General features: G+C 40.3%; 3 protein-coding genes and 1 long non-coding RNA gene across 7 annotated transcripts in view; 1 reads left to right on the top strand and 3 right to left on the bottom strand.

Annotated features, from left to right (window-relative positions):
• Positions 1 to 45,333: 45,333 nt before the first annotated feature.
• LOC131974542 (uncharacterized) lies at positions 45,334 to 88,103 on the bottom strand. Its single transcript, XR_009394667.1, has 6 exons — positions 87,960 to 88,103; positions 67,400 to 67,525; positions 66,187 to 66,373; positions 65,176 to 65,306; positions 51,837 to 51,973; positions 45,334 to 47,098 (listed from the first exon to the last, which is right to left on the bottom strand). It is a non-coding gene; the product is annotated as an uncharacterized LOC131974542 (long non-coding RNA).
• On the top strand, positions 77,805 to 87,857 carry tbx1 (T-box transcription factor 1). 2 transcript variants are annotated; one of them, XM_059336893.1, is made up of 8 exons: positions 77,805 to 78,251; positions 79,404 to 79,794; positions 82,019 to 82,120; positions 82,541 to 82,712; positions 83,843 to 83,998; positions 85,162 to 85,229; positions 85,818 to 85,918; positions 86,792 to 87,857. In XM_059336893.1, exons 1-8 carry the CDS (start codon positions 78,068 to 78,070, stop codon positions 87,172 to 87,174), a joined length of 1,557 nt encoding a protein of 518 aa, XP_059192876.1. In that variant the 5' UTR covers positions 77,805 to 78,067; the 3' UTR covers positions 87,175 to 87,857. The 2 variants fall into 2 exon arrangements, with proteins under 2 accessions (XP_059192876.1, XP_059192877.1); XM_059336894.1 differs by lacking the exon at positions 77,805 to 78,251 and having other exon boundaries at positions 79,043 to 79,794; positions 86,795 to 87,857.
• A 2,178-nt stretch (positions 88,104 to 90,281) lies between the features above and the next one.
• On the bottom strand, positions 90,282 to 123,807 carry gnb1l (guanine nucleotide binding protein (G protein), beta polypeptide 1-like). 2 transcript variants are annotated; one of them, XM_059336895.1, is made up of 7 exons: positions 123,738 to 123,807; positions 116,647 to 116,812; positions 116,212 to 116,337; positions 115,883 to 116,045; positions 107,502 to 107,594; positions 100,203 to 100,418; positions 90,282 to 93,774 (listed from the first exon to the last, which is right to left on the bottom strand). In XM_059336895.1, the coding sequence occupies exons 2-7, from the start codon at positions 116,754 to 116,756 to the stop codon at positions 93,496 to 93,498; spliced, it is 987 nt and encodes a 328-aa protein (XP_059192878.1). In that variant the 5' UTR covers positions 116,757 to 116,812; positions 123,738 to 123,807; the 3' UTR covers positions 90,282 to 93,495. The 2 variants fall into 2 exon arrangements, with proteins under 2 accessions (XP_059192878.1, XP_059192879.1); XM_059336896.1 differs by having other exon boundaries at positions 123,754 to 123,782.
• Positions 123,808 to 135,133: 11,326 nt separating this feature from the next.
• Positions 135,134 to 144,179, bottom strand: part of txnrd2.2 (thioredoxin reductase 2, tandem duplicate 2) — a 26,002-nt gene continuing 16,956 nt past the window's right edge. For both annotated transcript variants that reach the window (XM_059337023.1, XM_059337021.1), the window contains exons 12-17: positions 142,016 to 142,152; positions 140,054 to 140,149; positions 139,607 to 139,699; positions 137,905 to 137,976; positions 137,501 to 137,598; positions 135,134 to 136,878 (exon numbers count right to left, since the gene is read on the bottom strand). In XM_059337023.1, the coding sequence (XP_059193006.1) occupies positions 136,755 to 136,878; positions 137,501 to 137,598; positions 137,905 to 137,976; positions 139,607 to 139,699; positions 140,054 to 140,149; positions 142,016 to 142,152 (620 nt within the window). In that variant the 3' untranslated portion in view covers positions 135,134 to 136,754. The remainder of the gene's footprint in view (positions 136,879 to 137,500; positions 137,599 to 137,904; positions 137,977 to 139,606; positions 139,700 to 140,053; positions 140,150 to 142,015; positions 142,153 to 144,179) is intronic.

Below are 144,179 nucleotides of genomic sequence, written 5' to 3'. Positions count from 1 at the left end.
ATGCTAATGTTAGATAAAATGATAACATTAGGCTTTATGCAGCTAGCTAGCAAGCTCAACACATTTTCTGCGGAGAGGGGGTGCTGCTAAACTAATGTCAATAAGTTTTACAATAGTTCTTGCATTTAAGCTAACAATGCAAACAAATGTGTTTCGCAAACAAGAACATGGAACAAATTTTAAAAGCTTAATGTATAATTTTCAGCTAACGGTATGGTTATTTTGCTAATGGTGTTAGCATTAGTTTTACTGAAATATTAAGGTTGTATTGTATACATTGATGTTATTGGCTAGGTTGTGTGGCTTATTCAAACTAATAAACGCATGTTAATGTATCCAGTTTTGGTCTACACTTCCAAAGTTCCTAACTCTAGGCTCGGGACCGCAAAGAGTCTGATGGAGGACGTGGGCAGGAGCCTGGAGCCCTGCAGCTAGACTCTTCTCACATGCTCGCATGTAGACACACATCTGTCACATGTAAAAACACACATGACACAGAACAAGTCAAACCTTTTCACCCCAATCTTGTTGAGTTAGTAAAGGTCATTTCTGCACTGATCAATGAACCAATTAATATGTTTAGGGAGGATTAAGAGGCTTTTATGTGAAAAACAACATCTCCCACAGTGCCTCAGAAGCGCCTGTTGTAATGGAATGCCAACTGCCATTACCAGGAGATTACTTGTAATCTCTTATTACTTAAAACAGGGTGGAGAGGCTTTCATGCGAGGCATCTTCAAAAATCAAATTGTGCTGTCAGCCGGGCTTAAGACTTAGTTTATACACAGACTCATATTTGTACAGAAACATGCCTGCATTTGCACCGTGGACTACTTAGTAGGACAGATCCTGAAACAACCACACAGACATGGTTTTCAGCTCAGACTTTAGTGTCAACAGAACTCAAAATGAACTCTTGTTGTCTTTTGGGATAATAGCAGTCTCTCGCTGAGGGATCAGTCCATAAAGACCTTATGATCATCAAAGTGTTAAACAGTATTTATACAAACACAACAAACTGTATGGAGAAGTTTACAGCACAAATCCATGCACATTTATCAGCAGGAGCAAACCACCAAATGTGCCACAAAAACAGAGGCAGGGAACATGTAAAGACAGAGCAGTGGTGAACATGAAATTATTGGTGTGTGAACTGCATGCGCTCTCTCTCTCTCTCTCTCTCTCTCTCTCTCTCTCTCTCTCTCTCTCTCTCTCTCTCTCTCTCTCTCTCTCCTCTCCTGGATAATTGCTGTTTTGTCTTGACTGCATGTGCTGTTATTTATTTGCACAGGAACTGAGACAGTTTCCCTCGGGGTGAGAGATGTTTTTCTGCTAGGAGTGTTCCTGGTGTTGTACAAAAAAATTTAATGAGAGAAACATCATTTTTTCCCCGACCAGAAGACAAAAACACATACATTTCAATAAAATTATAACCATTTCCACTAAAATCTTCAAATCTGTACAATCAGATTACCAGTCTATCAAATAAAATCATTTAACAGCAGGGACAGGACAGGTAGTTCCATGTGAAGTGTTCTACAAAGTCGAACAGAAAACTTTTCTAGGCATTGTCAATATTTATCTATGCAGCTACACACTTACTACTTTTTGGCTTGACGTCTGGTATTTTGAATGCAAACACAAAGCGGCCTGCAGACATCAACCGCAGAAACTGCATGCGCTTGAAGGGCTTCATGTGGTTGGAGAGGTCACATCTAACTTTCACTCTGCTCGGTCCCCAGTGAACTAGAGGACTGAAAGGGGAGAGAGAGGGGAAATGAGGAGGCTGAGAGGGGAGATGGGTGAGGGCAGGGGAAAAGGAAGATTTGTTGGAAATATGTCTGTCATAAATTAGAGTAATCCAACAAGCGTTTTGAATAAATGTTATGTCAGCCACAATGAAAACCTGTGTAGCAAGAAAAGGAAAGTTGAGATAATTTCTGCAGAATTATATAGCTGCCACTATGATTGTTGTGTAATCTGATATCTTTTATGACAGCAGAAAAAGTTTCCAAACCTGTTTCAAGATCTACAAGGTGCAATGCTAAGAAATGAGCCAGGTTACCCAGCATGTATCAGTGCACTCCCTTGTTTTACCTTTGTCTCTGCAGGCCAGATGTCAATGTTAGCTCCTGCAAAGTGAGTGTACCATTGGATTGTGTCTATAAGGCTGTCCCACGGCTGCACAGGGAAACGGGTGTCTCTGACAAGCGGCGCAGGAATTTGTGACAGGCATCTCCCCAGACGAATGACAGGGAGATTGAGGATGAACAGGGCCGCAGATGAAAGGGCCATTGCGACTCGACCCACATTTCCATGTCCTCCCGTCAGTGCTCTATTAATTCAACTCCTGACAAGCCCTGTGAAGGAAACCTACCACTGTGACACTGTGTGTGAGTGTGTTTGAGAGACTATGTACATAAATGCTGTGTATTTCTACAGGAAGCATATGTATAATATATTTTTGGAAATATTTTGCAAGTGTCTGTAGATGCATGTGAGCAAATGGGACTACTTTTTATTTTCTGCAGACTCATGACTACATGTGTGTGTGTGTGTGTGTGTGTGTGTGTGTGTGTGTGTGTGTGTGTGTGTGTGTGTGTGTGTGTGCATGTGAGGACATATCAAAGAAATGCCCCGGGCTATCTCAGTCACTACTGGGCCCCTGAAAGTGCTTTGTGGCACTTAGATGGATTGATAGGTACAATGCTACATGGGCAATGATAAATGGGTGTACTGTATATCATCAAATCTTATCATATCATATCATATCATATATCATATTAACTTTTTTTAAGTGACTACAGTGTGTGTTAGCTACTTTACCTGCCATGTTTTCCATGCTTCTCTTGTAAAACAGGCACTGTATCTCTGGAGATTTCCTGGTGAAATTAAATTTAAGAAAAAAAGTTTTTTTTTTCACTCACATTTAGAATGAATGTAATTATTTTTCTATATGAATGTTATTTATTTTGATAACACAGCTGGGCTACCAGTTAGAAAATAAATGTTGCGTTAGCTAGCGTTTGAATGTCTCTTTTATTAGAACTAAATGACAATTGTAAATAATAATTATTACAGGTATGTTTGACAAAACTTTAATCTATAAACATTTTCTCTGCGTACATCACATCAGATAGATGTTCATGGTGGTTGTTTAAGTCTGTTGTTGTTTTGATTAAGAGACACCCAGTGGCAGAAACTACTTACTGTGGATTCAAATGGGAGTAATTTGAAGTGTATCTGAGTGAAGTACCTCTCTTTTTGTGTGTAAAGGCACTATTTTTATCAGAATGTTTGTAACCATAAAGTGATAGACCAGCACCATAGACTCTTGTTTTGTCATATAAAGCAATACAGCGAATTCCAAATCTGTCCATGTGACTCATGTTGAGCAATGAGCCTTTACTTGCTGTAGTAATGTAATTACTAAGGGGGTTTTTTTGTTGTAAAAAGTAGTGTAAAATGGCAGTGAACTGTAATTTATGGGATTTAGCTTGTTTGTACTCTTAGTTTGACGAGGGTTGATATTTTTCATCTCTTTGTTCTTGGTGGACAGACTGCTATGAGATATGTTAGCTCACTGCAAAGGCTTGACGTGGTTAGCCTCTAATGAAGAAGAATTCAAAAAGCACTTTTGCAAGTTCAAAAGTTACCTTTTTGTAGTGTACATGTTGTGTCTTCTTTGTCAACTTGCTAATGCTATAGCCACGGACAAGCCTGTATTCAGGAATTACATGAGTTTTGAGAGAATGCTGTTAGTGCTAAACATTAACTTTTTGTTTGACACAAAGTGTTTTTTTATTTGTATTTTGTTTGTTTTGTTTATTTTTCCCAATAAATACAGAATGTAACGAGGTTATGAAGGATAATGAGTTTTTTTTAAAGACATCTTTGTGTGAGCTGTGCTAACTAATGTAATGAGTCACAGTTAGTTAATAGTCACAAGTAGGCTTTTTTTCCCAGGAATGCACAATAAAATGACGTTGTTACAGCCAGCCAGTTTTCCCAGCAATGGATTAGTTTGCTTGTACTCATGTCTCACATTAATGTGCAAATTATTGATTGATTTTAAATGGCACATGTAACACCTTCAGCCTGAAGTACAGTGCAATTAAGTACACACTGAGCAATATACACTGAGAAACCTGATCCATGTTTAAATATATATTCAACATTTCAAAGGTTTGCACCTCTTCTGATTACCAAACAATACATAAATCACACAAGGTTAAAATTGGGTAATATTCATTTATAGTGAACCACTGAGCTGGGCTTGTTTAGGTTTCCTGCATGATTCATCATAATAACAGCCGCTTGGGTTAATGGTTTCAATTGAATAATCAGTTATATCATTTTGCCACGCCTCTGTTGACACTTAAGTCTCAGTGGAGCTATTTTTCAATTAGGTAATTAATTTAATTGTAAAGACAAATGAGTACCTCCTGTGAAGAGCTGCCCCAGATTTGTAAAGCTGATTTAAAACGACTACGCTTTATTTCGCAATTAATCTGATGTTGATGAATATATCTCTCTGACCATTTTTTACCCAGAGAGGGAGAGTGAGAGAAAAAGACTGACTGTTTCACTGTAAATAGGGACTGCGGGTCATATTTTTCACTATAGTAGTTAAGTCAATGTCTTGAGTATGAGAGAGACCACCTGGACCAGAGGATTGTAATCAGAGAATAGATTTATACTCTGCACACAATTAGTGTTTCAAATCTCATAACTCTCACAAGCACTGTGCCAAGATATCAAAGCGGTAATAAGTCATACATGGAAGGTAAGGTGAGAACTTCCACATGGTCTTAGGGCAGTGTGTGAAATAAAAAGTGAGAAAGAGAAAGATGCTTTATGTGTGTGAGTCGAAATATGGAAAAGCAAAAAGTGAGGAAAAACTTTAGACTTCTTTAGGGAACTGAATTGGATTTTAGACAATATAATTTTTTTTATATGGAACACTTTTTAAGATGATGCTGCATAAAGCCTCTGGCACTTCGGTTTAGAATTAATATCAGAACATGGAAACATTAAATATACTGGCACATACATGAATAACTATTGTTACTGGCATACATAAGTGTACGATCCATTCAACTTCCAGCAACAAAGATGTTTTTGGCTGTATTGACATTGACATATAAGACACTGCCTATGTTAACAACTGCTTCAATATATTCAGTTACTGTTACTAAATTCATTCCAAAAGGTCTTCTAATGCTCTACTCATGCATGCTGTATGTAAGAAGAAGAAAAAACGGTACTAGAACAAGCATTGGTTTATGCCCTCAAGTCAACCAAGATCTCAGGTGTTAAAAGAAGTCGGCTGAACCTCATGAGGTTGTTTTATGATTGCAATTTATTTCCATCACACCTAAGACTGTAGTATAAAAAAACACATGTCCTTTATTCTCTTAGCCATGTAGTGAGTATGATAGTTTATCAAGAAGACAAGTGAAAACACAGAGAAGTGTGTGTTTCTTCACAATGCCTGAAGCTTTTAGTCTGACCTTCTCCCCTCTCCATCTCCTTCTCACCTTCTCCCTCTCTCTTCTGCCCTGGGGCACCGATGGGTGGACCTTTAGGAGAAGCGAGCGAAGGGGCCCCTGGCATCACCCATACCTAGGCTTGAAAAAGAAACAAAAAACCCAAAGAATGATGGCTAGCCTTGACGTTGTTGAGACAGTGCTCGGGCCAGGAGAAATGAGGTAAATATCAATGGCGGTGGTCTCACATAGCCCATTACTCAATGTCTGCAGCTCGCTGTCTGAGCATCAGCACAGAGCAGCCCCGGGGTTCGCACCACCACCACTGTCCTCCTGGAGAATTGTACCCAGGCGAAAATAAAGCAACCCGAGACGGGCATAAATCATTAGGAACATTTGTTACCTCTGGTAATTGTGCTTCATTCATCTTGAGGGCTTTTTCCATTTGTCAACTCCCAGAGGCTGCTGGGTGTCAGCTCTACAGGTCTGTGCTGTAGGTTAGCTTGACTGTGCCTAACCAGGACTACAGAGAGGAGGTCTGGGGGAAATACTGATACACAATACAGTAGAGCAATAATACACAAGGCTGCTATTCAGATCTTTTTGAATCAGACTAGACCATCTGTGAAGCAATTTCTGGTCTATTGGTGCATCTGTTCGGACATATGACCATATTTTTATATTGCAAACACAATTGAAAATGATTTATACAAAACAATAAGCATAAATTAGTCAAACACTGATGAGGAGAGCTGCCGTAATGTAGCAAGGAAAGACTGCCATATAGACATAAACTATATTTCTCTACACTTAAATAATAAATAGTGGTCGCGCCTAGTAAATAGTATATGGACTGCGCTCATTCACCCATTCATACTGGTGGCCGAGGCTACCCTAAACGGTGCCACATGCTACCATTAGGAATTCATTCACACACTGATGAACTAATCGGGTTAAGTATTTTGCCCAAGGATACTTCGACATGTAGGCAGCCACAGTCAGGGATCGAACCACCGACCTTCCGATCGATGGGCGCCTGCCTACTAAGCCACAGGCTACTGAGCCACTTGTGTATAGATTTGTAAGTTAGATGTGTTTTTCCACTTATTATCAACCCTGCTTAGTTCCCCATTAATGTCTACTCTTTCTTGTGCAGCTGGAACACATCTCATCTTATTCGTCCTTTACTTTTGAGGAAAAACAAATAGGGAATCAAACACAGTCACTAATTTGTATTTATGTGACCATGTAAAAAAAAACCTGCATTTCCGAATTTTTTCAAACATGCTAGCAACCCTGCCCATGTTTAGTATCATTGCTTTACTATGTTCACTATATTAATTTAGCATGGTCAAATTTGCTAATAGAATAACATGAAGCAGCAGTTTCTCAGTTAAAAACCAATCAATCAAATAGGTGCCACAGGAGGACTGATGATTAATCAGTTATGGCCACAGACAGGACATATACTGCTGTCCAGCTGTACGCCAGAACCAAGGAGGAGTAATAACAACAATGGCAACCGCTGTAGACAAGATAGACGCTGCTTTCTTGTTTCTAGCATGTCTTCTCTATCGCCCCACGTGGTAGTTTGCTTTTAAACCTCAGCAAAACCTTTATGTTGGCATGGCTAGGAATCAGTGTTAACCTAAATTGACACTACATTCAGACAGATATGTTGGTCTGTATTAATGGAAAATCAAATCCCCCTCCTCCACACAAATCAGTCAGATTTGAGGCAATGTCAGACTAAAGATGGAAATTGAGTGTGGACAGTTCCTCTGATATCAGGTAGATTATTTGCTGTACCAAATTTTAGAACAATTCATCAATCAGTTGCCGAGATATTTCAGTCTGAATCAAAGTGATGGACCAACCAACACTGCCATCTCCAGATTCCTGCTGATAGTAAGTAAGTAAGTAAGTAACATACAGCTTAAAGCTGACTCATAAACGTTGACATTATAAAAGTAACTGAAGCAGCAGAACAAAATGAAAATCAGATATGGTTGTTACAGCCCTTGAGCTGCTACAAACTTAACAACTGATCGTTTCCTTCTTTTTTTCTCCTTCAAAGACTCAAGCTTCTTCCATATTTCAGAACTGAAAACAGGTTCTAGTTTAAGAGTCTGTGGCTGTTAAGCTTCATCTCACGCTGGCTAGAAAATGAGTCCAATCAATTTGTGGTTGACACATAAACACAACCTAGAACACAACTTAAAACAGCCAGAGAACACGCTGAATGAGCACAGACTGGGGGTGTGTTTTAATGTGTATTGTGATCTGCTCTTTAGGAAGGCATCTATTAACACCAATTGTAACCTCAGTGCCTTGGAACCTGTCTCCAGCTGTTAGCACCCTGCTACCTCCATTCAACTTAGTGACACACACGTCTTTAACACACGGTTGTCTGGAACACACACACACACACACACACATTGATCTACATAGGCATATTTAGAACAAGCAGCACTCTACTCAACAAAAGGCAATTTTACATCTGATGACATTTCTCTACCCTTTTTTTCTTGATGCTCCCTTGTAGCTGTTTTTAAAAAGGAAGTAGCCATATAAAAATGTAAACAGGGGTGCAGAGAAACAGAGAGGGATGGAAGTAGAATAAAAAAAAAGAAAGAAAAGACACATATCCCCCACCATGAATGATACAGTCCCTCTTGGACATTCTTTGTGGCCATATCATAGACAGTATATTAATAAGGGATGGCACGTCTCAACTTCTCCTAACTGTACAAGCTAAGCAGAAAAAAATCACAGATATGCGCTGCCATCGTTGCGCTGCTGGCATCATATGCCTTATCAAGAAAAAAAACAACTAACAAACTCACACCGGTAACAATAAGACAAACCAATTTAAAATTTTTATTTTGGCCCATGTCCCTTCCTCTGACATGGGGGGTTTATGACACTGTTAGTATGTGGAAATTTACAATAGAAACAGATGCAGGTGGTCTGCAAATGTGCATCATATGTTGGCTACAACGCCTCGAGAACCAAATTGCTGGCGTCCAATGGAAAGTGACCAGTGGCAAACACTGAAGTTCTCTAGTTAGTGGTGATAACTAGCCTGGCTAACACCAGACCAAATCTCATTTGAGATTTGGTCTGGACACCTACAATGCTTTTCTCCGTAGAGGAGGTGTGGTTTACGATCCTCCAGAGCCGTTTATTGGGTGCTTAGAATGTCTATCAAAGCGTCTCTAGGTAGCTCTTAGCCAATCAGATCAGTTATACCAGATGACGTAGTAGAGCGACAGAAATGGATGTTTGTTGTGTGTGTGTCTGTGAGAGAGTGTTGCTTGCTCACCGGCGGTGACCGGCGGTCTCGCCGGATCGGCGCAACGAGCCGCCGAGACCGCCGGTGCGGCGCTAATAGCCCCGCTACCGGTGATCTCGCTCCGAGCTGGGGGACAGCGGAGCCGGCGAGAGACCTTTCGCCGTTCAACTTTCGCTCTAAACTATTTAAAACACCATCTACAGCTAAAGACAGTTTCGCGTCTGCAGCAGCCATGTTGGATCCGGAAAACTACAAGCTTCCAAGTGCCGAGTAGTACGCGTCATCGTCTCACCGTCCCTCCCCGCTCTGTGATTGGATCCCTAAAACAGGGCTAAGAAACTGCCGTGGTTTCCAGACCGTCTGGAGGTTCGAAATTAAATTCGAGCGCGCAAGGCAGTCTGGGTATACCCAGGCTAGGTGATAACTGCAACTAAACAGCAACACTTTCATTAATTCCAAGAGAAAACAAGAGGTTCGCCTCAGTTTGCCTTGCAAACATGTGGTCAAGCAGGGTCCTGCTTCATGTACAGGTATCATTTTTTTTTATTCCAAACTGCTAATGTTGTTGAGTGGGTTTGTTGATATGAAAGAAAAACGTGTCAAATCAACACAGCAAATCCTGAGAGATGTTTAATCCCTACTCATAGTCAAAGCCTGGTTCCTACATTTACCATAATGCAGCTTTGGAGAATATTTTTGTTAAACCTCTCTGCTAAAAAAAAATAACATGTTTTTCAGACTCCAGGTCCCTTGTTTGTGTTTGAGGTTTTATGTTAAAATGGGTAACTCTAGACCCAACCCTACCCCCTATGACATCAGGGTTAGTTTCTGTAACTTGACAAAGCTCCTTCAGAGCCATTGAAGATATTAGACGACTGTTTTCACAGGTTGGGTAGTTTCAACAAAACTAAACTTTGTGTGTAAATTTGGTGGGGATCTATATCTTTCTCTAAATGTTGAATGACATTTTTTACATGTTAATTTATTAAACAAATAGAAACAATTCACAGCCTGATTAAGAGAGAACCTGGTCTCACAGCAATCCGTGAAATAGCCACGGATTCGTTTAACTCAAAATCCGTGGAATAGCCACGGAATAACTCAAATTTCCGTGAAACTGACACGAATTTCGCTACAATGCAAGTTAATGACTATTGATGATGTTGTTAATGACCATGGCTATTCCATGGATATTTTTTCCTATTGGTTTGTTTCAAGTCACGTGACTTTTAAGGTCCCAGCGGTCAGAACAAAAAACATGGCAGACAGTTCTCTCATTTTTATTGAAAAAAAAATCAATATTTTGACTTAGTTTCTGCATAAAAAAGGATTTTGATCACATTTCTAGCAAGAAATATATGTTTTATTTTCTAAATATTCACTCAGTGAATGTACATAATCACTTTGTATGTTGGAATAGCCACGGGATATTCAGTTTCACGGAAATTTGAGTGATTCCGTGGCTATTCCACGGATTTTGAGTTAAGCAAATCCGTGGTTATTTCACTGATTCCTGTGAGACCATGTTGTTAAGAGAAGAGAAGCAGCTACAAAGAGAAGGAGAGACACATTGAGAGTGTTTTTTGCTCTTTTGAGGATCAGGCCCACGAGTGGCTGGGTGGCTGCTGCTGACAGGTGAGGATGTCTTTTATCAACAGGTGTTAGGAAGCCAGGGAAGATATGAGGCCAGATAACACAGGCAGGCAGCACAAACGACCTAGGAAGAGAGTGAGAAAGATGGAGCAAACCGCAGACTAGGTGTGTGCACAACCACAGCCACATTCTCAGCCTGCAAACACCCTTTCACCACTTCCACTGTCACCTCCCCCCTACACACACTTATCTCCCCCAAATCTGAAGGAGGCGGATGCTCTGAGGATCTACACATCGCCAGCTCGAGCATAATTAGCAGAAGACGTGCAGCCAGCCGTTGCCCGAGCTCACTAACACACGTTTGGTCCCAAAACAAACAAAAAAGCAATCTAGAACAAACAGAGGTAATGCCCTCAAGTCAACCCTACCTCTTATCAGGAGCTCCTCACACACTTCCAAGCACACTCCCAAGCTCTCTATGCATGGAATCTCTTCATTAGGTTACATCAGCTAGATACAAAGCGGCACACACACAAAGGGGATAGATGCAGCATGTGGAAATGAAAGCTAATATTATTTTTAAAAGATTACATCATGCTATTACCTGTCTGTTTTTGATTTTGCATTTGAAAAAAAGGCGGAACTCACTCAGTCATGAAGTAAAGAATGGGCATTTATAATGTATGAGACATAAACCAACAACATCTGTAGAAGTTTCATGTAAAACATGAAAGACAAACAATATGCAACACACCATGGAGAACATACTGTATTACAAAGAACAGGATGGATAGGTCAGGAGAGAGAACAAAGCTTCCTGTCTGCCCTGCCAGATGGGCACCTTCGCTGTTGTGAGACACCCAAGCTGGCTTCGGTCCAGACAACAGGCGCGACCACAATATCTGTCCCCAGGGAAACAAGGCTATCTCTTGGTGTACAGGTAGTGGAGGGAGGGGGTAAGCCGGGGGTCAGCATCCTGCTTCTAAACCTGGAAGAGGAAACTAATCCGGGGTCAAAGAGGGCCATGGTGTTGAGTGAAACTTCACATGGGGACGTGGTTTTCAAAGTATTCCCCTCTTTCTAACTCCACCATCTTCATTAAAACCCTGCACCTGGGCCTGAGACTGATCCATGGGGAACCCCCTCATGGCCACTGCCAGTCAGGCCCCTAAATCTGTCCCCAGCCCCTTATTCACTTCCCACTTATCCCTCCTTCCTCTCTTCTTCTAGCGTTTCTGCCATTTTGGGTCAAGCTCAGAGCCACAATATTGAGCCAATGCAGACAGGAAAGGGATGAGATAGGATTATAGAGATAACAGGAGGCCAAAGTTGGGTTTTGTCACAGCCCAGTAAATGATCACTCCTGTGTCTGCTTCTAGCTCTTACAATTAATAATGGGTTGTAATCAGAGACTTTTTCAACGCTTCTCCTGGGTTTCAGGATCCCCGTTGTCAGTTATCATCCAGTGTTGAGAGGGCGACACAGGCCCAGATCCAGCTAGCCCCTGATGACAAGTCTCTGTTGCTGTTCATCTTACACACAAAGACATGACTAATGGCTCACATTTGGGACAGTACGGCAAATTCTGAAAACCCTTTCAGACCTGGATTAAAATATGTTTGCTGGCATTAACTACCTGTTAATTGATTTGTCATTCAGACATAGATTACCATAATGTATACAGTGTTTAATGTGGCAGTATTAAAACATAACAAATACCATAACAGAACACTGTTCTCTCTTATTTTGCTGTTGAAATCATAAAGGTGTCCTGTGGAGATTTTGTTTATATTCAGTGTTTGTAACCAAAACATTATTGTGCGTATACTTCATTTCTAACAAATGTGTTAGCAATGCTTTTCCTTCCACAGAATACATTTGCAAAGCTTTAAAAAAAAAAAAAAAAAAAACCTGCATTGTTTACATCAAAACTTAGTAGCTAGCTAGTCATCTTCTTTACCAACTTTGCTGATGCACCAACTGTTGACCACTGAAGTAGCATGACACTATTGGCAGGAATGTGTATCAAATTACCATTGTGATTGTGCATGTGCATGAAAACAAAATAAAACAGTGACCAGGTCATGAAAACATTGTTCATTCTGCTTTTGGTCACAAACTTCACCGGGTGCCTTTAATTAATGACCATTGTGAGAGCAAGGGACAGTAACCTCTGCTTTACCAGTGACACCTAACCCTAATCCTAACTCCAATTATATACTGGATATCATATTATATGTACTGGTTAAGTAGTTATTTATCATTTAAAATGTTAAAAATAGGAAGACTGTAGCCTCACTCTAACTTGTTGTCCATAAAGACATGTGCCATGTTGGAAGTACAGAAGTTAGAGAAATGTTACCAAGTCTGATGAACTAAGATTGCTATAGTCGACTATGTTGCTGAATATCTGACCACTCCCTGTAATTAGCACGTATGCTTTGGGCTTGGGCATGCATACACACACGTGTACAATATGTGTCGGTGATGTATCTATGTGCATGTGTATATATTTGCATGTTCTCCCCTTGTCAGTGTGGGTTCTCTACAGGTCCTCCAGCTTCCTCCCACAGTCCCAAAACATGCACTTAGGTTTAACTGGTGACTCTAAATCATGGGTCTCAAACTTGCGGCCCTCGTGACGATATTTTGTGGCCCTCACCTTGATATGAAAGTTTAATGTGAGTTTTATATGAATGGCACTTTACCGTTTTGTGGAGTGGAAGGTCCCTTTATTGCGCAAGCTGGAGCTTTGTTTCACTTGTTTCTATGACGACGTTTACAAAAAGAAAGGCAGCTGCTACTGGACCATTTATTATCTGCCGTGTTGTTGTTACCGGAAGAAGTGGAAATGTTATGTAATGTAATTTTGTATCTTTTTTTTTAGTAATTTTGTGTCCTTTTTTTGGTAATTTTGTGTCTTTTTCTAATCATTTTGTGTCCTTTTTAGTAATTTTGTGTCTTTTTTCTAATCATTTTGTGTCTTTTTTTGTAATTTTGTGTCTTTTTTAAGTAATTTAGTTTTTTTCTGTCCTTTTGCATCTTTTTATTAGTAATTTTGTGTCTTTTTTCGTCATTTTGTGTCTTTTTTTTAGTAATTTTGTTTTTTTTCTTTCATTTTGTGTCTTTTTTAAGTATTTAGTTTTTTCTGTTATTTTGTGTCTTTTTTGTAATTTTGTGTCTTTTTAAAGTAATTTAGTTTTTTTTCTGTCATTTTGTGTCTTTTTTTAGTAATTTTGTGTCTTTTTTTGGCAATTTTGATACTGCCTCCAGCGGCCCCCAGGTAATTTGAGTTTGAGACCCCTGCTCTAAATGGAATGTGAATGAGAGCATGAATGGTTGTCTGTCTCTATGTGTCAGCTCTGTGATAGTCTGGAGACCTGTCCAGGATGTAACCCGCCTCTTGTCCAACATTAGCTGGGATTGGCTCACGTCCCCCGATGGTAAAGGATAATGGATGGATACAGGAGTCAGGTGCAGTAAAGTTCCTGTATAGGTTGGCATACCTTGTCTCGTTGGGTTTCTAGTCATATTCACCCCTAGCTCCTCCCCAGCTCCACCCTCTCATCTGAATATGATCAGTTCTGTCTACAAAAAGCAAAGATGGGGATGAAGGATGCCTGAAAGGAGTTTTAGAGTTTGTGGCATGTAGTTGGCTACTCCTGGACCTCTGTATTAGAAATAACATTCTGTGTATATTCATTATTAGTTGCTGTTAACTGTGTTAACTTTATGACACTGCCATTGTACACTGTCATTGTTTGTCTTAATAAAATAATACCCCACATCTTAAGTTGAAATGTCTGTGGCGTGGATGTTTAATGTAAATCAATTTAAATAACTCAAAGTTATTTGCGCTATTAGGTGAATGTTATATAATTGCTATTCCTATGTTTGTCTGCAGGCTCATGCCATATGTCCTGCCATGAGTGTGTTTATACCAAGAGCCATTCCCACTGAGTAACTCTCTAAAGCCAGCCAGGCCTGCAGTGGCGTCACACAGCTGCTCCAGCCACATCCCGGTCTCAACCTGTGTTATTGTTACTGGTAGCATTACCGCGCTTAAGTACGACATCATAATTTGTAACAATAAGGATAAATTAGCTCGATGCCATCTGTGTACAACATGCACTTAAAGCACTGTGAGCGACACAAACACACACACACACAGAGACACACAGAGGAACACCATGCCTGCACCCAGAGCACATGTGAGTGCGACGTCTCACTACAGTTTGTCTCCCAAACACAAGCCAGCTCATATTTCAGGCCTTGTGGTCTCCAAAATATATATCTAAGTACACATCAGGCTGCGTGTCACTACTGTTTACAGGAAAGTGATTTATGGGGCTTTTTGGGGAGAAGAGGGAAGGGTGATACGGTGTGAATGGGTTTCAGAGAGAAGCTGAGAGGAGGTCAAGCTACTGTGGTCATTAAAATAATCACAAGAAAATACATTAATAAGGAACATTATTATTATTTATTTATAATATTTCATTTCCATTATGGCATATAATCACATCAAAGAACCATTAGTGAATTAGTCTAGACAGTCCATTTTTTGTCTTGTGGTTTGTTGGATGTGAAAACTCGACATAATGCTTGTGCAAATGCCAGGCATAACTGCACAGGAGTAAGATAAACATAGTTTGCATGTTGTCAAATAGGCAACCGTAGCAGACTCTGGAAGATCTATGTCCCTCTATGCTGTCTTCATATGACAGGCTCTTTGTGTTGGACTTCACAGAGAGCAACTAGTCCAACTGGTATGGTCCCATTATATTTAGACTAATTGTGTGTGTCCATGTGCATAGCAGGTTTGTATCCTTGCACGTACAGTACGTGGTGAGCCATCGCACACATGCTCACAGGTCCCTATCTGTGTATTCTCAAAACACTGACGTCTTGGGCAAATATACTATTATGGAGGCATGGTGGTGTATTGTCTGTAGAGATGGAGAGTGAGATAAAAGCTCTTGCACAGGGGGAAAAAAACTCACAGTGTAACAGATATACTGGAAGGGTAGCTTTTCACATGGCAGATATGACACTCAACCTTTTCAAATACATACTTTATACACAAAAGTTAGGTGAGATAGAAAGGGTGATAATAATTGCTCTGAACTATCGAAATATTTATTGTTTTAGCTAAGCAAGACTGCTGAAAATGTGTTTTTGGTTAAATATAAAACTGCTGTAACTGTATCTATATCTCCGGTACACTCATTGGTTGTATTTTTCAATTGGTAAATATAAACAACAGTAATATTGCAGCTATTATGCTAGTTTTCAAAACAGGAGAAATTCTTAGATATATTTGTGCAAACAGGCCTCTGGACAGGTGTTTACCATGGCAGTGATTGGCTATTTGAGTAGTGGTGTAATCCAAAAAATGATCTGATCTGTGACTCAAAATTGTGATACAATCCGAACCATGAGTCTTGACATCACCCCTATCTTTAAGGGTAGATGTTAGATTCAAGGACTGAGATTGGTTGGGTTGTGCTGTCACTTTGTGTGCTTCTGACTGGAGGACATCATACGAGTATATTTCAGCAAGCCCACACAGCGCTGCACCATTAGCGACCTCTTTACAAGATTCGACATTAGGCAAGACTCACTGTGTTGTTAAGTTTGTATTCTACTCTGAAAGATGACGCTAGTTTGCAGAACTTGCTAGTTCTGATTTCCACAAGACTTGAATTTTTTATTATTATTTTATTTCAGACTTCAAATACTGAACACATATACACAAGCATGGCTCCAACCGCCCTCCCTATCCCAACCATACACAAACTAAAGAAAAAGAACCTAACCCAAAAGGAGTAGAAACAAAACAAGAACAACTATAGTAAAATAAATAATATCTAAAAGAGTACAATATAAGATAGAGGCAAAATAAACAATCCTGGCTTACTCTGATGACTAATGGCGTATCAGTTCCAGTCACATTTTTAGATTTAATCTGATAAAGGCGTTGGCAAGGTGTTGATGTACGTCACAAGTCTTGACCTTTTATTCATGTTATTTCGACACCTGCTTAGTAATTGACAGCCCTCACATACAGTGTTGTGTTGCTCACATGTTACACAGCAGAGGAGGTTCTCCTGCTGTGTTAGTTGTCTCTCTTTCACAATTCCACGTGTGATGATAGTAAGTAACCAGACTGTCGAGACTCAACCAGTGTAACATCAACATTTGTAGCACTTAAAGTTGCTGAGTTCTGATACAGCAACCTCAGAACCCATCTGTTGACGATGATTCAGCCTCTGTTGGGCAACTGCCAATATTTCTGAGGTGTAGCCAGTGGAAATCCAGGCTGAGATTTCATCTTCTTCTATAGTCCAATTAGTAACTTAAGACACAAGAATGGAGCTGAGAAGCAGCGTCTAAGACCAGATTGTTTCTCTGCAAATGAACACAGATACATTTTATTACAAAGCTAATAATAAGCTCAAATGTCATTGGGAAAACTGATTGGTTCTAAGATTGCATTTTGGCCAATGTGTTCTGCCTCTAGTCTAAATTGTAAATAGTGCAGTGCCTGTAGGAAGTATGTATTCGTATAGTGGGAGATTAAGTAGATTTTTCAATTATGGCCAATGAGGTTGTGTGTGAAAGTGGGATGTACAATGAGGTGTAATACTCTAACATAGTGTGAATATACAAAGTGTATATTGGGTAACACACACACACACACACACACACACACACACACACACAAAGACGCTTCTTGCTTTTATAGATAGATGACTAACAAAAGCCTGCTCAAAATTGAATACTACCACTGCACTTCCAATACCAAAATCTTACATTACATCAGGAGAGCTCATATCATAGTATGTAGTTGTAAAGTATTTACAGTAGTGAGTATAGCTAACGTTTTATTAATACAGTTCTAAAATTGTCAAAAATGCACGTCTTCTGGAACACGAGATGTAGTTACTGCTATCACGGCAGCAGCATTTTCATTAAGCTTAAATTTCATCTTGTTGGTCATTAAAATGTTGAACAAATATGTACACACAAAACAAACACTGAGGACAAAGAAGATTTATTTTTGGACTTGGTCTCTGTCTGCTGCTGATCCTGCAGCCATAGTGAAATAGTGCTCTGCATATCTTTGTGTTGAATCTTGCACCATGTGTCAGTATGTTATTAGGAAACATGTTGATATGTCATCAGCACCATGAGGACAAATTTCACTCTATTTATTATAGTTGGCGATTAAAGCAATTTTGATTGTGATAATGGGTGTGATGGGGGTCAAACTGTGAGCAGAACAATAAAAGCCACATGTGCCTGGCTGCAGTTACAAACCACATGAAACAAAAGGAGGTGGGGGGCACCAATTCAATCCAGATATGTCTAGATTCAAACATTCAGCGGAAGGTGGCCTGGGCTCAAACACCAAACGACCACCCCAAAGTCACCCTGTGGTCTCACCAAAGACAAATGGACCGCTGAGGCTCGGTGGCATCACAGAAAAATAGATCTAGTTACGACGATATACGGAACAGCTCGATCTTACTCTGCCTGCTGTTTGAGCTTTGATTGTTAAGTTGCACACTGCCTACTTCCAAGTATGCAAGGAATTTCAACAAAAAGATTAATCCATAGTGCCTTGTGTGCTTTGGCAGAGCAAGAATGGGCTTTTTTCTTGGAGAGTGAGACGCTGAAGGAGGTATAAGGGTGGGAGTGTGGTGTTTATTGGTTTCTGCCAAGCCAGTCAGAGAAGCAAACACAAGCAGAGTGAAACCTGATCGACTGGCACCGTGCCTGGACCAGCGGCAGCGCACTGCAGCGTCAGGGGAAAAACACTGACAAACATACACAAGCACAGGACCCAGGTCTCCAAATAATCACAAGATGAGCAGGCCAGATAAAAAAAAACTACCCCAGACACATCAGTGAATTTAAGGTAAAACCCCCAAAATGTCTGAGCATGTTTTATGGAAGAAACAGAGAACAAGAGCGCTGTGGATGTTTGTGAAACTCTGATCGTTGATGACTTTTAAGCGTCTCCTCTGATCGGGGAAGTTTTTCGATTGAAGTTTACCAACTCCATCCCCTTGATCCCATCCCACTTTGCTCTTCCAACACCACCCCCTCACACACACACACACACACACACACACACAGGCCCAGCAGGAAAATCCCTCTGTGGCCAGGCATTTCTTTTTAACTTGATATGCTTGTGAATCACCCCCAGTACTGCAGTGCTGCTCCACTAATGAACACAGGGCCCACAGACGGAGCTGTCCATGCCCTGCTACGCTCCGCGATCGCACTGGAAAACAGGATCCAGCTGCCCAGCACCCTGTCATTACCGAAAAACACCCTCTGCTTGCCCCTAGACCCTTCTCATCCCCTGACCACATCTCATACTCACCCATCAGGCCTCCTGCTGCTAACCTTGGTCTGGACTTAACCTCAGTAACCTGCCTTCATCTCCAGCCCTGCACCAGCTGTGGTAATAACCTGCATCCCACGTTATTAATTTCATGTCTTGATCACTTGTCGCAGTCCCACTGCCTTCAGCATCTACATATATATGGGTCACTTTTGTGTCCTTGTCCTTGCAATGAAAAGCTAGATCTGAGGGCTAAACTATCAACATTGCAATAAAAAAAAATCCTATTGCAAGTGAAATAAATTTAAGATTTTAAAAAATGCATTATTGCAAAAAAGTTTTGCTTGCAAGTTGGAAATGTCTGTTTGCTATTGAGTTATATTCCATGGGCATAAGATGTAATTTGATGTCAAAACCAAACTTTTGTATTCTAAAATATCACTTTGGATACTATATGCAAAAAAATAATAATAAAACAAAATAAACAAAACTTTTGGTTTTGCAAACACATTTTTTGGATATAAAACAAAACTTTTGTACTTGCCATAGAGTGTGTAAATGGTATTTGCAAAAAAAAAAAAATTCTAAAACTTTTCAATTTGCAAGAAAATTAAATAAACAAAATTTTTTCGATTTGAAGCAAAACTTATATTTGCAGAAGCAACATTTTTGGATTCAAAAACAAACTTTTTGAATGTGAAATAATACATTTTTAATCAAAAAACTTTTTAACTTGCAATTAAACATTTTTGCTTGCAGTGTGTTCTCCATACACATAGTCCTGAAATTCTTGCTCTGCAGTTGTTTGAGTAGTCTTTGCCATCTAGGAATTCAGGGTAATTGTGCTGTTGCTGCAGATGAGATCATTGCCTGAGGTGCATTTTGTTTACATATAACAAGAGTGTATGACTTCTGCTAAAAGACTATATTTGCTTTCACGCGATATTATACTGATTGTTGTCTTTATTTGTGTTTATGCAGTACATACTATAGTGAAAGCGATAAATCTCCAGCGACAGTCCTGGATCTGTATCTGTGCCAGACACCAGTATAAATATGAACGTGATGTTGACAGTGTGTGGTAGTGAGGGAGGAGAAGGATTCAGGGATTGGCATGAAATTCACATCTGATAAACCTACATCAAAGTGTGAGTCTTGGCAGTGGGATGGCATGGGAAACGGCACACGTATACACACACAGAAGGACATTTGTCTGTGCGTGCACATACTCAGACAAAGGCGCACACACATGACCAGCTGATACCAGCATCAGGGTAGAGTGAAGCCATATCTAATATGCTGAGTGAAAAGTAAACACATCGCTGTGGCATCAGGGCTTCCCGCTTACTGACAAACCATCTGACTCAAAACAAGCCCAGGGCCACAAGGCTTCCAGGAGACCAGGGTGGGGCTGGGAGGATGGGGCTGGCTGGCCATAAAAACACACATGTGTACACAGTCATACACATAAGCAAAGCAGGAACAAGAGTCAACTAGACATAATTGCTCTGTTGTTGTTCTGTCAATAGCAATTATGCCAGAAGTACGCCAAAATGATTTACAGAGCGAAACTGGAGATTTGTAAATCCAAAATTCCTCCACTGGGAAAGGCTCATGCATTCATCCTGTGCTGGGGCACTGTTAACAATTGATAACATTTGTAATCTATTAGAGACCTACAATCCCTACAGATGTACAGTGTGTTGTCAACCTTCTTGGTGTGTGAACTTACCAAGTAAAGCAATAATTGCTGACAAAACACAAGTTGTATATCTAAAGCCATGTTGTTTCATTTCATTTTGAAAATTCACATGAGAAAGAGCTTGATGGAAAACCAAAATTTGGAAGAAAATAAAAGTTTTAAAAATGCGCATAAAAGTTAAAAGGTGTTTTTTGGCTTTTTTCCCCAAAAAAAGTTAATGCGCTAATCAGGAGATGGAAATGCCTTTTGCAAATAAGATCTGACGTAGCAAATATTTTAACTGACATTACTGAACAGCTGTTTCCCTGCCAAAATGCAGCTTGCTAACATGTTCATGCTACGTCTCCTGTGTGGATACAGTTATATCTTGTGGTGCATTCACATGGAGAACGTATTCTCATGAACACATTTGAATGATTTCTTATGAAAAGTAAAGTGAATTTGGATGATATCCTATCCAACATGTTTATGTTGTGAAAGTGTGAAAGTATTTCTTATGGTTAGGAAAAATGGACAGGGTTAGGGTCATAACATCTAGGGTCTGATTTATTAGCATAGGTTATTATGTAGCACAGTAAGGCCCAAAGTGAAATGCAATTCTGAATTTATCCCATTTAAGAGACATACGGTGACTGAATACATAACATCAGTTGTCTGGCAAGTTAAACACATAGATAGCAACAGTCCATCCGTCACATCACACGCCCAGCCTATAGGGACCTACTTGATTTTTAAACCTCACTAGGAAATCAAAATGTGTACTTGACTGACATAAGTTTCAGAACGAATTTCAAGCTATGCTCTTTTCCAAAACTTAACCAAGTAGTTTTGGTGCAGTTGCTGTTGTGTTGTTGGTGACTAAAATTTTAAGTTTTTTCTAAAAATGGAGCATAACATCTTGTAAGATATCATACAAACTGTTGTATGAGGATCTGTTGAGCACAAATATGTATCTCTTGCAACCACTGATGTGGATTACAATTCTGTGCCATGAGTGCTTAAAATGTTTATTCATTGCACTTTATTAATAAGTCTATTTCATTGGTTTTTTTTTAATGAATAACAGGGATCGGTCCTGTACTGGGAGCACTGATCTCCATTTGTGCAGCGATATCATCTCATTCTATTTGTTGATGTGTCAAGAGCAAACACCTCGCTGCTCTGTGTTATTCTCACAAAGAGCCTGTGTGTGTGCGGCTGCAGACTACCCTGCTGGCTGTGTTGTAGACACAATAAAGGAAGCATCAAACGTGGCAGAGGGGGATCTGACTTCTTCTCCACCCACACGGTGCAACTCTCAGTCTTGTGGTCTGAAAAGTTTCACAAATCATGTTAACAAATATCCCGAGCTGAGTTTCCTGTGGTTTTTCACTCCTAAGTACAAGGAGTCGTGTGCTTTTGTTGTGGCCATGGAAATTCAAGATGATCTCTGACGAGCATGTGAAAAATATTTGTAGCCATAAAGAAAGGCCAATTGGTATTAATGGTGTGGCATGCAGTGGAGGCCACGGGAAGTTTGTGTGTGTGTGTGTGTGTGTGTGTGTGTGTGTGTGTGTGTGTGTGTGTGTGAGTGTGAGTGTATGAGGGAGCATGTTTGGTCTGGGTCAGTCAGACACACTTGTTTCCCAGTAGGATGGATCTGATGGGGGCCACAGGGCAAGGAGCAGACAGATTCATCAGAGTCGTCATCTCAGGGTGTCCGGTATCCCAGAGTGCAGTGCAGCTGCCAGGCCTGCAGTGGCAGCCATGATGGGCTCCAGGTGGACCGACAGGCAGCTTCAGATACATAGTACAGATGTATGCTTCAAAATGCTGTACAGCAGAAACTGAATTTGAATTTTAACCAAAGGAAGGACATTTGACCTTTGCATCTTAGAGACAGTGGCCCTCATTTATCAAACGAGCGTACGACAGAAAGTGAGCATAAAGTGGGCGTAAGATCATTTCTACGCAAGGCTCGGCATTTATCAATTTGGACGTGAGCGGACGGTACAATCAGATCTCACGTCTGCTCTCAGGTCGTGTACGCAAATCTGAGTCAGCGTGTAGTCCACACGTCTGAGTCGGAGAATTGATCTTAGACTATAGTATCAATGCCTGGAGCTGATAAAACTCTTTGGTGTTTTGATTTTTAATGGTTTCAAAGTAAAACATGTTTAGACTACATCATTTATCATTAAAGCATAAACCAAAATAAATATACGCTGCGATCGTGAAATTCTTTAAACAGAATACCAGCGGAGGATACTAAATGTCTCTTAAATGTTAAATCTTCTGCTGTTTACTGTTATCCTGCTCCGACACCGGAGCGTCAGCGTCTCCTTCACAAGCGGTTCTGCCCAAATATAAACATTTCCAATCAGCGCTGCTACACGCTCCTCTGACTGGGACATAACTCTTAGTAAATGTAAAGAGGTAAATAATATATCTCCATCATAATATTAACAACATTATTTGGATATTATATAGATTATTAGGCTTTATATATCACGATGTATAAATTAATTACTCAAACCTCGCCGGGAGTTTAATGGTCCGCTACTCTGCTGACAGCGGCACTGATTTCTTTCCTTTTTATTTTTTTATGCTGCCAAACAAAACAAGTTTGTTGTTTCGCAGCTGTTGGACGTCAGCGTTTCACTTTCTGCCTCTGAGAAATTCCTCTTCTTTTAGAATTAAAACCTACTTTAAAACCAAAACGCTGTGAAAACGTTTAAGTCTGTGGTCTGAATGTAAAATATTCAGTGAACTTGTTTGAGTATATTAGTATAATAACTTTTATTTCATAAACCTCCGTTGCTGCGTAAAAATCCTCCTTTTGGCCGCATTGTGTCCTTCGGTGTCGTAAACTCTGGAGGCAAGCCTTCTGAATCAGGTACATATTAGGGCGTGACATTTAAATGATTTTTGTTTCGAGCCGCCACATTTATCAACAGCCGATCATTTTTACACTGTGATTGGAAAGATACGATCATTTGATAAATCACACGTGAACCCTGTCGTAAGACGATATATACGATTAGGTCTGCGCTCGTTTCTACGCTCCTTTGATAAATGAGGGCCAGTATGTGTTGTACAATAAGAGTTGGTTTAACATCCTGAGATTATTAGAGCTGCAGCGTCTAGTTGATTAATACTTTTGTTCATCAACAAAAAGTAATTGCCAAATATATTGATAATCAATTAATCATTTTAATGTAAAAATGGCAGAAAATGCTGTCAGGTAATATTGTATAAAGGATGACAAAGTCCATCTATTCCAGCATAACTCATTTTTACATGCGGTATATCATGAATTTGCTTGTAACAACTAACGTCGTTAATGCTACTGTTGAGCCAGACATAACTGGTATTTTATGGACGCCTTTTAGGGGAGCTCCGCCCAATTGTGTGAATTAGCCTACACCTGGTCAGTAACCGAATTCACTCTGGATTTCCACGCCTGACTCATCTCATCTGTAAGTCTATTAAGCCTACCTATCTTTCAGAGTTTTAAAGTGTGCTACAAGGTTCGATTTTCCAATAATATTAGAATAGTTTCCAGCGAATATCAATGTTCAATGTGTATGTGCTGGATGGTGTGCGTACCTTATGAGTGTTTTATGGCGTTGCAGACGTTGTAGTGGTCTGCATGTAATGTGCAAATTCTGTTATTCATGATTAGCATGCTAAAGGAGATTTAGCTTTATTCACTTCTTATGTTGCATTACTCTGTAATTCAGGGATGACATTCATGTTTTCTAGCGTAATGCCCATATCAACTAATTTGGTTCATGTTAATGTACTTTTAGTGCAGCATATTATGTAATGTGCTATCTCACGATTAGCACGCTAAGAAATACATACTTCCTACAGGCACTAGTCCATTCAAATTTAAAAGTTCTTTTACAGTTCTTTTGTTTTGAGCAATGTTTGGGTCATCTTGACTTAAAATTGTCTATTACCTATTTATTCGTTTATTTCTGCAGTGTATTTTACAATTGCATCAGACAATATGCATTATACCAGATTGATGAGTATAGTACAATCTACATTACTAAGGCATCCTGTCATTGGTTTATTCTAAAATAAATATAATAATAAGTACTGTACGTGCTTAGTCATAAAGAGTCTTGGTACTGAAAATAACCAAGGGAAGCTGATGTTTTGAACAGAGTGGACCCAGCTGGGTTATAAATCCACCAGAGGAGCCCTGACTTGACCCTGTGAACCTGTGACAGAAAAAACATTGGTCATTTCGAACCAGTTGTATCCACTTTACTCCCTGCTGATTCTCTTACAATATGTACAATAGATACAAAATATTTGCCTTGAAAAAGAATTCAATGCTCAAAATATTTGGAGTAAAGTGTGTCGAACAGCGAACTGACTCATTTTATATGGTTTCTTCTGTGAAACTAGAAAAAATGTTTTTGAAGACCTCTGCATTAATTTTTCACCCTCTCAATGTTTCTCTATGAGCTGCACTAAAAATGTATCCATAAATACACAAGCTGCATGTTAGTTTGTCTGCAGTGTGAGAATTTTTCTTAGATCCTTATCACAGATGTGAAAAATAACCTTTAGCTGGGCGGGCTCATAATAGATTTTTGTCTCTCTTCTCCTCTGCTTGTTAAATCCGGAAATTTCTGACAAGTTTGATTTAGGGGTGTTTGGACTGAAACAGCAGAAGCTCCTCTTAGCAATCAATCAAATCAAACTGAAAGCAGTTATTTTTCTAACCTGACGTGCATTGCAAAGGTATGAAGCCAAACCTATAAATATAGCACTTCATTCACCTCAGAGACAACTTACACTGACTCATGGAAAGAGGCGCAAACACACTGATTTCTTTCTCACAGTGCAGTAGTCACAATCACTGAAGTACAAGGGAACAATGAAGTAGATCATTTGCTAATTCAAAATCCGTAATGATCAGTAGTGGAATGTAACTAAGTATATTTACTCAAGTACAATTTTATGTAACTTAATACTTCCACTCCTCTACATTTGGAGGCAAATATTGTACTCCACTACACTGCCCTACAAAGCAAAAAGGCAGGAACTGCATTTTATCAAATGAGTTATTATCATTTTCATGACATTCAAGGCATCCTTTGTTATGTGACAAAACATTTTATCTCAAATGTGTGTCATTTTGGAGAAAAATGGTAGTCGTTTGTACAGTAACTGCAAAAAGCCCTAGTGAAACAAAGCAAGAGTACAGTAACATCCATTACTGTATTCTTGTTATGTTTTACCTAACAAAAAAATAACCGTGTTGCTGCTCAGTAAAGTTACTGTTTCCATGGTGAACTCACACAGCTGATTTCGCCTCATCCTCACGAAAAATTATTATGTTTATTGTTTGTTTTATTTTGGAGAATCTACTGCCTTTTTCCTTAGTATGGTGCCACGTTTTTGGTAAGTAATACAAAGCAAGAATACAGTAACTGCAAAATAGGGTTAAAATATAAAATTAAATATGAGGATTGATATATACAAAGAATAAGCTAATATAAAGTAACAAAACAGCCACATGTCCAATAATCTACCTACAACTACTTCGGGTAGATTACAGGATAACTTTAAAGTCATTTTTCTCAGTTCTGCACTTTGCGTAGTTACTGCCTTTTTGCTTTGTAGGGCAGTACATTTAGCCGTCAGTTACTTTTCAGGCCAACGTTCAATGTCAAAACATGATCAGTTTAAAGGTTTTTATTTATTTATTAAACCTCATAACAGTATATTAAGTAGTTAAATGTGGTCTTCCATGAGAAAATTAAAATGCTGTTTGCATATATCAATAATAATAATAACTAGGCCTACAAGCAGGACTGAACGGGACCGAGCAGAGTGGAGCTGCCGGAGGAGGCCACGTCCGGCGTGGCGCTCTGGGCTCAGTCCCTATGCGTCCCAAATGGCGTGTCTGTGTAAAACATGTTACTTACTGTAGCCAGCGGGGGGCGCTATGACTGTGTGTCAATAATGACATGTGGGTGTGGTCAGGGTTGGACCCTCATCAGGTGTGGTAAATTTGGGACAGATTGGACAATGTATGGTCAAGTTATAGAGTCTGATGTATTATGGCGAGATGTCATATTTTGCCGGCATGCCACGCCCACATATTCGAAGGTCAGTAAAGGTGTTGATAAGTTATGTTCCCAAAGGGCTTGTAATGGTATTGACCAACTTAGAAGTCAATGGGATTAAACTTGTAGGCGGAGTTTGGTAAAGTATGCAACGTGGTAATTTTATGAAAGAGGGCGTGGATTAAGCATAAGGGGCGGGGCTTTATGAAATATTGTTATTTAGAAGTGTTAAGGGCTGGACTCTGATGAAGCATGAGAAGTTTGGACCAGATGGAACAAAGTATGTAAAAGTTATGTGTAGTTTTGTGGCAAGACGCCATATTTTGCCGCCATGCCATGCCCACATAGTGTGACAGTCAGTAAAGCTTTCAATAACTTTGGATCCCAAAGTACAAAGCCCTTGTGATACTGACCAAGTTTGAAGTCCATGGGTTGAAATCTGTCGGAGGAGTTCGTTCAAGTTTGCGAGGTGGAAATGGGAAAAAACAATGAATTGTGCGATATTCAAACCAAGATGGCAGACTTCCAGTTGGGTTTGAGGTATGGGTCCAGGAGGCTTTTTGGTGCGTCTCTACATGATTCATGCGTGTACCAAATTTCGTGTCTCTACGTGAAGCCTACTGCTAGGGCTAAGTGTAAAACATGTGACTACCTGTTGCCAGCGGGGGACGCTCTGACTGAGTGTCAATATTGACACGTGGGTGTGTTCAGGGCTGGACCCTCATCACGTATGAGAAATTTGGGACAGATTGAACAATGTATGGTCAAGTTATATGGTCTCGTGTGTTGTGGCGAGACGGCATAATTTGCCGCCATGCCACGCCCACATAGTGTGACGGTCAGTAAAGCTTTTGATAACTTTTGATCCCAAAGGCCCTGTGATAGTACTGACTACTACACAGTGGTGTAGCAGTTAGCACTATTTCCTCATAGGAAGAGAGTCGCCGGTTCAACTCCGGCTTGCGGCTCTTCTTTGTGGAGTTTGCATGTTCTCCCTGTGTCAGCGTGGGTTCTCTCTGGGTCCTCTGGCTTCCTCCCACAGTCCAAAAAACATGCAGTTAGGTTTAACTGGTGACATTAAATCGAATGTGAATGGGAGCGTGAATGGTTGTCTGTCTCTGTGTGTCAGGGTGTACCCTGCCACCATTAAAGGTGTACTGTCAACAGCATCACTGCTTTTGAATTTTACATGATATTAATGTGAATGCAGCTGACACACTTTTTGTGTAGGATTTAAAGCGGTTTTGAGGTTTTTACCTTTTATCTGTTTGATCGCAGCACTTATTTAGGCCCTCACATTTTGCGAACTGAAAAAGGAAAAGCAGCTTTTAAAGGCAGGAAGCTCTTTAGAAGCAAACTTCCCACGCTCCTCAAAATGCTAATTGAGATAAGAACAGCAATGGTAGGTGTCAGAGTAGTGGAGTTCTGAATTGCTGTGAAGTTGATTTTGCTTCCAATACTAACAGGGGAAAAGATCCTGGCTTAAACCAACAACTGTGACATTTGCAGTGCAGATTCTTAAGGATATCCTGAAGAGTGACTAAACTGGATTACGGATGTTTTATCACCTTGAAGTAAAAGCACGACATGGCAGCAGTGTTAGCATGGCATGGCACATGGCCAAGTGTGTAATGTTCTGTACAGGATGCTCATCTTCCAGCCATTCCCTAAGCAGGTGCTGAGAGACGGAATGTAGGTGTAAATGTGATCTTTGTACTCTTAAGCTCGTCTGTGCTAATGACAAGGCTTTGGAGAATGACAACAAGTGAAATGTTTGCCACACGGAGAATGATGGGAAAAAATTAAATTTGGTGAAATTTGTTTTTTAATCGGCTTAGTTTGACTCTGTTGTCGGCATTATTCCTATTCACTATCAGTGCGGTATTTATACAAACATAACTGCAAGTAATATACAGTTACTAGCAGTCGGTCAATAACAAATAAAGAAAATCACACAATAAAAATAGAATAGTTTGGATCAGAACAAGCCGATGCTTAAAGGGCATTTTTTTAAAAAAAACATTAAACTTGTAATCCCACTGCTACCTCACTGTAACAAGACCCACATTCAGAAACCACTTCGATCCAGATGGGACAGATGTGCTTCGGCAGGCGGACAGTAAAATTGCCCCAAATGAGTGACGCTAAAATGAGAACAAGGCTTCTTTAAACAAATGATTAAAACCTCAAGATCTCAAATACTTTAAAAGCGTTAGTGGCATCAGTTTAATCCAAATATTACAGATACATAGATACAAATGAATTATTTACTAGTCATTTTGCTGTTCTTGGACTGTAAATCCTGTAGAGATGCAGGTGAATGAGTGAATGTTACAGACTGGTCTCCCCTAAAAAACGACCCCATAGTTTGTTTGTACAAGCAGCAAAATACGACCCATATTTACATTTGAGACTGTCCTCCCTGGCCTCTAGCAACTGTTATAATTATGAATGATGCCGAGGCGGAGTATAAAGCACAAAAGTTGCACTAAGGGAGGGATGGTGGCAGATGGGTCAAACAAATCCAACATCAATCAAACATCACTTAACTTCCATGCATCACGTTTTTACTCCAGAAGTGAAGTAGTCCTGTCATCCTCGTAATTATTTCACTTCCAGCATTTACATGCAATCATTTACTTTTTTCAACCACTGCTACTATTTTCCTTTAACTTTTTTTCTTTTGTCTTTTATAACGGTTAACCAGGAAGTTCTTTGCACAAGTGGTTTTGTCGACTAAATTCAAGAAAACTGAGCATTGCAGTGGTTTTCAGCTCATATTTAAACTTTCCGGCAATCAACTTTAAAAGTGTTATGATAAATTGTAAAATTAGTGCAAAACAAACTTGAATAGAACTGCCACTTGATTTCGAACAGCTTTTAAATAAATCCTTATTACTGTCAGTGAATGAATGAACTGAGCACAGAAGGCAGATCAGTGGCTGTTGAGGGACTTGAGAACCAAATTAATTTTTTTCTCACGCAACCGGATTTAAAAATCTAAAGTCAAAATATAATAATAATAATAATAATAATAATAATAATAATAATAATAATAATAATAATAATAATGATAAAAAGGTCATCACCTACTCTCTCCAAAAAGACAGACTACCTTCCATCATCAAAAAGAAAAAATAATGAATCCTCCCAATCCTCCCCAAACTCTGACCAAATTTTCCCTTCTGTTATTTTTCATACAGTCCCTAAGACACCTGCCTTCTGAGGAGGCAGGATAAAAAGTATCTACTGTCCTATCTCCTGTGAATTTCCCTCCGATTAATCCTGGCCTTACATTCTAAAATAATTATCACATACAGAAAATCAATAAATATGCCAGTGAAGATTTACTGCTGTCCTTTCTTATATGACGAGACAAAATTACACATGTTAAATTCTTCAGAAATATAATACAAAAACTCAATCAATAAGGAAATTAGAGATACGTTAATATAATCTTTTGTGGAATTTGTCACTATGACATATTTCCAGGTCCGTGCTCTGCTCCTTGGCAGCTGGGATACACTGAGGCCAACAGTTTTCCTAAGCAGAGGAAAACATGCACTGACATGTCACTATGATACAAACACAACTGCAGCGCTAATTCAATAGCAGCTTGTATTTCTTCTCTTAACAGGCTGGATTTGTAGATCAGCTTTTCTGACCTAGAATAGTGTGTGGGAGCAAAGCCTGAAAAGGGGGGAAAGTATGTGCGTGTGTGTGAGTGTGCAAGAGAGAGTGGGAGAAGAAGAGAGAGAGAGACTTAACGTGGGATCCTGATCTCTCTGGGACTTACTCAATCCCAACTGTAATGTAAAACCTATGGGACAGTGAGGGGCTAAACAGGGCTGAGCATTACCCGGGCCAGAAAGTCCACCCAACATGTTGTCAAACCATGAGGAATTTATTACTAATGTTGGTCAGCTGTAGCGACAGGGGGGGCAGGGGCTTTTTTCCAGTGCGGAAAAAGAGAAATCATTAATTATCTACACCGCCACCCTTGATCGTTCCCTGAAATTCAGTTGACTTTATCTCCGAAGCGTGCATTTCCAAACTGACTGAGGCTCTTCAGCTAGCGTGTCCATTTATAAAGCTTGTGGCTTAACAGCGGGGTCATCCACTGACCTAGCCATTGACAGCCAATGGTGTGAAGGATTGGAGGTTGAGAAGGCAGAACAAAGCAGACATGGCAGCAGCATATGTGCTTTCATCCAGATCTTGGCCTTCACATTGGCCTTGGGCCTCTTTCTGGATGGGAAAAGAGGTCTGAAGCACCAAAAAAAAACGCCTTTTAAAAGCATGTACAGGTACAAGAACTGCTAATCTGGCCTGGAAACCAGAATAACTACTCAACAGTGCAGAGAACAATGGCGATGGAGAGTTTCAAAAATGCATGGGGATGCATGGTACGGGCATGTTGTTTCAGGTACCAGGGAGATGATGAAATACAATCCACAAGTCCTGTGTCATAGTTCCATTAGTTTGAAAGTCTTTAGACACACAAAATCACCTGTTAAATTATGAGGAGGAAATTTACAACTCTGGAATGTTATGATCATGATGATGATCATGATGTGGCTTTGTGTTGTGCCGAAAGTTTAGCCATGTTCAACATTACTGGACAGACCTGAGTGTTTCTGTCAATGCCCTCTGCATTGGTAACCACATGCGGCGGGATTCCCAAAAAATTATTTAAGGTAGCTGTGTTTGTAAAGCTGTGCAGTTGTCTGTCTCAACAGAAACAGGATTGAGAGAATTAAAAAAACTTACATTGAAGGGAACAATATTTATGTCTGAAACTACCATTACTCATATTTAACTGATTAAACCCACATCACATCCAAGAGGCATGCTGGCAGGATGATTTCTGTTCAAATGCCTCCCTGAGGATATTGCATCCGTTATAACAAATAAATAAATGCCAGCAGCTACAACAAGCAGATGTCAGTTGGCAAACAGCAGATTAAACTCGACGATATTTCTCGTCACTTTAAGAATCAGTCTCGCGAGATTTGTGAGTTATCCAAACTTCTATTTATGTCTGTGGGGAGAGTAAAATGAAAAGAAGAAGAGGAGAAGGAGGGCAAGCAGCCAGAATGACGTCGCAGGGGCCGGCGGCTCGTTAAGAAGAGTAAGAACGAATCAAAGCGGCACAGTCCTGCTAATAGGCTAACAGTTAGCTCTCTAGCAGTACAGTGTGTATGTGCCGCTGCTGCAGGAGGTGTTCACTTAGCGATCTCTGTTTGTTTACAACATGCACTGGACACTCTGTGCACAGTTAGCAATGCCGGTTAAGTCAAGATCACTATGTTTATGATAATTAACCATGCTGCTTTGTTTTAATCAGCTGCTGATGTTGTTCAGTTAGCGATGATGGCCACAGTTGCGTCTCCCATGTTTAATCCCTCGTGTTTTTGATCACGGATCAGGTCAAAACTGTCGCTAAGCGATTAGCATACTTTACCTCTGGAGTCTCATTAATCCCTCTGGGGATTTTTTTATTTGTCTTATTTTAACTTTTATGAATTTTAGTTTTAGTTTCAAGTTATGGAAGAAGAAGTTTATTAAAAGCTCATGCTTGCATCATGCATGTAAAGAGTTCTAATAAAACATTTCAAAATGCATGTGCAACTCGATTAAATAAAAGTCTGTTGGTCCAGTCATATATTGTGTCATTGCAGTTTTCTTAAAATCTCGTCTCGTCTCGTTCTCGTGAACCCAATATCGTGTCTTGTCTCGTCTGGTGAGCTGAGAGTATCATCACACCCCTATTTTACACCCATTGAGAATAAGAAATTTCAGGTTTCAAATAAGGTTCCAAAATGCACTAGCATCTAGCAAAAAAAATTGGATTCATGAAATGTTCTAAATGAACTTGCACCATGCACGACAAAACATTTAAATACAGCTGTTCCTAAAGATGTCCAAACTGGATTTTTCTGTTCTACCTGCAAATGCATTGTTTTACAATATAAATCCAGGGTATTCTATTTGTTACAGCTACCAGTCTTCCAGTTGCCGTCATCAATCCATTTAACACTTTACAGGTCAAACCCTGATGCAGTGCCAGTGTTAGGATTACTGGAATCGACTCACAAATTGTGTGGTATTGCCCTTTTACTTCTGTGCTACACTGTCAGTAAATCTGGCTCAGGTTTTTATAGGTTGCTACTAAACCTGGCCAGACATGTTTAACTACAACTAAAGCTAATTCGTGCTCATGTTTGAGCAATTGTATTTATTACCCCATTGTGAGTTTCCAGGTTATTGGAGGGCAGTTAAATTTAGTGGATGAAGGGAGGGGAAGTGAAACCAGCAGGAGAGACATGGTTCAATCATTCCTTTGTATAAACCTTGAACACTGATGAGAATATAAAACTTTGCTGTTTATGGGAACTTCAATAATTCAAATACTCTATTTGATTGATTCATGATTCTGAGGTATAACACTAATATATTGTAAGGCTTGAAATAAATAAGGCCGCTTCAAGTGACATACCTTCACTGTTACGTTGTTCAGAGACGTCAGGTTTTGATTAGCTGGAGGGCAAATGACCCATTTAGAGATCATATCTAAAGAGAAATGCACAAAATACAATCTTTATTTTTTCTGAACATTTTTGGTATTTTGGCACAGTTTCAAAATTTATCAATGATTACCATTGTAACATCTAAGTTTAGCGTGTAAATGTCATACATTTTGCATGTATTTAGTCATAAATTAAAATTTTGACCTCATCCTTGTGCTGAATGAAAAGTTAAGTGATCATAAAATTTCTGTCTCTGTACTATATTGCATAGCAATCTGTTGAGCAGGTGCCTAAATGTTTTCCTCTGAACTACAATGTCAACGTCGTGGTGGCGCAAGAAGTGAAGTGAGGGCATCTCTCGGGCCATAAAAGTCTGCACAAAATGTCATCAAAATCCTTCAAAAAACTAGATGAGATATTACAGTCTGGACAAGAATGGTAAACCCATTGACCAACCAAAACATCCTAACCGCCGGTGACCCCCATATCAACATATATGACCACTGACCATGATGAGCATGAAATGGTTGCATGGTTGGAGTTTTAAACTTGTGACCATTACATGACTGTAACATGAAAGAGAACTACTTGGTTAGGTAAAACCTAAAAACTACTTGGTTAGATTTAGGATACAATCATGGTCTGAGTTTAAAATAATTACATGACATAATAACAATAAATGAAATAGTTATGTTTGTGAAGTAAAATGTGATGTGGTTTCAAACGAACCTAGTTTTATACCTACAAGTTAATGAGGACAAAACCAGCTCTTCTGGATGAAGGTCCTGTGTTTGCTTGAGCCATCTATTCACTCTGACCTCCTCCATATGCAGACTTTGTCACTCTTTATACATTGTCACCTATCTTCCTACTTTTCTCTTGTCATAATTATTATGGCAATTACAAGTTGCAACCTAAAAATAAATGTATGTGTATTGTAATAGGATAAGGACAGTCTTACGGTGGCCCTGAAGTGCAAAACACCACAGCAATTCACACAACATGCCAGCAATTCACACAACACACCAGCAATTCGCCACAACGCGCCAGCAATTCACACAACACACCAGCAATTCGCCACAACGTGCCAGCATTTCGCCACAACACGCCAGCTTTTCACCACAACGCGCCAGCATTTCGCCACAACGCGCCAGCAGTTCATCAAAACGGAAAGGGTAGGTACATATTGGACACTGATCCTCCTCCTCGGTTCAGAGCGAGCTGACATGAAGGATAAACACTTTACTGTCATTCTTTTTCACTTTACAGTATAAAACATTTACCTGCAGAGAAGAGATGAAGTGTTAACTTTACATGGACACTCCACGTGATATAATCAAATTGCGTCGCGCCGAAAATGTATGTGTTGTGTCGGCGAAATTCATAATAAAATGCGCAGGAACCAATCAGGAGGAGGACCAGTGTCCAATACATACCTACCCTTTCCGTTTTGATGAATTGCTGGTGCGCTGTGGCGAATTGCTGGCGCGTTGTGGCGAATTGCTGGCGTGTTTTGGCAAATTGCTGGTGTGTTGTGTGAATTGCTGGTGTGGTTTGCACTTCAGGGCCACCGTACAGTCTGGACCAACAGACTGACATGGCCATATACAGAGCAATGCCACCAGTGAAGCTAAAACTATTTTTTCAATAAGTGCACAGTGCTTTGTGGATGATTTCTTCCTTTTTCTTTGAGAGAGCAGGGTGGGAAATTGTCTCCAGTAGCCACAGTTCATTGTATTGCAGATATATTACTGAATGTCTCATGAGTGATACAATTTGCATATGTCAGCCGCTTCTCCTTGTATTTATTTACTAAAAAGACATGCACAATTCTTCAGTTTGACCATTATCAGCCAAGCAAGAAGACAAGCGAGCAGGTAAGATGCTGGCTGCTGTCCAAAAGCCATGAGTCACAGATCACAGACAGCAGATGGTGTGATAGCTCAGCTCCTTGTTAATTTTGGCAGAGAGCACACACAGAGCGCCTCACTGGAACTCATCCCACCCAACCCTCCACGTTCCTCTTCAACACCCAATACCATCAACAGTATATCATGAGAACACAATCATAAATCACAAGATGCCTAAATAGTTCAACTGTAAATTGTGTGAAAATAAAAGTTTTTCTTGGGCTCTAGATAGGTGACAAAGAGAAGTGGAAGAAAGTGATAACAGGGGGGAAGATGATATTTTTTTAGCATGTGTACATGGCTTATGTGCTTGTATCTTAATTTGTTATTGTTGTACATTGCAATATAATCTCTGTACAATCAAAAGAAGTTTGACAAATGAGTCTGGAGCACTCTGCCAAGATAACTGCAGCATTGCATAACTCACACTGTTGAGATTCATTAATAGTCGCGTAATGGAAAAGCCGCAGCATTACTAACAGAGATACATACAGCTTCTTCCTCACTTGACGTCTCTGCAAAGTCTTGAGACAAGACAAATACTGTGTGCAGATAACCATTGTGCTGCAGGCCGACACATTCCAGATCGAACGACAAATAGCCATTACCAGTCGTGTTATCAATCACAGGTACAGTGCACTGTCACTGGCTCTTTTCATGCGTTCAATGACAGTCATAACTTTGACCTGACAAACCAAGTCAGCTTGAGCAACTTCCCCAATCTATCACAGCTGTCAGAGGTATAGCACGGCTTTGTTCTGATTAATTACACCCTTGCTGGTAGGAGCTGTCAGTCATCCAAACAGGTGATATATACACACTATCAAGATGTTGTGAATGAGCATGAATGAGTGCGGGTGTCATGAGTCAGCCGCCAAATATTCAAATGAACGTTATGAGACGGAGAGAGAGAGAGAGACAGAGAGACAGAGAGACAGAAACAAAACAAGGAAACCATTTGGCTGCCCTGAGGCAAAACTATCCAGTCTTCACTGTCCAGGAAAGCAGAAGAAGTGCTACCAGTGTCAGAGGATCAGAGCTGCTGCATTAGAGTGACGAGTGAATGCAATTTCCCCTGAGAGAGATTGTATCATAATGATGTCAGTGTCTTTCTGTACACATAATATGTTTGAATAAACCTGCAGGGGACCTCATGGGAACTCCAGCGTGCAGCGGAGTTACAGTAATGTGTTTAAACTGGCAGAACACACGTTGAACCATGAGTTTCCCTGAGAAACATTTCAAAGCTCATAAACTAAACATTCCTCCACATACGCCGGCCTTGCAGATCATGTTGGATTGTTCCAAATTGGACACATTAGCACAATAAACATCAATTCTCTGTGTGTTAGCAGATAAAGTAGTAGCAATGCAGAATGTGCAGTGTGCATAAGTGTCTCTGCACACAGTATGAATGTTAGTGTGCGTATCCATGGGTTACTTTTGTGTGTGTATGTGTGGGTGTAAGTATTTGAGTGCTTGTGGCCATTCACAACATGTACTTGGCTGTACTGCAGTGTGAGTATGCAGTACAGGAATCTAACCCCTACTTTGTTCCTCTCTTGAGATTTTTTTTTTTCATTTGAGTATTTTTGAGTGATGTCTAGTGACTTAAATGTAATTCCTCAACACCCACTGTTTTTTTTTTTAACTTTACTGCTTATTCGCTTGCTATTTTTACGTAAGAATTCTACTTGACTGCACATTGAAGGGATTTTTTTTCTATTGACGGGCAGAAGTTTTTGTAGATTATGGAATATCTCCAAATAAGACTAATATTTAAATGATCTATAGCACATGTTCTAAAGTGCATAGTGCATAGTTCAAGGGCATATAGGGCGTGCTATGTACATGTACTGTGTCACAGACTTTAGATCTGATTTTCATTGGTCAATAGTGCAATCTCTTCCTGCTCCTAGAAGATAGCAATGAGCCAACAATTAATCTGATTACACCTCATTTGAAGGCTAACACGCTAATGGACACACAGCTGTGTGTATATTTGTTACTGAAACAATGAAGGCAACTGACAACTGCAGTCTACAGTCTGAAGCCAGAAATGACAGTTGCACTGTCCTATGCACTGCTCTGCAGGTGTGCAATTGGGCCCTTACAGTCTACAGCCTTTGTAGGCCGTCTTTAAGCAAAGGGTTGCTCTGAGCTAAATGCTAACACAGGTTACATGCATTGTGGCCTTTCAAAAAACCTGAGAGGCAACAAAATCAGAAAAAAGACTACTTCCACACTTAACTCCCAAGCACAGTTAGGCAGGTTGATTGGTAAGAGTTTGATCCGTCCACCACCCTTTCCCTAAATGGCCCTTTGCGCTATTTATATCACATTTGTTGTTGGACCACCTAATACTGATACTATGTTTACGTTGAAGCTAATGGAAAACCTGGTACATCTCATGCAGATGGTAAAGGTACTTTGTGCTTTGGTATCTGACACACAGGGCCTCTATCTGACAATTTCCTGCAGTGTAACATGATCGGTAAATCAGAAACTCGCTAGTCTACACTAATGCTAAAGTGCTCTGTGTGAATCCATAACACACCTTACACATGAATCGACTAGCCACAAGGTTAAATGCAAGGATTGCACTTGCATCATGCAGTGTGATGTGTGTGGGTGTGAGTTTTGTATTTACAGCAGGTCACGCTCACCCTAATCCTCTTGTCAGTTATCTAGAGCATCCAAAGCTGCTAAAACTAGAACTTCAAGTGGATCACACAGCAGCCTATCAAACAGTACAGTTCAGTGGTAGCTTGCACCAGGTGCAGCTGCACACATGCTTGGTGTTTTACTCTCCACTGCACTTTCCACAATACCAGCATTCCTACAATAACCATATTCTCATGCCAACACACTTTCCCCTGTTAATGTTTCATGGCTTGCAAATCTACTCGTAGGGTTTCAATGAGGCAGCTGCTTAGGGAATGGGACATGAACACCTCTGTCCAAGGACAATGTGTCTCAGTTGGCCATTCAACATAAGCACAGTGGCCTCCAAAGGCTAAATGTAGACCACCATGATGCAGCCCCAGAGAGTTTCCAGTGTTAAAACATGTCTGGGAGCAAACTGAGACACTTGAGTCTGTGTGCTCAGGTTAATTCGAGGGCCAGCAGGTTGTCTACATGCTAACGTTACAAAGCCCACAGTACAATCATGCCTCCTGATCCTTATCTGAGCGACAGTGATGCAGACCTGCTCTAAGAAGCTTTACTGTGCTCCGCTCCACAACCAAAAGCTTTTTAAAGATTGACTTCTTTGTGGAGGGCGAAAAGCTCTGAAGCTCAAAGAAGCAGCTCTGGCTCGGTGTTTTATTACATTGTGTTTCTTCAATGGCCTAGCGCTTGAAAACAACTTTCCAGCTGAGCAATCCTAGGATTAACAAGTCGTTCATCTTTGATGGGCTCCATATGCAAAAAAAACAGGAGGGGAAAAAAGAGCCTGTGATCAGAGAAATAAAATCATATGTATATTCTGTCACGCCTCACATCCTGTGCTGCGCTGCAAAATGTGGTGTGCTTGAAGGAAAACAAATAGCATGTCCCGGTACAAGGCTGTGTTTGTTTCTGCTGCTTTCATTGGAATCACATAAGCAAATGTGAGCCCTGAAAATGAATGTGCAGCTAAAAACTGGTTTTGGAATTATTTATTTCTTTTATGTTGGATTGCAGGAATACTTTGTCTTATCTTCAGGAAGTCTGCTGTAGGGACATGTCAGGAGCCAAGATCTCTCTTGCTCACAAGTTCCCTGCAGCTATATTCTTAACCTTGGGTGGTCACTTTACATTTTCTATTGCCTTCTTTCCACTCCCAGTGTTTCAAACATTGCAGCACGAAGATGATGAGCGGTGGCTTTTATCTCAGTTTGATGGGCCTTGTTGTGTCTTTGTCTCAACTAAGAACCCCCTTTTTTTCCTCACAAATACACACTGTCTGCATGGAAGACAAACACATTCATGTCATACTGTATCTGCAAGATAAAAAAAAACTCCCATGGTCTCAAACTCCACCCAGATTTTCACAGTTGACAGTCAAGTTCTGGGTCAGTCGAGCTGGCAGGAGCTCACATCCGTCTTGCTTTTGACACACGTCACAAATGAAAAACGAGACAAACGAGATTTCCACATAAAGGTTTGGAGGGCTCATCTTCAATTTCTGAAACCCCGGGTTCACCAGAGTACACAGGCACACAGATACACACATGCACACATTTGGCTCACACAAGAAAAAGCTTTTTGTAGCCATTTAATTTGCAGTATTTTCCACGGTTCTCACCAGTGCCTATTCTGTGTCAGATCACATTATTCTTTTACACCACCATTCAAGCCGCTTCACTGTATACAGTATACTGTATACTATGTAGTGTGTATGTGCCAAGCCAGTGTAGCAGGGCTTAGGTCACAACAGTTCTGCTCAGTTAAGCTCAGCTATGTTAAAAGAACATCAGCACCCTGCGGTGAAGTTTATGCTTTGGTGGTGTATACTATGTGCCAGTGAAAGGGGAACCGGGGATAGAGTCATCAGGATTGTGGGATGACCCTGGGTTCATGGCTTGCCCCCCATTGCTCGCCCCTTTCATCAAGCAGCCCAGTTGTTGGTTTAGCTCAGGCCCTTCTCAGCAGGCCTTGGCACAGGGGAGAGCCCGTGGCCAAAGAGGATTTGGTCAGAGGAGGAGGCAAGTCTGCTCACACTCAGCAGCAGCTTTTTCAGCATCAAGCACCACCTACTCTCAATCATGCATGACCCCCCCAAATCCTCCCTGCAAAACCGGCAGGGCCAGACCTAGCAGGAAAAAGGTCTAGTCTAAATATATCCTAAAGTTAGCACAAAGAAACAAAGCAACAAGCTCTCAATAATGCACCATCACACCTTACAAAATACTTGAGTGTATCCAACAAAGTTAGCAACATCAATCACGTTTCCGTAGAGACGTCTTAGATGTTATTACAGCATTTATCTTTTAGTGGTGCTGTGGCACATCACAGGCGAGGAGATAATGACACGCTTTATTGAAATGGAGACGAATGCACCCACTCCTCATCATGGGTGGTCTAGTCAGGAGCGTTGCATGGAGAAGAGCCCCACAGGCAATTAGCATGCAAGCCAGACTGAACATCTCTGGTTTATGCATTACACACAGCTGGGCTCAAGACATCGCTCAAGCACAAGAAACTAAAGAGTGCGTGCATGTTTTCAAGCAAGAGTAACAGCATGTGTTTGTGAGTGCACGCACGCACACAAGTGTAAGAGTGGTGGTGGAAAACGTCCTCCTCTGTTTACAGTCAGCAGCGAGTCTCAACCAGCAGATTCAGGGAGTACTGTGGGTTTGTCCCAACTGGAAGACAACCCTAAATACAGGTAGACAGAAACTAATCAGGACTGCCAACATGAAGTCATACATGTCACGCTTGATGTTTACTTTTCATTCTCGTCAAATTTTCATCAGCTTAAACTTTATCCCTTTTTGGAAGTTAGTTCTTAAATCAGTTTTGAATTTAAAGGGGCACTCTAAATATTTCACTTTCATAAAGTGGGTGGACTTGCCAGAGACATTAAAATAAGACTAAGAGTCTACATCCATGCAAGTAGCTCTGTCAGAGCACAATCTGCTTCCGTCTTACAGCAAATGTACAGTAACTATTTTTCCTGAAAACAAAAATTTCAAAAATAATTTTGATGCTACACCGACTTGTAATAGGGAGAGTGGTGATTCCCAATCTGCTTCCCAAACCCCTGATTTAGCATGATGTAACTTTGGTGAGCAGGTACGAACTGCTGCGAGAAGTGTCTCAATAGCATGAGCACAACACAAACTATGTCACTGTTTTGTCAAGTGTTTCCTGAGTTTTCCTCTCATGTCCTCAAACTGCTCTGCCCATTACCTCTGTGATTGATCAAGTTTCCTGGCATAAAGTTTTACTTGTTGCTAAAGTAATGCTTACTACCAACTGCTGCTAACAATAGCTGTGGTCAGTTCAATCAGTTAGATGAGTTGCCAGGACAGGGAGCTCATAGCACAGGGGGATTATTGGTCTTTACACCGCTAACACAGGAACTTTGGACCGCAGGGAGGAGGAGGTTTTCAGATCCAGGGTGTTGGGAATGCTGGCAGGGAGTGTTGCTGGTGTCCTGCCTGATCTAGAACTGGGCAAGCAGGCAACAAAATCAGGTTCAGCAACCTCTGCGGACATTGCTGAAAGAAGAAAAAAGGGCAGAGTGACTGAACATAAGGCCACAGGCACAATATCTCAGACTGGCTTTTAAAGAGATTCACAACATAAATGTCAGACTCCAAGTTGGCCTTCTTGCTGTTGGACTAGTGCATACTATTAGCTGGCTTGCTATGTATTTTGTTGTTACACTTGCTTGATGTTTAGCAGTGTTAGCAAAGTTAATGATTAGTTTTTGATCATAAGTAATGTAGCACATTGATCATCAAATGCATGTGTACAGTGTAGCACTCACAATTTCAGGGCTGCTAAATCTCAAAAACATGAATTCTACTGAATGTTGTCATAATGCTAACGTCATAATCTAACATGCTAACAATGCCAATATGCTGATGCTAACCAGTTATTATTTCTTATCATATTCACTATCAGTATTCAGAGTTTAGCATGTTAGCATGCTATTGTCACGCATTAGCACAAAGTACAGCTAAGACAGTGTGAGAATATTTAAATTTTGCTTGATGGTGAGACTAGGTGAAAAGCTAAGGGATCAACAAAGTAAGTACAATGTATCCTAAAGGGTAACATGAATGGCTGTACAAAGTTCCCTGGCAATCCCTCCAGTAGTTGTTCAGATATTTTAGTCTGGACCAAAGTGGTGTACCGCTAGTGTGGCTACAAAGAATGCCCAGAAAGTCCAGTCTGAAATTACTGAAGTCATGTACTTGACTTGAAAAAGCTCAGTCAAAGCCACAGACGGCATTATAAATTTTAACAGGCTGTGTAATACGACCTGTCACTCACAGTTGACTTTGACATGTAAAACCTGTTGAGTGCCCATACAAACATGAGGTGTGATTTGAGTCCAACAACAGAAATTATATTACTGTTCCCTTTTTCTTGCTTGCAATTTTTGACAAGGAATCTGTGCAAGACCAGTGAATTCTACACTCTCCCAGTATGTTTGAAGTGCACTACTGCAAAAATGTAGTAAAGTAAAAATGTAGCTTAAAGAATGGAAAAGCACAAGAGTCTGCGACTCAGATGGTGTCCAAAGGTGTGCAGGGTTAATATTTTTACCTTCTAAATAAGTCAACAAGGAAGAAAAAATAAAATCCTTAATAAGATCTCATCATTGTCTAGACATTGTTCGATAGCTGTCTCATGCTTATTAAGCATCCTCTTGTCTCTGACCCTAATATAATAATCTCAATTTCCATCACGTGTAGAGACTTATGTCTTGAGAAGATTGAAAGTAAGATGTATTTACATAGCAATTTGTCTCAGTGTCAAATTCAAGTGTTACTAGCAGCACAGTCTATGAAATACAGATTAAACAAATATAAATGACAAAGGGATCTCCCTGAAATACATAAAGAAAACTGTATACAAACAGGAGCACCATATCATAGAGAAATGACCTATACAAATGACTGTGACAGTATAAACCCCAGGTAGTAAAGTTTGTGTGTGTGGCCATCCTGCCGGGAGATACCACATCATTCATCGTCTCATTAAAGAGGCTTATAGGAAGGAAGAAAAATGGATGGTTGGACATACTCCTTAGAGAGTCATCATCATTGGATGAAAATGCCAAGTGGGTGGGACGTTTTGAGCAGACACTCATCTTCATTGGCAGACTGCTGCGGCGGCTGGTGATGGCAGTTGATCTCTGGATTGTGCACGGTCAGGTGCAGCAGTCAGTCAAAGCCCTGGCTCCCAGTCAGCGAGTTGGCAAGCAGCCCTGAAACACTCACCCAAAGCCACAAGAGATACCTGCAATTTGTCACCCCTATAAAATAACATTCTCCATCTAAATTGTCATTTAGAGGCAGAGGAGTTTGTGTTTCCAAGGGGAATGACACTTAACACCAAATCTTTGTTTTTAACAGCATTGTATATTCAAGAACCTCCTTATCCACCCCCATCGCTCTAAATCTGAACTCGTAGCCCGGTGTTTTTGTAGCAGTTGGCAGAGACAGAGGAAGGTTTTAAAGAAGACATGTAATCTTTCCTGGCTGCGAAGCTTTCATACTACTCACTGTAAAGACGGGCAGGAAAAGCCCAGAGGCCAGTGCACCAGTTCTTTGTTTGACGACTGCCTTGGCAGATTGCCAGGGCCTGATTTCTCACAGCATGCATGCCACAGCACACCTCAGGCTTAGGAGACAGAGAGACAGATGGAAAGATTGATGAATGAATTAAGATCTTGAAATTTCACTCTGTTCAATTTTCAAATGCTAATCTTTTTGTCGGGTGTGACTATATTATTAGACGCCAAATTAAATGTTTCTCTGTAATTAAATTATTTTGAACGCTTTATGTGCACATTTTTGTTGTGTTTTTTATATATATGTATATATATGTAACTTAAAACACTTGTATCAGTTATGCTACCTCAGTATATACTGGGTTAAACCTCTCAATAATTTGAACTTTTTCAGTTTTTCATTAGCAATTCGAAACATTTTTATAAAAATAATAATGTTAATAATGTTTTTTTCTGTCCATTTCAGTGAACACAGAAGTGAAATGCGAAAAACAACCGGATAGTAAAAGCAAAAGCCTGGTGCTTCCTCCTTGCCTCCTCTCGGCCATGCTAACTGGTTGCTTGGGGTTTGGCTCTACTGCAGTCCACTTAAGATAACGCAGAATACTGTCATTGGCTAGACATCTAAACATCTAGACATCGTAGAAAAGTCAGATCCACTTATGTACTGAACTACTGGATGTAGTTGTGTCACTCATGTATAACACGATTAAAGAAGTTTCCAACAGGACACCAACACCAGCCTGCTGGGTCAAAGTCCTGGGTTTGTTAAATAGTGCAGGATGCTGCATTACGCATTGCAATATATAAAGCCGCTGTTTCATAAGAAAAGAGGGCAGTGGGTCTGATGAAATTTCGAGCAACCCAAATCTGTATAAATAAGAGATTTTTCTCCCCCAATTTGCCTTGACTTTTACAGTCATCAACCTCTATGGTTTGCACAGGGGGATCAGTTACCATTCTGTCACTGTGAGTGAGGTTACACGTGTTGTCATTCATCTCCATGAGTGCTACCTCACACATCTGTCACAAAACATGCAGATGCATGGAGCAGGAAGACCATTCATTGGTGTTAAGTTATATATGACATACCTCAATGAATGGATACTTCCCTAAGGGCATCTTTTCCTGACAGCTTCTGTTTCTTAAACTACTCTGCTTATAGTTTCACATGTCCTCTGCAAAGGCAATATGCAGTAGATTTGCTGCATGTTTTTGTAAAATGCACCTTGCATCACATTGTGTTTTGTGGCTTTAATGTTTCACAATGTTGGAGATATTATTATATCTGGAAATGTTGGTTTGTACATATTGGTCTTGGAGCACTTATGTCAGATCCTGCAGGATTTCCTCCTTGGTGTCAGTTTTGTTTTGCATAATCAACATTTGCACAATAAATGATCTGGTTTACACTAACTATTCGTCTATTTAACACTTCATTGATCCTCTGCCATCTACCACATTGTGCCAGGAAGCCAGGTTCTCAGTGGGAACAGTCATGTGTAGTGTGTGACTACAATGAGCACCTTTTTAATACCAGGCAAACAGCCGTGTCAAACTGTCACACCAAAACACACACAGGGGCTAGTCAGTGCAAATATACAGTAAGTAGTTAAGTGGACTGTGGGAAATGAGAACACAGGAATTGTTTTACTTTGGCCTAAGCTCTTTGATATGCTGGGACGTCTGAGTCTTTCTTTGTTGTTACCAGCACAGAGCCAGTTCTATCAAACAGCTGGCTCAACCAGAAGAGATTTTAGCCACTTCAGTTTGTTGTCTGCATGGAGATTACTTGACACATTAAAGCATTGGAATGTTCAGGTGTCAATTTGCCAGACACCAACACTGGATGCTTTGCATGCAACTTACCATCCTCACTGCTTGTAACCCAGAAGTCACTGAGGTTCCCCACTGGGGATGCTCAAATCCTTAAAATGTGTGTGGGAGGAAATGAAGAGCAAAGAGAGAGGAGGCCTAAAAAAGGAGCCATGTGAGCGTCCTTGGGTTAGTTATTATTATTATGTAGAAGTTTTTATGGATGAAAAAAAAATGTGTCTGATGTGAACTAATATTATTGCTTTTTTTTTTTTGCAGATTGGGGCAAACTACTTGTGGTGTTAAAAAAAAACCCAGCAGCAACCACAATTTTTGGGTGGATATGTCTTTATTCTTGATGATGTCAAAGGGCTTTTTTCTCCCCGCTTTTTTATTTTCAAGGCTTTTACAATCTAAATAAGAGTTTACATTCTATGTTAAACAAAAAATACACGTTGAGTTTTTTGGCACGGATTCTTAAAAAATGTTTGAATCAGTGTTCTTTGTGATTGTTCTCATGGCAAAATATGAATTACAATAGAAATATATATAGCCTACTATGCCATTTAGGACAGAGCATAAAAACAGACTGTAAACAGACACGTAGTGTTGTTAAATGAACATCAATATAATTTAAAAGTTAATTGAATAAGGAAAATGTTAAGGGAAAATATGAATTATTATTATTTTTGCTTTTAGACTCAGTATGTAATAATAGTTCTTAAGTCTTCTCTCAAAAACATCAATTTGAGGCGGTTGTACATGCAGCAAAATATGACTTACATTTACAAAAGTTTCCAAAATTTACTTTCTACGTAACTTACGTGGCTCACGTCATTTACTTCACTTCCAGCATTGACGTATATTTATTTAGTGTTTAAACTGTCTTTTATAACGCCTAACCAGGAAGGTATTTTGCCTTAAAGCTAGGTCAGTGGTTTTGTAGGTTAAACTGCAGCCTTTTTTACAACCACGAGCCGTACATGTATGCATGATGACCTGTGCCGTGATCCGGGAAATGCTCATTCTGACAAACGTTCATATTTGTCATTAATGGTGGTATTGACAAATTACCTATTCTGTTGTTTAGGTTGGAGATATTGTTGGTTTTTCCTGCTCACAATATATAGAATAGAATATCTGCTGTGAAAAAGGATTTTCAGGCAAAGTACCCCCGGTTGTCCCGGCAGGACAAATATTCTTGAATATTCTAAGTAAAGACTATTATTTTGTATTAACGTTTTTTGAGAAAACGTTTCAGTTTGTTGTCACTTTTTAAAGGAAAAGTGGCAAAATGTAGACATTAGCCTCACTGCCTCTTAGCTAACTCAATATGATGTGACAGCAGATTGAATGGCAAACAGTATTTGTTAAAAGCCGGGCTGGGAATCCATGAAATTCTCTCCTCCCTCAAAAATATAATTATGTGCTGCTCAGTGTATCGAAGATTCAGAAATAGGACATTGTCAAACAGAAGCATATGTATTCAGCAAACCTCCCTTTGATAAAGAAAGGTTAAGAAAACATACATAAGTACACAAAGACAAAGAGACACACAGATGGGGAGTGTACAGGAGATGTGTGCACAGGTGCAAACACATAACTGCTGCTGGTTGACCTTAAAGAAATCATCAACTGGAATGGCTTATGGTTGCTTAAGATGTGGCTGACTAAAACAAGCAATGACATTAATGTGGCATTGTTACCATATCTAATTATATTGTGTTGTGTCTGACATTATGTTATGTTAAGTCATATTTAACATAATGTGACCACATGTGCATTGGTATTCAGTCTGCACACAATAGTTGGTTTCCAAATTTTTGACTCAAACGTACTTGAATACAGCAACTTCTTCTTTAGAAATGCTTAGTATCAGTATGAAATGTTTCTGTGAGAACTATTGGAAATGTCACAGGCCCTGAGACGTGTGTATTGCTTTAACCCCAGCAGGTACATCATCGCACGTGTGCAATGGAAAGACTCGTACAAAACAGCATGAGAAGAAGCAGATGATGATTGGCAGGGCCCTCTGCAGAGCGGACTGGCCGGCCGACTGGCTGACGGGCCTGCTGGCCAACTGCTCTGGGGTTTTCCTCATCTGCAGCTGGAAAGGAGAGAGACATAAGGGTGAGTGAAGAAGAGAGAGACAGAGAGAGAGCACAAGTGAGTGTAGAGAGGGAGGGAGAGCATGGTGCCAGCGATTTGCTCTGGTGTTGCCTTGGGATCCTTAACACGTCCATACACTCGCCGTGTGCCCCACTTTCTCCTCTTGTTGCAGGCTGACCAAGTCAAGGCACATAGTGGAGGGTTAACACAACCAAACTCTGTTGCACGCTTTTTATTACATTACTGGACTCAATGACCAATTTTGTGGGATATAAGAGAAAAGTCATATAACTAATAAAATATAACCTACATCCCTGCTATTCCAGCATTTTTGAACCCCTACAAAAGGAGAATTTTGAAAACAGTCTCCATTGTATGGGATGCGTTTTATTGTGGGCTAGAATTGAAAATGATGACACAGACACTCATGCTTGCTTCTTAATTGGGTCATTAATGACCTGTCCTGTCCTGGTTCGTCCCGCCCGTGCCATTTAACGCTTTTCTGAAAGAAAACAAACCTCTGTAAAAGCATGAGCTGCTGTGACGACTTAATTTCCCCACTGCGGGACAAATAAAGTCTTATCTTATCTCTTATATAAATGGGTATATTATATATGTTTTCAGGGGTGTTTGTATGAACATAACTTATTTCTGAAACAGTGGCAAAATTTCACTTTAAAACTAAAGCGTATTAGTGTGAACACGGTCTTAATTTCATAAGAGATGGCATACTCTAAGATGAGTCTGGTGGTTGAGAAGTTCTTTCAGTTTTACACCAGCGAAGCTCATATTCCAACTCAGCTCTACCTTGGACATCCACAGAAGGTTCTTGCACTTAAGTCTTTCTCGACTTGCCTATGGACTTGACCTGGAAACACCCTGTCTGTAACCTGGTGAACTCAATCCATTCATTCCTCCCCCTACCCCGCCACACATCCACCCATGCTCAGACACTGCAGCTGTCCAATCTCCCTCTGGGGTCAAAGGGAACATCCTAATGTTCATCCCACTTGAGACTGGCACCTGTTGGCCCTGTCTTAGCCTGGCCTTCATAAAGACAACAGAGAATTCAATAAAGCCGGCTTAGAGCCACGAGGCCTGACGGTGCCTCCGTTCAACACACTGTCACTGCGTTCATCTTCTAGTAACACATGATATGTCATTTGGGAAGACTGAGTTCTAGCTCTGCGTAAAAACAGACAGTTTATACAAAAAGGGGATAACAATGAAAACACCCTTGAATGAATGGACTATGCGAGAGACACTGGACATTATGTGAAGCTGGGTGCTGCTGTGCCGTCTATGCTGGGACTTGTTAAGCAGTGGAAAACATTGTAGGAAAATTGGCAAGCAACTTTTATTCCTGTGTATAAAGTAATCCGAATCTGTCTTTAGGGCTTGGCTTTAAGATAAGATCATAAAAAGGAAATGTAAAACCATCAATTCATCCACCTGCCTGTTAATGTAGATTTCGAAGGGTTGGATTTCTAAGAACAGGCGAAGTTGACATTTTGCCAAAAATTGTCTGTTAAGCAGTTTCTAGACCCACACATGCAGTATAGATGCAGCAAATTTAGCAGTATTGTGCATTGCCTTGGGACAGGGACAGTATGAGCACTGTACCAAGCTGCCAGCCATTGATTTTTGACACAATGTGATGGCTTACTTCCTCATATCAATGTCTTATTTTTAGATTAATGTGAACTCAGCTGTCCAAGAGTGTAATTAGAGGGCAGATAGATCCTGCTGTCAAGCTGACACATTGAGGTTGGAGGAAAATTGGTCTGATTGTGACTTTGACAATGTGTGAGTCACTGCTCTGATCCTCTCCTTCATTAGAGCAAATCCCTGCCACAAAGACCAATGAAGAAGAGATTTACTGTAGTCTGGGAGGTCCGCCTAAGAAAGTCTAATTCGCCTGTTTGCATATGTGTGTGTGTGTGTGTGTGTGTGTGTGTGTGTGTGTGTGTGTGTTGTATCCGTGATGTAACTTGAAATGTTTCCAGGCTTTTTTTCCCCCGCTTGCGCTGTGTTTCTATATCACCTCTTCTCGCTGTCACTCACACCCCTCCGCTCGACTTATAATTAACTGCAGTTGTTAATGGGCTCAAGAGGAATTTAGCTTGTAAGCTGATCCTACAATTAGGGCTTGTTGACTTTGCATAAATGTTGGGGGCTGCCCTCCCCAGGGGCACAGGGCAAAAGAAGGGCGGCTTTGAGGGGCTGCCAGGCCTGGCCGGACCTCCTGAGATGTTGGAGAGGGAAGTGGGGTCTAAAACACACACAGAGGAACTATTTCCAACAGTCTTCCCCTGAATCCTTTGGGGTCACACAGGACATCAGGTTAACCTCTGGAAACTTAGATGAGACCTTATGGTCCAGCTATTCTCAAATGTTTATCCTCCAGAGGCTAAGCATGCAGAATTATTCAAAAGAGAAAATGGGCTTGAAACGTCTTGGATGTATTGAATGAGAAAGTTATCCAATGATAAATGAATGATCGTTGACATAAGATTTATATGTATTGTTGTAGAGAAACTGGTATCTTGAGTTTAAACAGCTAAAATAAAGAATAATCTGAGATGTATTGTGGGGAATAAATACATTCATTTTTAAATATGTTAGTAATGATAAGAACATAATGTGAAGATATTGTTATACTTTTTGTTTATACATTTCTTTGTCTGATTCTGTAGCTTTTTAAGTATCTTAATACTGAAAATTTGGCATTTTAGGTAGCTGAATTTGTTCATTTGTTTTTTTAAAAATGCAGTGCTACTTTGGAAGACAAATGCCTAATTTCAGATTAAATGGTCATACATGCAGACCCCTGGTACATGAGGGAAAGATTGCATTGTCGAACACTATTCACATTAATATTCAATTAATTATTTATTATTTTACTTTTTCTGTCAAGGTACTTCAGGAGTAAGTCGCAGTCAGTAAGTCCAAGCCTGCACATTAAATTTCACCACAATATTGTCATAACTTTTGGATCCTTCATCATCATTTCATTGGGCAAAACAGATTTTATGCTTTGCTCCATCCATTCAGTGGTCATATGATTAGTCACATGGCCTACCTACCTTTTCACAGTGCATTTCCTCATGAGTTACTAAGGGTTACACTTAAAAATTAAAAATAAAACGATCAATTTCTTACTGCAGTATAGTAATATGTGCAACTACAGACGTTTGGCAAATTAAAAGAAAAAGCAACATGAAGCACCTTAGTATGGAGTCAGGACTACATCGATACTACTTGCTGCTCACAGCATAACACGCCAAAACTGTCAGGTTGCATCGTGGGTAACATAGGTGTCAGAATAAAACTAAACAATATCCCTGGTTCTGCATCGATTCAGACTTTTTCTTAAACATCGTGAGTCTGACAGTTTTAGAGGAGTGTAATATCAAATCAGTGGAGTACTTCTTTAAGATTGATATGTTGACTTGAAATATGTTTATCATATCAAGTATTTAAACATCCAGTATTTGAATGATTTATATTCCAAATTTAGTGTTTGTTGATTCAGACATGGAAACCATTGTAGGACCTCTGCCAGAGTTGCGGTTTTTCTCGAGAAACCAACTCTGTAATTGCCTCTTTCCTTTTACTGGATGCTGCAAGTCACAACAAGTGCCGGAGCGCTTTCTCTTTTTTCTCCTCTTCAGCAACACAGAGACAACATGCTGTCAAAGAAGGAACAAACTAACATGTCTCCAGGGCGCATGTCTACGCAGCTTGCAGGAAGAGAAATTTCACTGCATCTACTGGCTACTGTAGCTGCTTCTATTATTATTACTTATTTCTGCATCATCTTTATAAACTACTAAGGGTCAGTCCCTATTTAGCAGAGACAGTGTCTAGTGAGTTTGGAAGCTATAATACTTTGGAGCGAATTTCTTTTTCTGTTGCCTTAAAATAGTCAAAGGTCAGGGCCATCCAGAATGGCCCAGAGGCTGGTTGGCCATCAGTGTCTTCACTCACTTCATGCAGACGGCTTTCGGAGAAATCTTTTTCTGTCCTTTTCACACTTTCACTCTTCTACAAAGACAAAAAAAAGTCCTAAACATGTCTCACAGACACTTGTCAGAGAGACAGTTGAGGATAACATTGGCCATTACTGTTGAAACTGATTTATGAGCTTGACTGACTGTGAATGAACCTGGAAGGATTCACAAAGAAAAAACACTTTATCCTGCAGCCCTGCAGAAATCTCTTCTTCAACATTTTTGTTGCACACTGTCTGATGACCACAACTGTGCATGAACATTTCACTTCAAGTGATCAGTGAAATATTGTGAGGTTAGAGTTCAGAGCTAAGCAGCAGTGAAAATAAATCAATACAAATAAGTTGTGCAAATGAATCTTAATAGTTTTTGATGTGGCAACACCTTTGAGTATTGCTACAGCTGACGTTTAGTTGGTATACTGCAGTCTAAGCAGGTTAATTCTTCAATGCGGTTTAATTCAGACGGCTGCAAGTTTGTCACGCTGGTTATGTTGGTTAATCTGGTTCCTGGTCTTTGTGTTTGCTTTGGCAGCGTTGTTGTGTGTGGATACGATGCACTGCATTGTAATCACAGATTTCTGCTCTTCTTTTGCCTTTTATTTTTTTAACAGGGCATTATTACTTAAAATAAACATTAAGAAATCACCAAAAAGGGTGAAACTTCTCCTGTGATTTTTCTACCATTTTTGTTGTGGTGAAGAGACTTCGGTGATGAACACACCTTGGCAAGAGTTTAATTATCTGCAGCGTTGGGGTGGAATGACATCCAGCAGGTTGTCATCTATCCATAACAAATGGCGATTCATCTCTGCAGAGCAATCATTAGACCTGATGGCTCCCAGTGGAGGGCTGCGGCATCTGCACAGATCACAACAATGTTTGAATGTTTAGCAACAGGCATTAGAAGTTGAAGGTTTCCTTTGGCTTCTTCTGAATAAAAACCTGTCTGGATGCAGGCAAAACCTGAAAGATGTATTAAACCTCATTATTTTTTCCAGAGCTGCAGGGTTTGGGCTCTTCCCAATAAATTAGACTTATGTGCGCACTGATCTAGGTGGCAAGCTGTTATGAATGCCAAAGATAAAAATTTTAAATTACTGTCTCGGAGGTATTAATTAAATTTTGTGGTAATTCTTAAGATTGTACTTACTTATATCACCAACTTCACTGCGTCCATTAGTTCTGTACGTGAGCATATTCCTGTTCTTTTTTGCTAACCTTAAATATGTTTTGTTGCCTAACCATTAGTTGTTCAGAACCACAATGTTAGCGTGTTCAAAACAGTTACTGTAGCCGTGTTCCCATGAAAGTCGAAAATCGCAAATTTGAAGCGAAATTTTGAAATGTGGCATTATGTTGAATTAGGGACATTTCTATCAGCTAAAAAATTGAGAGAAGTGCGTAACCAGCTTTTTCTTTTGGGTTTTCTGGCAGAGTGGAAACAGCTTATCAGTCATGTGAGTTAAATGTTTGCTATGTCAGAACTTATTCTGAAAAACCATGCACATCTCCCTTTTGGCATATTCATTATTTTTTCAAAAAGGCAAAACCTCAAACGAGCATAAAAATGCCCTTTCATGCATATTTTTGAAAGTTTTATCAAATTTGGTGTTGATGAAAACACGGCTTGTGATGTTTTAAGAAAAGTGACTATAATTATATCATATGAACCCCTTTGCAAACGTTTTTGTAAGCAATCATACAAACCTAAATGAGAATACATTGAACTCTGAGACAGTTTTCCACAGGTGTTTAAAAACATTTCTCCTGTATTGAAAAATTGGAAATAATGCACATTAACTGCTGTATTATTATTTCTTTAACAAAAAAAGGGACAGCCATTTCAATAACAATGCAACAACTTCATTGTTGCACTCTGAAACCCATTCTATTTCCAACAGCTTCAGTGCACCACAATGTTTTTGTTTTTTGCTGAGTGGGTCCAGTGGGGTCTTAAGTGGTGTTCAGTGATTATTCTGTCTCTTGAATGGGAAACCTTAACTGTTTCAGTGTATCATAATGGTGACACAATTTCCCAGGCTTCATATAGTTTTCCTGACTGATGTTTTGCCTCAGAAACTTCACTAATAGCCTCATATGTCTATGTATATACGAAAAAATATCGTCAGGCCAATTTTAAAGCTAACACACTTATCAGCATGCAAAGTTAAAGTCTGTATCGTGTTGGTTCCAGAATTTTGTCCACCCCCATGCATTGCTCAGGGATGCTGTGCTTTACCATGTGTATGGAAGACAGATGAACAGTTAGTCCAGCCATTATATCATATCTCCCAGAGAGACACGTGTTTACAGGACAGCAAATCGAGCCCTAATGAAGTCATCGCTGAGAGTAATGCTGGGATAGGTCCGCAGCAAGCGTGTGTGTCCGATGCCAAGTGCTGCTGTACAGTGATGAACGACTGCAGCCGAATTTTGCTAATGATCATTTTTGGAAAAGCAAATAGATGTATCCAGCATCAATATTTCTTAATTACAGTCGTTTCCTGTGGAATTCTCTGTTGACGAAAACAGGGCGAAACAATCCATCAGGCAGGAGAGAAAAAGAGAGATTCTGGGAAGCAGAAAAGTAAACCTCAAAGGATGGATTTCATCATTCGCAATGGATTTTCACCTTTTTTGTCTAAGTGTGTGTGCGCACATGTCTGAGAACAGTAAAGGGAGTGACACCCACATTAAAGGCACAAAGTGTGTGTGGGGGCAACCAAGAGAAAAACATTTTGACTTTCTCTGCCCTCTAAATCCCCTGTAGACTACATGCCAGTGGCTACATGCAGCTCGGAGTGGTTTAATGCCCTGTCAGCTGTGGTGGTGGGAGAGAACACACACACACACACACACACACACACACACACACACACAGTGAATCATGCACTGACACACACATTGCTAAACCCACAGTACAAAGGGCTGCAGCTGCTGCCAAGAAGCACATATGAATCCTGAGAGGGAGTTTGTGCTTGAGGTTTGGTGGCACGACATGTGAGTGGTCTGAGTAGAACTGGAAGTAACGGTGGTACTGGAATAGTGACTCTGCATAAAATACACAGTGTACAGTGAGTCGTAAGAGGAATGGACGCAGTTATACACACATGCACACTGACTATCTCCCATCTGTCCCCCTTTGTTTAAACTCTTTCCCCTATTTAGAGTTGAAAAGCGGGACTTATTTTGTGTGCTCAGTTCCAGAGGTAAAAGCCCAGTTAATTTTCTGCATGGATAATGCTAATTGATTTACAGTTGGAGCACTGCCTCGGTTTGGTTATGCAAAAAACATTAAAGTGCCAATTTTAAAAAGCTGTGGACGCCTGTAAACCTGTATACATAAAACTGCTATAATCATTATTTTTTTGTTAATAATGGATGAAATGTAATGTAATGTGAAAAGAATCACTTATAGTGACAAACCCAAGCATTGTTATCACACAACCCTGCTGTTCCACTCATCTCTAAGAAGTTATTGAAATTTTTCGGCTCATTGTTTTGTTTTTATGGCCCAGAACTTTATCGGGTTCTATCATTGGCTCAGGTCAGTCTACTTTTCACTATGCTTTGCCAAGCCAGGCTTTCATGATATTCCACTACAGCGGTTGTATAACTTCCCTCAAGCTCCCAATAATCATTTATTAAGTGACATTCATACATTCAAAGGTATCACTTCTAATTTAGATTTAGAGTTCCCAACAGGTCATTTTATACAGTGAGGTCAAGTTTGAACAAAAAACTACTCACTACAGTGAAAGGCTGCTTTGGGGACTAACATCATCACAAAATTAAAAAAAAATAAAATAAAAAGTGGCCTCACTGACTCCCCAAAAGTCTTAGTTTTCCATTCATATTCAATTTATGCAAAACTATTTGGGTACCCCAGTATGCAGAAATATTCAAATATAATAAGAGAAAATAGGCCTAATGCTTTTGTAATGCTGTCCCAAACTGCATGGGATTAGTAACGGGTCGTGGGTACCCATAGAACTGATTTTCATTCAAAGATTTTGAAGTCAGAGTTCAAGGGACCCCTTTGATGTCATGTCAGTTTTCCTTTGACAAAATTTCTCCCACCTTTCAATCATTATTAAGCCATCTTTCCAACAAGACATCATGATCATTAAAGGATTTCTGATTCTGATTCTGATTCTGATATGGAACCAATGGATTCCTCGGGTCTTCAAGTTTTATATGATACCAGTATCTTAGTTCTAAAACTAAAATGAGAAATGATACAGAACACTGAGAGGTTAAATCTTGCATGAAACTGTTTCTGTCTTGCATATGTAATGCAAAATTCAAATAAAATAAAAAAACTTAAATTCTCACTATATAAATAAACATGTATGATCCGATCATAGTTTATCTTGTTGCCACTCACTCACTTCCACCCACCCACCACGCTTTCTGTTAACTAGACTCTCCAGTGTGAAAGGCCAGGATTAACCTTGGATTTGAAGTGGGCAGCCAGCCCATACACTCACCAATCCCTCTGTCAGACCCACCCTCATGAGCTCATCTCTTCCTAATGAATAGCCACGGACACAGGTGAGCACACACACACAGACAGATTGGGATACACACACAACAAATAGGGGTAAATAGGCACTTATGCGTGCCTTTCCACATGCAAACACATACACATGCACAACGTCAGCATATTAGCTCGCTTTCTTTCTTTTTGTGAGAGTTTCTTCAGTCAGATCTGATGGTATTGTTGCTCTGTCAAAGGAAGCTCTTACAAAGAGGCAGCAATGTCAAATCAAGGCAGTGCAGACAGGGAGCATGTCCTAACCTCACACATATTCACACAGCCAGGCTGGATATGAAAGAATTTCAGCTGCAGCATCTTTATTAAAGCCATTCCTCTGAGAAAGAAGTGTGTCTGAGAGAGGAGAAGTCTGATCCGTCAAAAGGCCTTCAGGGAGAAGAAGGCTTAGCGAGCCGGCACTGTGAAACTTTGTGTGTAAAGCCACGCTTACACATACAGATACAAATTGGTTGTCAGTCTCTGGCCTCTCATGAAGCTGTGGCTCTGTGGTATGTTTCACTGAGCATGTACATAATGTTCTCTGATTAAACAGTTGTTTTCTGACGTATAATATGGTCTGTGGCTCTGATGGGACCTTTCTTAGGTCTCTTAAAAAAAAAAAAAAAATTGGGGATTGGAGACATATTTCACTTCTGATAAAAACTGAGGCATGGAGTTTGACAGACATGGGAAGTTTACCGAAAAAAGCTTTTGAGGTGCATTTGGGAAAATATGGGAACCACCATTTTTGGAGCTCGGCCAATACTAGGAAGAAAAAGTCAGGATTTATGTGTCTTTCAGGTCATCCAAACATGTGTAAATTGCCCTTTAATCAGGCATCATTTACAAACTTTACAATAAGCGGATGATTATCATAATGAAACAGACATGGCTATTTACTGGCTTGCCACCAGTCTTGTCCCTCACCAAGGCAGTAAGCTTTATCAATACACTTGACGAAGGCAGCTTTAACTCCAGGTGCTTCCCCCATGCAATCGGTTTTTTGTCTTCATCCCTATCAGCCATGACAGTTTCTATCTGTTTGAGTACATTACACAAGGTAGCCTGAGGAACCAAAGTTTTACTGCTGCATCTCATTGGCTTGTGTTTGGAAGTTTGTTAAAGACTTTGAGAAGACTATGGTTTCCGTTGAGAGAAAACAACTTCCTTTTCCCTGTCTTTTATAATATGCATGCAGCACCAGCCTCAAGTAGTCAGCTGGAGAGCAGACGGGTTATGGCTAGGAGACGTAACATGGGAATCAAGTAATTAAAAAAGAATTAATGTATTTTTCACCCTATGGGCAGACTATTTGATTGTATTGTATATGAATGATCCAGTCCAAAGCTTTTTGATCCATATTTTGAACATAAACAATACCTAATTCTTGTCAACAGCATGCACAATATAATTTATTTCTCAGTCTCCCTTATTCTTTTGCTGTGCACTGTCACACTGTGGTGGCTTTCTTCTCATGTTCTTGACCTATTTGAGCAACCATATGTCCAACTTTTTGCATGCTGAACTTTTCTGCTCCACATTCCCGCTTCCCCACATATATAAAATAGATTAAAATGTTATATTATATTACATTATTTTAAACACCAGACACAGACATATCTGTAAGTGTACACGTTTTGCTCTTCTTTGCACCCCTCTCTCTTTGTCCATGTTTCACTCTCTCTATTACATGCACAGACCCACAGACACACACAGGAACACACACAGACACACACACGAACACACACACACACACACACACAGACACACACACACACAGACACACACACACACACACACAGTATCTTGTAGTGTGATCTGCTGAGGAGATAGTGCTTATTAGCATCCTATAAATCTTGTCTACCTCCCAGTGGGGCCCTAAGTCATAATTTAAAGCAACACGTGCTGCTGTTGTTCTGCCTTCAGCCAGAGTGACTTTTTGAGGGCTGATGGCTGATGGCTGTTGATTGGCCAATTTTAACTTCATGCCAAAAAAGATAAGATCATTATGGGACACTTAAACTCCACTAGTGGTCACAATCATTTTACTGAACATGTTAATTTGAAATCAAATCATTGATCCATGTTTTCATCACATCAGTGGTGAATAAAGGGGATTTTAATTCAAGTTTATTAAAAATTGTTGAATACTTATTTCTGATTGGTAAGTTTCAGCATTCTACTCTTTCATTTCTGAAGAGCAAACCATTGCTATGTACAAGTTCTGACCAGAAAGAAATCTGGAAAATGTAACGTCAGCTGTTGCAAAAAAATAAATATATTTGGAAAGCATGACACTCTCAATCCACTCTTTTTTCAAGCTGAATTAAAATTATTTTTAATTTTCTTTTTGCCAAATTATAAAGTAGCTGTATCCTTAATGCCAGCATCTTGCATCACCCTGTTGGGCTTCCTTTTACAATATTGACTCACTCACCGTATATTATCCCCTACATAATACATTTTGGGCTCACACATATTATAGACATATCAGTATAACCACAGTGCTGTTTCCCAAGGGCAGAAAAGCATAGTGCACTACAACAGCAAAATCACTACAATCAACACATACCACCACCTCCCTGAGAGGATGCTAGGAGGGGAAATGTGAAATGGCAAGGAGGGGGAAGGGGGACAGGAGTTACAAGAGGAGGAAATTGAGAAAAAGGGAGGAGAAGAGGAGGGAGAGAAGATAAATCTAGTCTCTCATGTTCACAGCAGGCTTGTCAAGGTTGAAACATGACATTTATGTGGACTGGTATTGGTCGTAACTCTAATTATGGCTCCAGAAAATGCCGACTATATGTGAGATGACGTTTGGAGGTAACCATTGTAGAGCGTGACTGACAGCAAAGCAGCGCACAATGCCTGGGAGTAAGCTTGTAATCTGGGGTATCAGATTCAACGGGCTGGTAAAACAGCATGCTGGGAGTGAATGGAGTCTTTGTGGAGGCTGCGGCTTACAGGCTCATTTGCATGAAGTGATAAACGTTGTTTACACTGGACATACAGCTCTGTGAAGTGGTAGGTAAACGCAGCAGGAATGATAGATGTACTGCCTCACATGGGAGCCAGACAGTTATGTAGTAAGCACACACACACATACACACACGGACCAATTCATGCAACAGGTATGCAAACATAAGCGGCACAGAAACACACACTCAGACGGATCATTTCATGCAACAGGGATGTAACATACACACACAGGTACACACACATAGACGAAATAGTATCCATCCTCCCGGTGATAAATGTCCACTTCTTTCCACCATGGCTAGCATTCATATTTCCAGCCAATCTGTCAACATCACGCTCAAACAATGTTTATTTTCTCCCTGTATATTTGATAAACACATAGATATAAGCTAGAGCTCTTGTGGGAGGAGGGGGTAGAGAGGAGAAGGTGTAGGGCTGACCAGGTCCCCTGCCTCATTCCAGGATGAGGAATCCCCTCTCTAAGCAGACAGGGCAGGCTGTAGGGAGGGGACCAGGGGACCAGGGGCCACGTGCGGTCTCAGACCCATTTAAGGAGCTGAGGGTGATTTGTCATCCTCTGGAGGCGACGGACAGGAGGGTGGCGGGGTGGCGTTGGAGAGAGGTGGAGGTAGGGGTGGGGGAAAGGGCCAGCGATTTAAGGCAGTAAACGGGTTTCGGGTCACTGGCATCGCACAGTGGGCCAGTCACTCAGCTCCATAACAGGACAAGGTAAAGGCAACGGGATGGAGTCAGTAGTATGGAGGCGGGGGGGTCACCCTCCACCTCCTTCACCCACCCACAAGACCCCTGCAGAACCTCTAGGTCAGTGGAAATAATAGCTCACCCCCATTTGAAATAAAGTTCCTTCAGTTCAAAGCCTTGCTGGGTGTGTTTGTTTTACAGTGCCAGGTAATCGTTTTCACCATGGTGGGGTGGAGGCACAACTGTGCACCACCCGACGAGGTTTTAGACAACACTGGAGAAGGTGTATGGCAGCTCTTTGATGTGATCTGTCTGCTTCTCACGCTGTCATTGCTGCTGTGCTGTGAAATGAACATGACAACCACCTAACCCCCCAACATCACCCCACCACAAGCTGCCTGACCTCCGTGTGTTCAGCGCATCCCTCAGTTAGTGGGAGAAATAATATTGAGTTTCCCTGTTTCCCACAGAGACTCATAGCGGCGGAACAGCACGGGGGTCAGACATTTTTCTCATGTACTGCCAGCCAGCTACTGCAGTGAAGGGCCAATAAATCAGCTGAAGGTAAACACACAGACTGTTAGTGAGTAAAAAAGATCAACAAATGACAGCAGAACTCACCCTCTGTAAAGTGCTTTGCAGATTGGATTGTTGGGTCAAAGTTCAAGTGATGATGCAGGCTGTTGTCTCTGTTGTTCTCTGCAAGCCGGTGTGTCTATATTCAGCCACTGATCCTAAACCACTCGTTGACTGCATAGAATGAGGCATCTACTCTATGAAACAATCCAGCAGATTACATCACATTAATTTCCAGAGTCAGAATCTCCCAGTTTAACTTTGATAAATATCATAGCAACTGCTTTAGATCATCAATTTAACAGTTCTGAATTAAGGCTGGGCAATACGACAATATATACTGTCAAAACAATATAAACGAAAAGCGGCCAAAAGACTTAGAGCAACATTTACAGCAGTTGGACACCATAGAGATGCTGCTTACATATGTGATTTTTTCAGAGAGACCATTTAATAATTGATTTACCAGAAAAAATGCTATATTGTGAAATATTTCGTTATCGAGATATAAAATGACCCATATTGGGATTGGAAGTCCTATTCTGCAAGAACCCGCGCTGACACGGGGTGAACATGCAAACTCAACTAAGAAAAAGAAGCCAGAGTTGAACCGGTGTAAACATTACCTAGTCATACATTTTGTGTGGCTGCCTCTCAGATAACAAAGCTGATTAAGGATATCAACTATTTTAGTGAATTCTAATTCTAAATGTTTAGAGCAACTGAAGATTCAATAAGGGTTTAAAAATGAAACAGATGTTATAAAATGACATCAAGCGCCTTCTTCTGATCCACATAACAAACACACACACACGGACACACTCACACACACACAGACACACTTCAGAGACTGCATAATTGAGTTGGATTGCTTTCTACTGAATGGAATAATTCTCTGGTACCAGGATCCTTGAGTTATGAAACTTAGCATGTCATTATCTGTTTAAAGGCCAAAAAAAGAAATAAACAATGATCACTAAAGTACAACTTTTTCAAGATATAATCAATGTCATTCCAGTTTTTGGAAAAGCTGGAATGACATTGATTATATCATGTAAAAGTTGTACTTTAGTGATCATGTTTCTTTCTTGTGTAGTCTGCCCCTGCGGCTCTTTCATGGTTTCACATGCCACCACAAACCTTTGCTACCCATAAGTGTATGCAAATAAATAGACAAACTATTGATTCCATATTTATTCATAGAACATACAGTAGATTTAGACTAAGGATTGGCTGTGAGATGATAGCAATGCTGGTGATTTTAAATGCAGCCTTGTAGATGAGTTTGCTGGATTCCTCTGAGATTGAGTGACATACATTTTTAGACACACATGCATGTACACACACATGCACATACATATGCACATGCACTCAAACACACTTGACTTGACTTAGCTGGGTCTGACAGAGGCCTGATTGGTGTCTCTGTCTCTGGGTGGGCTGATTTAAAGTGTCCCTGAGGTCTCGTTCCAGGTAGGGAGGCAGACAGGGGCCTGGAATCCCCCACCCACTCCCCTGCCTCCCTAACACCCACTCCTACTGCAGCTCCCAGTGAGCAGACCCTGCCCCCACACCCTCCACACACACACTTGCTCAACCCAGATTCCTCTTCGTCCACATAGCATCCATGCATTCTCACACTGGCCCAGACCGTCTGGGTCTTGGCTTGCGTGGATTTCTCACCCCCCCACTCATCTCGTCCCCAACGAGCTGCCGCACATTCCAGCAGCACCCGGGCTTATTATTGGAGGAAATTTATAGGGCCATTTATTTAACTGGATCTGAATGACATTGGTTCTGGATGAGTGGAGCTAGGGCAAACTGCCGGGCCATGTGGTCCAGGGAAAACAGAACAGGGGATAAATCAACTGACTAGGGGAGAGAGAGAGAGAGGTGGTGGGTGGGAAGGTAGGAGGCAGATAGAGAGACAGGGAAATGGATACAAAGTAAGAATGACGAAAGCCACACGAAAAAAGAAAGTGAAGTAGTGGTAAGATACAATATGATATGATATACTACAGTGCAGTACAGTACAGATTGGTACGGCATGATGTGATATGATGCAATACAATATGATGCCATGCGGTGCGATATGATACAATGCAACACAATGTGTTAACACTAAGGTACAGTAAGGAATGCACTGGTAGAAACAATGTCATGCTGAGAAGTACAGCTTAACTTTGGTGAGAGAGGAGTTCCTTGACCTCTGACCTCAAGATATGTACAGGCCCATTATATGCTAATTCCATGCACTTTGCAGTTTAATTGCAATTGAATATGTCTGCATACTGGGGTCCCTAAACAGTAGTGGAATGCATAAACTGTATGACTTGACCTCACGGTATTAAAAAAAGTCAAAAGGTGCCTTAATGTGGGATATTGAGGGATTTTTGATCATTTTTATCAACTCTCAAGTGGAAAAAATGGTACATTTTGCTGCAACAAGACTTAAGACATAATTAAGAATGGGGATGGTCATCATATATTTTAATTATAATGCTCTAAACCCTTAAAACTTTTAACATTTTAATAGGTGGCTAACCAAAACCCAATGTTCATTCCAGATTTATCATTAGAATATCTTGACACATGCTGTTTTGGGCTTCATCTCAATTTAATACTAGGTTCCCAGCTTTCAGATGGTGTACTCTTCCATGTGACATCTACACTTAACCTTCTGTCTCCACCTAAAGGCCCCTTGTCCCCACCACACAAAAGGCAAAAAAAAGTGTGGAGAAAAATGGAAAAGGTTAATTCATTTCCAATATTACGTTTACATACTGATGTATAAAATAATTCTTCAGTCTGTTTATTTGAATGGAGGGACTCTTAATATTGGAGGGCATGAGTTGAAATAAGAAGAGTAGATGATCAGTCACTGGACAGCACCATGCTGACTTCTGAAACCACACTTATATACAATATAAACTAAAATAATATTTTGTCCTAATACTTCACCCAAAGTCCTTTTTTAAATGACCACAAAAAAATAAAAACAAACTGCCACACCATATACCTGGGGGCAACTGAGTTTCATGCTGTGGTAAAATAATCTATAGAAAGTATTATTTTTTGTCAAATGGTGACCTGTATCAATTAGGAAATAAGTAATTAAATAAAGTATATTCTTCATAATGAGTGTAATATCTGGCCATACACTGTTTTAAATGCAATCAGAAGCTGGGAGCATAAAGTGTTAAGTGGCATTGCTTGTGTGTGCATCTGCAGAATGCTTTTTGCTGAAAACATCACACTCAAATAGACACAAACCCCATGACTCTGTTTCTGCAACAGTGAAGAGGAAGCACATTGCATGGCCAGAGGGCTCTCACAGGCTTATTAGCATGTACGTATATGTGTGTGTGTGTGTGTGTGCGTGTGTGTGTGTGTGTGTGTGTGTGTGTGCGCGCGCGTGTGCGCGTGTGTGCGTCTCACTTCCCTGTGCTCACAGGTGTCTTGGTGATAATCACAGAACTGACAGGGATCAGTCATAGAAGACAGCATAAGAAGCCTTTTTTAGAATAACTGTTGTGATGTGAGTCGAGGTAATTTCTGGAAAATGTTAAATACATAGCTTGAAAAACTCACACAAACATCGATTGCGACTTTTTAGCTAACAACAATAGTTTTTATTTTCACATTTTGGAGTGTATTTAGGTCTGAAAACATTGGGGTGAAAAAAGCAGAAAAGATTAAAAATATATAGGTGAATAAAATGTGCTTTGCATTTAGTCCGACCACCTGGCTGCCCTCGGCATCTGTGAATGCACCAACCTTTACTGTTTTTTTTCCTTTTGCAAACCTGATTGATGTTCTTCCACTTTAAAGACATTTTATGTCACTTCTGATCACACAATGCAGGATTTGTTGTCTTACTGGTTCCTCAGATGATTTACTGCAATGAGTTAACAGGTAGCATGTATGATGCTGGTTCAGAAACAGAAGGCTATCAAGTGATCGGCAAACAATCAAAGACATATTTGGAGGCTGCTAAACAAGTTAAACTAACTCACAAGAGTGCGTGCCTATTTGAGAAGAAGGATTAGCTAAGGATGAACTACTTTTCTGTAGTTTTAGCATGGATAGCAAATTATTAGAAAAGGATCTGAATACATGTGGGCAGAAGATATTTTTTGTGTGTGTGCGTGTACACATGACTAGATTCCATGTGGGTACAAAGAGGCAAATACAAGCTGAAGTCTCATATTCTTACATGTGAGGGATGATTAAAGTGCATATCAAACACATTAAAATAGCCAGACAGCATGCTCTTGTTTCATCCATGGATGTATGAAGAGTTTCAACACATGCCAGCATGTGATCTGACCCCTCATTATATGTTAAAACAAATGTGAGCTGGTGCTACCAAGTAATCTACCTCCCTGTCACCCATGTGATATTTTTCCACATTTAAATTGGAATGAATGATATGGAAAAGCCTTCAGAGGTAACCTGAGTCCTGTTTACTCAGCCAGCCCTAATGCAAACAATCCTACACACACACACACACACACACACACACACACACACACACACACACACACACACACACACACACACTCTGACACTAAGTGACTGACACCGCCGGCTGTCACAAGCCACTTGGGGGTGGCGGGAGTGATAGGGGGTTGAAGTAGTAGGTGGGGGGGAGGTAGATAATCCCTGTTCACAGTAATGACCTGGCTTCAAAGCAAAATCTCCTCCACCCACACACATAGACACACACATTTGGGATCCTAACTATCCGCCCATCACTCACAACTTCCTGCAGCAGATTACACTTTGTCAAAATTTAGGGACTGTTTCAATACTACACCAACTGGCCCAAAGGGGGTGCTACCATATTTGTTGAAGTCTCACACTGTAACTTGTATGCCATTACTTGTGTATTCACAAAATGTGATGGAATGATGCTTCTCGTCACTCATTTCTCAAGGATTTGTTTTCTTGTTTTGGATATGTTGACTTTTCAACAGATCATCAGTCATTATCTGCTTTTCTACAAAACACAACTGCACGCGCACACACACACACACGCACACACAAATCAAAAAGTGGTAGCTGAACTCAAAACATGTTTAAATAAAACTTATTTCACAGTTTCTTATGAAAATAATTATTTTTCTGTGCACAAGCAAATACACAGTAATATAACTCACAGCTGCATTCACACATACACACACACACAATGCTGCTAGCTGTACGTGGCAGGGCAGTGTGTTTGGGTCAGTAAGTGGGAAAAGGTGGTGTGTGGCGTTCTCACCATTGAAAGCAGCAGCAGAGATCCCAGCGGACTGACTCCTGTTTACTCTTGTTATTTGGTCAAGGACGGCTCTCTGTCACAGTATTAAGCTGATTCCCATTTCCTGCTTCTGCTATTTAAAATTAGAATACCTGAAAAATGGAAAACATTGTGGAATTTATTTTGACTCATATAGCAAAACAAAAAAATACAATTTGGAAGAGTTGTGACTTTTCAACCTTTATAATATTGGTGTTCTGCAATGTCTCCCTGAATAGTTAGCATCCCAACTATAGTGTGTAATGCTTAGTAAGCTTCACTGTGGATATGCAGCTTTCCCCACATCGCTATATTTTGGCAAAAAAATTGCCCTATGACCCTCATTCCAAGAAAGTTGCTTCGTGCTGCTATGTTAAATGTTAATTAAAAACAGAATGCATCAAATTCAGAGTGTATATATACAAAAAACAAAAGTTTATCAGTTCCAATATACAAATTATTGTATTTGTACAGTTTTCAATTCAATATATGTCACAAAGATAAACAAATTATTATTTTGTTGTATTTACACCCCAACTTTTTCAGAATTGGGTTGTAAATTAGATGTCTTTTTCCTCCAACAGTGACATGAAATATATTTTTATATTGCATCTTTGTTTTTATTAAGGAATTACAGGCATACAAATTAAATATATAACAAAGAGAAAAATATTAGATTATTTCTGAAAGGGGCTTCCATATTACATCATGTTACCATACAGCAGTTAGAACAATTTATTTTCATATTCACATGTAATTATTACTACTTCAGCCACATAATGGCTTTGATTAAAATAAAGACATTTTATACATTAGAAATAAATGTAACTCTAATTGCTGCCCCACAAAAACCATGGATTATAGAAGAAAAAGTTTTTTATAAGCTATCCTGTTTTCAAGGATATTGTAGGATATTTTTTCAACCCATAAATTAGGAAGCCAAGCTGCTCCAGGCCAGGCAGTATAGTTTGAGCCCTTCTGAGGTCCACTCACTTCAGCCTCCAGAGGCCTGACCTCGGCCCTTCGACCAGGTGAGTCCAGCTGAAAGCATTCCTTCACTGGGGGTGAGAGGTGGAGCGGGAATGTTTGGAAGACGATGCGTTGGGGTGCCGTGTTAGAAGAAGTATCTACCACCCACGATGTTGCCACACTCTCTGCTCCTCTGAAGGTCCCCTACCTGCTAATTTGCATCAGTAAACAAGCATTGGACAACTTCAAAGTGTTAACACCAATGAGGCCTGACATGGGAATGGACCTGTGTTTAAGCATGTGTGCAAGTATGTGTGTGTGTCTACATTTGTGTGTGTATTTATAGGTTTTATATCGTAGGAATACCTTTCTTAGCATTTGAGTCTGCTCAGTACAACACTGGGTGTGATTAGAAACTCATTCATTTTAATTCATAGAGTCATATGGTGATGTACATGCTATTTTTAACCTTCACATAATAAATATACATTTTTGCACAAAGCAAACTACTGGAACGGACAGCATATCAGTTTTCAAAACACAAATCAGTAAAACCCCAGTGTGTATATGTGTATGCTAAAAAGTCCATCAATGTGAATGTGTGTATACATGTTTCTTTAGATAACCACCACCCACAGAGACATGTCAGGTAAATATTTGGAGGGTAGAGGGGGGAGTGAAGTGTCCAGTGTCCAGTGTCCAGAGGACACATGCCATCTGAAGCTATCCATCCACTCCACACGGACACCTGATCCTGCATTAGACTGCCTCTGAAGATACGCAATATCACAGCTCACCCCAAACATCAACTTGAACCAAAGGGCCTCTAGCCAAATAAGTTGTTGTGTGTATAAGAACAGGTATCTTCACTCGCATGTGTGTATTTCTGCTTTTCATGACATCATGTCAGTTGACAGAATCTGAAAAGACACAGTGACTGGAAAACAATACGTTGAGTAATTGTTTTCAACGTGTGAATGTGTATGTATTGCAGACGTGTGTCTGTGTGTGTGTGTGTGTGTGTGTGTGTGTTGGGGGAGTTGTTGTCATATGTCACATGGAGTGACATAAGTGATGACAGACACTTTTCTAGGTGTGTTTTCAACAACAAAAGTGCATACTGAGGGTTTTACATGGAGGGGGAAATGCATCTGATATTCGCATGTTAACTCGCTGCATACGTTACAACAAAATCACTTTTAATGTCAGCGCCTCTTCACGGGAGTTAAAGTCCTACCTTTTGCTGTAGTGGAGGAGTTGTGCAGGTTACGTCTTGGTACCCAAATGCCCACCTCTCCCCCTGCCGTGCCAGGTGCTCTTACACCAGCAAACCACACAGGGGAGCTACTGCTTTTTCCAAGGCCTGTAACAGAGAGACACACACAGATACACACACTTACTCTTGCAGTCTCTCCAGCCAAAAATTCTCTTCAGTCAACCTGCTGCACAGGGTTCAGCACGGATCAGCGGTTGAGCTTAAAGCGACAAAGGCAGTGATTTCTCTTTACAGACAGAAGAATAACCTTAAATAAATAATATGCAAACGTGGATCTCTTGTCTTTTTTTTAAATCTTGTCCCCTGATTTTGATAATTATTTTCAACCAAAATATGGTTGTCAAAATATCAACTGATCACTGATAAATAACTCTGTCTGCTATTGAAATATAAAAATGACTGAAAACTATTTTGCCTATTTTTGATATACCCTATTCAATAGGTAAAAATAGGGCTTATTCACCATGTAATTCCTGGGATTCCTAGATTTTTCCATAACCAATAATGTAATTCTGGTTATATTTTTTTACTTACTTGATATATTTAGAAGTCTGATTTGTTGTTTTCACAAGAAAGTCAGCAACAGAGATATTATATTTCAACAGGACTAAATAAGGACTATATATTTTATTATCTATCACATATTTAGTGTAAAAGGCTTACTAGGCTTATTTTGATTTTGTTTATGTAATTTTAGTTGTAGTTTTGCTCATGCACAAATCTATTTATTACAAATTTCAAATGGTGTTGCTTTTATTTAAAGTCCAGTAAAAAGGATCAACAAGACAAAAAGGTTAAATTAAACAAAAATCTTTACAAAGGGGGGAAAAAACAACACAAAGTGAACAGTATTGATGTCCAACCCTCTTCCTCTTAGTCATATGTAAACACAACTCGGTATCTAGGACAATGATGTCAGATACGGTAAGAGACATGCAGCAAGCAAGGACATGTTCTAATAAATATCATTACATTCAAGCGAGCCGAAAATATGCCAGCCTGTGAGACGCACTGTGTGACTACAGTCAAGATTAATGAGCTGAGAAATCAGACCCAAACACAAGGCTTATTTTTTCCACATATAGTTCACTCCAGTGTTTAGGTCCTCTCAGTGTGCGCCACATGGGAGGTTGCTCTAACACGCATGACGAGAAAGATTTCTGCTATTCTGTGCTGCTCGGTTCATCTGTCAAACGGTCCACCCATATTTTACAGAGCAGGAGAGGACGATAGGGGCTTGTGGAATACCTATATGAGTATGAACGAGGAAGTGTGATATCACTGTAAATAAAGGTATTTAAAACTGTGACACACAACTCAGTTGATAGAGAGGATCCGGGATGTTTCAGAAAAGTTTACTTGGTTTGGAATGACTGGAATTAGGATTTTGGATTATAAAACGTCTTTGTTTCCTATGGTTATCAGCTTAGCTTTTACACATTGCTATGGTTCTGTGGTCCCTTTTAACTGTAAAATTTTTTTTTTTTTTAATCTTTAAAAACAAACAAACTTCTTATTCCAATTTTTACTTAGTACCAGCTGCAAAAATATATACTTCTTTAATTTTTGAATATATATATATATATAATTAAGTAATTAAGTCAGAATGAAATTGACTGTATTGTATATACAGTTTTGTATGTGTAAAACATATGTAGACCGATTCAAAAATAATTTATTACTAGAGTTTTATGTGTTCCCAATGAATTGCTAAATACATTTTTTTTGTAATATTCTGGAACATGTGTGATAATTCAATGTGCTTGGGAACAGCAAATTAATTCTTCATCATGTTCGGATATGACTTTTGTTTATTGTGACCTACAATAGACTTTGAAATATATATTTTTCTAAGGATACATAATAAATTAACTTTAAAGTATTATATATTTTTGGTCATTTTGTGTAAAAGTATATTTGGAATTAAAAGAATGTGATGAACTTTTCAATTTTAATAATAAAGTCCACACTTAAAAGCTAAAGTTAATGCTAAAAAATACATTGTGTGTACTATAGTATATAACGTTTTTTAAATATGAGTTTTATTTAGGGATGTAGACAATGTATTCTAATAGCCACAAATGTTAGAAAGAGTGTTTGGTGTGTCTAATTTTATAAATGATGCTAATAACCAATTTAATCCAATAATATTCTAATTTCCAAAAATGAAAAAAATACTACTTCACGCAAGCAGAAAAGCTTATCAATATTTCCTTAAGTAAATTCTTTGACTGCTTTGACACAATAGAAGAGGGAACTTTTTCATTATACAAGGGCCATGTAATCTCTGGACCCTTTGTTTTCCTTCAGCTCTCAAATGTTCCTCGCCACCTCCAGAGCTAATGGATGCAGATGGAGGAAGTGTTTGACATTATGGACACAGCAGTGCTTGTTTTAGAGGAACTGGTCATGTGGTCTGCCCTAGCAGGCCAAACAGTACCCCTTAATGTGACCCAGACCCCCCGGCCAACTCCAGGGGGTTTCAGGAACTGTCCGCTCTGGGGGAACTGAGTGTCAGTTTAGCTCCCCCAGTGAACACAAGTCAACATGCCTTAATCCCCCCATCACCTAAAGTTACACTTTTGGGTCTGCAATTAGCCAGGCGGCTAAATATCCCCATGTCCACTGAGCTCTCTTTTTCCGAACCCCGACATGGAGCTCCGAGCTGGGGCTGTGGCCAGTGTGCGCAGCCCTGTGCTGGGACCCAGAGGTGCTGCTTGTGCTGCAGGCTTCCATGGCACAGTGCCGGCCCAGCCACATGGTCCCTCATCTTTCACTGTCACCGTGCTGGAGAGGAAGAGATCAAAACAAACATGTGGTGGCAGGGCGAGCCTGACATGATGAATCGCTGTAATCAGTATCGGACAGCCCAGTGCTCCATCTGATTGGTGGAGGCTGCTTTTGACAGATTCTCAGAGTGACTGAGTGACAAGACGCATAGAGCCAGATCTGTGACCTGAATTAGAGCCTACAACCTGAGATATGTCGGATCCCAGCAAAGCCAAAACCAAACAAAGTCTGCAGGCCATTACACACAGAGCTACACTAAATGTAAACATTTTTGAAGGTGGGGAAATATTTCCAACATGGAAGCCGGGTGTTTGGTGGGCGCCATGTCCATTATCAACTGGCCCAGAGCCATGCCAACAGGAATGATGGGGGTGTAAATTCCAGTCCATGGTATCAGCTCCATTCTGCACATTGTTTACCTCCTGTGTGACTTCCTGCTTCTTCATCTTGGAAGAGGAGCACAGGAAGGCCCGATAGTCCCCCTCAACCCAAATCTCCATGTACGTCCAAACAAAAAGCCACATTGTAGCTCATTTTCCTGTCTCCTCCACTGCACATTTCCAGCCGGGGGTGTGGTATTGGCATTCCTCAAGGTCAAATCTCTGCATGCCTCTGATCCCCTAATTTCACTGTTTAGGGTTGGTGTGGGGGCTTCTTTAATGGACATGTTATCCACTTCCTGCTGCTGGTAAGAGGCGATCCTGATCCTGCTGTCACAGAATGAACTGCCGCGTCAAAGCCCCACTAAACACCTTCAGCGTTTCAAATTGGAGACGTACTGGAGGACTCATCATCTTACAGACCCCTGAGGTGGGAGCCTTTTTTTAACAGATTGGCCGACGAGTGGGAAAGCAAAAATGAGGAGGAGAAGGAATGAAAGAAATAGGATCAGCGCCTGAAAGGTGCATTTACTGACCGGAGTGACTAGAAAGGAAATATTCACTCAGCTGAGTTTTTGGAAGAAAAGAAGCAGACTCTGGCCACCCCGCTGGCTCGCACATTACCTCCACTAACACAGTTATTAATTTCAGCTCGAGAGGGAAAGTAGTTAATGGGATATGCACACATGCACTTAAACACACATGCACTCATACACATGCACAGTGGGCCTGTCTGTAATAGCCTTTGACTAGAGGTCTGTGGTTCAAGTTCACAGAAGCAGAGGCTGGTGAACAAGCCAGGGTGGCTGAGGGGGGACAGATGGAGCGAGCGTTCAGGGACGGCAGGGTGGAAGAAGTTTTGGGGGGGGTTAAGGGGGCATGAGGTGGTGGGGAGGGGGTCTCAGCATCGAGCCCCCTCTGCCAGAAACAACAAGCAGGCCTTCTCATATTCAAATAAATACCAAGCCAGTGGGGAGCATGGAGGGGCAGCAGATAAGGAGGAGGCAAGGGGTGAGAGCCAGACTGGAGGATGGTTTCTCTGCTACACTGAAGCCTCTTTGGGATCACGGGCCAGGCCGAGAAGAGCAAAGCAGGCAGTGACAGATTTATAATGAGCGTAGACTCTGCCCTTGTATTTAATACTGGGCTTAAGATGTATTAGGGAGACAAAGGCCGCAGATCCTGCTCGGGGAGAAGAAAGGCCTTAATTAATTTGGGGAGATCACGGAGGCCCCGAGCCCACATCATCGGTTCTTTGTGGCAGGAATGCCAGCTATTTACCGGCGCTCCAATAGGGCTGCTGGGAGAGGCGAGGTGATGATGACTGGGGCCGCTGCGGAACAGATAGGGAAAGGATACTTTTCAAAAGCTAAAAGCTTCCCAGTTTTAAAACAAAGACAGGAGGGAAAGAGAAGAAGTGATTTTGAAAAGGGATCTGACTCCAAGCAACCCCCCCTCCACCCTTCCAATGTCCTACACACACATTCCAAACTGTTATGCTCTCTCTCGGTTTCTCCATGAGAAATAAGTAACTTGATAAATACTGATAAGAACAGGAATATTCAGAATATTCCGTGATATAATAGTTCTATGCATACAGGAAATACACACAAACACATGCATACACTGCTGTTTTCCTGCCTTCATGAATTAAGAAATACAGTTTTAGTCATTTCCCTAGGCTAACAAAGGTAAGACTGTATCTCACTGTAATCTCCTGGTAGTTGGCTAATAACTTAATGATAAGAACAGTGTTGCTTCAGGTGTGGAGGGGCAGAGGGGAGCAGAGTGTCGAGGCCGGCCTGCATCGGCCGGGCTGCACAGAGGCTGTTGAAGGGCACAGTTGGCAGCTGTCAGGCCTATATTCGTTAACTCAGAGGAGACATGTGGAGAGAGGACCTTTCCTCCCAAAATAAACAAATAGTGGTGGCACACATCTTCCCAGACAACTGCAAAGAGGGAGGGAGAAAGTGAAAATTGGGCTCTTCTTTCTTTGTTTCTTTTTATTTCTGCATGGCGGCTTGGACAAATACACCAGGTAATGGAGTCGGCAAACCCCAGAATCAATAAAGATGGCTTGCAAGCACAAAATATACATTTCACACCACTGGATGTAATGTATAAACCAAATGAAAGAAACAAAAAGCCATATGAGGAGGAAGATTTTTTTGTTATAATGCAATTTTAAAACATGATATTCCACTATGGTGTAGTGATGGACTTTCTTCATTGGAAATATAAATGGATACTGTTAAGAAATAAAGTCTGCAGCCTGTTTTCATTTCCAATGTGTGTGAGAATATAAGTTGGAATTTGCCCGGGACAGACACAAGGGAATCATGAATCATGAATTTCACCTTTAGTCAGCCATTGTGTTCATTTCCATTGTGTTTTTATACATGTCCTTTTTATGATGACCCCCAAAATACAAAGAGAGCAGGGCTGAACAGGAAAACCACATTTATATGCCAACAAGGAAATGTGTTCGGGTTCATTTTTTGTTGTATTTTTTTTTCTTTCTCAGAAATAGAGAAATTACCTGTAATTTCTACAACAAGTTAATGTGGCAATAGACTAACACAGGAGTCAAATGAATGGCTTAACTGATCTGACCTATTTATAAAAAATATATACAAACACTAGATTATATGTTAGTGATTTTATTGTGTTTTATTATCCTAATATTATAACATTCCTTTATGAGTTAATATCGTTACTGTTATTGCTTTATCTATTGAAATTGACTACAGGATTACTGTACTATGGTCGCCTTTACGCATGACTAGCAGCTATTAAAGGACGATGTGGATCTGCAGTATTAACCCCGCAGCAGACGCCCACGCGCGTGCACAAAAACTCTGTTTGCACTGCAATGATCTCTTATATCCCCGAGCATATTTGCACGTAATAACTACTTTGTACATCATTAAAGCGATAATTTTTGAATGTTTTCATGATGGCAACCAACCAGCGTCATGGAAAAACTCTTCCAAATATCCAACTAACCACTGAACGACAGATGATAGAAATGGAACTACAAATAAGGAAAAACAAATACTGATGGACATCGGACAAATATTCATCACTGTGGTAAAGTGTTTGGACGTTTTTACTGAAAAACTCTAATTAGTATTTGCGCTGATGTAGATATTTCATTACGGGGAAAAACGTGGACATTTTTTAACCGGAGGAGTGAATGAAGGCATTCACAAATATAGCCATCCGATTAAATGTGACCACTGCCACTGCTTTAATGCTTATTATTATATTATTTATTTATTTATATTATTTATTGCACCTGCACGAAAAGATGTATGCTACTTCAGTTATATTGTCGTTAGAGACAGAGGCTATATTAATAATACTGATATACTAATACCGGCAGAACTGCAATTCTCTAGGTTAACCATAACGATACTCGATATTCTTAGTTATTTAAAAGGCCTTAAAAAGTCACTATTTACCACCACAGTTCTCTATCGGTAAATTATAAAAATAGAGATGATGTTTTTTGTTAATTTCCTCCGAGGTTCAATAAAGTATTTATGACTCTGAAAAAATAATAATAATAATGATCCAAAGATTCCAATAAAGGCTTTCTTATTCTGATTGCCTCGATTAATATATATTGTAAATGCAAAAAAAAAATCATTTTATCATTTCTATGTACTTGTGCCTCACTGTGACTCCGGCCTATAGATAGTAGTTGAAGCACCTTTATAAACACTTCCCCCTGCATACCTGCGTCTCTCAGTGCATTTCCTGCAGCCCCGCGGAGAGAGGGGACACCCCGGGCCCTCTGCTGTCAGCGGTCAACTGCTCACTTCCTCTCCCTCTTATTCAGGGATTTACACTAATATTTAGACAGGATAGGGTTTTATACGTGGAGTGCGCCGCCTCGCTCCCTACCGCTTCAGTCACGCAACGTGAATGTAAAAATCATTGTTTTTATGATGAGTGGAACAAGCCGTGATTTATTATCTGTTAAATGATGTGAGCGTGTAATTCATTATTTTATCAGCATGATTGTGGCACAGACGGCCTCATTAAATTAAAGAGTGGAGAAATAAAGATCTCCACAACACAAGAATAAAAACTTCAAAGGAGATTTGATGCTGTTTTATTGTGCGTCTGAGGGAAGGAGAGAGCGAGAGAGAGAGCGCACACAGGTTCTTGCAGATAAACCGATGACCTAATCACATCTCTGTTTAATAATAACAGAAATAGCAGCCGCCGAGCCTTGACGTTTACGAGATCTGTGCCATTTAATGAGGCATGGGCGGGAGGTTTTTTTTTTGGATTGGTGATTTGTCATGTTACCACAACAGGACACACAGGACCACACAGGCCTGTCCCCAGAACATGACAAGCCTCTGGTTCTCATGTAAAACAACAGCATAGGAGGATATGTGCTCAGTGAATATCACAAACTGTCAAACCAATGTTACTTACTGCAATCATACCGATGTTTTATTTTATATTTTATATATGTGTGCGTTTATGCGCTCGTTTCAGTGCGTAAAAGCGCGCGCCAGATGCCACTGGGAGGTTTGTCAGTCCTAGTGTCTCACTGAGCCGTCCGGTGACAGCAGCACTGTTCCTAAGGTGATAAGCAGAGAATAACGCTTGACAGGGGTGGATGTTGTTTTCCATAATAAAAGCATAACAATTGACAACATTTAACTCCTAAGTATGAAACAACCTGTAGTTCAGTCCTAGCGTTTCAATTTAGTCTAAATATTAAGATGAAAATATGCCTCTAACAAATTACCAAAGTTTATGTGTGGGCTCGGTTTGAATCCTGGACTCAATTACGTTTATTTTGCTGATGTACTAATTAAATACAACTCGCATTACTCCACATCAGCAAGCTTATAGGCACATACATTACACGTGAACGATAAGTGTAGCTATTTTTTATTAAAACTGTTTTTATGAAAATTGATATCAAAATGGTTAATTTAATCAACTTAATATAAACGTCGGTTTAGCAGCAACCAATGCTGTTTCTCTCTATATGAACCACATGGATTCCAACTAATTAAAAAATGTAAATAGCCTACTTTTGTAAATAAATTAAGAGTGTGTGCAATGCGGAAAATAATTTTATAAGAGCAAACAGTGATGTGATTTTATATTGACAAAGAAGCAGCAGCTAAAGAGAGCTGTGACTGTGCAACGTGTGTCCATCAGTCAGTGAACCGAGGAGCGGGCCTGTATCCTCTAATCAGTGAGGCTGCTGTGTTGTCAGCTTCGGGTCGTATACGTGCTAAACTCTTCATACAGTCCGCAGCACGTGGAGTACTGAATACAGATATTTTGATAAAGTTTAAAAAAAACATTTTTAATAAAAGTCTGTTTATTTTGCCGGATTAAAAGTGCTTCTTCTGTTAGAGATTTGCTTGAATGATGAAAATCACTATAATATTATTGAAGCTATTCATATATTCCGCATTAAAATGTACTTCAGTTTGCAGCTACTGTTTACCATTTATGGAAACTTTGTCTGCTGCAGAGCAGATATTTAGTGAGTCATCTCTTACTCACTTCTGTACTGAAGGCAGCTACATTCTTATTCCTATAAAGACTCAAAGTGTGCATTTTACTTCATATTTTCATTTATTTTGAGCTTTCCATTTGAACTCTGCTCTGGCACTTCCACGGCACTTTTCTTTAATTTGTTATGATATTTAGCTTCATTTCCCCCCACAAAAAAAGTTAAACAACTTCACATTTGTTCCTTTTAATATTTCGCCTCAAAGTTCTGTTCGTAAGTGCAGTGTTGAATGCCTCCGCTGTGCTTTGGCCGCTGCTGAGGCCTGCGAGCGAATTCCAACACAGTCTCTTCCCATTTTGATCTGCTCCTGTATTTTGTCTGTTATCACCTGAGTATTTACAAAGGAGGCTTCCGACTTGGCAATGATGAAGTGAGTCGGTATCGATGGCATCATATCTGATTAAAAAAAACTCTGAGAGGATTACATGACCAGGGCGATAGTAAGCATACATGTTTTGACTGAACCATGCATGATTTATTTTTATTTTACCACTTTGTCAATAAACTATCTATCTATCTATCTCTCTCTCTATCTATCTCTCTCTCTATCTCTCTATCTCTCTATCTCTCTATCTATCTAAATGTTTGCTATAAACAACATATAGCAGTGGTTTATATATGCTCCCTGGCTCCCGTGGAGAAACATCCAAAACAAACAGGTTTAATCCTCTAACTGCTTCATCTCATTAGACCCCCGTGGCTGCCTTCACGCTTAATTCAATGACTCCCGTGTAAATTAGAATATCCGCTCTCTCTATCGCAGCGGCTCCAACAAAACGCATCTTTGGTTGCTGAACCTCGATAAGCTGAGAAGCAACAAGGCGATAGTAAAGGCGCGAGGCGTCGAGGTCAAGTCCAACTCCGGCCTCAAGTGCCACGTGTGTTTATTCTGTTTGCTGGCTGCACTGAGGGCGTTGTGCACGGTAACATTTCTGTCCTTCTGCGTGACTTTTAGCTAGTTATAAGAGTTATAAGAGGTAAAGAGCTGCGTAAATCTCGTAAAAGTGCGTGGAAAAAAAAAATATAAATACATACATAGATGATGAGAAAAACAACTCCTAATGCGAAAAGTGTCACCTAGTTAGTCATTATTTAAATAATGTTAAATATCTGCCACTTCTCTTGATTGCATTTCTTAGTTTCATATTTTCTTTTTTGGTACAATTAAAATATATATATTTTTTTTCTGTTTGACTCTGAAACCACCCAAAACATTTGAATCTTAAGTAAACAATGTGAATTAACTTGTATTGCTTTATGTTTTATTTTCAGAGTGAGAGAGTGTGCGTGCAGCCCCTGGTGATCTCGGGGCAGGAGCAGCTCTATCTGGGTTCGGCAGTTAAAATATGCAAACGTATACATAAGCCCATAATTTAGTGGAAAGTGGTGCACTTTGAAGCCGGACATTGCAATGACGTTGGAGTTGAATTCAAATGACTGGCACTCTTATTGAAATAAAACATCCAGTGCAGAGCGCAGACACTTTTTTCCTGGTGGTGCAGGGGAGGCGTGGATCTCGCTCACTTTTGACATTCTCGCAGCAGTAGTTGCTTCTCCTCAAGGCAGTACTCAGATGACACCACCCCGCCAACGACCGGAGCAGAAACGAGGGGAGCTCTCGCTCTATTATCTGTGGATGAACTATGTTTTGACAACGGGACGTGTTTAGGGGGTTCATGGACAGAATCTGAGCAACGGGGGAGATTTTGCGTAGCTGTGGGGATACTTTAAGAACAGTCCACCCCTGACTCTCGCACCCACAGAGCGCCGGTGGCGGAATGTGAAAGCCCCATTTTGGCGCATGTTCCTCTCCATTGTGCGCAGCCTTCTCCTGCTTTCTGCTCGGTTGGAAAGCGGAGGAGGAGGAGGAGGGACGGCTTTTCGCGACTCGATCCCTTGCCTATGGACGACGGCGGTCCCCTCTCTCCAAAGGCAAATGCTTTCAGTATTGCCTCTCTGATTTCGGCTGCGGAGCAAGCAGGAAACGCAGCGTTTGATAAACAGAGCACCGGCCTGGACAAGCCAGACCTGCACAACCACAGTTCCTTAAAAATGCACTACAGCACTGTCACCCGGGAAATGGAAGGTAAATCAATTTGTTGATGCCCATAGAGCTGCTGTAGAATGTCTCCTAAATTACACAACAAATCAGCATTTTCATTATCAACGCGCAAACCCACATGTGGGTGCTTATATTTTGAATGCATGAATGAAGTTATTGTACGAATTAAATCTGACACAGTTGGCCCACCGTGAAAAAATAAATAAATAATGCAAATTCAGTAAGCTGTAAGCACCAATAGGGGAGAGAAAGCTGCATACAAAGCAGCCAGAGTGGAAAAAAGTTTCCCATTCCAAAAGCCCAACGTGTTGTTCAAAAAGTCAACTTCAATTCGTTGACAGGATCACATACATTAAAGCCAAGAAGAGGGGGGTTTACATGAGCACCCTGTGCGTAATGGTAAAAACACACCATAATAAGCATATCCAGCTCGGAGGGGGGGTGTATATCCATAGATCTATTTGTCCAATAATGAGAAAGTAACAGTCACTTGCTGTCTGTTTGTTTGTTCATGCAAATCAGTGTGTTTACCTTGTAAACCGTTTACACTCCGCTCTGCCGGTCAGATCCTCTATTGTTTGCTAACGGGGGGTGATGTGGGCGATACCCTTATCCAAAAGTTAAATGGGTGCCGGAAAGCCCATTAAAAAGGGGCGCACTTCTCTGTCAATCAGTCTCGTCCCAAGGCGAGGAAAAGGCACATTACCTGCAGTTCCTTATCTAAATAGAAATAAGAACCGGTTTTATCGCGAAGGGGAGGCCCTCTGCGTCAGATAAGAGAGGAGACTGGGTTGCAGTGTAACACACTGCAGCAGCGCACAACAGAGGCCGCTCGGAGCGCAATCGATCCGCAGCAAAAGCTCATTTACGCGCACTCGAAGATCGGTTTTGCGAATAACTCACAGATTTTACGCGAGCACGGCAGTTTTTTGGAAAACATTTCGTCACTATTCGCTATTTTAGATCAGGCAGTCTGTAGCATGCTGGCAGTGGAAGCAACCTCAGGGATTATCGAGCAGCCGAGACGGAAACTTTTAAACCGAAAGGGGGGCATTTGCGCGTGACATCTTCATCTGGAGCTCACTGAATCCTGCTTCTGTTTTCTCTATCTGTGTTATAAGCGACCTACAGTGCACGGCATATTTAGTAAAATCCAGTTTTTTGGGATGATTTCAGCCATATCCAGTCCGTGGCTGACGCAGCTGTCCCATTTTTGCGATGTTGCAGCCTTCACGACGAGCAGCCTGAGCAGCCTCAACACGCCGGGGGGCTACCACCTCTCTCCGTCCCCCGGGGACCCTTACAGCCAACATGAGTCCCATTTCGAGCCCTGCCCGGCCGCCCAGCACAACTACAACTACCCGGGGTCTAACCCGGGCCAGGCCCCGCCGAGTGACAGCGGGACTGCCAACTGCTCCTCGTCCTCCGCCAACTCCACACCGAACGGCAAAACGATCGTGAAGAAGAACCCCAAAGTGGCCAACATTAACGTCCAGCTGGAGATGAAAGCTTTATGGGACGAATTTAATCAGCTGGGCACGGAGATGATCGTTACCAAAGCTGGCAGGTGAGCACAAATAATATAGAAAAAAATGCTTTTTGTGCACCTTTGGGTAGACGGATTAGCTACAGAGCACAATATGTTTGATTGCAATAAATAATATTACTACTAAAACCATGGCATCAAAAGACGATTTTACAGGCTATAAATATAATGGAAATGTTTTTGGGGTTTTTTAGCATTTATGCTGATGACGCAAATCAGATACGCAGGATTGCCTTTAGGCCTATATTTCTTCTATATGATTTTATTTGGAAAAATATATCACTGCAAATAGTATGCACCAAATGAGGATAAGGTTTCAGATATATTTTTTATAGTTTAATAAAAAATATATTTGGTACTTTTTTTCTGGAGTTTATAATGAGAAAACGTGTTTGTTAATATTTGCAGTTTAATTGGAAGTTGTTTTTATTAATTCAGATGAAATATTTTAGGTCCAGACTGAAAAAACTGCATTGCATTAAAACAGTTAACATGAATTATCATTCTTCTTCTTGCACATAAAGCCCTAAAATGTGTGTTTATAATCTGAATGAATTAAATTAATGGGCACTGACATAATCTTTATGTCGTCTGACTTTATCAATTATATTTAATGTATAGCAGTTGACGGCAGTTGCTGGAGATATTTTAAAGATGAGGCCAAACGAATGGAGTCTTTTCTATGTGCATGTGTGTGTGTTGTGTTTGTGTGTCAGCTGTAAACACCATGTTGATGTGATCCTGCTGTGTTTTATAGATCCAATAAGGAGAACTGTAGTAGCTGTTTTCCTTCACCGCCTGTCTTCATTTTACGCGCCGCTTTTTGTACGGAACGTTGTGGTTTATTATCGTTAAACGAAGTTCAGCTGCTATAAACTGATTACATTGTTTTTATTCAGGCCTCGACACGTGTTTACCCTTTTCTTATTTCCTCATTACGGGAGTGTCTGTCTGCGTCCCTCCCTTTCCAATTCAGTCTCACAAAAACACCGTTTAGTTACATGAATTGCATGAACACACATACATCTGTTTTTTTATGTAGTTATTAATTTAGATATATACAGATAATGGCAATTAAAGGAAACCCTATTGTTGAAAAGGGGCAATTTTTTTAATATAATATAGGCCTATACTTTACCCTGTAACCAGCGTTGACCTCTGACCCCTGTGGAGATCCAATACAATAATACGCTAATATTCAGTACTATTATTCTACCACTAAATATGTTGCGCATATGCGTTTTTCTGTATTCTAGTAATATAAAGAGGCATGAGGTCATTGATTTAATCCTGAAAGTGAGGGCTGAGTTTCGCCGCTCTGCACTGTCTGACAGGAGAAAGGAGACCTGCGGCAGAGCACTTTAGAGGCTCCTTCAGCCTCACCTAGCCACAACACTGACGTTAATTGAGCGTTGATTTTAGGATCCCTTTCACTGACTCGGCGGATTACTTAACTTCCAGACCAGGTTCTGGGGGTTATGGATCTGCCTTACATAGATGATGTGGAGGGGGGGAAACAAATTCTTGTGGTGATGGGCGCTGACTGAACCGCTGCATCTATAACATCAAAACTCAAAGCGATTAAACATTTCTGGCGACAAAGCAGAAACGTTATTATTAATAAATGAATATATCAGCGTGCACAGAGCACTGCATATTCATTTCCCCAGTTGTATTTTTTCAGGACAATATTCTGTATATTTTTCCGCCTCGATTCTGATGATAATATAAAGGTTTAAATTTAAAACTCGGTTAGTGCCACACCTCGCCTACCCAAATAACGCGTGAGTTTCCACTACGTGTGTGTGTGTGTGTGTGTGTGTGTGTGTGTGTGTGTGTGTGTGTGTGTGTGTGTGTGTGTGTAGGTAGGCCTTCTTATGTCTGGAACTCATCAGAACAGCAGAAGAGAAGTTAAAGAGTCTTGCCAGAAGTTATAAAAGCGAAGCTAAAAGGCAACAAACTCAAAGCTCCATTCAGATGAATGAGAGTTTTATCTGGTTACGCACGGACTCAATCACGTCACGTCCACTATACTTTGAAGCTTCTGTCTGCTCTGAAAACATGCCGGCATTGTGTAAAATACTTTGGCAAAAATCATTTGTTGGCTCCTCTGACGAATATCAAATAATTCAAAAATTTCGCGCGCACACACGATCCAGTTTTTTAAAAAGTAGAAACTTTATTTAAAAAAAAGAATAATGTAAGCAGCATTTAAACGAGGCCTCGTGTTTTTTTTTTTAACCAGGAGAATGTTTCCAACGTTCCAAGTGAAAATATTTGGGATGGATCCCATGGCAGACTACATGCTCCTGATGGACTTCCTGCCCGTAGACGACAAACGTTACAGGTAACTTTTTTTGGATGCAACACACATCTGTCACTACAGGACTGCAAAATATTGTACTAGTCCGGAGGATCTTACTGAGCTGCACAACCCGCACAGAATTAAATCAAACAAGCAGAAGTTATTTAAAAAAATCCAGTATATATATATATATATATATATATATATATATATATATATATATATATATATATATATGGAAATATAATAATAATAATTATATATATATATATATATATATTATTATTATTATATTTCCACGAGTAACCGATTTATTTTGGAAATATGTTGGTAATTATATGCTAGAAAATGCGACTCATTTAATGCCTTTTGTCATTTAAATAGCCACACATGTCAAGACATGCATGTACACTTTGTATATAATGGGCCTTGTATCTCATGAAATGTTTTCCGATCTTACAGGTATGCTTTCCACAGCTCATCGTGGCTGGTTGCCGGTAAGGCGGACCCCGCCACACCGGGCAGAGTCCACTACCACCCGGACTCTCCGGCCAAAGGCGCGCAGTGGATGAAGCAGATCGTCTCTTTTGATAAACTCAAACTCACTAACAACCTGCTGGATGACAACGGCCATGTAAGTACACGAGTCAAAATAACTGCATGCAGCAGAAACTAATGAGACCACAAAACATATTGCATGAAGGCAATTATAACAAAGAACGTTAATCATACCAACGCAAATATTTAAGTAAAAACACACAGGCATGTAACTGACTGTTATGATATACATTAGGCCTACTTAGCACCACAGTGAGAGATGCTACAGACCTCTTGATGGGTGAAAAATACTACAACGTGGTGACTGCATTAAGTGTAAACTCGCTATTTAGACATTTTATTCGCCCTCAGATTGATTGATACAAGAGATATAACAGTAATAAAGTTTGATATTTTGACTAATAGTCAGATGCTGCCAAACACCTATTTTCAATCCACAAAAATGCCGCTGCACACGAGGCTTTAGTCCAAAAATGACGGCAAGGAAGTGGAATATTTCACCACTGGAAATTATTTCAGCCCTCTCAGCTTGATCTTCCACTCTTTCTGAGTGTTTCCGCGTGTCGCTGCATTAGTTGTGAAATCAGTAAGAAAAAGGGCACATTTTCCAGCTCTGGGGGTATATTTTAACACATATGAAAAATTGTGAGGCAAGGTCAGGAATGCTGGATGGAAATTGTGATATGGGCTATAAATCGAGACGACGGTCATTAGGCCTTCTGCTCCATGGGCAGGCTGTTAAATGAGAATAGTCCTGATAAAATATTGTCAGGCGACATTTATATTTTTAGAAAAAAGCAATAGATTTAGATGTTTCTAGTCACACGACTGCACATTTAAGATGATAACTGCGTCCGGTTAATTACGCATTTAATGGCATTTACCAAAGCTGCATATTTATATCCACAAATACGTCATTTTAGAGATGACTGACAAGGATTTCATGTTGTTTGTTAATTTCTATAAAACATTTTATAGGTATAACTCGATGAACTACCTCGTTTGGTCTCTATATAAATATTATTATAAATTATTTTATCCGACCATTATTTATTCATTAATTGCTCAATCTTGTTTATTATGGCTCAATAATAAAAGTTTAAGATCGAAAATAGTCTGACTTGTGGAGTTAAATCTCCATTTTGCCAGTGCAGTGTTGGATTATAAATCCACATTATTCCTAATGAATCATTTGGTTCTTTACAGATCATTCTGAACTCTATGCACCGCTACCAGCCCAGGTTTCATGTGGTTTATGTGGACCCCCGCAAGGACAGCGAGAAATATGCCGAGGAGAATTACAAAACCTTTGTTTTTGAGGAAACCCGCTTCACAGCGGTCACAGCGTACCAGAACCACCGGGTAAGAAGCCTTTATCACCCTGTTATATATCTATCTGTATGGAACTCAATAGAGACCAGCTATGTGTGTGGGATGTGACCTGATTCTAAAGGCATTTTAATTTAAGTATTACGGGCACAGTTATACCAAGAAAAAATATTGTCAAATTTATCAAGTTATATATATTAATCAATAAATTAAGATAAGTAGTCTGTTTTTGTTAATCACCGCTACAGTTTATTGTGTAAAAGCCTAAAAAATGAATAAGTTGTTCTCAGTAATACAATCAGCTAATTCTTCCATTGGGCGCTTTTTACGCGTAAATCTTGCCTTTTCTCTGTGCGCGCAACTGTGCGCCCTTTTTCTGCGTCGCTCTGTTTTCCATCAGATTCTGCGTCTGTTTAGATTTACACATCAGTGCATTCAGCGTTTATTCAGGGCGATTCGTAACGAGTGATAGAATAAAATACCATGCCATTACAAGGAACAGTGCATTATTGTGATTGTAATATTTCCGTGACTACACAGTGATCAGTCTGAGGGAGGGAAATCATCTGTTCTACTTTATGTCAAATGTGATTTACTAAAGGATGAATAATTTTTACACTTGAAGCCCCGGTGGCTACAGCTTCAGTCACAGTGGGTTATTTATGGCCTTTACAATGTGATTCATGATATGGAGACAAAATGACACAAATTAGCATAACTTGATTTAGAATGTTGTCTACGGATAATGATGATGAGAAACTACACAAGTTGTGATTATGAATAATTTATAAATAGGACTGCTGTGCCTCTATGGAATTCTACAAATAAGACAGCTGTTTCTATTTCTTAACATAAATGTTCAGCTGTTTTTATTTCTTAACAAAAATATTCAGAAATAAATTGTGCAACAATATAAGCTGGCAGTTATGTTAATTCACTTGTGTTTTAAATAACATATGATGCTGTAGCCCTGAACAATAGCTCTTTAGCTATTTACTCATATTTTATTAAAGCCAGCAGTGTTTTCAAATGTGATTTTTTTTATGAGACAGAAGGGGTTTTCCATTAAAATTGTCCGTTCATCATGGTCGTCCTTTCTAATAGAAATCAAATGCCTTATGGATATGGAAATGACATTGTTTATGACTACAACATGCAGCACTGAGGTTTATTTGATGTTGTGCTCTGGATTCCAGATCACACAGCTGAAGATAGCCAGCAATCCTTTTGCAAAAGGCTTCAGGGACTGTGATCCAGAGGACTGGTGAGCATTTACCCTCAAACAATATAGTCTTATTGGCATGCTTCCACATGGTGTAAAAAATGTGCAACAGAGCCGGCTGGGCCAGAGAACATTCGCAAAATACCTTTGCTGTTTGTTTTATCACACACAGGTGCCAGATGGATAGAGTTTACCTCATAAAAACACACAATGAGTGCCATGACATTTATAAATTACTGGATATTGTTTGGAAGTGAATTGACTGTGCTTTTCTGTCAATTACCAGGCACTCTTTTAATTGTAACAATAGAGTTAACTCCACCCATCTGGTATAGTCAGCCTCCGTGCACATACTTATTCCAAATGCTGCTCATCCAGCAATGCAAATTAAATTTTTTAGAACATCAAGTGAACAGATAACACTTTGGATTATTTGATAGAACAGGCCAATCTGAGTGATGTAATAGGTAGCTTCACATTTAATTTACTGTAAATTAAGGTCCTGTCAATGTACAAATGCTAATTTCATGCAACAGTGTAAAATGTATTTATCATTTTAATATATAATAAAGAAATGCCCTTGACATTCATTAAATGAGTATGTAACTGAATCCTGTCTCCTTGTTCCAGGCCCAGGAATCACAGGCCAGGCTCTCTGCCAATAATGAGTGCCTTTGCCAGAACAAGAAACCCAATGTCATCTCCCCCTCAGCAGAACGGCACAGAGAAAGGTCTGCAGCTCGCTCTGTGTTTCATTTCAAAACTCAGGCCTGCTATCAAACATGAAACAAAGTCACATTCAGTTATTCTGCCTTGAGAGGAAATGTTTGTCTTTCAATTGTTGCTTATTTCACATCAATTTATCTTAATTTTCTATCTTTAACTTAAGCACAGTGGTGCAGTTGCAATATTAAGCCAGTTCTGGCTTTTAATTAAATATCATGCACCAGCCAGTCAATGTCATCCACTGCCGACATAATAGAGGTTTTATTTGCTGTTATATAACTGACCACAGTTTCCTAATACAGTAAAAACCTGCATGAAGATAATATTTTCTTGCCATAAAGATTATTTTATTTATTAGCTCAATAATAATCATTTCAGATTTTCATTCTGACTTTAAAAACATATAATCTATCTGCAGGAATTTAATGACAGTTATCTTTTGGAAAGCTCCTATTTGGAATTTATTCTGCAACTATTTTAAGAGGAACACATCCTTTTATATGCATGAATATTTTTAATGATTACATACATTAATATTTAATTTATTTAATTTTTTTCTGGTTTTCGATGCAGACTTTTATTATCTATTGAGGAAAACACTGTTTTCACCATGCAAATTCCACAATAAATATTGCTCATTTTTAGGCAATTACAGTTTTTAAATTATATTTTTTATACATCAGCGCACAGAGCAAATTGCTCTTGTTTTTAACTTTAAAAATATGCGTATGAGGATTCAAAAACCTGTACAATATAACCTCCTGTAGTTTGGAGTGCAGAATTGAACACACACACACAGTTTATGAAAATAATACATAACTTGCTGGTATGCACAACACACTGGCTCACTGACTCTTCTTATGTCTCTTCCTGCACAGAAGACGGTAGGCGGGAGTACGAGCGAGACCCCAGCGGCACGCCCATACACGCCGACCCGGCTCACCAACTGATGTCCCGGGTCCTCAGCCCCGCCCTGCCCGTCCCAGGAGGCCTCCACGGCGTCTCACTCACCAGTGGCCGACCCAGTCCTCCCCACGACCTCCGCCCGGACCCCCACACTTTACCCCCGGACACCCTGCACCACCACCCTTACAAGTATCCCACCACCTATGAACACTACCTGGGAGCCAAGACCAGGCCGTCACCCTATCCTTTACCCAGTATCAGAGGACACACGTACCACCACCACATGAACCCAGCCACAGCTAACATGTACTCAGCCACCAGCGGCCCCTCTAACTATGACTACGGGCCCAGATAATGACTGCCATCCACCACAGCTAACGGCGCTCAGCACTGTTGGAATGGAAACAGGCAGGAAAGGCAACACAGTCCTGTCTATTGACGGCTTATGCAACCTGTGTGGTGCGTTCACGGGCTGAAACTCTGCTGGATAAACCCTGCCGTATTTATTTAAAGGAAATGCATCTTTGCGTTAAGCACGGGCACCTGCTCCGAGTCCTTGAAGAGGTCTGCTTTGACCTTTGAACCCAAATGGCAATAGCACAACACCAGGGCACCTCTAACCTGAGCGGTGCAGACATTGAGCCAGCAAACAGAGGAGACAGGAGGGACCTCTCCTTAACACAGACAATGCCTTTGGTCACAGACTGGAATTGAATTCTCTTTTTTTTGTGTTGGATGCACTTTTTGATTTGCCTTGTTTTTATTGCTTTCAAAAAAGCCATATGTTATATAGTCCATCAACCTTCTAGGTAGACGAGATGTTTGCATGTTGGGCTCATCAGAGAGGGTGTCGAAACACATCCAAATGTTTTTGTTTGAGGAAAAAAAAATACAAGATTTGATTTTGAAACGTTCTGAACATCTTGAGCCGCTCTGAGAAGCTTGTACCATGGCACTGACTTGCAGCAATTCAAAGTAAATAAATGAAGCAGAATGACTGTTCTGTATCTGTAAAATAAACATTAAATTCTTGTAATTCATAAAAAAAAAACTGTCTTTGAGCAGATCTTCCATTCAAAGCCCTGTTTGCTGTTGCACTGCCGGAGGGGGAGGGTAGGTTAAAAAAAAAAAAAAACTTACCTCACTGATAGCATTGTTCTGGTTTCTCCAACCGGATTTTCCCAGTTGAATTGGGTTGAGGTGTCCGCTGTTCTTGCAGTCATTAGAAGTCAGGACTTGGAGGTTGTCTAAACATTACTGCACTGTAGTTTAAATGTTGAAATCTGCACCTGGTTGTATGAAAAGAGCATATACATATCGACATATAAATGCATTCAGCGACCATACTTCCTCTACACACATCCCTTGGATATAATAAACCGAATGAGGCAGCTGTGTCCAAAATACAGACTGCAATTTTCTGCTTAACTCTTTCACTGATTAACAAATAAAATCTAGAGCAAGATGTCATTAAAAACTGTATTACTGTAATGAAAGACTTTAAAATCTATATATGTTTTAATATTTTAAAAAGTTGTGCTTTAGACTATTGGGATATAGATGCTTTTAGGTATTTGGAAAAGTATACAACTTATTAGACTTATTATTTATTTATTAATTATTATTATTATTATTATTATTATACTATTGCACAAATAATTTGGAGAAAAAAATTCTGTAAAAGGAGTTTTCTGCCAAGAACAAAAGAAACAATGTCATGTCATAATACAAACTTGCAGCATGTCATAATACAGAAAGGCAGCCTTTACTTTTCCCCTCTCCCCAAAAGGATATCATTGCTCAAATTTAATGGGACAGTTGAGTGATATTTTAAGAATGTCACCGTCTCCTATCTGTGCAGCCATTTCCATGTCCCATTTGAAGTCCTGTGAGGAATGCTTTGTTGTCAAGGTTAATCTCGTTGGGGGGGAAAGTCTGCTTTGGGATTGTTGCCTGTCACGATACAGAGGGAAACGCACCCTAATGATTCATTTCAATAATGTATTTTTCTCCTTGAACCCTGCTGCCATTGAGCAGAACGCTTGGGGAAAGGATGCCCGAGGGCGCATGACCTCTGACTGTTTAATGGCTTGTAAAGGTGTCAAAGGTTAAATAATGTTTCCACTCATTTAAACGCACACTAATCGGTCGTAGAATTGTTTAGTTTGTTTGGCCAATAACTAAAGCATTAACTTTACAATGGAACTGTACTATGAAGCTAATATGGACAATGACGTCGTAATTAATTTTAAACTAGCCTGAAACGTCTATGCTAGTTAGCCTTATGAAAAAAATATAAAATATAACGTACAATAGCTGATATTTGACAAGAAGACTTCACCAACCTCACGGCAAATTAATTATACGTTTTGCGTCAATTCATTTTAAGTTCAGAAGGAATTATATGGTGTATTTATGTTTCTTTTAGTCGGCTAATTGGAAAAGTTGACATTATGTATTTTACTATTTTATAGAACTCTGCAGACTATCGGGTATTTAAATATATTTTTTCTACAGTCGAGTCAGGCTATTTAAAAGGAAAATAACGAATAACCCAAACATACACGTTTTTTTGTAGACTATTGTACTTGCCAACACAGCCTGTTCAATGTAATGTGTTCCTGTGCAGTCTGGTCAGGAAGCCGCCTGGTGTGGACCGACGCCGGCTGCAGGTGCTGAGGAGCAGCCGGTCTGAAGCTCCACGACAAGATGCTGGGTCTCTCCCCACATCGCCGGGGCTCGCGGAAGGGTAGCACGCGGGGGTAAGAGTGGGGAAGAAGGGTCAAAAGGCCATAAGCGGACTAATTATAGGTTTCACAACAGGGACAAAAACATCTATGAGACTGCTACTGCACGTCCTAGGCTATTTAGTGGAACGTAGTCCGTGTACGAAACGGTAACTGTGACCTCGTGTCAGTGGCAATAGTAAGTCCAAAACTACAATTACTTGTATTTTCTGAAAATAAAAATAAATAAATAATAAAGTTAATTGAAAAGGAGTAGTGGCAAATTCCTGGGCCCCATTTTTTCCACTAAGAAAAACCTAATTAAGTAAAAAAAAAAAAAAAAAAGGTAACAAACACTTGTGGAGGAAGCATTCAGATCCTTTACTCCAGTAATAATAGCAATATTGCAATATAAAATGCTCCATCACAAGTAATAGCTCTCCTATGAAGACGATTGGTAAAATGTTATTAATGTATCAAAAGTAAGTGCTAAAAATTCAGTGTGCGATTCTATCATATTGGAGTTTTATCAGCCATGGCCATACGCAGCATTTCACTGCTGTAACTTGCAATGGTGGACCTTATTTAACTACTTTAAGCTCTATAGGAGTTAAATCCACAAAAATGCCTAATATCTTGTTTAGCTCGTTATCTACATGAAAATATATATCTGTAAATAAACTATATTACAATAATTGAGTACATATCGCAGTAAATATGAACAGTACTTGAGTAAATAGCCTATACTTGATACATATAACCAATGCAATAAAAAAACAGCCTTCTCTTATGATTTGCAGTTGTTTAATTTTGCAATGAAAACTGTTCTGCATATGTTGCACTTATTAAATGCCCCTGGTGCAGTACGCGTCAGTCTGTAAGAGTCTGTACAAACAGGGAACACAGGGGATTTTTAGTCTTAATGAAATCATCTTAATGAAGCTTCCATTAAATTAATTCAGATTTTTTTAAAGGTATAGTTTATTAGGATGAGATTACAGATACATTCAATCCTTCCAAACTTAATAAGTAAAGTTTTCACAGTGGCAATCAGAGAAATTGCGCCTACTGGAGGAATTATAATGAACTGCACCTCCATACCAACTAATTGTCAGTATGTTGCCTGTGTTGTCAAATATTTTCCATATTACATTTCTACATATGCACATTAATAGGCTGCTGTATGCTTTCAACAGGCCTAGGCCATTTTCAAGCACATTATTTCAATGCATCATTCATTTCACACAGACGAAAAAGAGCAACCTGTTTAGGCCCAGTTCACGTTCATGTGCCCAGATGTCTCAGGCTTCAGGAGAAACAGTGCCAAGGACTTGCCAGTGAAGTATGAAGAGGCAGAGGATGGATGATAATGTGACCTGAGGCATCATTTGACACTCAACTGCATCTGGAACATCTGTTGTGACAGGCCTATCAGGGTCTTGATTCGTTCGCTTCACCTCTGTGTACATTTCTGCCGCCGAGCCCCGCCTGCCTGCTGTATCAGGGGACAGTTATTAAAAACAAGCCAGGTAAACCAATCGGAGTCGTCCACCTAAAAAACAGAACACGTGCTTCACATTTTCCCCCCTATCGCCTCTCAACTAATACAAAAGGTACCATGGTTTATGGTGTGCATGAGGTTGCTGACGGACATTTTATGCAGAACATCAAAACACATCACCACCACTGGGCAAGAGCCTAGATACATTTGTATTAAGACACGCTTGAAAAAATAAATAAAAGCAACTTAGCCATGAGGCGGAACGCTGCTTTGAATTACATAGAGGGGATTTTCTTCAACTCATTGAATTTAAATAATCAGGCTCACTGTGACGTCCTACGAATACACCCAAAGGCTCAGACTCACACTAACAGATTATGTCCTATCCCAAAGCCGGGCTGACCTCTGACCTTCAAGGCCAAGGAAGACACACGTTAGGTGATAAGTGAAGCACAGGGCCTATTGTGCACACAGTCTCCCTGTCCATTTATTGACTTCCTAAATGATCCATTATGAAGTGATTTACGAGGTCCACCGCCACCCCAACAGGCACTTCTAAGGCCGGGGTGAGTTGCCGTCTGCTCCATTCAGCAGACATCTGCACCAATGGACGCAGCATTTGATTTATCAGAGAATGGACGGAAGCTGGCCCATGCCACCTCTAGTGTTTGTTCAAAGCCAACAGGAGAGTTAGGAAGCTGTTATGGATGCAAGTTGTCACGAGCGGGGTCAGACACAAAAGGTATGGACGTAGCTCTGCAGGGAACAAGCAAAACATGTCATTAAAACCAGGCACTTGGGGAAAAATCTTATTCAAACTATTTTTTAAATGATGTCAAAGGGCTTTAAACAAGTTTCCAGTACAAACATCCAAAAGTTTGACTGCAAGCAGGAAAACCAACCAAACTGCAGTTTCAAACGTTTTTCAATAACAGAAGCGTCATGGCAAGCCAGCTTGTCTAGCAAATGACCTTGTCTTTCCTCTGTTCACTAATGATTCGTGGCCATTACGCTGGTCTGGCTCTTTGATTTCTCAGGCCTTTCCTGTACAGCACGATGAGCTTCTCAACCTGGGGTCATCCCAGGAGAAAAAGCCTTTATGAAGCAGAACGTGAATCGTTTGAAGCCCCTGGCCTTTCGGCACAGTGTTGTTGCACATGAGCTCCCATGCTGCTCATTGACTCACAGAGATATTATTAAAGACAGTGGACGGAAAAACAACACCTCTCTATTTTCTCTGGGACTTTCGCAACAAGATCCTTGGCCTTGTTCATGACATACGTCCATATCCTATAAAGACATCTGTATTTGGCATTACAACTCAAGAAAATGCAAATGCTGCAGATTCGTTAATTTGATATTCTTGCACTTGATGCAAATTTCTTCCGTTTTTTCTGATCTTTTTGATTAAGAAAGAGGTCATAAACAGATAATAACAGGGATAATAACAGGGACCAAGAGGAGCATCTGCAGATCAGTACCCACTAAACCAACAGCCCTCTGTTCTTTATGTGATTAACCTTGTTTGACAAATACAACTCAGGTCAGGCTGGAGGGCCTGTGTGTTAAGCCAGGACGTGCTAGAATAACAACACAAGATTACATAGCTGCTCAGGTGTGTTGTATACCTCAAATTCACGTCCACTGGAGCAAATCTCCTATCGGATAAGTCAACACAATCACATAGCTGCACAGAGAAGCACAAAAGGCTTCAGCAAACAATGGGCTGAAAAACTCAGGCAAGTGCCTAATTAACTAGTTGGAATATCAGATATTTTAACTGGCCACACATTTTAAGCTTGACTGTGTCTAAGCTTCCATGGATACACAAAGGTATCAAAAGTATATAAATTTGGTAAACTTTCTATCCACACAAAGAAAACTGCTGTGTAAAAAAAAAAAACCCAACTGCATTAATAGAAAAAAACATTTTTTTGTTTTTTTGAACAACTGTTATATTGTGGATATAAAGTGGAAACATGTAATGATATGCTTTATGCTCATAAATAACAAATTAGCCATTTGTTACCAACCATAGACTGTATAAAAATAATGGACGTAGTCACAGTGACATCACCAATTAGTTTGTTGACTCCAGTTCTGAAGCTTCAAGTTTGTCACTTTGGTCATCGCCATATTGTTTTTTGCAACCTGCACATGCACAGAATGTATCAGGAGCTTAAATTACACTATGTCATCAGCTTACACTAGTGCTAGCTAGCTAGCTTGGTTAGCAAGCATTATTTAAAATGAACAGCCAAGTAAACATAATTATATATAGTCAATTTGTCCGGTAAAAAAAACATTGCACTGGACTATTGGGGAATTATTAGTAACAATGACACAATCAACATCAGTAGAAAGTATTTAAGTATTTATACTATTTATAAGTATTTTTATTTAAGTATTTAGTATTAAAAGTCCGTATATCCTCCCAGAGCTCAGAGGCTCAGCCAGTGTCCGCTCCCTCATTGTATATTGACCACAGGCTAATCCGCTGGTCCTTGGATCCAGCAGCCAGTAGTCTTTGTCTGGGGTCCTGGTGGTCAGAGAAGGCTACGCTTAGCACCATGTCAGTGTGGTACTGCAGCACTGCCAGTGGTCGCAGCTTCTTCCACCCGAAAACCCGCACCCGATGGTCCCAGCCCGCTGACGCCAGAAGCTTACTGTCCCCCCTGATACACAGCTGGGAAACCCCAGGGTTGACCAGCGTCACACCATCCTGGAGCTGTAAAACCACAAGAGGAGAAGGATGTTAGTAGGTTGGAACCACGTAGCAGACAGACATGCTGGGACACCTTTACATGTATTACAAACACTTTGCCAAGACCAGCAACGCTGAGCAGGAGTTTACTTGTGGTAATTGTCAGAGGAACCTAAAACCAAAACCAATTCTGTTCATGCAAATAAGGAGACAAAAATAATCAGACAAATTAATTGGGTCAGTAATTCGATTAATCACTGCCGTCTGGGAAACCGAGGCCAACAAAAACACGGACAGGGAGAGACTATCAGCTGATCTGACGACTGAGGTCCAAGTGTGAGGCTGGATGTCTGTTGAACCTGGCTGGAGACTCCTGGGACTCCATCATCGGCCATAAAACATTACGGCACGAGGGCCGCGAGCAGATCTCTCTGCGACCCACTATTTGGTTTGGAGTTAGGGAGGCCTATTCTAGAAGCGGGGCTTGAATTACCTTTGTCACAGTTTGCAAGAAAGAGAGAGAGAGAGACCATCGCGCTGAAATGCTTGTTTGCAGAGGCCTTGTTGCTTTAGCGCCTCTGATGAATTACATTCACACTGAAAGGTCTGGTCAGCAGGAGAAGAGACCCGATAAATACACTGTTGTAACGTCTGCCTGCTAAAGATTAGCCACAGCCCCCTCTCCCTATGATCTACAGTGTCCAAGGACTGTATCAATCTCTCTAAAGGGGCAACATTCTGACATATTGTAATGAATGGTGGCTAAGATCACTATCTAAAGGGCCTGCTGTGGTGGGCATTCCTGGGGAGCGAACGTGCTCTTCCTGCAGGCCAGGGATCTCTGCTGGACCTGTAGATGGGGCACAAACATCTGGATATGGGAGCTAAAATCAAACTGGACAGCGTATAATTGACTTCATAAGCTGTGTCTAGGGAGACTAATGGCCTTGGATGGGAGGAGACGGTAGAGAATTTATCTGCATGCTCCTGTTCCGGGCAGGAACCATCCACAAGCTGCATGTGGAAGATATAAGCCAGGTACTCATAGCCCAAGTGGATAAAGTGGAATGCAAGGGAGAGAGAGAGCAGGGAGGAATGTCATTGATCAAAACGGAGTGAGAAAGTTCAGGCAGTCATGTGATTTCATTTTTTTAAGCAACCCATCAGCGCTGGTACCACTAGTGTGAAAGAGTGTGTGGCTGGTTAGACCAAACAAGCCAGATGCACTGATACAAAGAAACCTGGGGGGTGAAAGATTTGTTTGGAGGTTTGTTATTACCTCAAGAAGTTGGTATGCCCCTACTTCTCTCCATCTGGTTTGCATTAGAGGCCTGATAATGATGGGTTTAAGTGTCTGTTTTTGTTTGTTTTGCTTCCCATAGTTTGTGTCAGGAAAAGGCATTTGTTTCATTAAAGGGTCAATTGTAAGTAGTAAATGGCTAATGATGTAGTAATGGTCATCCTGCAGTGGCGGGTGAATTGTTTTTACTTTCTACAGTCTGAGAAAGTAGAAAGAAAAGTGGCGAGAAAAAAAAGCTTGTCCTGAGCTATGACCTAAAATGAATGGAGCTCATTTGCAGCTATGATGGTTTTTAAGCTGCCAGTCATCAGTGTTTTCTCTGACATGTGGCAGTGATGCTTGATAGTAATAGTGCTGAAACAATTAGTTAATTAATTAATTAATTAATTTGTTTCTCAACATAAAAGTAATTACCAACAATTATACATTTTAATTAATAATTTTAAGTCATTATGCAATAAAAATGACTTATGTGCTGGTCTGCTGCTTTATTCAGTTTTAAATAGACTGTAAGCATCACCTAAATGGGTTTAATCAATCAAAATCAAAATTAATTGTTGGTCCTGCCAAAACAGTTAAATTAGATTTAGTCTTATAAAGCATCTTCTCATGTTTTGATTAATGTTGCAGCTCAAGAAGTACAATTTCCTTTTAGATATTGTATGACAGTTGGAACTATGAAGACGATTGATTAGTTGATTGACAGAAAACAACTATTTTAATGACTGATTAAGCATTAGGTTTCATAAGGCTACCTGTTTCTGTTTGCAGTTTTTGTGCTGAGCTAACAGGCTGCTACATATTTACCATTTAGACATAAGACTGGTAGTAAAAAACAACAAACAAGAATGCAAGAAAGCAAAGTCTTTTTTCTACCTTTTTTCTTTTTTCTAATTTCTTTTTTTCAATCTGTGTTGTAACCTTGGGCTCTGGGAAAATATGATCTCTAACAGACGAAATTAGAGGTTATAAGTGTTTTGTCAGCCAAGGATCCCTTACAAGATAAAGAATATTCATGTATGTCCCTTGGAATAATTGGATGTAGCCATTTTTTTTTAAATTTCCAGTCTTATTTCTAAGGATAAACAAAACAAGAACAATTGAGGAGAAAAATATATTAAAAAGGTATAAGAAACATATTAAACATTAGCTGATTCTAAGAGCTATACATTTGTTAGATTAGAAATTACTAAGTGATTGAGAAGACAATCAGCATATTCATTAATAATACAAAATGACAGTGATGATTGGTTGTAGCCCATTAAAAGATTATTCTTCCATGTTAGAAGAACAGCTCTTTCTTCTTTAAAGGGAAACAGTCTAAAATGTGCTGTTATTTAAATTTCATGTAGCAGCAGCATTGTTGTTCTTGCCATTGGGCCACACCACTGCTGAATGAACACCAAGAAAACGCTGCTGACTTAAGCGCTGCCATTAACTATTTCTGAATCTGTAATGAAATCCATTGGCTCTAACCGGGGAGTGCTGGCTCATTTTATTTGACACTCCATTTTTCTTCCCCTTGCTCTATTTCTATCTCATCACAGGCTGAATCCATCTTTGGGGTTCATCATTTTTTTTGTTTGAACACTCCTTCCTGGCCTGTGTTACAGCATGCAGACACACACACAGCAGGCTCGCTGTCTAAACGCCAGCTTTCTCAGCTGTCAGGAGGCTACCAGCTCTGCTCAGATGCTGGACCCGCTAGACTTTTTGTGGCCTACGACAGATCCAACACAAACTCACACTTCGGGATCCTCTTTTGTAGCATCTCACCGACAGAGGAGACGTTCAAAAGGAGCGTCCACTTGGCAGGTCTCACTCAAGCCTTGCTCCACTTTTCCTCCCCGTGTTTCCCCCTCAGTCTTGGCACGGATCTTGGCGTTCACGCTCATCTACTGAAACGTCCCATCATCGCTCACTCACTCGAGCCTAGCGGCTGGGAGGCTTTTTCGCAGGTATGTCTGACACACCCTGTCCCTGAATCACACTCTACGGCGGGGAGATTACAGCCTTTTGTCACCTTGCCTGTCAGAGCTTGGCTCCGGCTGACAGGAGATGGATGTGTCAAACAGGTGAGCAGTCCCATTCAGAAAAGAGAGAAAAGATGAGGAGGGGATTGCTCAATAAAGAGAGACATATTTTTTATGACAGTAGGTCATACATACAGCAGTCCTATGACAGACTGAGGTTGAATCTTTGGCTGACGGCTTCAAGAATTCACAGAAGACAACATGTAAGTGACTACTGGAGGATATGAAGGGGAGACAGTGGTGAGGATGAGGGGCAGAGGTTCCACCTGTAAAGAACTGTCATCAATCTCAGAAATAGCTCACTGTCAGCCACGCTTGATTTACACTGCTAATCTTCCTCTGTCTATACCTGCTTTCTCTTTCTCCAGTCCGTGACCTCTGTCTCCTTCTCTCCTGGAGGAACACGTCACTGAACTTGTCAATACATTTGAGTGGCCGCCTAAATATATGTCCATCTGGCTTAACAGCTTGTAAAGCCAAACACCCACGCCCTCATAATCTCACCGTGACACATTCCCAAAAATGTGCACTGGCAGGAAAAGGAGAAAAAAAAAATGCTGAAAAGATGATGCCTCATTACTATGAAAAGATATCAGGCTAGCCAGGTCAAACAGCAGATAAAGGCCTCTGGGAGCCATGTGTAATACATTAACCTCCATTCCTGAGGCTATCTGTCTTTATCTGGGCTTGATAAGCTCACTTCACAGCCCTTCAGCTTCACTAAATCATAACTGCACTGTGTTGTGTCACATTCAGTTTCCCCTCCATTTCACAAAAAGCATCTATCTTCCTTGCCAGCCATTACCGCTATATTCAATGGTATCGCAGGGGTAATTTGTGGGAAGTGGGATGCTGTGGCACTTATAGCCTCCTCAGCCTTTATTGCAGCCTCCCACTGTGAACTACTGTTCCCTTTACTGCAGATGTGTTTTTTGTTTGGTTAAGGGGCCTCCGAGGTTTTGATATTTTTATTACCTCTCACGGGTCGTCCGTCAGGACCCAGGGCCCAGGTCCGCCACCCGGCAGGTCCTCCCGCCCCCTTACTGCTGCCACACAAAAATACTTTTGTGGGAAGAACTGAGGATAGCTGTCTGGACGTCACACTGAGCTGCACTTCAGGATAATTTAAAAGCCCCTGTTGGATCTTTTCCCTCTCCTTGTGCTTTTTTCCTGTCATCCTCATCCTGGATTACATGTTGAATCAATATTTTGTTGCTTGAGCAAAATAAACCAAATAACCACTCTCCTCCTGTTTTTGGTATATTGAATCAAATCCGTTGTAGTGTTTTTCTAGACGCAATTTGGGGGCGAACAAAATGGGGTTTTGCAAATACTTCTAATTCAAGCATTAATTTGTAAAAAGCCTTGGAAAGAATAATACCCCTTCACTGTGCAGCAGTGTACTATATCAGTCTCAGGTTCCTTTCTGCTCTGATTCATGGAGGTTGGCTGCAAAATGGGAGCATTCCCTTTTGCTCATGAAATCAAGAACAAATATAGCTTCAAATGAGGCGTTAAGTCTCTGAAGCGCTGGCTGTTATGTAAAATGAATTATGGTACATAGCTGATGTGTCTCTTTTGGTGTGGCAAAAGATGCTATGGCAAGAGTTTTAGTGTATAGTTTATTTATGTATGTGTGAGAACCAGTGTGAACTGTGTTTTCAAGGTAAGTATGCATCTCAATAGTATCCCAGTGAAGTCACTACTAAATGACATAACTATACATGAATTTTCCTATTTTTTTCTGATGTGTTTTTATCCATATCTTTATATATTATCCAGGCCAAATGTGTGACTATGTGTCACTGTGTATGTGTGTGGGTGGTTCGAGTCTGAGTGACAGCTCCAGCCCGGCCCCTGGCCCCTGGCCCTGCCAACGCTGTGTAACCAGCAGCTGATTTATGGCCCCCGGAGCCACACTGAGCCTCTTCCTCTTTGGCCCCTGATGTTTTCCAAGTGAGCCTGGAGAAAGGCAAATCTCCTTTACTCCCATCTTCACCATAACAGTTTTATAATATTTCATGGCATTCAGACGGCTATCTTCTGCAACAATTAGTTACCAGGTAGGAGGACCTCAACCAGGGATACTTCAGTAGGCAACATGAAAATTAGATTGGTTTCCAAAAGAGGGGAACTTGTATGAAGGTACTTCTGCAGCTGTCAAGACCCACTGAGAGAGATTGTGGAATAGCTACAATAGTCACAACTCATTTGAAAATTTAAATTCTATTAACACAGTCAGCTGAAACACCTGAACACTACATGTTATGACTGACAATGCATGAAAAATAGTTAGCAACGGAGCAGAAAAGTCTAAACTAAAATTAAGTTAGATATAAGTCAAAAGTAATGGATAAGCAGTGAAAAAGTTGCTGAAGTATGCTAAAAGTAAGGCATTAATGGTTGAAATTGTTAGCTTAAAGTAATGTATAAATGGTAAAAAAAAAAAAAAGTTGGTTAACAGTAATGGTTAAAAGGTTTAAAAAATAGCTAAAAGATAATGGACAAATGATTTAAAAAAAATAGTAGTTAGTTAAAAAGTAATGGATAAATGGTAAAAGAAAAAAAAAGTTAATTTTTTAACTTACTTTTAGCTAAATAATGCATAAATGATGAAATGAACAATTGTTAGCTTAAAGTAATATATAAATGATGATTTTTTTTAAAGTTAGACAAAATTAATGGATAAAAAGTTTTTTAAAAATAATCTAAAAAAATGGATAAAAGGTTAAAAAAATAAATAAATAAATAATTTAAAGTTCAATAAAAGTATTGGGTAAATGGTTGAAAAAGCTAGCCTAATGGATAAATTCTAGTTTGCGGAATATAACAGATAATAGGTTTAAATTTCCACTCTACAAATTCAAACTTGACCACGATGATGTAAACTTTGATATTTAAATTGTTTGCAATTTTTTTGTAACGATACCCACTGAGTTTAATCTCCCATAGGAATGCTCATTTAACATTTTTTGTGTATTGACAGTTGTCATAACTAATAATGTAAGTAATCTTGATGGGTGGTGTTGATGAAGGGGCATTGATTCATCTGACAAATGTTTGGGGACTCTCCAAACTAGATGAGACTCGACTAGACAACAGTCCTATCCTCTGCTGACCTGCAGGTTGTTCTGTCTGTCCAGTATCCAGGAGCAGAGTATCTTCTCAGAGGAGCCTGATATGCCCCTCAGACGCTCAGTGTCAAAGGTCAGGCACATGACTGGCTCAGGGTGGGCTTTAGTTTGGCTCAGCTTGGACCTCTTGGTTACGTCCCAAAGCAACAGGGAACCGTCCTCGTACCCAGCCAACAGGAGAGGTCCGGGACCCGAGTCTGGCTGGAAGTGAGGGAGGACAATAAGAGAGAGGAGGAGGGACAGCGAGGTGGGGAGAGAGAGCACAAAGAGCAGCGTGAGGTAAGATATGAGATGAGAGCTTTGTAGTAAAAAAAAACACAGAAACCGATGCGTGCTGCTGGAAGCTGAGCGGAGCAGAGGTTATCATCCTGGAAGCTCCCGCTGACACTCGGAAAGACGCTGTGGGCTTCATTCGTCAGCCTGCTCCTCTCTGTTTCCAACAGTCCATTACACCACTCCTCACTTTGCTCCTCATCTATATTACTGAGCCACAGGCCTCGCAGCCGGCACGGACACACAGTGCAGTAACAAACTGAAAAACCTACCTTTCATTTTAAAACTTATTTAAATCATTAAAAACCTGAATGTATAAGACACTATTAAGTGTAGTTTTAGCTGATTTTTCTATTTTATATGTGCAGTGTTGGCATATTCATCTGTACTGTACTCTGTCATCTTTATTTTTGTCCAGGTTGCCCAACTTTTTCAGTTATATATAACTTTATAATGATATAGGACCTTTTACACTATAATGCTTAAATCTGCAGTTTATGTTTTAAACTATATTTTATCCAAACGATTTCTGCTGCAATTTAAAAATCTTAAGGATTATTTTTAATGTTTATTTAAATTAGAAATAAACTACTGAATTACATATGATTCTTAGTGAGAAAGAAGTTGGGGTACTGTTTGAAACATGAAAAGAATGAGTATGTATTTAGAACAAACAAAAGTTTCCTAGTTTGAACGTCTTTGTCGTGCATTCCGATAAATGCAGGTCACAAAGATTTGTAAATCACTTCATTCTGTTTTTATTATGTTTTTTCGCAGCGTCCTAACTTTTGAATCAAGGTTGTATTCATTATTTATTATTGTATTATTGAACAATATAGAAAATTATTTAATCATTTAATCTACAACATGTCAGAAAAATGCCTATAACAGAAATGTATTTTTCTGTCTGACAAACAAAATTAATTTCCAATCATAGAAAACAGAAAAAAGGGAAAATCCTCACACTGGAGAAGCTACAACCAGATAATGTGCGGCTATTTATCTTGACAAATGACTTATCCGACTTATTAATATGCATTATGTCTATTAACTAATCAATTAAGCGACTTATTGTTTCAGGTTTGCAAACCTGCACACTCACTAAAAAAACACAAAAAACCCACATTAGCTTCAGTCATTAGCTTTCATTACAGATCCAGCCGCAATGTTTACAACTGGTGACACCATCAGAGTAAATCTTTCAGATGAAATGAAATGAAACCAGGTGCACAGAGAGTGGGTTGTGGGTTTTGCATCTGATGCCTGCCTCTGTTAAATGTGTACAGAGCAACATGTACTAAGTACAAATGCAGTTATATGCAAATACAAAGAGAAACGTAAGCACTATAAAAATTTAAAAAGAATCATAAAGCAGTGCCTTCCCACTGTTGGGAGACATGGATAGTAAATCACTTCTGTGAACGAGAACATAAAGGTGAACTGATAAAAACTGAGGGCTTCATATATCTTTGAAACGCTGCAGGGAAGAGAGGAAGGACTGAATGAGAGAGAGGGGAAGAAGGAGGAATGGATGAAGAGAACGAGGGCGGGCCAACTGGTAAGATCTAACCTCCATCCTGCTTTTCAGAAATCCCGCAATCTTTCTGCGCAGTGGAAGTACTACGACATACCTCTACACATCCACATATGCCTGGAGTGTTATCCAAACAATGACTTTAAACTTTTCCAAGTCTTAAAAGACTTCAAACTAGTCTGCAGAATGACACAATACATTTAAGAAGACCTCTAAATACACATACAGACTTTGTACTAACTCCTTGGGCCTTTGCTTTAAAATACCACCAGGCCCCCAGCACTGTGCCCTGCAGAAGCGAGGAGGGAAAGAAATGTTTTCCATATGTGTGAGGGGGCCATGTCTGCCATTTTTTCATCTATCTTCAAGTCCTCTTCTCACTTAACGCTCTATATTTCTCTTCTTCCAGCTTTAAACAAATTATAGACAGAGTCGTGTATTCCTTCCAAACACATCAGTGAGGACGAACACTAAGGGATTATGAAAACAAATAAAAACAAGTGAAAATCAGTGGCCCCTGCTTGCCGGCAGGGCCCGGACTAAGCGTTCCAGGCTTGGGGCCCACTGCTTCACTTAAGTGTAGGACCTCCTTGATTGATGATGTCATGGGTCGGAGGTCGGGGAACCCTGGGTAGACACCTAATTCATTATATCCTCCACAGGCCTTTCTACAAGAGGGCTCTCTGCTGGAGTGGGGCTGGGGCTCTGGGAGGAGATTCATCACCACAGAACAGCTGGAAAGACAGATGGATGGAAGCTGGTGGAAGAGGCACGAGAGCGATGATGCTTGGTTGACTCTCAGATCAAAACTAGGTGGGCCTTCACTTGTTAATAGTCATGTGATCCTATGCCTTTTTTCATAACTGTATTTGTGGAATGCATTTAACAATGATCATAACGTGCTAAAATGTATTTTGGACAATTACAGGCAATGCCATTCTGTCAATATATCCTGTAATCATCAGAGCCATTATTAACAATGCAATCATTTTAAGATGACAGCCCTATATTTAGATCTTTGTCCAGACTGTTGGTCACTAAAGCAGTTGGTTCAGGCCACCATGGTTAGGTCATCAATATGGCCTCTACACACCAGGACTTCAGGGGCTTTTCAACATTAGAAATAGGGTTGGCAGTTTTTTGGAAAATTGGGGGCAAAAAACTCCAGAATTTGAAAATACAGCCCTTCCTGTATATCTTTCCCTCTTGACTCTGTCCTTACACCGACACAACAGATGAGCGAGGGTATATGCACACATTTTATAGGCTGGAGATATTCTTGCTTTTAACTATATGCTTACATGCGCATGTAAACATATAGTAAGTGTGTATACTGCATCAGTTCTGAGTGTTGATTTTGCATGTCCTCAGACATTAATGCTACATGTCTGCAACATGCAATACACACAAAGTGTAGGGGCAATACTAATTGTCATGACTGATTTAAGGGCTTTACATACCATATACGATGGGGGGTATATCATATTTTTTTCTGCCATGATCTCAGAATTAATATATTAACCTCTCACAATTTCATCTTTTTTTTGTTTACATCATGCAAATGTGGTAGTTCTATGCTTCATATGTGTAGTTTATACTGTATGTGAACAATTCCGCGCAGCGAGCTCTTAGTCATGTGATGCTATACCATGTCACAGGCTCTGCAAAGCCATGTTATCTCCAGCTCTATAGTGACCTGTATAAGCACTAATTCTTCATTTCAATTACCCCAAGTCTGATTGTGATCTCAGTGTCATTTTAGCAGCAATTTTATGAGAATTTTAGTCCTGTGTTCTTTTCTGCTTGTGGGTCTGTAAAGCCCTTTGAGAAGACATGTGGTATTTTACCAGCTACATTAAAATGGACTGGTTATAATTAGCTGCAGCCGTGAGCCCTGAGCTATGGTTAGCAGAAGATTCCTAACTATTTACTAACTACTACTAACAACATTTTCTCTCCATTTGTGAAATGCTTCGCCAATACTGACACAAATTTGTTCTTCCTTTCTTCCTTCCTTCCTTTCTCTGTTTCTTTCTTTCTTAAGTCTCTTAAGATTTCTCCACTTTAATTAAAATATAAGTGTATGATGGGATTTCTGCCCCCACGACACCAAAAACAAAAAAAATGCATACCTCACCTTTAAGTTTATGTTCATTTCCTTCCTTCTGATTTTCTTTTGAATCAATCACACTTGTGGAGAAGTTGCTTTGCTGCTGAGGCAATGAAAATACAGATATGTAACCTATGGAGGCACTAAAACAAGCTCTCACAAATGGGGACAGCATAACTATAATTGCTGAACAATTGGATCTAAATCGGTTTTAGTTTTCAGCTCAAGACAAATTCGCTGGACACAGAAATCGACTTCATACAAAGAAAACTAAGGATTATTTTAATTATCAATTAAACTGATGTATAGTTTGGAAATGTACATTTTACTGACGCATACAAAAAAAAATCTGATCTTTAAAAGCTGGAAAGATGGAACTAGGTGATGTTTAGCATTCTAACCCTATAGTTACAAATTTATTTTTTGTCTATAAAGAAGGTAAATTGAGTAATCGTTTCAGTTCTATTTCTTAACTTATAAAATCTTCCTTTTTGTCTTCCTCACTTTCATTCTGAGTCAGTCAATCCATACAGTTATAGGCCTATAAAAATGCTTCTATGCTCCTCTTTCATTGAAAGCACTCAAATTGAGCTGAACTGATTTTTACTGCAACATGTTTTCTAAATTTTGTACGGCCAGACATCTCGAGTAAATAGAAAACAAATGCAGCTGGAAATGTATTGAGAAAATCCTCCTGTAAATTATTGTATTATGCATGCCAAAATTAGTACTTTTTAATTTGAATTAAGTCGTCAACCTTTAATATAAATACTCCAATACTGTATATAATACCTGGATTTAACTGGAGCACTGTTTTGAAAATTAGGTATTGATATATAGTATGTTTTTCAGGCCCGTCCCAAATATTAAAAATAAAGGCGGCTGATAAACGATATTTACAACTGTATTTGGAGAAAAATCTAAATCTTAGTTTAAAATTTAGAATAAAACAAACTCAGGGCAAAACTTTATCTAAATGTGTTGAAGCACATGTTTAATTATTGCTGCAAAAGAGAACTTTTGCTTCATTTTTAGAGCTTTTCTTTACGGCATCTATCAAGAAAGAGAGCCAGAAGAGGGGGTGGCTGTGAGTTGTACTGAGGTATCATTTACTAGTAGATGTGTGCTGTGCTATTTTGTGTATATTTATAATGCTGTATACAATAATTATGGATGCATGTTTTGAAAGAATGTGTTATTGTATTGCGTTTCTAGGTTTCATTTTTAACATATCTAAATATTAGGCTTTCAGGCTCAATTCTGGCTGATTCCGTTTTTTTTTAATCAATGACCCTGCCAAAAAAACTAATACAACAAAAAACATAAATAAATAAAATCTAAATGTAATTAGAGAGAAGTATGTGGGTGATATCTGGAATATATTGTATATTCTGCAAACACTTGTCTGTCATTTCCTTATGTGGTAAGTCATGAACAACCCAGAGACCAACAGCTTGTTTGCTGATGTGGCCGCCACAGGCCTCAGGCAGGCGCTGCTGCAACATAAGGAACCAATCGTTTCCTCCGGTTTTTGTCCCGGTCCACCATGATGTCATGGCCACGAGGCAGCGAGGTGATGAGCTGAGAGTGATGGATATCTGTATAGGAACATTTCCTTTTCCCCGCCAGCCTCTGTTCACATTAAAAGCCTTGCACATCATACATCAATACTGTCCTCCTGGCCGAGACCCGCACACGGCAGACCCACATGTGGAGGTACTTTTTTTCTCAGCGTCCGTCCTATTGTTCAGCCAATCAGATTCAGAGGAATCAGACAGTCAGCTCTGTCACCTTTTAGACATCGGCTGGGTGGGATTCTGCTGAACTGAGGAGAAAGTGCAGTTTAACACTGCGTTTAATCTTTTCCATAAACTCCAGCAGAGAGGGCTTAAAGGCCGACAATAAATCTGTTGGTGAGTCTGTCTTGGAAATAATGGAGGATAATCACTTCTCGTCTCAACGGTGGGAAGAAAAGAGGGAGGGATGGTGAGAGGGGAGACAGAGAGAGGAGATAATTGTCAGTGGCTTCTTCTTGTGTGTGTGTGTGTGATGGAGAGAGACAGGGTGGAGAGAGAGGTTGATGGTGTTAGCTGTTGCCTCCTGCCGTGTGAGGTTATAGAAACAGCGGGTAGCATATGAGCATTTGATGTGAAAGACAAGATGAGCATTTTATTTTATTATGACTGGCAGACAGAATGTGTTGCCTGTGTGCGTGTGACACACACACACACACACACACACACACGCGCACACACACACACACACACACACACACTGGGTTTTCAGAGTTCGACTACTTGGACCTCTCGAGCCGCTCAGTCAGCGTAACAGATGAACATGCCTCAGCTTTGAAAGGAATCAGCCTGAGATGATTTAAAATCACCTGGGCCCTTCGGCTTTGAAGTCAGACAGCTGCCTGTGCTGTATTACAATGATATTATATAATTTATAATGATATAATTGATCATTATGTTTCCTGGCACTCAGCGCTGAACCAGCATTGCTTCATAAATCAGATGATGAAAGGTGGGTGTAACAGGGAAATCAAAGGGGAAAAGAAATGTCAGCGTGCACTGTCAGACTCTATAATAATTTCACAAACACAATGTCACCTTTATGGCTTTGATAGTTAACTTATTAAAATGACTCTAATTTGTATGACAGGAATACAGGACTGAATGTGCACGGGCCAACCACTCGCCTCACTCTGGTTTTAAAATGATAAGCTGTGTTTTGATTTCTGTTGCCTGTAAACTGACATCCCATAAAATGTATTGAAACCATCCGCAGTCTTGCATAAAACCCCACTCTGTCCCCCAAAGCCACAAACCCAAAGAGTTAATAATTAACCATGAAAATAATTACAGGGTCTCCTTAATGGCAGGAAAATAAAACTTTTCGACAGCATTTACAAAACAGAAAGCAACTTTTTTTTGTGTGCTCAGATCAGATTGGCTGTACAGCTGCAGGCTGATATATGGCTGTGAACCCACGGCCCTTCCAAACGCTCTAATTACAGTGTTGGGACTCGCTGCCAGCTGAGAAGAAACGTTTGGAAAAATGGCCTAGGACGAGTTGTTGGGCTGTAAATCATGTGCCACGTCTCTCGTGCATTTTTGTTGACTTTTCTATTATTGCGTCTCCTAATGGGCTGCTATCCAATAAGAATAAGTCAGGTATGTATAGAAAAAGTACCTTCTCTTTCCATACTTGTTTTATATGGTAGAGAATCCCCTGCTTTTGGTAATGGCTGCCAAGGTAAACTCATTGAACTTGGGAGCACAAACTGGTACCTTTTAAGGTGAACTTGGTTATACTGAAACTATTTCTGTTGCAATTTCACCTGAGAGGATTGCTTGGTGCTTACCTGCCACAGCTTGATACACATGACCATCCCCAGTTTAGCATCTGGTACCAGGGTGCAGACTGGAGTCTTACTGGGTAGCTCAATAATCTGGATCTGCAGAAAACACATGACATGACTTAGACACAGTGTTGCTTTGTGCTGAATGCTAACATCAGCATGCTAACATGCTCATAATGACAACACTAACATGCTGATGATGAACATGTTTAATGTTTAACATTATAGCATTAGCATCATACTGGATATAAAGATGGCCGACATGAGAGTTAAGCCAAAACATCTCAATCGGCCCCTGTTGACTGACTGCAGTATCAAGCGGCAACCTCCGGTCCTGAGCTGTGAAGCCTATGCGGAAATACAAAAAAATGCAATTCCTCGACTCGCCGATTGAGGCTGGCTGCAGAAGGGAGCAAGTTAGATTGACTCTCATGTTAAAATGTCCGATATCACAGTAGAAATAAATTTGTTTACAGCCTGGTTTAAACGATGCCTCTACTCTTAAAAGCTGATTTCCCCGATCATGACACGCTGTGGCTAATTCATTGGAACCTTTACCTGTCGGTAAGAGATAGGTAAAGGTTCAGAGAGTCAGCGAGTTTTACATGCAAACATCGGGAGCGTGTCTATCCCCTCTTTGTGTGAGACTGGGGAACATAGGAACCTTTTTCTCCGCTTTTCCCAAAAAGGGTCCTATGTTCCCCGGTCTGTTACTTTTTCCACCATTACTGCCAAATTCCATGGCAAATAGGCCTAACCCTAACCCTATTTAAAAAGCCAAAAAATGGTCCTAAATGTAAAATAGAGATAGGCAGTCTAACTCATTGCTTATGGTCCTGCAGGAATATACAAACATTCTGGCACATGGTGGGGAAGGAGATTATCTGAGATTATCTATTATCTGAGAATCTGCTATGTGACCCATTATGCATGTTGCTTGGGATATCAAATGGCTTTATTGTTGATAAATATGAGAAGAAAACTGTACAAAATCTTTCAAAACTTTCTGTGCAAGAAAATGTATTCTCTTAAACTGGATAACAGATAAAGCTCCCTCTAGAACACAATGGCCTAATGTTATAATAGAATATATATATATATATATATATATATATATATATATCTGTCGGTATGTATTTTTCTTTGTGTCCGTTAGCCGAGTTGTAGTGTTGTGTAGTCCAGTGTGTTTGTTTTTTTGTTTGTTTGTTTGTTGTGTTTTGTTTTGTTTGTTCTTTGTGTTTGTTCGTTTTTCACTGTGTGCTGTGAAAATCATAAACATATTGTTAAAAAATGAACTGCAAAGTAACCAGAAAGTAGTTGCTGTGCAAATTTACGTTTTGGGCTGCTTGAGCTAAGGTGGGCCATGCGACGGTAGGCCTGCCGACCATGCTGAGAGTCTACCATAAATATTGATAGATTGCGGGGAACATAGGACCCTTTTTCAGAAAAAGGGTTCTATGCTCCCCGGTATGTATTGCTACAGGGGAACATAGGGATGACCCCCAAACATCGGGCTAATAACAATAACACCAGTTGCTGTGTGGTGAGCTGTACCACTGCTGCACAAGAAGCCCATGCTCCACTTTGTTTGGTGAGTGTAATTCTCGTTTAATTTTAATCAATTATTAGTGTTCACAGTAGTTTGTTAGGCAGCTAATGCTGCCTGCGATGCTAACGGGAGTGAATGAAAGAAGATATTATTAAACCGGTATGGTTATTGAAGTCATAGCAATACAGAAGTGTTATAATTTATTTTTGTAATACTTGCAATCAAAAGACATTTGTGTGTTTGGAAAATAAAGCTTCACCGTGTTAGTATGGTAACATTATGCAATGGTATGATGATTAAACTTACCATTACACCAAGTTAACGCTACACTCGGCTCAATTTAAAGTGTTGAACTGTGTGTTTTTAGTAATAACACACAGTAATAACTTACTACAATAATGTCTGTGTAATTAACCCATAAGAACCCAGACCCAGTTATCCTTCAAAGATGTGTTCTATAAGTGAACCACATAGAACACATTTCTGATGTTTTTTAAAGCAAATACTACCCCTAAATGTCAAATATCTGTGATGTTACATATATGTTACATTGTGCTTTTATGGTATTTATGTTTATGATATTTCTTATTTTAAAAATGGAAAAAACTACACACATTTTCTGCTTACAGAGACACAAATTTGCCTTTTTCTTTTGCATCTCCATAACTGATATCAAAATTTTGACTTTAATTTGTTCAGGAAATATGGTCAGAACAAGTTAAATGCAATACAGGACACCCTGTTAATGGATTAGAATTGTTAAATGGGTTTAAACTTAGCCTTGTAACAAAAAATAAGCTTTTTGAAAATTTTTCACATTTCTGTTTCCAGTAACACCCATATTTTGGAGAAGTCACTTCTTGTCACAGTCACATGACCACCACACCAGGATGTTGAGTATGGGTCGCTTAGGGATTTAATGAGTTAAGGTGAAGCATAAAACTGAATATGAGAGATTATAGAAGATTTAAAGTTTGTTACACGGGTGTCACCATGGGTTCTTATGGGTTAAAAAAACATCACCTTTTAGCATGGTTCAGATATACTGGAGTTTGTTATTAAGACTCAGACTGTGAAATATTCGGTAACGTAAAATTTGACGGCACACGACCCCAGACTTTATCTTTTTTATTCAATATCACTATCAAAGCAGGCATTTGAATATTAAATCACTCCAGAAATCGACTGATTGTGATCGACTTCAGTTGACACATAATTTTAAGCCTGCATTTCAGGAGGAACTGTGCCAAAGCTGTATAACGTTTACTAAAAGGCTATATTGAGAGTAGTTAATACTGTTGGATGTGTTCGGTTATCCTAAACATTAATCAGTATATGAAAACAGAATTAAGCCACTCCGTTGTAACACATATTTTACTTACATTTATATTTGTCTGTGTAAAGGTTCCCTCTGCAGGTGATGCAGACAGGGTGGACCTCTGATGCTCCACATGAGAAGACACAACTGGACTCAAAAAAACATTAACTTATCATTATCAGAGGTTACATATTGATGTTTTTATTAATGTCTAATTTGCATTAAATCATATTATTAAAAGCACCCATTCATTAGCTTCCTGATTGTATTCTCACATTCATGAAATTAGACATATATCCCCTGGAAAAAGAGCATAAATGCTCTTAAATGAGCATAAATGCTAAATGTTTTGCGTTGTATTATTATATCATATATCATAAATCGAACATTTTCACTCAGTAATGAAGACAACGTTAGCTGAAATGTTAATATAAATGCTAAATGTTTTGCGTTGTATTATTATATCATATATTATAAATCGAACATTTTCACTCAGTAATGAAGACAACGTTAGCTGAAATGTAAATATAATTTATTGAATTGCATAAAACACAAAATGGTGGGCAATATTTAAGACTAGAAAATGTAAAGACAAGTTCTCCATGATGGTGAGCATCTTGACCTGCTGACTTCCCCCATGCTGCTGCTGCTGCTGCCGTCAGAGTGGAAGATGAAGACATCTGGGCAGCTCTTCCTCAAAGAAGGAGAGAAGGTCTTTCCACCACAGTCCATCCAGCCACACCAGCAGACACTGATGTCCGGCAGCTCACTGGACACCCAGCTGGACACAGAGCTGTCACCAATGATTCACACTGACTATGGGAGGAAAGTAAATGAGTATTAAATGCTTCAGGTGAAGAAAAGAATAACAAAAAACTATGAAGCGTGCCTAAATAAGGTTGAAAATACTAATGTGACATTTGTAGGATAAAATGGAAGAAGGAATCCACACCTCAAAAATATAAAACATTATTCAAATGAATTTATTTTGTTGTCCTTTGAAGACTTTGCAGATAATGTGATCATAAATGTCAGCTGTCTAAAGTCAAGTTACCAAGACTGGAAGTAAAATTTATTGACAAATGTACTGAAAGAAATAAATATAAATATAAAATGCCCTTTCTTTCTTAATTGATATCCCAGATAATAATCCCAGACAGCCTGTCAGTGTCACATCATAACGGTATATGCATACTGTTAAATAGCGCTGTGGGGTATTATCCTTTTACATGTTAACACACGCACTGACACATCTGCTCTGAGAAGCAACCCGCAGATTTTCAAATGTAATAAGTTTGGGATAATCATACCTATGAGTAGAAGTTATTAATAGGGAAAAAAAAAATAATAATTATAAGCCAGTATCAATCCAACCTCTACGGTAAGAATACTAACCTAATTACATATCATTCAGCTCATAATACAGTTTAATTAAGGGTCATCCAAATAAACAACTTCTTGCTATAGTAAAATTAAATTAAAATTCAGGTTAACTTGTTTGCCTCATGTAAGTATCCGTAAACGTTCTGCTGATTCAAGGTAACACTGGCGACATTACTGCAAGTCTCGACAAAATCAGTATTTCAAATTACCGTAATTATGTATCTAAAACAAGTTGAAGCTGGTGTTGTAAAGTTTTAGAGTAACTTACTGTGCGTAAAGCAGTGTAATCTGGGACACCAACAGGAACATCACGGCAGTGTTAGTCCACGAGCCGGCCGGCTGCTATCCGTCCCAGTGCAGCATGTAGCCTAGCTGGTGAGCTTCGGAAGCGTCCGCTAGCTTGATTGCTTCGAGCTAGGTGGGTGAACCCTATGGGTGACGTCACGGAGGCTACGTCCAAATTTTATACAGTCAATGTGCAGTATAGATCAAAAGGCCCGCCCCCTTCCATCTTAGCAGATTGGACATAGGCTAAACGAAAATAAATCCAAGTACTTGGCAATTTTTTTTTCCACAGACGGTTTCTGTCATTTAAGGGGTTGATTAGCTTTGATTCTCCTAAATCCTACACACTGCTCCTTTAAGACATTAACTGTCAGGCAGACTTTCATATGAAAATTGTCCTCTTTTTTAGGAGTTTATCCAATACATCCTATGTTTCATTATTTGTGTTTTAATATTGTTTATATTAGTCGCGGTAACACACAAATTACGGTTCCATGTATATATAACTACAAGCTGTCTGCCAGAATTTGTTTGTCTTCTGAATTAAAATAACATAGCAGCAACCTGAATCTGTCACTGTTGTTCAGGACTTGGGCAGATCAGAGTGCCTCCAACCAGCAGTACAGTGCCATCCATCAGTGCAGAGCAGCCGCCCCGCTGTCTATAATAAATCCTGCTAAAGCCCGACCCAGTGACATCAATGGTGTTTTCCTGCACACACTGGCACTGATTCTGATAAAATACACACAGCCTAATGAAGCCAATGATAAAGTGTGTGCCTTTGTATGCGTGTACCCACATCACTACCAAAACTCATTCCTTTCGACTTCCTCCGTGCTGATGATCCGCATATTCATCCTCATTAGGCCTCAAATTAAACAGCCCTTTAAGGGAGCAATCTGTATTTTAGCGCTAGGCCACATCTGTCCTGCATGTTTACCTCTGCGTGCCTGACAACGAGGGCCTTTAAGGACTTCCCTTTGCCTCAGGTGATCACTGTTCTTGTGTGGCATCACACTGCCCATAAATAAAAACCCACACTATTAATTAATGTTTCTGCAACAATCTGCTGGCAGGAATCCTGCTTTGAGACGTAAACAGTAAAACCACCTGAAACAGGAAACTCTTATTCTGTTTTCTTGGTTACATAGCTAAATATTGACCCATCTACATATTGCGTATGGCATTAAATCACACCATTGTGCACATTTCGTGGCAAGTGCACATGTATTGTTTCTTGAGGGAATTCATTTATGTGGGTGTTTTATTTGCGGATACATGATAAGCATCTGTCGTGGCCAGTTATGTCTGTGGAATGGGGTGGGGAGACCGAATAACAAAATCGGCTGGGGCCTGTTTTAGTCTAACTTCTCTGGGTGTGTGTGTTTCTGTCTGTCTGTCTGTGTCTGTTGGGACAATGGCATTATTGAGGTGCTGGGAGTCACAGGCGCCCTGATGCCTGGCTTGCTGGACCAGGGGTTAGCAGAGGCACGTTTGGCTGGATCAGGTGACTGCTCTGTCCCTTTCAAGTGTAGCTCCTCCAAAGCGGAGCAAGTAACATGAATCTGGAGGCAATAAAAGATGGCTGAATCACTGGCTGCCCTCTCCCCATCCTACCTCACTCCACACAAAGACCTTCAGGCCTATGGGCTAGAGCAGTAACTACAAGACACACTGTGCAGGCAGAATTGTGATTTCATTCCAAACTTTCAGGCCTGGGAATTCTCTTTTTAATCCACCAGTCAAAGATTAAAAACAGACAGTTTAACTATTTCATCAGCCAAAATTAGCAGTTAGCTCCTGAAAAGAACAGTTAACTTGTTATCTTCGGCCCTCACAGAGCTACAAGGTGTTCCAGAAATACGGATTCATTACCACAGGCAAAATTAACAGACAGTCAGCCTGCTGACTCATGACATGTAGGCTTGTTTGTTAATGATGCTGTTTAGATTGCCGTTTGCCTGGCTTCAAACCGCATGCTTAAACGTCATGGCTGACTCTCACCACATTTATTGATGATCGGCTAAAAACATGACATTTTCCCCTGATTGCATACAAGCCGTTTTATATTTATAAATCAGAACACTTGCAGACGATCACAGCGTGGTAATGGAAAAAAGATGATGAAGTTTGATGTAAGAGAACAACTCTTACAATGGGAACTTAATGTTTCCACTTGCTTAATAAACAGTACGAAAAGCCACAAATATGTATAAACGTTTAAAGGCAACCCAGCAAACTGGCAACTGCAAGTATGGTCGGGTTCATACAGGTTGGCATTTTTTATATTCAAGTCAGACCAATTAACCATCCCACCTCCCACCTGCCAATAAACTAAAGGATGTTACCTTCTGCTGAATGTTCAACATGTGCCAGTGGGCACATATTGAAGGAGGGTTTTTAAATTGAGTTAGGGAAAACTGACCAGAAATCAAGAAATATAAATTTGGCCATTTCTACATATTACTATAGAATTTATCAATGTTATACTGAGAAAGTCCTTAGCCTGACTGCAGCATTACACATGGAATAGAATGGAACATAGGGATTTATTTGTAATGTCATAATTAGGGCTGGGACTTTACCACGTTAATTAAGATTAATTAATTACACAAAATGAACGCGTTAAAAAAACTCACGCATTTTAATTGCACTTATTTTTGCACCGTGGAACGTTTCTCACTGGATGAGTTTCAGGCGGACCGATTATACTGGAGCACCAACTAGCGTTCATGAGTTCAGATTACAACAAACCACAGTGAACATGAACGAAGAAGCTGATGAGACCGCTTTGGTTGGCCCCGTGGATGATGGGACATTTTGTTAGTGCAACTGGAACTTTATGTTGAACTCTTTATTGTTTTGGCCAAGGTTATTGAGAGAGTTGGACTGAAATTAATCTGATTTTTTTAAACCAGCTGTTGGTAAATCAACAAAGTCTGTTATGGCCTCTGAAGCAACAGAGATGTTTTCTAATAGTCAGGGTTTCCAGTGTTCTGAATGTACTTGAAAGTATTGTGTTTTACTTAAAAAAACAAAGTATTATAGTTTACAGAAGGTCTACCTACCTATAGGCTACCTGAATTTCCGAAATGTACTATATTTCTAAATATGCTATTGCTACACTTAATGGCAAAAATTCCACTGGTCTGTTGGACTTGAACAAAAAATAAACACTATTTTTGTTGCATAAGCTTAAGTATTCAGTCATTATTCAATGGTATACTAAAAATCCATGTGTGTACTTCTCACTGTTCTCAGGTCAAATATTTATATGCGATTAAAATGGGATTCATTTCGATTAATTAATTACAAAGCCTCTAATTAATTAGATACATCGAGTCCCGGCCCTAGTCATAATACATTATTTATATATTACCATAAGCCATTCATTTTCACACTGAAGAGTAAAATTCCACAGGAAATCTTGCAGTTTTGGTGAATGTTTAGCTTGAAAAGTGACATTGCCAGCATACATTTTCTATATGCACTTATCCCTTTTCAAGATTGCAGGGAACTTAAGCACAACACAACATGCACTGGGTGAGAAGCAGGGTACAAAATTGATAAATCTCTATAAAATATGATAATAATACAGTGCTGCCACTCAGCCTTGCAGCCAATTTTCTTGAGAAAGATTCTGGCCTTGATATCTGCTGGCAACACCAGAACCCCAGAAATATCACCTTCACTGTATCATGACCCCAGAGGTGAAATAATCAAGCAGTTAGGTTCTGACACTGAAAATGGATTGGCCCCTTATTTATGAATGGACTTAAACACATTCACATATTCACACTCACATCCACAGTGATGGAATATTTAGAGTTTCCATTCCTGATGTCTTACCTCTTCTGCCTGCTGTCCAGCAAAGGCCAGCAGAGACGTCCCTGGACTCATCTCCAGCATTGAGCACTGACAGAATCCAACACTGCCGGTCCACACAGAGTCTGTCACCTCACTACGACCTTCACTCAGATCCCAGAGACACACCTGCATGTCCCGTCCCTGACTGAATTGCATTTGGGAAAGGCCAGAAACAAAAAAGTATTTAAAATGTCTCAAGATAATTTAAAAGACAACAGTGAATTCCTAAGTTAGAAACACCAAAAGGAGTAATATTTTACATTCCCACATGCTCTGACAGAAACAGTTAGGGTTAAAAGAACTGTCCACACCTGATCAGTGTGTCTTTCTCCTGCAGTGTGCTGACCCAGACGACCGAGCTACCAGAATGGCCTTCTACGACCTTCTGAGCCCTCCTGGTGTTCAGGTTCCACATATGAACGGCACCCTTCGCTGTCCTGCAAAACCCAACAGGGTGCTTTATGAAGGCAGCTTACACAACTCATGACAGTATATACAATATCATCCTGCTCTCACTTACACCTATAGAAACAAAGTGTAAAGTGTGGTGCTTTAATAACACCTCTTTCACATTCAAACCCTTTACCCGTTTCTGCTTGCCTGGCTGAACACCTGCAAACAAACAAACCTGTCTATGTGTCTCTTATGAAAGACGTAATGTATACAAAAATAGTCAGATCTCCTCAGAAAAAGAGGATGACATAAAAAAATATCTTTAGAAAATGTAGAGGAGATAAAAGACTCACCCAGAAAACAGGAGGGGAGTGTCCTCTCCATGGCAGCTAAAGTGGAGGGTGTTGAGGGCCCCACCAGCCCCCCTTAGGGTGTAAATGGGGGACGGAGAAGGACGAGACATCCCTGGGTCATGCAGTATGGATACAATGAGGCTGCAAACCCATGTTATTACATCCACTGAAACAGACAACAAGAAAAGAGATGAGTTACTTCTGACTGATTAGAAGTGGAACATGCAGTTTGATTTGTTTTTACAGTGCCTTTTCAGCAGAAATGATAAATGTCTATTATAACAGGTAATTTCACTCTTTCAGAGGGATACAATAAGATGAAAGTTAAATGAAGGCCTAAAATCTAAAATGATGGGAAACCTTGTCATCTCATTTTGTTTTTGCACAAACATTAAGCAAAGACTGTCAGAAAGTTGCTCCATTTTGCCTTGAAGCCTTTCTCCTCCACACAGCAGACAGTTGTGTTTAATGCACTGTCTGTATTTTCTCTATTGTTAGTAGCTACAAACCCTGTGGCCCTCTCTCCGTCTTCCTCTTTCCAGTCTACCTGATAACACCTCTCTTACTCAATACGTCATAAATCACAACCCCTGACAGCTTAATTACAGTAAACAGACGGAGATTCTGGCTTCTCACTCCTCTTGTGATCAACAGCCGTTGTCCCAGAGGCAGAAGTAACAGCTCAAGCTTTTATGTCGTTTGTAGGCTGGGCTGCTGAGGAAACCCAACCGACCGCAGGTATGCTGCAAGGAAATTATGCGTCAACATTAAATTACAGTACAAATCACACGGGAGTGACTCTAGTCATTGGCTGCGGATAGGCAATATCCACCTATCCATCCATTTTCAAAACTGCTTAGCATAAGAATCACAGGTGACTTGAACCTGTTTAAACCAATATCCAGTGAATTTACATTCAAAAGTTTTATACCATAACAGAGTAGTTAAATTCAGGATTATGCATCTTTTCTCAGTGTTATTGGAAACAAGGGACGGACAATGAGTTTGAAAACAACCACCCACTCAAATACAAACTGAACAATTACCTACTAATTAAGCTAAATGTCTTGCAGGTCTAACTGGCTGCCAGCCCTTAGGCTGCTAGGTGAATTCCTCCCTCACCACACTGAAATTATTTTTCTATTTGTTCATCTGCAATTACATGTTCGTCAACTCAACAAGGGACCAAACCTAAATATGACTTTTCCAAAATTAGCCTCACCGCACAACTACACCTTTTAGAAGTAAAGCAGCGCACAATAATACAGTGAAACGAGCTTCATCTTATAGGAATTCTTTGACTTTTAGGGAAAATGTTTATTTGCATATGAGAAGATTGATGCCACTCTTCCAAAGAAAGCTGGAGCAAGGAGACAATTAGCTTAGCTTAGCATGACTGAAACATTTAACATGCTCAACTAACAATACCTTTAAATTACATTACCTAAGACATGATATGTCTTGTTAAATCTGTATAAAAACCAACGTGTAAGAAGTGTAAATTTGCAATATCTGTATAACTATGATTAAGATCATCTGAGTTAATGAATACAACCTCAGCGCACCCACACTGTCACCCCCTCCTCCACTTTTACTTATCACAACCTTTGCTCCCTGCAATCAGTAGACGCTGAAACTGGAGCCTGAGGCATTCAGGAGCAACTCATTTCAGGAGGTTAGTGGTTAAATTGTCCATGTGAATCTGTGAAGCGGAGAAGCAGAGACCCCTGTCCAGCCTGCCTAATTAAGCACACAACTGATGGACTCAGAGGGCCACAGACATCCCATGGGCTTAACTATCAATTTACCACTATAGGCAGACTGCATGTTTGCAAAATTGAGCTTTTTTTTCTATGCTCACTATAGAAAAGATAGTGCTAATATCCATCCAAATATGTAAAATGACCAAAATAAACAGTTGGCTTATATCTGGAGTGGTTCAGAGCATATCAGCATATATTGACCATCACTCATCTCTGAACTAAACCAGCAGGAAACACTTTGGCCGATTGTACAACTGTACAGACTTGTTTTTGTATGGTATGAAAAAAATGGCAAAAAATGTCAACAGTGTTTTTGTGAGGGTCTATCAGTAAAGCTCTGAATGGATGGGTAAGGCTGCATTCCTGAGCCAGAGTCCTGTCCTGTGACAAGGTGAGGCTCACCCTGATAACAGGTGGATTAAGCGTCCCTTATTGTCCTCTTGCTACAGGCCTTTATGACACTGAGTCACAGACTCAGCAGCCTGAAACTGTCTGTTTTCATTATCTGAACTATAACAACTCACTGTCAATCACACACAATAGTTGGGGACAGTGATGGAGATGTCATCTGGGGACAATATAACCAAATATCCAATAGATGGTTATAATGGCTACTTTCCCCTGCCACTACTTCCTCAATTGACTGTTCCTTCTGTTTTCCAGGCGTCAGCATTTCCAGAGTTTTCTGAATTGCCCACAACAATGGGTCTGTTGTGGTGGCTTACAGGCGAGTCACCCACAAACCCAAATACAAACATGCAGGCAGCTCAGGAAGGGAAAGACAGGTACTGTAAACAAACAAGACGGTGGCAGGATGTTACTCTAATCTATTTGCAAGGACCCTTAAATTGTTCCTTGCTAACAGAGAGTGACAGTGGAGCAAACAATCAAGTCAGTCACTTGTCAAGCTTGTATATTTGACGTCTCTAGTGACTGCAAAGATACAGTACTTGCTCAAGCAGCAGCATTAATGGTGTGTTTCATTTGGAATGGGAAGTCAAAATTTCCAAGTTCCAAATTGGAAATCTCAACTGGAATGCCCTCTCAAGCAAATATGTATAAAGAGAACCGGATACTTTGTTGAAGGGGGAGGCCAACTCATTCCTGTGAAAGTTGCTCAGTGGCACATAAGGTAAAAAGTTTATCTTCCTTGCATAAATATACCTGGATCTTCTACCACTGCTCTGGATCTATCGAGCCCATACAGCAAGCACATTATAGACTTCCACCAGCCGAGCCAGCTACTTCCTTTATGGCACTCCATTAGCTTAAATGGGGATAAAATAATTTAATTTTGCAGCTCTTCTAGACTTTTCAATTATTACTGTACTGTATGATTTTAAATTTTAATATTGAAACAAGTCATTTTGCGGCAATTGTGACATTTAAAAAAAAATGTATCCTCTGATTTACAGATGTCTCTATTTCAATTCTATAGGAAAATTCTTTTTGGGCCCCATGGCATCACGTCATGGTCCTGGCAGGTGTAACTTCAACCGTTTGAACCAAACCTCAAAACCGAAGAGGACTGCTCTGTACATCAACAATAAAGAAAGCTATATTGATATGCTGTTTATCTGCATTTGTGCCTCGTTACATCAGCAGTAAACACAGTGTTGTCCAAGTTCCATCTGTGGACATTTTGCTACAGTGTATGTATGTGCAAAATACCGCTTAATGCATGGTTATAAACTGGTATTGCTAACAATGGCTAAGCTGGCTATAGCAATGACATAATAGTTTTTTCGACTTGTTTTACAGGAACGCAGTCAACTCTATTGTGACATCAATCCCAGATCTGACTTCTGAGGTAAATGGAAAGCGCATAAGTAGCTGGGGTAGATGTGATCCCCAGGGTCACAGATTCTCAAGGACAAGTAACTTGTTCTATCTAAATTCTCTGCACCCAGCAGTTTTAATGAATCCAAGAAGCTTTCATAAAGTGATTGAGCAATAGATAAGAAGTACCCAATAGGTCAGTGAACTGTCTTATTTAATATGTCCACAGGAAAAATCTCAGTAACTAGCTAGGCTTAATTACACTTGTCTTGGACAGGGCATAATAAATCAGACGGACTGATTAATATACCTGAGCTGAATATGGGAACCAGTGGGAAGAGGCAGGAGAGGAGGATTGAGGCTCCTGCTGGCCCTGTAACAGATAAGACAGCTCTGGAGTAATCTGACTCTAAGTCCATGGATAAAGGCAGTTTGTCTCTTCTTGGGCTGTCTGTCCACACCTACTGGGTAATTAGGCCTAATTATGAGAGAAAGGTCCGCTTCCCCTTCATGTTATTAAATAAGAGCCAGTCTCGTCCGCCAAGGATCTCTCAACACCAGCAAGGGGCTGGCGACCTTCAGATCAAACGCAGCCACTATCTATGCCCCCCCGCCCCAACTGAAGCACCCGTTCTCCTCCTCAACATTGCTGCACATATGAGGGCTTGAGGAGGGAGGGGACAGAGAGGGTATTCGTTATGATATGGGGCATCAAAGTTGTTTTTTTTGACTCGAGGTCCTGTCCACATTCCACGCTTGGCTCTTTAGTGCTGGTATCATGTGATCGGCAGCTACCCACCTGAGCTGCCCCCTTGTCAAATTCTGCCATTCATAAATAAGAGCAGGGAGGGAGGGATATACTGATCACAGGGGTTTATTATAGAAGCTTTATAATGCCCCAGCTTCACAGGAGCCATTATGGAGGCATGGGATCCCAAGATCCCCTGCTGATATCAGACTCATCAAATATGAGATCTGAGCTGCATGATGAAAACTGAAGTAGATTACACATAACTCAAAAGCTGCATTCTAGATAGACCTTCCTATGAAAAGCCAACATTATCATTTTTCAAACCAATAGTATTCCTTTTCTGTCACGTCTTTGCCAATAAGCCTAAAAGACCTCAAATCCGACAAATGCTGCTACATCATAGCTCAGCTATTAGTCATTCTGCAGGCAATGGTCTTATCTGCGGTTTCCCTGCTTTTCACCGTCTCGCCAAGGGGGCACTTCCACCTCACTGGCTGGTCAGTGGGTGGTGAGCTGGCTCTATGATCATTAGTCAGCCTTTCTGCTCTAGCCCTCCCCCAACTAATACAGATCCTTCTGAGGAGGAAACCAATGTGCCAAATAGAGAGCGAGGTCCATTATAAAAGTCCAGTTAGACAAACAACACGGGAAGTGGCGAGGAAGACACACGCCCTTTATTGTGTCTTGGTGGGGTTATCTGGACTGGATAAACAGCCCAGCGTCAGATAGAGCCTGAAGTCAGACACAAGTGCACCAACACCCACTGTCAGTCACAGATCCAATGAGTGGGAAGAGGTGGTATTGTTCGCGTGAATGGCGTGAATGCTAAGCAGGGGCCATAGCAGATAAGAGCTCAATGCCTTGCGGGTGTCATTGAGGCAGCCACTGATGGAGCACTGTGTCAGAGGGTACTGATTTAGGAGGTCCTGACTGTGGTCAACAGCTACCAGGAGCCTTATCTGTTTGCATTATCACCCATTTCCTCCATGTGAGGATAAAGGGACACAAGAGGGTCGATAGCTAAAGTGTCATCATACATCTCCAAAACGGGTGTAGGCTTCCAATCCATAGGGATTCTGCTGTCCATACAGCAAAGATATGAAAACAAATAAATGTTTATTGTGCCATAATCTCACCATGCAACAGGGGACAAAGACCATGAAAAACAACAACATGTTACACTTTGTCAAACAGCACACCCCCCAGTGTGAAAACTGTCAGTCATCTCCAGGGGTGTGATGAGTGACAGCAGACTAAGTAATAGACGATGAGAAGTTTGACAGCGTGTTAAGTATCTGTAGCCCACATGGTCACCAGCCTCCGGAGTTTAGCCAAGACTCTTCAACCAAGCTCCTACAACCGGACAAAGCTGAAAAAAACCCAAAGCTAATACAGCTCTCATGGGCTAATTTAGACACAAAACAGTTTGAGCTGCATTCGCCGCTGGGTGTGGTGCACACCTCAAGTGCATTGTGCCCAAAGTTTGACCAGGTTGAACTTTGAGGGCTTTGCCCAACACGAAGAAAATTTATTTTGGTAATAATAGGTTTTGGAGCACAGTGATACCGGTGGCCATTTGGTCTGAGAAGCCCTTAAGTCGTCAATGGGGACACTGTACGCTAAATATAGGAGCTCTATGATCAACTTTTGACTTAAAAAGCACTGCATGCACAGGTCCATGAGGCATGTAATCCTTTAATGTAATCCTTTAATCAACTATTTGAATATGATAGATATTAGGTAAGGTAATGTCTTTCATATTCATTTTTCTGTATCATTTCTTCAACTGCGTCACAATGTTAAAAAGACAGCAGCCAAACTCTTATGTGTCATTATGGAAACATTTACTATATTTCAACACCTTATCCATGATCCCTGAGAAAATATTCAATACTTTATATCATTAAGTATTTCATTCATCAGGTATACAAAGTGAACTTTATCATGTTCTTGTTTCATATGCATTATTAATTTATTTAATCACCAGAAACATTCTATATCATAATATATGTTGTTATTGAAATGTTAAATTACCGATATCAGAATAGAGAACTTTGGCCATATTGCCCAGCCTAACATAATACAAATAATATAAATCGTAATAAAAATATTGCCTCTGAACTTGATCTAATTAAAAATACACTTATCAGACATACAATAATAGGATGTGTGTGGCAGCCTTCTTAGTTACAGTGAGTGCAAAATGTAAAGAGAAAATATCTCGAGTTACAGCTGGTTCCCAGACATTTCATTAGCTTACCTATTAACATTCACACCAAACTTCATTCAAAATTATTATTAATTAGGCAGTTTCTGTAATTTTGGTAATTGGCTCATAAGTTACATGTAGCTCACTGATTAGTAATGCTAAAAGTCATCGCTTTTTTCTAAATGAGCATCAACTTGTGTATTATTACAATGCGGTGCAGTCATATAAGAGTGAGTTACAAAAGTTACAATTTAAGCACTCTACATACAAGTGGTTGTATTGTTTCACAGCTGTTGTTTTGCTTTTTATGTTACTATTAATTGTCTGTTAATTGTACAGTAGTTATACAGTACAGTTGCTTTATACTCACATCAGTTTTCATTCTGAATAAAGAGCATGAAGTAAAATGCTGGGCTGAATGCTGGACTAGTTCAAACTATCAGTCTCATGTTAGCAACAAGCTAGCGAATACCTACAGCAGCAGCTAAGAACGACACATATACCTCGTTTCTACATGACAGGCGTTATCGCCCGGTAAAGTAGGGTCACGGGATTAAAAAAGAAGCTTTAACAAAACTTCACAAAATACCATTTCAGTGACACACCGGTGCTTAGGAAGCTGTCAGAAGCTCTGCGAGGAGGAGATACAAGACATGCGCCGGAGTGGAAGGACCTCTATTTAGACCACATGAGCTGCCCAAGAAAGTGCCTGTATAGAAAACTCTCTCTCTCTCTCTCTCTCTCTCTCTCTCTCTCTCTCTCTCTCTCTCTCTCTCTCTCTCTCTTTATCGCGTAGTCCCCCTCAGTCTTTCCACTGGTATGACTGCCTGCGTATATGTGTTAATTACTTTCTCATAGGTTTATTATGAAGTGTCGCTCACAGATAAATGGGTTCTGAAAATATTGAGTAGATAACAAAAACTGAAAAAAATATATAAAAATAAAAAGACCACAAGAGATTATGATGATGTTATTATTTCTATATAACAGTACACAACTACCTAAAGAAAAAACTTCAGAACAGAGCGAAGAACTTGCAAAGCCTCACAATACTGCAAGAACAGGAGAGTCTTTATTTTTTCCCCCCATCCTTTTCAGTCTAATGGAGAAAGAGAGACAGAGAAAACACAGGGCCCTAATCCACAGAGCACACAGACCCCTTTCATAGAACTGCTGGGAGAGACCTTTATTTGTCCATTCCTATCATGGAGAAAGCGGGTTTCAAGCTCGGCTAGGTCTGAGCTGGAAGATTAGATGAAACCAGAGTGTTTTAAACCTCTTCTGTGGATTAGAGTCAGCCAGTCCCCCTGCACTCTGAAATGAAACAATAAGGAGTACAGGTGGCTTAGTGGGAGAAAGTGCATAACATATGGAGCACATTGAGTTAGAAACCTAAATAATCTCAAGGGGACATAATACACTCCAAAATTAAGTTAAGTAATCATTTTAATTTTTGATGAAGCTAGAAGGGAAATACCTTATGAACACTTACACTTATTGAGAAAAATAAATGTTAACATTTTGGCCTAACTATCCCTCATCAGTGACACACCTTGTCACATTTGGTGTATAACTGGGGTCCAGCACAGCAATTTTAACATATGAAGCTGATTAAATAACATTCTCACCTCTCAGACATACCATACTCATATTATACTAGATGAGACATACAATATTTGGGATTTAGAGTGGAGGAGGATTACCACTGTATCAAATTCACTAATGAGCTAGATGAAATACATAAGAACTTAATGACATACATGAAAAGGGTGAGTCTCAGTTGTAGAGCAGCAGTGACTTTAAACCAATTAGCGCAAATGGAGGTGGCAGGACGGTAACCCCTCAGCAGGAGGTGGGAGAAAGTGTCTGCTGCCCTGCCTGGACAGATACCATGGCCTACATCATCATCAATTATTCCTGGCATCTCAGCTTACCCAGGGGCAGGGAGGGTGGACAGGACAATGCCATGGTGCACTTGAGAGCTGGAGCCTTGGTCTCCCCGTGGGTCCGAGGAGGAGGAGATGGTGGGGTGACAGGGTTGGGGTGTGTATACAGTATCACCCGTCCAGCTCAAGAGACTGCATGGTAAGGAAATCCCTGGAATCCCACTCTCGCTCCAGCCACCCGGACGTCGGGGCAGGCAGGTCACTTTACAGCTCATCACCAAATTAGAAAAGGCTGCGGGTCAGTCGGAGCAGCAGCCAGGCCACAGACAGATAGAAATAGATGGGAGTGCTACGATGCAAGTCTGCTGGTGCTCATTCACCAGGCCGCTCTCTCATCATGGAGAGGTAGAGGACTGCACTGTACACCGTGGAGGGCAAAACTCCAGGGAGGAACACTAGACAGTCCTCTGAGACAGACCATAAAGTAATGAATGCATAGTGTGGACACAGAGAGTTACTGTACCAGGACACCGAGGAGCATCAGGAATTTTCTTTCTTGACATATAGACCATCAAGATACATATACATCCAAAATACAGTAATACAGAACAGTTTTTCAAATGTTACACGAGGCCTATTACATAATGTGCTGACTCTTCTATACCACTCTCATATCTGTACACTAAGTAAGCATAAAGACTGGAAACAACAGGAAATAGCTTGCTCTGTCAAAATTTACAAATTTTTTCACACTTTTTTTATGGATGAAAAAGGCTAGAGATAATATAATAAGTGAACTTTGGAGGCACTGGTAGGCAGATTTGGTTACTCCTGGACAGAGCCAGGTAAGCTCTTTCCTCCTGTTTCCAGTCTTTGTGGTAAGCTAAGCTATGGCAAACCCCACTTCCCCCACAGCTTGATCTGGTTTTCTATCTTGTACTGGAACACAGTCAGCTCTGGTGTGATGTCATTCCTAGCTCCAACTTCTGATTTCCAAGGTAAATGTAACGTAGTGTAACTCTAGAAAGCAAATATGCACAATTCCTAAAATGTCTAACTAATTCCACAATGAACACTGAATACATCAATTTCAAGATTCAGTTATGTTTTGGATACATATTGACTGTATTCGTGGTCGATGCAGTTTGTGTGAGTTCATTATTACTGAAATATATACACCTTGTCAACGCAAATATCTAATCAGCCAGTAACATGGCAGCAACTCAATATATTTAGGTGTGTAGACATGGTGAATAGGAGCTGCTGAAGTTCAAAGCGAGCATCAGAATGGAGAAGAAAGGTGATTAAAGTGACTTTGAACGTGTCGTGGTTGTTGGTGCCAGACAGGCTGCTCTGAGTATTTCCCAAACTGCTGATCTACTGGGATTTTCACAAACAACCATCTCTAGGGTTTACAGAGAATGGTCAGAAAAAGAGAAAATATCCAGTGAGCCTTGATGCCTTGTTGATGCCATAGGTCAGAGGAGAATGGTCAGACTGGTTAGAGATGATAGAAAGGCAACAGTAACTCCAATAACCACTCGCTACAACCAATGTATGAAGAAGACCATCACCAAACGCAGAAAATGTCCAACTTTGAAACTGATGGGCTACAGCAGCAGAAGACCACACTGTCCACTATATTAGGTACACTGTGCTAGCTAACAAAGTGGCGGTGAGTGTATGTTTTAGTGAAATAAGAAAAAAGACCACCAAACAGTATGGATTTACCATTCAAGATCCCATAAAGTATGGCACTCAATTGGACTCACTTGCACTCAGCAACTTTGTCTCTTCCTGAATTTTGTGTGTGTGTGTGTGTGTGTGTGTGTGTGTGTGTGTGTGTGTCAGTGGACAGGGTGAGTAAGCATTAAGCTATCAGCACAGACAGAGAAGATACAGTGTATGGGAGTATGTGTTGAGTGTGCAGGTATAATAAAAAGTGATGGTGAGGCCTCTCCAGCTCATGTTTTCCTTGGGCATCTTTGCAGGTGTGAATGGAGAGATCTCAGGGAGGGTGAGGAGTGACTGGCCTGCCTGTCACTTTGAGGTGTAGAACAAAACAGGACTTAAATGAACCAGTATGTAGCAGGAAGGACACACAAGCACTATCAGCACCACTAAACCATCCTCCCTTGGAACAGTGAAGAAGGGGAGGCACCCAGTGTCCAAAGTTAATATCTTATCAGTTCTTTTTGAAACTCCTCTTTAATGATGAAGCTGTTTCTCATGGTCATGTCCACTGGGAGCTACAGGCAAGGATAGGTTATCTTACCCATAATATTACACAAGCCTTCTTAAAAGTTTATAATACTCACCAATTACACTGTTGTATACTACTTTTTGCACATACACATACAGTAAACAAAAAAATATATATATTAATGTACATGCAAGCTATTCGATTTGCTTCCAATACCTTGTAATATACTCTTAAATAAATCACTGGTGATTGTAGAGTTTGACTCAACATTACATTTAAAAGAAACATATACTTGTTGTCATGTTTCCTTGCAAAGAAAATATCTGTAAATAACACACAATCCTTACAATTTTTTAAATTTTATTCTAAAACAAAAGATGTCACTGTCTTCCACCTGCAGCAAAAAGTTACGAATCAGGAACAGTTTGAGAAAATACATATATTCACTTTTTTGCTGAAAATTAGATATTAGGATCAATAACACTCATGTCCGAGCTTCACATCATGTCACAGGCTATTGTTTGCCTCCTGTAGATATCTCCCACTTAGTGAAAAGAATAAATTAAATAAAGTTCAATACAACGATTTGGCTAAATTGTCTCCTATCTCCCGACAACATGCGCTTCAAATATGCAATATAGCATCAATAGTTGTAATAATAATAACAATGTTCAGTAGCATCAAACTATGGAGCAAGAACCAGGAGGCCATTCGCTTAGTCTAGCATAAAGACTGGGAGAAGGTGAAAACAGCTTTGCCTGATTCAAAGGTAAGAAAATATATATACAAAACACAAGCATACTAATAAATGATTTGATTAAAAACATTTCTTTACTTAATCTGAAGACCAACAGAATTTTTACTTGTACCAGGAGGGAGGAAAGCTAACTATCTCACCAAACTTCAGGTAATCACCTCCTGATTCTAGCTTCAGACTGAAAGCACAGACATGAGAATGGTTATAACTGACTTTATAGATATATCTATTCTTTTAAAAAATGCAAGGAAATTTTAACAGGGTATCTGCGGGGTCTTAAAAATCCTTAAAACGTCTTAAATCAAATCATTTGAAGGCCATAAAATGTCTAAAATGATCTTAAAATCTCATGAAATGTCTTAAAAACAATTTTTAAAGGTCTTAAAAATGTATAAATGTTTTTTTTCATTTAAACAAATGCATAAACTTCAGTCTCGCTTTTCAATGTTTTGTTTTTTGAGGACGCCATAACATAACTACAAAACGCAACGAAGTACCTGTGTAGCCCGGTCACAATTTATTGAGCCCAACCATGGTTACTGGCTAGCATAGCAGCGGAGAAAACTTAAGGAAAGCCCACAGCAAAGCCAAATTACTTGTGTAAGATGCAAGTTCAACGATTTGTCTCCAGAATGAACAATTTAATTTGATTTTCCTTCATGTCTTTTGTACTTTTTTTTGCCAGTATGGATGTGAAATGGGTCTTAAATTGTATTCATTATGGTTTAAAAAAGTCTAAAATTTGACTTGTTGAAACCTGCAGAGAACCTGTTTAAATAGTTCCAGAGCCATGTTTTGATGTACAGCCATTTTATTTAAGGGGAACAGGATAACTAATAGATATATGAAACTTCCCCAGGTGATTACTCACATCAAGATTGTAAATCAAGTTGTAAACAGTAAAAAAAAACATTGAAATGTAAAATCCACTTAAACGGATGTTTTAGCTAGTCTGAATGAAGACATGTTGTGGAAACAAAATTGACCAAAATTTCAAAATTGACCAATGCAAGGAAAGGGTTTGGTACATAGCAACAAATATCAACAAGTATCAAAAAGGTTACATGTATGCCATAGCTTGATACCCAGCAGTTTGTGCATTATTATCTAAAGGCTCAGGGCATCTTTGTACCACTTGGTTGCGCTTAAGGGTGCCAAATAAATTTCAAATCATGTATCAATGAATCTGTAAACATACAATGCCAACATTTTCCTGGCGACTGGGCTAACCATTGGCACGCATAAGTTTAAAGATAAAGATGGACTAAAATTGCCATTGGGTGGCCAGAACCCAGATCAGTGAGTCGAGACACACGCATGGGACGCATGCCACGTCTCCTCTTCCAGTAGATGCCTAAACATACAGTAATGACCACTCTTCATGTTGCTGCTGCTACTTCATTTGTCATACAGGATGACATTAAGGCCAAAGGTTACTTTGTGAAGGCTAATTACTGAGAAGGTTATATATACACTGGTCTCTGTGCGTGTGTGTGTACCAAAGTTGGCTGTGACAGTAACACTCCTGTTACACAACCATCTGAAAATTTATTTTGGAAAGACTGAGCAGAGGTATAGGTCTCCACGACTTTATTTTTAGGGCAAGACCATGTGTACTGAACACAGGCTCACAGCATGGCCACGACACCATGCCACTCAAACATGTAGCATGAGTGGACCTCCAAATACAGACCGTACACAAGAGGGCTCATGTTGCCAACACACCCACGCATCCACATTCCCACCTGCCCCCACACACTCACCACCTCACAGACACACACACACACACACACACACAAAACATACCATGCAAGCCCTCTATCATCAGATCAGTGACCAACAAATAAACACAGACAGGCATAACTGTGAGCTCCAGAAGCAAAGCCAGCAGATACACATTGCATGCAGAATGTGTGTGTGTGTGTGTGTGTGTGTGTGTGTGTGTGTGTGTGTTTGTGATTCATTCACAAGCTGCTTGTCCAACCACACCGATCTTTTAATGGCTAAACAGGAAAGACAGAATCAATCAGAGAGGCATGGACAGCAGCCGGAGGGCGAGCTGTGCCTGCAGTCCATCTGCATCACATAACAAGACCATCTCTGCAGCTCAGATTGTGTGTGTGTTCTTACTATATGCATTTTTATGAAAAGGGCCATCGGCAGGAATTGCAATCTGTGCCAGTTATATTGTCAGCTCAGGCCCAGGCATCTACAGCCAGATGTTTTGGCTGCAGAGTGGGAAGCCATCATGGCAGTGGAAGGAACTTTGATTTATGTGACATGACTCAGACTGATAACACCAGAGCCCCAGAGCAGACACTGTCAGCTTGGTGTTGATACTGATACTCTCCTCAGCTAGTGTTTGGCAAGTTTAGGAAGTGTAATGAAGTAACTGTGGGTTTTTTTGTGCAGAGGCTTGTTATGTTGATTATCTCTCTCGGTATCAGGGTTTGATCTATGTGAGATTTTAACTGTAAAAGCTATCAATCATAAATGATAATTTCATCAAACACACTGCGTCATATTTTAAAGAAGATTACCAAATAAATCAGTCTTATGTCTTTTAAATAATTCTTACCAAATGGAAATTTCTACAATAAATCTGACAGGTTGTTTTTGTCAGACATCCAGAAATACTTAAATGAACATGTTTAAATGTCTACAGCCTAGTGCCTCTGTGAGAAGTGCCTTCAACTTGCATTCTTTCTAGTGGCCAGCAGGGGGCGCCTCCACTGGTTGTAAAAATAAGGCAAGCTTTATAGAAATCAATGGGGAAAAAAATGACCTTGGGGGAAGTTCACGCTACACTTAATTCACTACCTCAGTAAACATTTTCCTGATAAGTTGATGGTCACAATTGCTAGTTTCAAGTCTTCTTTAATACAGCATGATGTTTATTCGGTATATCTTTTTCAATTTATATTAAAATAGACAAAAGGCTGATAACATAGTGTCTTCCCAGCTATCCACTCCGTGCTTGTGCATCAAAACAGGATTGTGACAGCAAAAATGCCAAATTTGAGAATTCAAAAGGATAGTACTACATTCACTTCTGCTATACAGTCTATGGACTTTTCTTCTTGGTTGCGCTAAAGGGAAGGCCAGAGGAGCTAACCAATCAACATTACCATACCTGCAGTCAAGCAGCAAGCATCACTAATAACACCAGAATGACAGACAACCACTCTGAAGACATTTAAAGGGATAGGCTTTTTTCATGTGGAGTGGGATTCTGTGAGGAACTTACCAATACAAAACAATAGCGTATTATGTACAGTAGATGGCGGTTGACACACCCTCAGTTTGGAGAAACGGCCAGGAGTAGTAGCAAAATATATTTAATTGAGCAAAAAAAGACTTTGGTAACACCACTTTAACAAGAGCATAGAACATCTTCAGTTCCTCTCACATGAAATTAAACACGGCAGTTTCGTGGGAAAGTAAAGTGGCAAATATATAAATACAGCACACACTTAAATTGATAAGGTTTTTTTTTGGTGGCTAGAACATGTTTTGCTGCTGCACCCATCCACAGCAGTACATTGCTTAACCTCTGTGCCAGTACTCGTGCTTGCTACCGTACCTTGTAAAAAATCCTAACTATCCCTACAAACTGTACACAACTACAAAGCAATGAACTGCTGAACTATAAAATAAAATGAGCAATTAATCTATGTGTCATCTGTTTGATCAAAGAGGTTATTAAAGGTGCAAAAAAAAATCATAATTAATGTGAGTCCAAATGTTGAGTGCCAAACACATCTTGTTTGTATCTAAACCTCAGGGTTTGTTGTGCTGCTTTTGCATGCAGACAGCGCTGGACTACTAATGACTGATATTGTCCCAATCAGCATGGTTTGGCATGCATATACACACAAACATCGTCCCTTTGTTGTATGCCGCCATCAAACAGCAGCTCAGTAAATCTCTGTGTAGCTTCCAGAGGTAATAAGACAGCTTCCTGTGTGGCAATAAACCTGACTAAATGATTTAGGAGTTGAGGTTGCTGATCGTAATTGCTCTCTTAGTGACGTCTGGGGATCCGAACCACAAACTATGACATTGTAGCACATCCTTTTTACTGTTGGCCACAGGCACTGCTATCCTACGTGAGGCTGTGGTCGGCTGGACCGGTCGAGATCAGCCAAAACTAACCGCAGTGCTAAATCTAGCTCCTTTTCAAACACCCACTTCTCAGAAAATAGCCGCTGTAGCAGCCATGTGTATTGAATTTAGACCATTCCTGAGGGTATCCTGCTCTTATCAGGGGCCAGATAAGCTCATTTCACAGGCCCTCACCTCTACTGGGCTACCAACAGGATCCCACTCTGACAAGAGCTGACCTCGTCTACCTTTTCTCAATGTTTGTGGTTGAATAGGAAGTCAAGAAGGGAGGGAACTTGATGATTGAATCTTTCTAGGACCTACAGTTGTAGCGAAATCAGATGCATAGCCTTTGAAACAAATAGGACAACCTTGACATTCCTGATGGGGAGGATGCACACTGCAGCGTGAAGATTAAAATGTATCTGTGAGCTGTAGAATTTTTTTTCAGCAAATGACAGGAATAGCATTCAATCTGATCTCAACACCCTTGGTTGGACATGGTTGTTTTTGTGAGCCTACCATTAGGCTTCTTTGAGTTCTTTGAGCTAATTGTCTTGAACTTGGGAGGCCAGATGAGCACCAACATCTAGTTGGGAGACTCACCTTGGTTTACCAGTCAGAGGGCCCCTCTTTCTAAATCAAGCCTCCTGAGGACCCCCACCCCAACTACTACATCCCGTCCAGGCCCTCAGGCATCTCAGTCTGACAGCTCTTGAGCCAGATACTGGCAATACAACAGAGCAGTCATAATTGGCCCCTATTCATTTCTCAGGGATAATCCTCTCCTAGGTTGAGCCTTTTCTGTTCCTAGCGTCATTTTTTGCTAATGTTTACACAAGGTATGTATCGGTTTCTCCTCCTGCTGAGGCTTTTGCTCCGGCTGCGGGGCTGTAAACCCGGCATGTGTGTTTTAGCGTGTCTGAGGGTTCTGCTCTTCCAGCGTAGCTGCTACAGCTCAAGACCTGAAGTGACAAAGACTTTGTGAATGTCTGACTCACAGACAACTGTCAGTGTTCAATGGGCTGGATTAAGACGGAGCGTAGGACCGAGCGCACCCTGACATGTTGACATGTTCTACTAAGTGCATTTCAAGGTGGATTTAGCCTGTTTGCTCCATTGTGGAGGGACAGAAGAGAGACAATTGCTTAATGGGACTGACTATTCTTGAGTTTGCGGGTGAACTTTACTCCCACTGTCTGGGTTAGGGCTGACACTGACTTCATTCTCAGGGTGAGTGAGGCTGCTGTGGATACTGAGGAGGTTCAGGGGTTTCAGAGAGCTCTGTCCTTAACCAAACAAACACAGTGGAATTTGTGCCATTGTTGGTGCTGAGGGTTGAGTGACAGGGCTGCATAGCAGAGCTGCCTGTCAGCAGAGACGACTCCGGGTCATAGTGTGACCACCCCTTGTGACACTGTTTAATATAAGACTGAGCCATGTGGCATATTTTAAGATAAACCTGTACAGATACATATTAAGACTGACACCATCAGTGGTTTTCCCCCAACAATTTAAACAAAAATGTTTAATTTTCTGCATAGGAATTGTGAAGATTTTAAGAGAATTTGAGAAAGTCATTTGTTTTTCTGCTGAGTGTTAGAAAAGTCTCTCTCCGTATGGTAATATCACGCTAACAGAAGCATCGCATTTCTCTGTTTGCTAGGCTAAGCTAACATGCTGCTGGTTGTATTGTTTCATATTTACATTACAGACCTGACAGTGGTATTGATCTCAATTATTTCTTGGCAAGAAATGGTATAAGCATATAAAAAATACTTTACCTATTCCTTCCTCATCTATATTACTACTTTATATATTTATGCTAGTATTGTCAAAATGTATGCGATTCATTTTGAAATATTTGAAAACAAATGACATTCTGGGCTGAAGCAGGCTAAAGATCGAGACCAGTATGAAACTATAAGAGCTGAGGAACCCACTGGTACCAACCATGCCATGAGATCTTGTGTGGAAGGGGTCTACTTAAAAACTACATTTTGTTGAGGAAACACTAGCAAGACCATTTTCAAAGAGGTCCTGTTCACCTCAAGATATCATAATGAAAATAGGTTCTGTGCTTCTGTTGGTACCCATGAGTCTCCCCTTTACAGACAAATATCTATTATTACAAGGCACCCTCATGTTAATCACAGCAAAAAGCCAGATTAATTCTTGTTAAATCGATTCACAGCCCTTATACTTGTTGTTTTTCCTGCATTCTACTTCTCTGTTTTTGTACCACAGCTATCAGTTTCATCTTCTCTCAGCAACTATATACACTTTGTTTTTACAAAATAAACACAGCCCAGTGAAGAGGAACTCTTTACACACATTACACGCTGTACGCTTATGCCAATGTGTACAAATAATGCACATGAATACACAATACAAATGCAATTGCCCATGCAGTCATTTATAAAGAACACAGAACACTCAATCAGTAGACATCATTACTTTAATAGTGACACTCTGCATTACTTTACATATAAATAATGTATAACAAAGCTTTAATGGAAAATTACACTTCTCTATTTACAACAACTAAAGTTTGCAGCCAAGTGACATCAGGCCTGCACTCCCCAGTTTTGGGTTTTAGTGCAGGTCATCATTAGCTGGCCGACCTGAAAGTTGAACCCTGACCCCTCCCGTGGGGCACAGCTGAGGCTAGCTGGTGAAGTCTTGGGCCTGGAGTGACCGATCAACAATTAAATTTAAATTAGACAGATTTTATATAACAATTGTCATTTTGTGCGCGTGACAGGGCAGCCATACTGTGTATAAGACAGAGCAGAGGAGAAAATGCAGAAGGGAAGTGCAGGCTAAAAAGCAAACAGACATTACAGTTACACTGATGGCCTCAATAACTTCCCTCACGTTGCCTTGGGCCCACCCTGAGGTCTCTGAAGTGGCTCGTTAAGCACAGGAACATAGAATCAATTACCCTGGGCAAACACACTGCTACCGCTCGGCGTTGTGTTGGTTGGCTGGTTGGTTGGGTCTGTCCGTCCCCTGGCCATCTTACCCCCCCGCTCCACCCCGAGCCCCCCAGGCCCCTGCCGTGCAGCGCCGCAGCATGTGAGCCCTCTGTGCTCCGAGTGATAGAGTCAAGCTGTTCCTGCTGAGCGGAGGTCAGGGTCCTTCAGTCAGCACCTCGGCCCTGAACAGAGTACACAGGAATCCCCTTCCCTCCCTAACCAGGGCTGAAACTCAGCTCTCTCTCCTCTGGCCCAGGTCCAAACAAACCTGGTACCTCTCTCTCTCTCTCTTTTTCCTCTCTCCATCTCCTGGCACACTGTCACTCCCCTCATCGAAATCATTAATCAGACTGGGCAGATTAGACTTCAAATAAAAATAAACTACGCCCAGCAGCCTCCTCTTAGGTCCCCTGATTTCTGTAGCAACCCACTTTATTGACAGCCCTCCTCCTCCTCCTCCTCTACTTAATAAACCCAAGATGTCCAGTACAGGCAGCAAGATGAACATTTAAGCACTTTGGCAAACTGTGGGGGCCTATTACTGCTTTATTGATATAAACAACTTCCCTTATCTCCAAGGGTGATGACTCTTAGGCCTAACCTGCCGTCCATGTAAATACACAACAGATAACCCTTATCAGTTTGGCACCAATGAAGCCAGTCTGCTTTCAAACATCATCCAAAAGCACATATCTTTATAGGGATTAAAGGGATTAAATGTGCAACCTGAATATATTCAGGTTTATGTTCTATCCAACGACTTCTTTATCCTGTCTTCCACTCTTGGCTCAGAAAAAAAAGGGAGAAATGGAAGGCAATAGTGCCACCTTTGGGCGAGGCTGAGTAGTACAGTTGTAGTTGAGCTCTCACAGTCCTGTTATCAACAGGTAGAGTTGCCCTGTGGCTGAGCTGTGGCATCTATACAGCACGTTTGTAGTCCCACTATATTCTTTCATGCACCGGGATGGAGAAGGGCATGGGAGGAAAAGTAAGGGGTCTGGCGTCTATTGGACCTGAAACAAGCTGGGGCTCCCCGGCCAGGTCTTAGCTAGCTGACTGACAGGCAGCCCGCTGACTGTTTGTGTGTGTCCATGGGAAATGGGGCGGTGTCGCTGTGGCGACGGCCCTGGGGCCATCCATCAGTGTCATGTGGGGGGGTTTGTGGGGGTGTATGGTATGTGTCACCTACAAGACTAATGGACAGGAAGTACAGCCGGAGAAACAACAATATTTGCAGAATATATATTCAGAAAAACGTTCGGGTTTGGTCCATGCTTCTCGTAAGATTCAACAAAACCCTGAGCACAGGCCCTAATCCTGATTGATGAGTCTGTTTATTTAAAAGATGCTCGCTCCGCAGCCACGGCTTTCACTAATCTGATCTATAACCCTGTGCTCTTAAAGGACATACTCACAACATGCATGTGTATGGAGTAATCATAGTTTTGGTTATCACATGATGTGTCAGTGACACTAACCTGGGCAGCCAGTGATGATCTGCATGACTGGCCTGAGGAGCCCTTGTTCCCAGAGAGAGCATTGTGAAACTGGGGCAGTTTGGGGCCATATAGAAGGAGAGGGATGGAGATAGAGCAGGAGAAACTCAGGCTAAATTTTTTCTACGGCCAAAGAGGGACCCTGTGTGCTCAGCAGCGTTCAGAGACCGAGGTGCTTAACCTCAGCAGCCGGTTACGGTGGCGTCCAAGCCGGATCGCTTTGTGATGTTGACCTTGATCACCTCCTCGGCACAGGTTGGGTGGATGCCTACTGTATGCAACAGGTGGGAATATGTCGCTCCACACCTGAGACACATACAAATACACAGGGAGGTCAAACATGTTTCTTTTACTCAGTCTCTCTCAAGACTAACAATTGTATAAATGATCTACTATCCTCAAATATGTACAGTAATTTCTTTTTATTATTCGCTATCAGTTTTACCTTTGAAGCAAAAGTTTGTGTCTCTTGTAGACACGAGGAAAGACGCAGCTATAAATTGTGACTGTGATGTAGTAAATAGTTTCATTAGGGACATTTATCGTTAACAAAACGCCTCTTGTACATGAGGTGTTATTAATTCTTGTTTAGAAATAACACAAAAAGGCATGTGGGCCAAAACTGGACTTCAAGATACTTGCAGTAAAACCTTTCTATGGGGACCTCCATGCAGGAATACCATTAAATCTAAAACAGAATTTAAACTGAACTTAAACTAACATTTAACAATATTTTTCATCGGTATCATTGATTTAAATGGAAATTTTAAAATATGCATTGCTGTCAGCAAGTGAGTGTTGAGTGAGAAAAAGGAATCAGGGACAGTTAAATATATTCCATATGCGTCTTGGTGACTCTCAGATTTTTAACACATAAACTTAAAGACCATATTTATGTATAATAAAATCTAGGATTAATTGAACTTACTGGAAGCCCAGAGCAAAGCCCTGTGTGACTTCTCCAGCATTTGGACCAGTGAAGTGCAGACCCAGGATCCTCTGGTCTCCGGTCCGCTCACATATCACCTATGAAGGTAGAAATTTTACACTGAGGAGCTGAAGCTTCAAAGGTTGGCAGGAGTAGGGTGAAACCATTCAGACCATTTCATTTTTTAACCAATTATTGTCAAAAAATTGTCCTTCAAGCAGCAGTCTAAAGCAACCTGCTGCAGCAGGCACCGCTTCTCCTGCCCTGCAACTGCAGTATTTGCATGCACGGCGGTATAGACAAACATAGCAGAAAGAACTAAATCATATGATATGCCAACAAAATCAGCTCAAAAATACCTATACAAAAGTCACTGTGAGCTTTGGTCTGCAGTTTAACTCTACCTTTAAGTAACACTGGCTGGCATCTCGCTCTGCGACACTGAATTCCAGAGGCTTGTAGAATGCATGGTAGACCTACATAGACATAAACAGAGGACAAATCTTGTTATGTACATTTTGCAATCTCTTTTTCTCAAAACAGCAGCTAAATGAACATGAGGACAATAAACAAACAATGCTTTAAAGACGATAAGGCATGACTAATGAGAGAATTAGTTTTACAAACCAATTTAAAGCCCATTAATGTTAATTAATTCAGTAAATCTAGTCACTGGTCATGCCGCCCAAAAAAAAACGGGTCATGGTTTTATTTATGACCCATCTCTCATGAACAATGCAGCAATTCAAACACTGTATAAAATCGGAATAAAAACAGCTATGCATGCTCATCATAATGATTGATTTCTCCTCACTGAAAATGTGTGGTGTGTTTTATTCTATGGGAGAACGTGCCGACACAAGTTGTGAGAGCCGTGCAGCTGTCGGGGGCCGGCGCTGCAGCTCCTCCTCAGATCTAAGCGCGCCTGTCATCACCCCATACACACCTCAATCAGGCCTCCTGCTCACCTGTCAGTCATAGCGAGCAGCCCCACCTCGCCGCCTAAACCGTTTATCGACGGCCTCGTGCAGGTGTTGGCTGGCATCTGGCACGCGGCTCACGTACACAAGTGCGTTCAATACAGAGCTGTTGTGTTGGAGGTGCGTGTCAATGTTTGTTTAGTGGTTATGGGACATTGAGGGTTTTTTTTGCAGGCTGATGGCTGTAACAAGCTACTAACACTGCTTGTGTAGCATTCTTTGTGCATGTGTAGCATTAAGCCATTCACTGAAGAATCTAAACTAATAAAAGAACAAAGTTACACTCACAACTGTAGCCAAGTACTGCAGCAGTTATGTGTTGTAATGTTATAAAATCACTTAGAAAATACTAACAAAAAAATCTGACCTGATTCCTATTTCATTTTATAGGTTTAATATGTTATGTGTTTCAGCATTGGAATATCACAAAACAACAACATTTCATATTATATGTGTTGTTGAGTTGTGTACTTACATTATCCCAAATGCTTCAAATATTTTTTATAATTTTCAAACTTAGAGAAAGCTGTCATTTTAAGGAAATAGATAACAGTCCGTTTCATTTGGTCGCCTAAATAATAAATTTAGTTTTTAATCCATTTTCAAGCCACATTGATATGGAACACTTTTCAGATCTTGGTTGTTTAATTGATGAATTTTAGTAGTTGGATGTCTAGATCTTAAATTACAAAGGAAACAACCTGAGTGAAGGTTAGCAGCAGCTTGGATCTGACCCCTCTGAAACATCCATTAAATGGTTTTTATTGTAAACTGATTTATTCAGTGTTGTACCGTTTAAATCACCCGGTCTCTTTGTTGTGGAGGTGGAGACCTCTGCAGGTAATTAAACTCCTGAAAAAACCTCCTGAACAATGATGGCTGAATTAATCCGAACCAAGAGAAGCTAACCATAATAACGGCAATGGTGGTGAAGACAACAACTCCCATGATCCCACCAACCTCACAATCCTCGGCAAAAAGTTACATGTTATGCATATAACTTGAAATGTGGACATATAAAGGGCTTCTATTCATAATAATACAAATCCATTCTGGAAATAATTACAGTTGGATAATCACTGCTTACAGCTAAATTAGAGCAATGCATCTACCACATTTATCTCACCTCAATGCCGTCTTTCCCGTGTCTCTTCTCAGCCTCCTCCTCAGACAGACCCACACAGCCGTACTCGAGGGGGGTGAACACTGTAGTCGGCACCTGAGTTGTTTGACAGAAAATGTGGTATTATAATCATTAAATTCAGTCAATTTTCATGGCATGTTTTATTGGAGTAATGATTACTTGTTTTTTCTTTAAATACTATTGAAATAAATCATTATAGATTTAAAACATATTTGTTTTAAATCAAAAGTACATCAAACACATTTTAGTATATCAGGTGTGAGCAATTTCCCCTGACCCCAAATGAACATAAAGCGGCATGTAAACATATTATTTAATAAGATGTCCCCTTTAAACATAAGAGGCTCAAAAATACACATTCTGCAAAAGTGGATATGAGATATGAGATATGATTTGACATGTGAGATTTTTTGCGTGTGTGTGTCTTACGTTGTCGTAGTTCATGAGTTCAGTGCTGTGACCAGCCAGTCTGCGGGCTAGAAGCTTTCCTGCTTTAATGGCTGTTGGGGTCAATTCAGGACGACCCTTAAACAAGACACAGTATATGCATCAGATATAGGTCTGTTTCTTTAAAATGTGTTTACAAGTAACAGTTTAAAGTTCAAACCATATTCATCTGGTTTTCTTTCAAACATTTCTGGCCATACAATACTGGGAGTAGATAGTGTATATATAGTATACAATGTATATAGTATACAACGTAAATACACAGGCAAGGTGGGCCATGAGTCAGTGATTGACAGAAATGGCAACTGCTAAACATTTAAAACAACTGCACACTTAAAAAAGAAATCTCTATGTCTGTGTTTTGTCTTTATTGTTCTGGATGTCTGCCAAAACAGACAAACACACACACCCACACACCCACACACACACACACACACACACGCACACACACACACAGTGCAGGAAACAGTAGGGCTGCAGGGCAATTCTAAAGGCATGACTACAACCTGTTAAATTACCGCTGCACATCCTGTTGTCCAAAACATCTCCTGCACCTCTGCATGTATGTGGATGTGAGCTCTGGTATTCCAGTAACTGTCATTCGTGATTATAATGCATTTCTTGGCACTCTTCTCTGAGAGGTAAAAAACAACAAAGTACTAGACAAATTGAGATATCAACTGACTAAAAAAAAAAAAAAAAAAAAAAGAATAAAAGAACTTCCCTGCTGCTGATAAAAGCTGAAAGGCATATTGGGGTAAGGCATAACTCATCAAAGCCAACTGTCAATCAAAAAGAGTGTGTGTGTCATGAAGCCTGGGAGGCAGGAAGGAAGCACACAGCTGGTCGTGGTGAAAAAACAACACTGACATTACAAGCAGCAGGTAGAACTAGTATTAACATGGCTGCCTCAGCCTGGAACACACTGTGGCAACACCAATCATTATATAAAGGTGACCTACAATAGCTTTACAATTATGCTTATTATTTGGTGTAATAATACTCGTTACTTTGGCACCTTTTTCGGATGTGCAAAGCTCAATTTGTGGCCAAAGAAAGAGTTGCTACTTGGATACTTTCTACATATTTGGTTTGACTTAAGTCAAGACAAAAAAAATATGTTGAGCTCACACACATAGCAGTCGGGTTTGAGGGACCCCAAACAATACGGACTAAAGCCAATGTAAACAAAACACAACCTGAATCCTCTGCTAATTATGACAGAATTTCGCACAAATGAAAAACAGGTATAATAAACTGATAAAGTGATTACATTTTATATCAAAAAGGTCAAAGATGAACTTCACTGTGATATCATCAATACTTATAGTTATTAGTCAATGCCACCTCAGGAACAGACGGGCAGATTGTGCCCATATTTCACATTTAATATACTCAGATACTGAGTTGTTGGCACTAATCTTGGGTGTCGACCTTTAAACTGTTGTGATTGTGTAGCTCTACTGTGGTGGCGGGTTGAAGTTGTGTGTGTGTCCACTTTTCAGAATCTGCAGCTTCTTCGCACCAACATCCATATTTGATGCGTTATTTACGGTCATGGCTACATATGAGTCAGACATGAATGTAAACTGCAACTGCACTGGATTGCAAAGGCATACAACCATGGTTAATCAAGTTGGGAAACAGATGAAAGGGAAATGAGGAAATGTGAAAATAAAACATTTTTACTCATATTGGTGATTATTTACCTTCTGTTGAGTATAAGTGGAGGTCATAGTTTGTTTACCACCCACACTAGCATAGAGATTTAAATTTAAAGCATTTACAGTGAAGGGTGTGGACGACAGCAACTTTGACAGAGTGTTGTATTTCACAATCTGAATGAAGTCCAATATTATAATTATGTGGTGCATTTATCATATGATTGGGCTGGTGGGCAGGGCTGGTTCTGCTGTCAGTGTAGTGTCTGTTGAAAGCACCTACCTCACTGATGTCACCAAAAGCATAGATGTTTGGCACTGAGGTGGATTCGTCAGCGCCCACAACTATTTTCCCCGTCTCCTTTTTGAGTTGCACACCCAGCTTGTCCAGGCCCAGGGCTTTGGTTTCAGGGGCTCTGCCTGAGGTCAATGGAAGGAAACAACACACAGAGAATATTACATTACAACTCAGGAGATTTAGAAATGTGGGAGAGGAGAGGGGCTCTCTGTACAGTGTTTATAACATATGTACCAGCACTGCCAACAGAAAACATTATCCAAGAAATACAGGACTTATCAAAAGCCTAGATACTGCTAAAGGGGGTTATTTGCACAGTGCTCCTAACACCTAAAGTAGTGTGCAATTTTAGTACTAAGAGTGAGGACTTACCACAACAATAAGGTTTCCTGATTCACATTATGAGTGACAATCTGATGCATCATTAACTAATTGTTCTCCTTTATCAAGCAACAAGACTAAGTCTACAGTCATGCTAGCAGCTCTATGAAGCTGTTGGGTAAAGTGTTGCTTTGAGCTAAATGCTCACATCAACATGCAAACATCACCACAGCAACTGATGCTCAGCAGAAATAATGTTTACCATGGTCACTAGTTTAGTTTATCCTGTTAGCATTTTGACCTGATGGATGAAAAGTCATTCAAATGTATCCTCTAGAGACTGAGAATATCTGCAGCGCATTTCACTGCAATCCACCCAATATTTCTCAATTTATTTCACTCAAAGCGCAAACTGTCTAAACCGTAGAGGTGCTGGAGAAAAAGTCCCTGGAACACCAAACATATTAATATTTATCCTCTGGGGACCGTGAATGCCTTTAGAAAGTCCATCCAATAGTCAAGATACACTACTGCTCAAAAGTTTGGGGTCACTTAGAAATGTCGTTATATTTGATGAAATATCTATTATATATTGTCAATAACCATCACTCATGTGTTCCAGTGGCACATTGTGTTAATCCACATTTATGGTGTTGAAAGGCTAATGATCATTAAAACACGTGTGCATTATGTTAGCACAGCTGAAAACTGTTTTGTGCAGCTTTGGAAAGCAATTAAAATTATCCTTCGTCAGGCTAGATGAGTATCTAGAGGTAAAGTTGGAGATTTGTTAAATTATTATTTCTCATCCTTGTCAATGTCCTCACTAGATTTTCGATTCACTTTGTAACTCATTTCATGAATAAAACAGTTTGTTTTCATGGAAGCAACAGACATTTTCTGGGTGACTCCAAACTTTTGAGCGCTAGTGTATGTCAGTCTGAACCAATGAAGAGGATTTCTACAGCCATGCTGTGGCTAAAAATACCAAATATTGGCCAGAACTAGCCTCTCATATGGGAGGATTTGCAGCTTTTTGCAGAGTTTTGGACTAATTGTTGGACAAAACAAGCACTGATCAACAATTACCAAGCCAAATCTTAAAACACCAGAACCAGTCTTTCTTAAATTTCAACTGGAGGTCAAACCTTAAATTCTTTATTCAGAAAACAACAACAATATCTGGCCAGCTGAGAGAGAGCGAGAGAGAGGGGAGAACTGATCAGCTGGGAACTGGTATCCCATCAGCCCCCCCGGGACACCCAAAGGTGTGATTTCTGACACTTCCTGGGGGACGGCTGACTGATGCTGTCGACACAGAGTCTCTATGGTGATGGGGCAAGGACCGCCCCCCCCCCTCTACATAGCTCCTCACAACCAGCCTGGGTAGCATAATAAACACCCAGCCCTGAGCTACCCGTGTAGATGCTATCGGACAGCAAAAATAACAAACCCCGAGACCCTTTTTCCTGGCTGGAGCCGAAGAACAACGTCCTCCCCCTCTTCTCAGACCAGGGGGGGCTACAGGGACCTGGCTAGTGCTCCACAGCATGGGTGGTTGAAGGCAATGGAGGGCACAGAGAAGTGAGGAGAGAGGGGAAGTTAGCCAATCATGACCAATTCCCAATAGCAAGACTTTGAAATATTTTCTTGTCCTATGTCCACAACACTAGAATAGTCTGCATATACAAGTCATTCTCTCATTGCTGTGCTTTCTAGGAAATTATTGTGGAATTTATTGATTTAGATTTTTAAATTGAATTTTCTTATTTTTACTTTTGTTGTTTCAATATCCCCTTTAATTGAATAAGTTAAATGCAGGGGGATG

Source organism: Centropristis striata, chromosome 7 (assembly GCF_030273125.1).
Source record: "Centropristis striata isolate RG_2023a ecotype Rhode Island chromosome 7, C.striata_1.0, whole genome shotgun sequence".
Lineage (NCBI taxonomy): Eukaryota > Metazoa > Chordata > Actinopteri > Perciformes > Serranidae > Centropristis > Centropristis striata.
This window is presented reverse-complemented; position numbering and strand designations above follow the sequence as displayed.

Bases quoted from the DNA above. Each gene is read 5' to 3' on its own strand.
- tbx1 (XM_059336893.1), top strand. From the start codon at position 78,068: ATGGACGACGGCGGTCCCCTCTCTCCAAAGGCAAATGCTTTCAGTATT. The intron at 82,713-83,842 runs GTAAGTACACGA...GGTTCTTTACAG, and splicing joins TGCTGGATGACAACGGCCAT to ATCATTCTGAACTCTATGCA. The intron at 85,230-85,817 runs GTGAGCATTTAC...TCCTTGTTCCAG, and splicing joins GACTGTGATCCAGAGGACTG to GCCCAGGAATCACAGGCCAG.
- gnb1l (XM_059336895.1), bottom strand. From the start codon at position 116,756: ATGTCTCGTCCTTCTCCGTCCCCCATTTACACCCTAAGGGGGGCTGGT. The intron at 116,338-116,646 runs GTGAGTCTTTTA...TGGGTTTTGCAG, and splicing joins ACTCCCCTCCTGTTTTCTGG to GACAGCGAAGGGTGCCGTTC. The intron at 100,419-107,501 runs GTAAGCACCAAG...CCTCACTTCCAG, and splicing joins TGTGTATCAAGCTGTGGCAG to CCAGACTCGGGTCCCGGACC.